This window comes from Tiliqua scincoides, chromosome 4, assembly GCF_035046505.1.
Source record: "Tiliqua scincoides isolate rTilSci1 chromosome 4, rTilSci1.hap2, whole genome shotgun sequence".
Lineage (NCBI taxonomy): Eukaryota > Metazoa > Chordata > Lepidosauria > Squamata > Scincidae > Tiliqua > Tiliqua scincoides.
In genome coordinates this window covers 103,068,820-103,212,998 of record NC_089824.1, presented here as the reverse complement: position 1 = coordinate 103,212,998, position 144,179 = coordinate 103,068,820, and the positions used below count along the sequence as shown (strand labels likewise).

General features: G+C 42.2%; 3 protein-coding genes across 7 annotated transcripts; 2 read left to right on the top strand and 1 right to left on the bottom strand.

The window, feature by feature from the left end:
- The first annotated feature begins 11,329 nt into the window (after window positions 1-11,329).
- On the top strand, window positions 11,330-23,990 carry ECSCR (endothelial cell surface expressed chemotaxis and apoptosis regulator). Its single transcript, XM_066625873.1, has 7 exons — window positions 11,330-11,515; window positions 13,770-13,817; window positions 15,867-15,983; window positions 17,224-17,322; window positions 19,382-19,418; window positions 22,419-22,522; window positions 23,127-23,990. The coding sequence occupies exons 1-7, from the start codon at window positions 11,458-11,460 to the stop codon at window positions 23,177-23,179; spliced, it is 516 nt and encodes a 171-aa protein (XP_066481970.1). The 5' UTR covers window positions 11,330-11,457; the 3' UTR covers window positions 23,180-23,990.
- Window positions 23,991-27,564: 3,574 nt separating this feature from the next.
- On the bottom strand, window positions 27,565-76,668 carry FAM193A (family with sequence similarity 193 member A). 3 transcript variants are annotated; one of them, XM_066624847.1, is made up of 16 exons: window positions 76,337-76,668; window positions 67,875-68,014; window positions 65,211-65,285; window positions 42,982-43,094; window positions 41,457-41,705; window positions 41,058-41,211; window positions 40,792-40,962; window positions 39,709-39,954; window positions 38,593-38,785; window positions 37,731-38,003; window positions 36,224-36,503; window positions 35,104-35,290; window positions 34,445-34,675; window positions 32,513-33,278; window positions 30,496-30,577; window positions 27,565-28,374 (listed from the first exon to the last, which is right to left on the bottom strand). In XM_066624847.1, exons 2-16 carry the CDS (start codon window positions 67,938-67,940, stop codon window positions 28,281-28,283), a joined length of 3,180 nt encoding a protein of 1,059 aa, XP_066480944.1. In that variant the 5' UTR covers window positions 67,941-68,014; window positions 76,337-76,668; the 3' UTR covers window positions 27,565-28,280. The 3 variants fall into 3 exon arrangements, with proteins under 3 accessions (XP_066480944.1, XP_066480946.1, XP_066480945.1); XM_066624849.1 differs by having other exon boundaries at window positions 39,877-39,954; XM_066624848.1 differs by lacking the exons at window positions 67,875-68,014; window positions 76,337-76,668 and adding an exon at window positions 46,134-46,256 and having other exon boundaries at window positions 65,211-65,269.
- A 10,466-nt stretch (window positions 76,669-87,134) lies between these two features.
- KIAA0232 (KIAA0232 ortholog) lies at window positions 87,135-143,852 on the top strand. 3 transcript variants are annotated; one of them, XM_066623981.1, is made up of 9 exons: window positions 87,135-87,240; window positions 110,007-110,048; window positions 128,701-128,838; window positions 130,133-130,199; window positions 131,236-131,317; window positions 133,258-136,531; window positions 138,674-138,782; window positions 140,480-140,574; window positions 141,369-143,852. In XM_066623981.1, exons 3-9 carry the CDS (start codon window positions 128,791-128,793, stop codon window positions 141,546-141,548), a joined length of 3,855 nt encoding a protein of 1,284 aa, XP_066480078.1. In that variant the 5' UTR covers window positions 87,135-87,240; window positions 110,007-110,048; window positions 128,701-128,790; the 3' UTR covers window positions 141,549-143,852. The 3 variants fall into 3 exon arrangements, with proteins under 3 accessions (XP_066480078.1, XP_066480076.1, XP_066480077.1); XM_066623979.1 differs by having other exon boundaries at window positions 110,007-110,512; XM_066623980.1 differs by lacking the exon at window positions 87,135-87,240 and adding an exon at window positions 93,156-93,216 and having other exon boundaries at window positions 110,007-110,512.
- The last annotated feature ends 327 nt before the right edge of the window (window positions 143,853-144,179 follow it).

Genomic DNA, 144,179 nt, shown 5'->3' with positions numbered 1-144,179 from the left:
GTCTGATCCCTCTTCCTATTTTTGTCCCATTCTATGACCCACCCAAGATAATATTTATGTAAAAAGTGAACACTGCAGACCCATGTTATGCATTTGTTCTAATATGCAGTTTGGCTCAAAAAAATAGGGGGTTTGGGAACACAGTTTGCTATTGGTAATCAGCACATTGGCAATTTGTCAAGGGCCAGGCTTGTTTGTGGCACAAACTTTCTAATCCATGATATAGTGGGCAGCGGTTTTTGGTTGGACTTGAACCACTAGATTGAAGCCCATCAGGGCTTTGTTTCTCCGTGTCTACCATTGCTGCAGTAGCAGCTTCTTAAAATAGCTATACTGTCCAGCTCTTTGGCAGCTGTCCTTATCAAGGCGGAAGAGCTCAGGGTCAGACACGCCCACAGCAGCTTCAGTGCCTACGGCTGGGATGTCAAACTCATACAGAGGGTCAAAGTTAGCATTCATGGTGCCTGCTGAGGGCCAGGAGTGACATCATTAAACAGAAAGTGACATCATTCAGCAGAGGGTGGCCAAAAACAAGCACTTTGTTCTCACACAGAAATTCATTAGCTGCAAATGACAGAAGAGGAAATATGCAAATTTTGTTCATATTTTCAAGATGTGTGAGAGCCCAATTATCAAGCTGGGAGAGCCCAATTATAAGAGGGTCAGGTAAATTGCTTCTGGGAGTCACAATCACCCATGGACCTTATGTTTGACACCCCTGGTCTACGGGTACTTGTAGTCCTGTGACTGTTGTTAGGGCAGTGCTTGTTTTGTTCTTACAAAGCCACTGAGGATGAAATTTGACGAACTATTTTTGGGTAATTTAAAGGAATCTAACCTTCTGGGACTCATCCATATTCCTGGCTGGGCTCATACAAAGCCTCTGCTTGAATGTTATATTAGGTGACCAAGCTGCAAAATATGACTCTTTGATGGAAAACAATAAAGGGCATTCATAGAACACATACCCAGGTACACACATGCAAGCTTTGGTAACAGTACATTGAACTGATCCAAAAGGGAAAGGCAAGAAAAATGGCCATGACCAATGGAGGAATGTACTGTAGATAAGGAGCTCTGATACCAAATTTAATATTACAGCTATACGCCAAGACTTTGAAACCAAACAGAAAACATCACACACATGTGTAAGTATCTAAGAGCCTTCCATGCGTATCCCAATTGCTCTCTAGAACTCCGATTCATGGTTATCAGCTGTACTATCTGCTTCTAGAAATGTATTTGCTTCCACTATGCTCTGCCTGTATCTTTGCCAATAAAGCAAATATTGCAAAGGTACTGTAAACATCTGTATTGACCTCTCCTCAATAGGAAATTAAACCCTGTGCAGTGCTGCCCCCTAGAATGTCTCTCCAATTGGAGAGGCAGGGAGAGCACACCACACAGGTCATACCACAAGGGTCTGGGAACTGTCGGGAATTGCCACGTAGGTGCAAAGATACAAAGCAGGGTTCTTTTCGAGTTACAACTGAGCCTCATAACTGGCTGCAGACTCATCTTGTGACTTGCTCCAAGCTGCTGATCTGTTTGTGTAGCTTTTAAAAAGCAAATCATGTCTTGTCAGTTATTTCTCATGACTACCGAATGACATCATTCAGGGCTTTAAAGTCAAGAAAGTAACATGAAAATATGGAGGCTACATACCTAACGAATTACAGTATCGATTGTCATCCTAATGCTTGGTTTTACTGGGCACCTATATTTTATTTTACTGGGTCACTTGTCCTGCCTCCGAAGAGCTCAGTGTGTGTGCTATTTGTGGGGGTTAGTCCCATGGTATTTTCACACTGCTGAACAATGGTAACTGGCCAATGGTAAATGGCAACCCACTAATCTCAGTGGTGAACTGCATCTTTCCAGTCCAATCCAACATTCTGTCTTCCACAACAGATGGACTCTGTCACTCTTTCCTTGTGCTTAGAATCAGTGGAGCATCTGTGTCTGATCCTAATGCCTGTGCTGGTTTCAAACTTTGGGGGTTGGTTAGGCTGATTCCCGAGATTACAAAAGACACTTTAGGGGTGTATGGGAACCTAAAAAGACTAAGCGCCGTAAAAAAAACCTTGAACATTCAACACTTCTAAAATGGTATTGAGCAAGAACATGTCTGGAAAAAAAATTGCTTCATTTGCAGGCAGTTAGAATATTTGAAGTTTGCTATGTCAGGCTATGTCATGCCTCTTCGGTCAACTTCAAATTAAACTATGCCTTCAAATTCTGCCCTTCCCTTCTTTGTTATATTAATACTATGCAGAAAAAGTGAAGTGTAATTTTACAGTGAAAATAGATCAAGTTGATTTTTCCCCCTTAGAAAGTATGTACTGTAAATATATGCATGAAACAGCTGAGGAATTCTTTATTCCTTTAACCCCCACCCCCCATATCTCTTCCCTGAGTCTCCTTACCTTAAGGTTCGCTTCCAAGGAGGGCAGTAGTTAGACTGAATGTTGATAAATAGCATGTATATTTTTATACACATGAGGAAGCTGGAGCTGAAAGAATCTCTGTTCCTTTTCAGCTCAAGAGATTAATGACGAGATCTGGCTGTATCGGTGATGAGCAGTGACTGGGAATTTGTTATTTTCAATCAGAATAAAACCTTAATCTAGAATCCTAGAGATTAAGCTTCCATCTGTGAGTGTGTGTGGGCAGGGCACTCCTTAATGGGTCATTTGCAAACTCCAGGATGCTCTGGTGCTGTCAGTATTGTGATCTTCTACACAACATGTGTGATTTGGTGGGTTTTAACATGCCTAAAATAGCCACTGAAATGCTAGAGGTGCAAAAACCACTCCATATCATATTAGCCTGCGCCAAACACTTGGAAATGACACAGCATGGCGATTTTAGAATTATACAGTGAGGTCCCCATTTTGGGAGACTTTATGTCTCCAAAATGCTCACCCTGCAGGTTGGCAGATTCCTTGAATAAATAAGCAGATATGGTTAAGAATTTTGCTATATATAAGATTTGGGCTATATAAGATTTGGGCTCAGTGTGCTCACCTGTCCTGACCAGGAACACGAAGCAGCAGAAGTCAGAAGCCTTCAGGCTATGGGTTCTTTTGATGTGGACATTTCCATTTGAAGTAAGGAAAACAATTATTCATCCCATATTCTCCAAAAGCACTGGGCAAGGCTCCTCATTTGCCTTATGGGCAAATTCTACCCACATTCTAGAAATGCCAGAGACAAAAGCTGTTGTTACAACCCAAGGAATACACTTTACAAACTCATTTGACCAAGTGTAGTGAATGTCCAGGCAGGAATTCTACAGGTGCACCTTTCTCTATGACTTGCTAATGGTGCACCTGATGAATTTGTGCTTGACGCATCCATTCAAGCCACAGTTCTTTCCCAATACACCACTTCATAGTAAATATTGAGACAAATTCAACAGGAACAGCTTTCCCAACACTTGCACTTGCTGAATTTCTGCCTGATACAGACATAAAATACACAGTGCTCCCACACCACACCCAAACGTGTGGTGAATGCTCAGGCAGAAATTCAAAAGGTGCAGCCCCCCCCCCCATAAAGAGTTGTCCAACATACCAACTATAGTGGACATTTCAACAGACAATGTTGCTCCACGTGACCTCTTGGGGTGAGCAAATCTTATGTGGCACTGGGGAATGGAAGAAGCCCAAAGGGTAAGTTGCCAATCCAAAGCTACCACTTACTTCTGCAACAAACACATCCTTACTGCAATAGTTGTTCCTAGTATTCACCAACTTGTTGGCTTGACTAGATGCTTCTTATGTTCAAGATCATGCCACAACTAGCAATCCATGATACTGGGGGTTTATTTTTGTACAAATTATAGATGAATGTCAATTCGCATGCATGATAAAGAGAAAGAAAATCCTCTGTATAATCATGTTGTGATTTCATTAGGTACATTTGCAGGAGAACACTGGGCAAACAACACCTGTTGACACTGGGTGGCACCCAGAGCATAGTGCCAATAGAACATGTAGCAGTGTCAAGCTACACCACCCCTTCCTCCACAAGCTCTTCAAAAGTTGTGAAAATCTGGGGAACTTCAGCAACCACATGGAATAAGGTGTGAAGGGGTGGCAAGAGGAGGGGGAATCCTTGGAAACCATAAGGGACATCACAATCAGAAGTATCTACCCACTTGTGGCTCTCCTTGTGGTTTTCTGAGTACCCCTATAAGAACATAAGAACAGCCCCACTAGATCAGGCCATAGGCCCATCTAGTCCAGCTTCCTGCATCTCACAGCGGCCCACCAAATGCCCCAGGGAGCACACCAGATAACAAGAGACCTCATCCTGGTGCCCTCCCTTGCATCTGGCATTCTGACATAACCCATTTCTAAAATCAGGAGGTTGCACATACACATCATGGCTTGTAACCCGTAATGGATTTTTCCTCCAGAAACTTGTCCAATCCCCTTTTAAAGGCGCCCAGGCCAGATGCCGTCACCACATCCTGTGGCAAGGAGTTCCACAGACCAACCACACACTGAGTAAAGAAATATTTTCTCTTGTCTGTTCTAACTCTCCCAACACTCAATTTTAGTGGATGTCCCCTGGTTCTGGTGTTATGTGAGAGTGTAAAGAGCATCTCCCTATCCACTCTGTCCATCCCCTGCATAATTTTGTATGTCTCAATCAGGTCCCCCCTCTTCTTCTGCAGCCTTCTTCCATGGCATATCCCATACCATTGCCAAAAATCCCAAACTCCAACACAAGCTTTTGGGGGGGGTCTAAGGATTTCCATTGGGAGGAGGGGGGTAAGGAAGGTGCCTTTTGTATGTTGACAAGGTTTACACTCGTGGTGCCACCTTTTCTGTCTCCCAGGCATCTGTGATGAGCAGTGAAATATGGAAAGAGGGCCATGGAGCACGAACCTATAAACACAATGCTTCTCCTGTTATCCTCTTAGCCAACTATTTGCGTAATGCATATCTGAACTCCTTGCCACAAGAAGTAATTATGGCATCTTGCCTGGATGCCTTTAAGAGGGGATTGGACAAATTTCTGGAGGAGAAGTTCATTACGGGTTACAAGTCATAGCTTGTTGGTAACCTTCAGTCTCGAAAGACTATGGTATCGTGCTCTGAATGGTGGTTCTGGCACAGCTTCTAGTGTGGCTGAAAAGGCCGATTCGGGAGTGACAATCCCTTCCACACCGGGAGCAAGTGCAGTCTGTCCCTGGTCTGTCTCCCTGGCTATGGGCCTTCCTTCTTTGCCTCTTTGCCTCAGTCTGTTGGCCAAGTGTCTCTTCAAACTGGAAGAGGCCATGCTGCACAGCCTGCCTCCAAGCGGGCCGCTCAGAGGCCAGGGTTTCCCACTTGTTGAGGTCCATTCCTAAGGCCTTCAGATCCCTCTTGCAGGTGTCCTTGTATCGCAGCTGTGGTCTACCCATAGGGAGCTTTCCCTGCACGAGTTCTCCATAGAGGAGATCCTTAGGCATCCGGCCATCATCCATTCTCACGACATGACCAAGCCAACGCAGGCATCTCTGTTTCAGCAGTGTATACACGCTGGGGATTCCAGCTCGTTCCAGGACTGTGTTGTTTGGAACTTTGTCCTGCCAGGTGATACCAAGGATGCGTTGGAGGCAGCGCATTCAGAAAGCATTCAGCTGCTTCTCCTGTTGTGTGCGAAGAGTCCATGACTCGATGCAGTACAGAAGCGTACTCAAGACGCAAGCTCTGTAGACCTGGATCTTGGTATGTTCCGTCAGCTTCTTGTTGGACCAGACTCTCTTTGTGAGTCTGGAAAATGTGGTAGCTGCTTTACCGATGCGTTTGTTTAGCTCGGTATCGAGAGAAAGAGTGTTGGAGATCGTTGAGCCAAGGTACACAAAGTCATGGACAACCTCCAGTTCGTGCGCAGAGATTGTAATGCAGGGAGGTGACTCCACATCCTGAATCATGATCTGTGTTTTCTTCAGGCTGATTGTCAGTCCAAAGTCTTGGCAGGCCTTGCTAAAACAGTTCATGAGCTGCTGGAGATCTTTGGCAGAGTGGGCGGTGACAGCTGCATCGTCAGCAAAGAGGAAGTCACGCAGACGTTTCAGCTGGACTTTGGACTTTGCTCTCAGTCTGGAGAGGTTGAAGAGCTTTCTGTTTGATCTGTTCCAGAGATAGATGCCTTCTGTTGCAGTTCCAAAGGCCTGCTTCAGCAGGACAGCAAAGAAAATCCCAAACAAGGTCAGTGCGAGAACACAGCCCTGCTTCACTCTGCTTCGGATGTCAAAGGGGTCTGATATTGAGCCATCAAAGACTACAGTGCCCTTCATGTCGTTGTGGAAAGATCTGATGATGCTGAGGAGCCTGGGTGGACATCCGATCTGGGGGAGAATCTTGAAGAGGCCGTCCCTGCTGACCAGGTCAAAAGCCTTCATGAGATCTGTGAAGGCTATAAAGAGTGGCTTTCATTGTTCTCTGCATTTCTCCTGCAGCTGTCTAAGGGAGAATACCATATCTGTGGTGGACCTGTTGGCTCGGAATCCGCACTGCGATTCTGGACAGATGCTCTCTGCAAGTACCTGGAGCCTCTTCAGTGCAGCTCGGGCAAACAGCTTTCCTACAACACTAAGGAGAGAGATGCCATGGTAGTTACTGCAGTCACCCCTGTTGCCTTTGTTCTTGTACAGCGTGACGATGTTTGCATCCCTCATGTCCTGTGGTGCTCCACCTTCTCTCCAGCAGAGCAGAGGATTTCATGCAGCTCAGTGGCGATGATCTCTTTGCAGCACTTTAGGACTTCAGCAGGGATACTGCCTTTCCCAGGTACCTTGCCAGAGGCGAGGGAGTCCAGGGCCACGTGAAGTTCTGCTAGGGTTGGTTCACTGTCAAGCTCCTCCAACACAGGCAGGCACTTGATGTTGTTCAGTGCTTCCTCGGTTACTGCATTTTCTCAGGAATACAAGTCATAGTAGGTATGTGCAAGCTCTTGGTTTTCAAGGGAGGCTGCCTCTGATTGCCAGATGCAGGGGAAGGCACCAGGCCGCAGGTTGTGTCTGTTGTCTTGTGTGCTCCCTGGGGCATTTGGTGGGCCACTGTGAGATACAGGAAGCTGGACTAGATGGGCCTTTGGCCTGATCCAGCAGGCTCGTCTTATGTTCTTATGAACACTGAATTACTGAAGTGAAACACAGAAGTATTGAAACATTGGATACAATTGTTACATGACGGTGATGCACCTTACCTTATGCGGTTGCATCACACCAAAATTCACTGGCGTACATAGCTAGTGACTGTGGAAACTGCAGCTGTTGAATTTTTAACGACATTTGGATCCAGGCGCTGTGGATGGATGGATGAGCAGTGTGCCTTTTCCAGTTGTGTCAAGCTGAATTCCCAGACTGTGACAGGAGCAACTGATTTGAGAAGCTGAAATGACAAGTGGATATTCATCAGATGCAGCTGTGGCAAGTGATCAGAGAAGCTGCACTTATAGAATTTCTCCCTGGACATTCATTACATTTGTGGGAGGGGGAGCACTATGCATATTGCAGACGCATCAGACAGATAGTCATTCGGTGTATATGTAGCAAGTGTTTAGGAAAGCTGCACTTCTTAAATTCCTGCCTGGTCAAGGCAAGTGTCAAGATGAAAGACCAAAGCAGTGTGATGCCTGATAATGACATTTTGCTGCCTAAAGCAGAGCACCAGCATTTTAACCAATATTTGACTTGTGCAACTCGTACGTGTGCAGGGCAAGTTACAAAATTGGGTTCAGTCCATAGAATTTATGGAGTTTTTCCTTATGAAGAACTTATTGTTAGGAATGTTATGTGTGGCCTTACCCCTCTATACTTGGAAGCAACTTCTAGGTATCTGATAAACTGATTTCAAAGAGTCTGCAGGCATCAGGGCAGATTCCATCAACAAAGCTGTTAGGCACCATACCCTAGTAGCTACCTTTTCCCCTGAACACCCTGCTTGAGGCAGGATCATGAGTAACTGTAATGGCTATTTCCAATGTTTTGAATGCCAATAAAATGTTGTCAGGAAAGGTATCAGGGAGAAGGCAAGTCGACTGAGGGGAGTAGGGCTTAGTGGTTAGTGTTCACACACTTCTTCCTGCTCTCCACTTTACCTTTATTGGATGAACAGCCGAAAAGAGGAGAACCTTAGTAGTTTCTATCTGCTGCCACCATCCCAGGCTACAGAGAACCAGGCAGAGGGGTGCCATCTGGGAAAAAGCCTCCTCCCAGGAAAGCCATGAGTCCCACCGCTTCTTATTAAAAATCAAAACCACAACTGCATCTGTGAGTGATTGAGGATGTGACAACCCACTGAATTACCTCTGACTAGGTAGGCAAGAGTCAAAAAGCAACTAACTACTTTATTAAAAATCCAAAACAAATTCAACAAAAGGAAGAGAAAGAAATAGTATTGCATAAACAGGCTGATAACAGATACCTGAACTTGTTTGGAAGGGCATAAAGCAAACACTTGATGACAAGGATACAATAGCCAGTAATGCCCATCAGATGGAGCTCAAAGACTACTCCAAAGCAAAGTCCACAACACCTGTCCCCCCATGTCCCATCACTCAACCAGTGAAGTTTGCAAGATGGCCTGGAGTGGAAATAAAAGCAAACACAAAACGATCTTCTTAACACATCTGGCTAGGGTTATAATCCCTCTTATTAGTTCAACCTCTCAATCTCAATCACCTTTATTAGGCATAGACATAAATACAAGTAAGCAAACAAAGAACAGAAATGGCCTGCCCCTAACAAGGGGGTTTCCACAGCTCATATATTAACACCTCTAAGAGGAACAGCAGATTTCACTTTGCATCTCTGCAATATAAAGATAATCAGCAAATTGAGTAATAATTGACTTATCAGAAGTAGAAAGAAAGAAATGCAAAGTTGCATCATTGTGGGTCGATCCACCTTTTGGAGTACCTTCAAATTAACTTAATTTGATTAACTTAATTAACTTGTGAACTGTGTTAAGTTAACTGTACTTAATTAACTTAACTGTACTTAATTAAGTTAACTGTACTTAATTAACTTGTGAACTGGTCTCCAGTACCAGTAAAGATTTCAATCTCTAGATAATTTACTCATATGGGAACAAGAAATTGTTTCCCCCAGAATTATTCATGATGGCACATTATTTGATATGCTACCATACTCTCATCCTCCAGAAAAGCCTTTGCCTTTTGATCAAGCCTGGAGGTCCACTTAACACGACATCCATCACGTTTTGAGGATTTCATATATGTTATGCACAGATCTTGGAAGTGAACTGATTGGGATGGCAAAGCCTACCTCAGTAAAAGGGGTAGATGGTCACTAGCTAAATCAGGGAATACCTGAAGGCTTTCCACCCAGGGAAGTAAATCATTGCAGACCAAGATGTAATCAATAGTGTTACACCTTGCTCATGCCATAAAAGTAAATTCCCCTGGGTAATCCCCAGGCATGGCCCCATTCAAAATATTGAGGTTGAATCTTTTACCCATAGCTAGCCATCGAGAACCAGCAAAACTTGCTTTACTATCCTGAGAAAGACATGGAAAGTGCAAGTTAATTTGTTTGTCGCCCTGGTCCACCACATGCCTTTCAGCCTTCCCTTTCAAGGGATGTCCGTTTGAGCCAGTACAGGCGTTAAAATTCCCCCAAAAGAACCTTATCTGCCAGATCATCTAAGATTAAATCTTCAACATACTGTTCCAAGTCAGCCCAAGTCTTATTAATACAGACTTTTGTTTGTTGAGGAGTGAGATAAATATTGACCACCAAGACTATTTGAGCACCTAATTCAAAGCAAACAGCCATGGTCTGACTGCCCAAGGGATGTAACTCTATGCATCTAATGCATAAAGACCAAGATACCCAAAACCCCTTCAGCCCCCCTAACCCTGCCCCTGGGATTGCCCATTGCTGAAGGAATGGTAACCATCAACCCTAAGTTCATTGGCTGTCCAAGTTTCCTGAAGCAGGATTATATCATAATTCCAGTGGAAAAAGGAAGAACCCTGACTTTTGCAACAGGCCCAGCCTGCAATATTCCAGGAAGCAGTTCCCAAAGGTTTCCCTAAATTCAATTCAGACTTTTCTTTGTGCAGTCATACTGAACCTGCTTCTCCCTGCTGTTGATTAGTGTTATTTTCTTCATTTATCATGGAAAGTTCAGGGTCATCAGACAAAACAATCACATTGGCCTGGAGTGGCAATAAAAGCAAACAAACACAAAATGAACTTCTTAATACATTTGGCTAGGGTAGTAATCCCTCTTACTAGTTACATTGTCCAGCACTTACTGGAGAGTAAGTGGGTATCTTCCATGCACCATCATTAGATTTCCATGGATTGGGCAAGAACATCCAGAGCTCCCTTGTACTTAGTCTTAAGTAACGTAGGCTTCCTGTTGACATCTGGTGACATGAGTGGAGGCTACCTGGCCTCTCCATCCCACCCCTTTACCTAATTTGGCTGCCCTATCACTAAGTACATGACCATCTCAGTACCCTGCACAGGAAGGAGAAATCTGACTCTCAAAATCCAGGGGGAGGGGGGAATACATGGAAGAGCACGGAGTTTCCAAAAAATAACAAGAATGCTGTAGGAGGATTTTCCAGCAGCTTTAAGACTGTAGAACCTGCACAGGAGTGTCTAGGGGAGTTAAGAGTGTCCAAAACGAAGGAAAAATAGGCAAAAGGGGGGTGAGGCCGGGCAGGGCATTCATCACAGATGTGTATCTAATATTCTTGTTTTCTGTTATTTTCCTGAAACAGCCATTTCTAGCACTGGTCACAAGAAACATATAGATCAGTCAGTGTGAGCATTGAGGCAGATATGGGATAATATGGCGGGCAGAGGTTGAAGACATATTATTACATAGTATGTTTTGGAGCCACTATATCCATGGAATCTTAATTTTGATGTTGTTTTTTAAAGTGAGCAGCAACACACAGGGTTAAGGACTGGACAGTACAATGGGAGAGGAAAGGAAAGGGTTTGTCCAAAGTTTGTCCAAATCACAGAAAGAATTACATTTCAAAGCACCAGAGCTGAAATGGAGGGCAAGGACATTCATCCCCACTTCAGAGCAGCTGGCCTGAAAAAAAAAAAGCAAGTAAACCAAGGAGACACTAGCTATTTGCATTGTAACTGTTTCCATCCCCACATGTTCCTCATGGATGCCATGTACAGCCTCCTGAAAACAATAGTGCTGAAACGTCTTTTGTATTTGGTAAATTCTGTCTCATATCCTTTGAAACCATAACAGGCAAGAGTAGAATTCCACAGCGTCAGTCCCCCTGTTGATTCAGTTAGCTTCCTTCTATTATTCAACAGGAAGCCCCAGGACAATCAATGCACACACACACACACAGACCAACTTCTCCTCTCCTGTTTTTATTTTAATTTTTTCCTTCTCACAGAATGGACAGAGCAGTAAAGCACTGAGGCATGAGAAGTGACTAACCCACACCATGAGAGCCATAACAATTCTGATGCTTTTGTGGATTTGTGACCATGTTCTTCTTCAAGGTAAGGTGTTTTAAGGGACAAACACATTATCTACACTTACTTGGAAGAAAGTCCATTGAACTCAGTGGGCCTTACTTCTGAGTAAACATTCTTAGTCTTGATGTGCGCATTATGTTCAGCTGGAGGGTTTAGCTCAGTGGTGAAGCACATGTTTTGCACATGTAATTTTGAATCCTTGGCATCTCCAGTTTAAAAGTACCACAGGTAATAGGGCTGGGAAAATCTTCTTGCTGCTATCAGAGTTGATGTTGAGCAGAGAAACCTAAAAAACAAAACCAAGAAGAGCCACCTTGGGTCTGACTGAATATATGGCACTTTGTAAGCATCCAGAAGCAGACAAAGCAATTCTTGTACACAATATAAAATACTAGCCCTCCCCCAGCACCCATTTGAGTGGTTGAAAGGAAAGTGAAGCTATTTCAAAATACAACTGTAGTTGCAATGCAGAAATGTCTTATTCCCAAATAATTGTAATTGTGTAGTAAACAGATTCTGGAGGAAATAGCTGAGGGAGGTACAATTTGACTACAATGGCTCATTGGAACTGCAACAAAGGAGTGGCAGTTTCACCAAAAGGATGAGATTTAATGTGTGTTTAATGACTTGTGGAGAAAACAAGTGACAGAGCTGCAACTTAATATAAGCTCTGAAATGTAACTGCCTCTTTAATCATTGCTGTTAAGTATAGTTATACCAAGAATGCATATAATATATGTGGATATTTTAAGCAATGATTCCTTTTTGTTACAGTTGAATGTATTAATGACTGGAATGCATGCTGTCAGAGAACAGGCTGAAGTAATATGTAACTTTTATAAGTAATTATGTGAAGTGGAATGCATGTGTGCACCCGGGCACACACAGAAAGAATACCACCATTACCTAAATCACATTCTAACTCAGATCATGACTTCTGAAAATATCACTCTCTTTGTTTCCCCTGCCCCTCATTTCTCACTTGATATGTGGATTTTTAAAGCCTAAGGATAGATCTGATGTATAAGAAACTAGCAACAATCCCACACAGCATCCAGAACAATTAAAAGTCTGCAGAGAGACTACAAGCCTTGGACCACCTTTATTTGATGATGACCATATCAATATTCAGCCCTAGGACTTAGTGGAAGAGCACAGAACATCCTACATTCTATAGACAGTTATCTATAGTATGGCACAATCAGGGACAGAAATTGAAGAAAACATCCTTTCCTGGCCAGTTTGTCTCCAATCTTTCTTTTCAAAAATGTATATTTTGTAATTTTTTTAAACATTAAATCAACAGTCAAACATGCCAGGAATTGTTAAGAGAAGGAAATTATCTACATGTGGCTTAGTCAATTCCAAAGAATGGGCCCCGCCCAACAGTCTGTAAGCAGTTTTGATTCTGGCTTGTTCTGTGTTCATAATAACTGGTAATGAAACCATCCATTCTTGGGGCGATGAGGTGTGGCATATAGCATCCCTTCTCATCTGCTCTTCACCTTTCCCAGATTGCACACAAAGCTGCCCACAGGTGGCTGCAGTGTACACAGGTAGCAGGTGAGCAAGCACCAAACTCTGCCACTGCCTTTTCCTCCATATTCAGTTTTGGGAGGAGATGTGGTAGATAGAAGGAGAGGAGAACAGAGTGTCATGTGATGCCACAGCACCTGCTTCCAAGCGAGGAAATGGGAGGGGGCTTGCCCATCCACCAGTTGTTAATTGCTGGGTGGGCCAAATCCTCTGTAGAGGCCTAGGGGCAGGGCACCAGGGAGATGGGACCTCAGCAGCTACCCAAGGGTGCTACCCTACAGGGCTGGGCCTGAACAAGAACAAAATGAAGAGGAAAAGTAGAATGTCCGTTTAGAAAAAAAACAAATGAATTGACACTTATCTATAGAATGGCACAATCAGCGACAGAAATTGAATGACAGAGAAAGTAGGTGAAGTCAGAAGCAGACTGTGTGATGTGGTGGTGGGGAATCTGAACAAATATGGGTCTGGGAGACAGAAGCGTGTATTGCAATCCAACATAGCAATGTGTTCATGACGCCATATTTTGCATCTGGTAGAATATTTAACATTTTCAGCTAACGTGTGGGAAGCAACGGGTATTGGCAACAATAGGCCATTTGAAGGCGAAATGGGAAGGAGTAACACTAGGCCTGGTGATCTTTAGATAACTCCCCTTTTTGGAAAACCAGCATTTCTCCACAAGAACCTGTCCTAATTGCTCCGACTTACCATGCATTTGTATCTTTAATTTTGATTGCAGGTTCTAAGCCCAGGGAAAATGGAAGCATCCTACTTTCATCCTCATCAGGTAGAAACTAAGCACAATATTGCTACTCATTGAAAGATAGCACTGCCTTTTAAAGAAGGGCTGCTGAAAAGGTGACCATGCTCTTCCATATCTTAAAAGTACAATAGATTTGCATGTTTTCTCTTCTGTGATTCGCAGCTGATGAGTTCCTTGTTGAGAACAAAGTGCTTATTCGGGGCCATCATCTGTTTAATTATGTCACTTCCTGCTTAATGGTGTCACTTCTGGCCCTAAGCAGGTGTCATGAACACTATTTGGCCTTCTATAGGAAATAAGTTTGACACTCCACCCTAAACTGTCCTGATTAAAAAAATGTGTCTAATTTGAAAATACCAGCAGTCAAGGGCAAACTTGGCAGAGAAAGTCAGTGGAGGGCTAAACATCCTCTCCTGCGCCACCCACTTCTGCCCCCCTCAAAATCACATCATGTTGCGAGCAGAGATTTGAGAACTAGATTTTGCACAAGTGATGGGCAGCCCAATCCTATACTGCACTTGGTGCAGGCCCCTTGCGCCTGGTCCAAAGTGTCACAAACATGCCATAAGACATTTGCACCAACTTGGGAGTCAGCTGGGCTGGTGCAAAGGCCCGTGCTGGCTTGCTTAGACCAAATCCCACAGCTGACCGGCTGGAGCAGCTAGGTTTGCAGTGCAGAGGACGGAAGAGTGACGGGAGGGCATATTGGGTGGGGAGGGCACATTTTTCAGTGGGAGAGGGCAGATTGGAGGGAGGATTGGGCTTGGGAGGGGGTGGGATCAGCAGATGCAGCATACACCATATCCTAACCCCACACCCAGGCCTTGGAGCCCTAAATAGCTGGTGCAGAATAGCCCCATAGGGCAGGCGGGGATGTTAGATGGTGCTGTACATGATCGAAAGAGACCACTGACACCAAGCTAAGTTTAAGGCTTTTTATTAGGAGGAATGGAACCTGAACCAAACAAATCAAAATGACCTTGTTCCAAATTCCCTGAGGACCTGAGGCAGGCAGGCAGGCAGGCAGGCTTGAGACAGGCTTGAGGCAGCAGCACTTGAGGCAAGCCAGGCAAAGGCTGGGTGGTCGTTCCCTTCTCTGGTTCTCAGAGGCTCTCCCAGGGGATCCTTCCAGCAACTCTCTCCTCAGCTCTCCCTCAGAGCTCAGGTTTCAGCTCCACTCTGCTCTGCAACCTGGTCTCTCCCAGCTCACTCCTCGCAGCTTCTCTTCCTGGAGGTCTCCGCAGCTTACTCTTCCAGCCCCTTCTCTGCAGACACTCCCCAAAGCTCCTCACAGCAGCTCTGTGGCTTGGTCTCTCATTCTGCAGAGCCGGGTCTAAAACCTCCTCTCAGCAGCTCTTCTCTGGTGGTCTCTGAGCTCTCTGTGCTGGTGCAGCCCCTTTTATAGCCTCAGTGGCTCTGCACTCAGCAGCCCTCTACCTTTCTTTTGATGGTACTGCCGCCTTTTTGCACACTGTACTCAAGTTTTCTGCTCAGCCCTTCCCAGTCCTCCTCCTGTCTCTCCAATGCAGCAGTTTTCCATTTGGTCCTCCAACTCTCAAGGGCTTGTTACAAGGTATTCAGCAAGTAAGCCTATTAGCTCAGACAAAACTTCTTACTGTTGGCTCAGACAAACTCAGACAGACTGTCTATTGGTTCATAAAAAGCACAGCTACGATCCTACCAGGCCAAGTTACAACAGTCAACTGAGCCCAAGTTCTGCACATATCAATGGGATAAAGGGGAAAATACCCTGAAGTGATCCCCATCCTGCTCCTAACCTGCATAGGATACAACACGGGCCAGATTAGGGTTGCACGCTTAGAGTTGTTGCCTAAGGAACCAGGCTATCTTTGCAGTCAGAAAATTTGGAATGAATTGAACTCATGAGAAAGTTTGTATAGCTTTCAGCTAGACTTTGAATGGTCTCGCTTTGAATCATAATATAAATACCATTCAAGGGAAGTAACAAGAGCCTTAAGGCTCTGGGTCTTATTCTGGATTCTTCACTACTTTTTTCAACATATAGAGATTCTCCTCTCTACCAATTTAAAACCTCTTCCTAAATGTCCACAGATATAGCTACATTGGTGACTCCCACAAGAACAACCCTAGCTGTAAACATAGAACATAATGCCAGTGTTTCTACCCCTCTGGAAGACAAATCAGCAGCACTAACAATGGCAGCATTTGGTAAGTAGGAGCATCAAGCTGAGGTGTCCCAATTCTAGGAAAAAACTAGTGATACAGGTGGCTTAGGGATTATTGGATCGTCAGGTTGAAAGAGCTCTGAAAATGAATATCTTTCAAATAAAGTTTCACTCTGAAATTGAAAGCAGAAGTATATTAGTGTTGGGGGAAAATCCATTTCATAGTCTTTTAGTTGTAAATTTGTGACCTGCAGCTATGATCTCTGGAAGTAAAGGTAAGAGAGTGGAATTCTCCACACATATATTTTATGGATTGTGGATTATATTTTGTCTGTGCTTTTGAATGGGGAACATGATGCACAATCTTTTGACATCACCGCAATTTAAAGGTGTCAGCAGAGCTGTTTGTGGAAAAAGCCAACTCATTCACAGAGGAGCTGAGTTTCATATGCTGCAAAATAAAACAAGAGAAGTAACTGATCATGGCCACTTAGGCAATGCAACATAAGACAATAATGCAGGAAGATAAACTAGTCAAAGCAGGAGAGGGAAACCTACAAGCCTTTAAATTAGGAATGGGATAGGTACCTGCTCCCCCTACTGGTGAGGATGAATACACATACCCCCACCTGCTGTTATGGTACAGATCTAGCTCATATGCTTTTGCTCTTCCAGCAAAAGGAACCACTGCAAAGCTATTTTCCAAGTGCCTATCCATGTACTTTCATGAGTATGGGTGGCAGCCTATTTTGTTTTGAAATCTGTCTGGTTGTCCATGACCTTTGGAGGAAAAAGGATGATTCCTTCTAGTTAGATTCCTTCTGGTAGCATCTTGCTATGCCTCTGTGCAGTCGCACAGAAGTATAAAATCTGCGTAAATATTAACAGCACTATCCTATGCAAGTCTATTTAGAAGTAAGTCCCATTGTGTTCAATGGGACTTACTCCCAGGGAAGTGTTATAGGATTTCAGCTTTAATGTCATTAGCACAGTGCAGACATTATTGTAGAGATTCTCCAAACTTACAGTACACTGTGAGCACACCTGGCAAGCTTCCAGCACTTGCCATCCTGTAGAGAGCAGGAGCGGGACTAGGGCCATGGCAGTGGATGGGACTAGGGACTAGGGCCATGGGGCCCACTGGATGTGCTCATAGAATTTTGTACGTGTGGAGACTCTCCAGTGCTTACAGTAACATCTACACAAAGCTAATGATTCCAACAAATATTGAATAGAAAACCACAGTCGTGTGAATTCATGGTTGTCTTCTCCCCATTATCCAGGTGTGATCATCTTCATTGCCATTCTGGTGTTGATTGTCATCATCCTGGTCAGTGTGGTCAGCCTAAGATTCAAGTGTCGCCAATGCAAAGACGTTGACGGTATTTAACAGTTTACTGTTGTAAGAGCATTGGAATGCTTACAGTCGTATATCATTCATTTCATTTTATCCATGAAATGTTCACCATGCAATTATCTACCATGCTCATAGTTATCTTTTGACTTTGATTTGCAGCTCAGTTTCTATTCTTCCTTGCCTATCTATCTAGAGTAGCGGTGGCCAAACCACATGTCACTCTTTGATATATATTGTGCAGCTCATGGAAATATGTTGGCTGAGTGCCTTTCACACACACAATTAATATAAAAGGTAAATAAAATTTTAAAGTTTTTTAATTATTTGCTGGGTTTAAACTGAGAGTCCACTAGATTAAAATGTAAGTTTAACATTCATGATGAGTAAATATATTTATGAATTTAAATGCTTCTTTAATATTGCGGCTCTCAAATATTTCTCGAGCGACTCTCAAACATCTGAATTTAATTGTATGTGGCTCTTATGTTAAGCAGGTTTGGCCACCCCGATCTAGAGAATTTTAATATACATTTTAATTCTTCTAATATAAATAACACTGCATAGACGGATCGTTCAACCCCATACACACCTTACAACATACAGAGAGATGTCCCTTCCTTTCTTTTTCTGAATTTTCCTCTTGTCCTACTTTCATGAAGGTCACAAGAAAAATGCAGTATTGATCTGGTGGCATATTGTGAATACCCATGTATTGAATGTTCTTGAGAGGAATAGCAAAGTGTCTTGTGATATATGAAGGATGAAGACATTTATTCTAGCCTATGCTTTCACAGACCGCTTAAAGCCCATGAAAACTTTGTAATAATATCTCTAGTCCTTAAGAAGCTTGTTGTTGGGTTTCTTGCTATAGGTTACTCCTCTAACTGGTGAGGAAGCATTCAAAAAAGATATTAACTGATATGGGAGGACACCCTGGATTGTGCCTGAATACATGTATTCTTATGAAAATCTTCTGGTTCCATCAATCAAGGCTAGAAACACATATGCCAAAAGCAGATTCCTTCGCATCCAAAGCTTCCCAAGATAAATTGAAAACTGATTAACTTCCTTCCTGAGGAAATTTTTTTCCCAAGTTGCTAGGCAGCCTGGGCTGGGCATGTTTTTCAACATATTCTGCTCTCTCTCTCTCTCTCTCTCTCTCTGAATTTATTCAGGTACTTTGCTCTGCATAATGTTATGCAGACCTCTCCCCAAAGGGTTCACAGTCTTTAAAAAAAAAAATACAGAACTGACACCAGCAATAGCCACTGGAAAAGACACTATTCTTGGGCAAAGAGGGGCAGTTTCTCTTCTCCTGATAAATATAAGAGGACAGAGCTTTAAAAGGAGCCTTGATAACTTTTGGAAGGTCTCTACTCCCAATATGTTTTAAGCTATAAGCTCTGCATCCGGAGGAAAAAATACTGTAAAAAAAATACTTGAAAGACTCGCCCGAAAAGGACATACCCGCCTGCAAGACTGTTTAAAATAAACCCTTTGCAAGCCCTTTTGTGTGTGTGTCTTTTGCAAGTTATCCCAGTTCTCCCTTCCCATGCAGACCTTATGGTTTGAAGCACACTGGGCCCTTCTACAAGCAAAACACCTCTGCACCTTGAGAGGTCTTGTTTGCTCAGTCACGATATCTGGGAATGAGCTTTTTGCAATGTTACTGGAACAACAGATCATCTATCATGACATTTTGCACTAGGCCATTTCTCCTCCACTAGACACATGAGCTTATCACAAGCCAGATGACGCTGGCTGCCTGTGAATACTCTGCTATATGTCCAATTTGCAGCTTAACCCCCATCTCCTGCATCACCTTTGGATACTTTGTAAGCCCTATATGCTGGTTGAGCTGTGAAATTATCTCATGATCATTTCACAAGTCCAAACAGATCTTTTAAAACTGTTTCTCCACTCCTGATTGGTCATTTGTCACTCAGTTCATAGAAATTATTTCTTATCAATACAGGCAAAAATAAACAGAACTGTATCTCCTGCTTATTTAGAATGTATTTGCGTACATCTTCCGCTTCTAACCTGCAATACTAATGGGCTTGGATTTTTTCTTTTCTTGGCAGAAAAACAAAAACCTCCACATCCAGTGGTATCTTACAGGTAATTCTTCTAACAATGTTTTTGTTCACCTGTTAAAAATGACCTGATGTTTTAGGTTTTGCTTATTTCCAGCTCTGCTTATCAAGGAGAGTACAACTAGTTTGTAGAGGTTATGACCCCCTCCCCCTTTTCATGTCTGTACAGCTTGTGACATTCCTGATTTTGTCTGAGCATGAGAATTGTCCTGATAGATCTGACTAATTCATCCAGCATTCTGTCTCCAGCAGCAAAAAGCCAGATGGGAAGCTCACAGGCATGGCATGCAGTAGCGCCCCCCCCCCCCGCATCCAGCAAATAGAGATTTACTGACTCTACTCACAGAAACTTCATTTCTCTGAAATTGTCATGCCTAATGCTCATTGATAGATCAATGTTCCAAAGATTTGTCTAATGCTGTTGATCAAGAGCCACACCACTCATTGTGTACTATAAACAGAGGTGTGCCATTGATGTTAATGTGCTGGTATCTTGACACATGGGTCCAGGGCACAAAAAGGGCCTTTTCTGAGAAGAGTGACGGAAGAATAGGCCAGATCTCAGGACACTTCAGAGCTGAAAAATTACCCAATTCTTATGGTACCGCCACTGCCGCTTCTCATGCAGCCCCAGGCTCTGCCAGCCTGGAGACTGTGCAGGAACAGGTGGCGTATTCCTTTGACCATGTGCCTACCACCACACACTCGCGGGTGACAAGATGTGCCACCTCAGGGACATTATGGGGTTGCCCTTTGCTTGCTTCTTCTATGGACATAAATGCTTCAGAACCATCAAATTGCTCAGGTTGGCAGCCACAAGTCCCCTTTTCTGTCCATTGCCCCGAAATATTGAAAATATTCAAGACCGTCTGCCACTCAGTAAGGTCTGCTTACTGGGCTATTTAACCTTTACAAAACGGTGGTCTCTGGATTCCTCCAGTTTCAGAGGCTGACCCTTTCCACTAACCGCTGCACAGGATATAAAACACCATCAAACTGTTCCTGTTTTTCTTAGTCAACTTCTTTCTCATGCTGAAGCTACTTTCCTTTCTCAGTCACTTGGCAGGGTGGGCTGTTTTGCCTCATGCAATTTTTCCCTAGTACCTCCCTAATTCCCTGAGGGTTTTGTGCAACCTTTCACACTTCTCCCTGCTGGCAAACTCCAGGATAGCTAAGTCTTTGGGTGGATTTCCTTTCCCTCTAATAAAGCCTTGAGTTTTAATGCATGGAAGGGAAAGAAGCTTTAAATTTTGGAGTGGCTTGCTTCTCTGCTCTCTGCTGCCCTCGGCTGTTAAGATACTATCATAGCCCTGAATTCAGGAGGCAGTTATAGCATGTGGCACAGTACTGTAAAATCACATGCATTCTGAGAGCATGAGAGGGAATTGAAGAAGCAGTGACTTGCACAATGAATAAAAAAGTCATTGCCTGCCTTCCTAGCAGCAAATACGAAGCACACTCAACAAGAGAAAGTCTTCCTAGCTGTTTGGTTGGGAAGATGGAAAAATAATCAATCCCCAACTAGTAACTCAAATACTGTGCACACGCTAGGATATACCCCTACATACTATAATTCAGTGTTTCCCAGACTGTGGGTTGGGTCCCACTAGGTGGGTCGCAAGCTAATTTCAGGTGCGTCCCCATTCATTTCAATATTTTATTTTTAAGATATTAGACTTGATGCTACCATAGTATGTGACTGAATTTGGGGAAATGTTACAGATCTGTACTTTTAACAGGCTACATTGCTTTTAACAATGATAGTCAATAGGGCTAACTGCTGGGTGAGTGTGGATAGAATTGCAGCCTAGGATTGTAAAAAAATTTCCTGCTTGATGATGTCGGTTTCAGCCATGTCAACACTTCCAGTTTAAAGAATCGCTTCCAGTGGGTCCCAACAGATTGTCATTCTAAAAAGTGGGTCCCAGTGCTGAAAAGTTTGGGAACCACTGCTATAATTTGCTATGTTGTTATTATCAACCAATAACTCCCTAAGTGAATTTAGGTTCTTGAGCTAAACCTCTACAAGTGGCTCAGAGAAATACTCCTCCCTTGCGTTTAGAACGGTTTCTGAGCAAAATTTGTTGATGCGTTTGTTCCATAGAACCAAGCTGAAACAGCAAGCCACATGCAAATGACTCCTAAACTAATTTCTCCCTTAGAGCCTGTCTAAATATCAACTCACCACAAGATGAGTCAATAGCCTGAGTGACATTGCATTCCTTTTGTTGTCGTTTTACAGGAAATTTCTTTCCCATTCTACTTCAGGAATGCATCCCAGTGCCCCCAGGATGCATTCCCATAATGACATTATTGAGAGGCATTTGAATTGTTAAGATCTGGTCTAGCTAACCTGCAGGGAGAAACATGATGTTACAAACTTGGAATCTTGATGCTGTGAATTAGCTTGGAATTAGCTGTGAATTAGCTTCTGCTCCAAGGCAATGTCTGGTCTGTGCCTAGAATATGACAGAACAGCCAGTTACTGCTATGGTGTTTCCTAAGTCCATGATGTTTCCTGAATGGGAGACTCCCCTGGAGTTTAGTAAAACTGCATGTGCAGCTACCTGAGAGGAGGGGCTAGGATGAAGAGTGTATCATAGCTTCCCTCTTTTGTGGTGTCACTAACAAAAGGCAGGCAGCCTTCAAGTGAAACAGAGAATTGCTCACAGAGAGAGAGACTGAAATGGATACTAAGAGAAAGAGCTGGGAACAGTCTCTCACTTTTAGGGTGCAGGAGTGGCTTTCTGAAAAACCGCCGTAACCTGTTTTTGCTTCTAAGGGTATACTTTCTACCGTCATCCAGTGATCAACCTGCATATTGGTCAATAAAGCAAATATGACAAAGATGCTATAGATTTCCCATGATCTCATCTCCAAAGGAACCAAGAGTCTGGTCAATGCTACCCGTGGAATTTCTCAGCTCTGGGGAAAGCAGGCTGTGTGCACTATTCTCTCATGTGACTGTCAGATTTTTCAAAAGGAATGTTCATACATTCTCTCTCTCTCTTTTTTTTTTGGACAGCTACTCTGATGCTAGTGCTGACACCGATGTTGATGCTGCAGTTAACAGGAAGAACAGTGTCACACTAGTCTCCATGAAGAACTTAAACACAAATAACAACAAAGGTAAGGGAAAAAAACCCTAAAGTCTTCTCTACTGTGCAAGGCTTAGGGGGTGGGGGACAGGAGCAAAAGTGAACCACTCCAGTCTGGAGTTATCCAGAGATCTATTATTTACAGAGGCAAAAATGCCTGCAAACCCATCTTTTTGAGTAGGAATATAGCTCACTTTTCTGTATAGGAAATACTAAGCCTCCTCTGCCTTCCCTACTATAACATGATCATCCATTTTCTTCAATAAGATGCATTTGTCCCTCAGCTTAATCATGACTGCAGATCCAAATGGATACAGCAAAGAGTTAAGGTCACTCTCCTGTGACTCTTCCTGAGAGCTTTGCTCCTCTTGGAACCTAGTGGTCATGCTTAATTCTGGCAAAAGCACAGGCACCCATTAACTTTACACGTATGCCCTGAGATTCGGTAAGCGACTACCATTTGCTTATATATCAACTTTAGTTCCCGAGAGAATTTTGATTCTATCTGCTAAAATTTCAGATCATATCACATCCAGGAGGAAAAAAGGCACTTGTTTAAGCAATCTGGATATTCAGGAAATTTAAGTTCTCTGTGTAGAAGATAACTGACAATTTTGTCTTGTTTGCATTTCTAGGTATAATGAAAACAGTGGTTATACATGAAGAACAAGAAAGAAACAGTAAATAACTTGCAATGCTACTTCTAGGCATAGTGAGGCTGTGGGTATTTCACTGAGAAGAAAATTGTGCATCCTTCTGGGTTATATGAAGAATCAGACCGTTGGTTCATCTTGCCCAGTATTGTCAATATCACATTCAGGAGGGAGTCTCCACATTCAGTTTCCTCAGACTCCAGGGGCCTGAGCAGTGATCTTTCCCAGCATCTAATATCTAATTGAAGATATCAGGGATTGAACATGTAAAGCATGCATTCTGTCACTGAGCTATGGCTTCTCTCAGCTAGTTTTCAAATGGCCAAGATGACTATCTTTTTTTGGGAGGGGGGGGAATACATATCAGGTTTTAGTGTATTTTACCAATCCTTTAGGCGAAAAAGGTCTTCTTATCATTTAGGTAGCGAGTCAAGCACTGACTCCTTATCCTAAGGACCAAACTAGAAGTTACTTTAAATGTGTGGGTAAATTCTGTGCTGGAATTTCCTCATCTTAAAAATAAAAAGAAGCAGTGAAGCACTCTGGGATGTAGCCACACATTTCAAGTGATGCATAACTGGGCCCTAAGTTCCCTTGATTGTGGCAGTGATGCGTTTGCCAGATGGCATGCCTCTGATTTTTGTACTCTGAAATGTTTTCAGCTGCTATGAATGGTTTTAGTCCTCCTGACCAATTCTTTTTGCTGCTGTTTTCTTATAGTTTTTTTTAACTGCAACTGTTTTATCTTTTGTTGTTTTTTTACTTGTTTGATTGTATTTTTTATTCTGTACACTGTCCTGATATTTTTTTTGATGAAGGGCAGTATATAAAACCATTGAACACACAGTTCAATCTTGTTTTCATTTCAATCCAGCACAAGGAATATCTAAGTCTCATGGGAGGAAAACAGGGAGGTACATGTCTAATATTTGGAAGAATGGCTTCCTCCTTCCTATAATTTTCCTACATTGGGTGCTTTGTTCTTGCAGCCCTAGTTGTAGAAGTGAAGTTCCTGGTGGATGTTTGAGCCTGGCAGGTTATCTGTAAAAATCTGATAAGACAAGTGCTATTCATTTGCCCTTGATGCCTTTCTTCCTGGCTGTTCCTTGTTAGCACAGAGCTGCTGTGTTAACACAGAGCTGTTAGCATAGGCTGTTTATTGTTAGCAAAATGTCCCATTACCAAAAGTCCCCACTTGAGTCTTCCAAATCCTCTACAGTGGTTCCCAAACTTTTTCATACCGGGACCCACTTTTTAAAATGACACTCTATCGGGACCACCTAGGTTTACCAGATATTTAAAAAAGGAGATCCAGAAAGATTTTATTTATTTTTAATAAGGACCAGAAAAAGACCCTCAAATATTTATCTCCCTACATTTACACATGCTTGCAAACTGCAGGAGCTGAGCTCTTTCCAGAGTATTTAGCAGCTACAGTATCTGATTTTTAAATAGCCTCAGGGCTTGAGGTGATTAGTTATCTGATCTCTCCATCACTCTTTGGCTGCCCACCAAAAATCAGGTTGCAACCCACCAGTGAGTCCTGACCCACAGTTTGGGAACCACTATTCTATGCCTTTTTCTTCCTCTGGATTGCATTCCCTGTCTGTTAAATGGAAGTATTAAAGTCATAGAACTGTGGTGAGCATGTGATATAGTGTTGCTGTCTGTTATTACACAGCAAGACAGGACTGTGCAAGGACTGGCAATCACAGGCACTCTCTTGCTACTGGCTGGGTGGTTTGTATTGCTTTGCTCCAATTAACTAATAACTAATATTAAAGAGAGAGAGAGAGAGAGAGAGAAAAGATGCCAAAGTCCCTGGAAGTTCTGGGCAGCTGATCCATTCCCACCCTAAATCCAAATCTGTCAGAGTGGGCTTCTTTTATTCAATGCAAGGACCAATGCACTCTGTACATGCTTGAAGGTGTCGGTGGAAAGAAAAGAAGCCAGGAAGCCAAATGTGGAAGAGGAACTGAAAGAGAGGAGGAGGCGGCGGAGAGAGATGTTGGAAGGGGTGTAAGGAGATGGATGTGGGAGTTCCATCTTGCAGCTCCTTGAATCAAAGACATGATTTGTGTTCATATCTTTCTTGAAAACGCTTCTGCCCCACAGTCCTCCTCAGATGCAACAGAGCGTCCCACCACTTGCACTTTTAATGTGTACCAAGCCAGACATGCATGTGTACACACACGTGTGCGCGCACCGCATACGAACACACACCCCTCTTAAGGGCAGCTCTCAGGAAACCTCCCAGAAATGACCTCACTAGGTGGTGGTGTCCTTGCAGCAACACCCTTGCGCCACCCAGAACACCCTGCCCAGGAAGCCCCTGGTGGCGAATTGAGCTCATAGCTGCTGGGATCTCAGATGCGAACTTCCAAGACCAGCCGGCAGCCTTGGGCCAGAGATGGGTGCCTACAGTCTGAGGTGGGCGCCCTAGAGGGAGGGAGGGAAGAGCTGAGGAGTGGGGAGGCTCGCCTAGGTGCGAAGGAAGACGTCTTTTCCCTCCCTGCCACTGCCTCTTTCTCCAGCCTCCCTCAAAGCCCTTCCAGGGATGAGTGGGTGGCTGGCTTGCGGGAATGGGTGGCCTTCTACCAGGATCAGCGTTGCCTGCTCTGCTGCTGCTGTCAGGGCCAGCCTTAGGAGTTGCGGGGCCCAATTGGAAACACTCTTCGGGGCCCCCTCTACTAATTTTTTTAGCTCTCAGCTTGAATGGAGCCAAGAAAAAAGTCTGTTACTACTGTGCACATGGAAAGGATTCCTGTAGCTTTAGCAGTTGTGCGGATTAGGGACCTGGGAGGTCAGCTGGAGGGAGGGAGCGGGAGCCCAGACCACAGTGCTTCCCGACTCTCACTGCCCCATCCACAGCAGCCTGCTCCGGAGCAAGTTGGTTAGAGCAGTGGTTCTCAAACATTTTAGCACCAGACCCACTTTTTATAATGATAATCTGTCAGGACCCACTGGAAGTGATGTCATGGCTGGAAGTGACATCATAAAGCAGGAAAATTTTTAACACCCCCATATAACAAAATCAAATCAAATTAAGTAAATTAAATGTTTACAATAAGTAGAAGCTTAAACATTATTTAAAATAAAGAACCCTCCTAAACCTCCCAAGTAGTTGCTGATCGGTTGTTTTTTTTAATTCCCCAGACATCCTAAAGGCTGCAATTCTACCCACACTTATCCAGAAATAAGCTCCATTGACTATCATTGTTAAAAACATAGACACAGTAGCCTGTTAAAAGTATAGATCTGTCACATTTCCCCAAATGCAGTCGCAAACCATGGTAACATCAAATCTAACATATTAAAAGTAAAATACACATTGAAATGAATGGGGACTCACCTGAAATTGGCTTGTGACCCACCTAGTGGGTCTCAACCCACAGTTTGAAAAACAATGCTCTAGAATTAGAAGCAAAATTATATGCTTCAGGCTATGCATCTTGATGTATAAGATCAAAATTTCCTGGCAGGGTCTTGGTAGTGTTCTATAATTAGCTGCAGAGAGTGTCAGCATTCTATGATGTAGACCAGTGGGGATTAAATTGAATTTAAAGGAGGGGCAGATCTCTAGAACTGTTCATTGACTCCAAGGAGAGTAGTGTAATTTACACCACCTATTTTTCTGGCACAACATTGCTCTATTAGTGATGACAGACTTCCACTCTTCCTCCACATCCCAACTCCACACAATTTTCCCCTCTGTGCTGGTAAAGTGTTATGCCAACTATAGTCTCCTTCCAATGCAAAGGTGTTTCTCCACTAACAGAGTCCTCCGCTTTGCCAGAATATTGAAATTTGGGACCAAATCTGTTCTGCCCAACAAGTGTATGTTGGGAATACAGTCACACTGCTGGTTCTCTAAATTAATTTGTATTTCAAGTATTATACTCGTGCCATCTTTCATTCAGATTTATTCTGGTTTTTTATATTCTGAACTGTCATCGCAATACAGCAATTGCCTCCTAATAGCCTAATCCAGGGCTTCCCAAACTGTGCATCACAATACCCTGGGGTGCTGCTGGCGCCTGCAGCAAGACCACATGGGGCACTACTAACTGTGGTGGGCAAGCCCCTGCACAGTTATTGTGCTCTGGCGAAGGCCCGTCTGCCCTGAACCTCTTACCTCTGTTTATAGCGTCCTGAAAGGCCTCTGAAACTGGAAATAACTGGCAATGATGTCATCACCAGTCACTTTCGGGAGCCATGAACTGTTTGCAGCATGTGGGAACACTGCAGGATGCCAAAGATTGGAAAGCACTGGCCTAATCGTATCAGGTGACTCTTTTTCATAGCTCTAACCATTATGGATTTTGCATAGTCTGTAATCCACAATATATTTCAGACACTAGCTTCTCAGCTCCTTCACCATGGCAGGAAAAAACACAGGACATGAATCTTTTATGATACTAATGTATTCCATCTTTCAACAAGAAAGGCATGATTTTAATATTACTTAACAATATGTTAAAAATTAGCCAGGTAGGCTTCAGTGTTAATACAATTATACAATTTTACTGATTTGATATGCGAATATTATTGTTCATTAAACTCTCACCTGCAAGTATCATTACACAAGCTGGCTACAAATCAGGAATAATCAAAACACAAATAGCTTAACTTGTACATTCTTAACTGTAGATTGTGAAAACCAAAAGCTTGTCCCAGAGGTGTAATTTTCCCCTGACATTTTGTTTAGAGGTGCCTAGAGCAGAAGAGAGCAAAATTGGTTGAATCCATTGCTCTGTCTGAAGAACAAGTCATAGCAAAATGGCAAAAGCCATAGCAGAGGATGCAAATTAGGAGCCTGGTTTTTCAACAGCCAGTTAAAGTCTTTGAGGCAAAGGTCTTTCCAGAAAATGGAAACATGCAATTGTTCAAACTCCAACAACTGAGAGCTACAATCAAATTAAGTCCCACTCACATTTTTCCATCACACAAACAAATGTAGGGAGATGCAGCAATTTTTCAGTCTGCTCGAATAATTGGGGGAAAAGGCTAAATAATCAGCGCAGATCCACACAGCACTGGATATAAAATTATCTGTCTCAGGGCCAGAGTTGCTCTTGGTATAGGGGGAAGTTAGTAATTAGATCCTATATAATTTGTACTCCGCATTGGGTCCTTTTAGTGGGCAGCAAAGGTGGCTTTCTTCAAGCTAAAGTTGGACCAGTTGATAGAAAGTCTTTGCCTTGTCTGTCTGGCAGAATCCAAACAGAATCTATAAAGAAAAAAATATAATGAGGGTACGAAGAACCAGTAAAGCACTAATCACAAAGGGATATCATCATGTTGTACAGTTCACAATCTCCTTTGATCTGTTACCTGATTAGTTCTGACTAGCTTCCCAATTGAAAAGCTATGACTAGCTATGACTTCCCAATTGACTAGCTATGAAAAACAACTCACTATATACATTTTTGTATACAGTATATACATTTTTTAAATATACTTGATGAAACTAGATCAAAGGTTAACAGGAAGCGGAAGTTAACTGCTCCCTGTTAACCTTCAATCTATTCTCTTCATAAGAACATAACATAAGAACAGCCCCACTGGATCAGGCCATAGGCCCATCTAGTCCAGCTTCCTGTATCTCACAGCGGCCCACCAAATACCCCAGGGAGCACACCAGATAACAAGAGACCTCATCCTGGTGCCCTCCCTTGCATCTGGCATTCTGACATAACCCATTTCTAAAATCAGGAGGTTGCGCATACACATCATGGCTTGTACCCCATAATGGATTTTTCCTCCAGAAACGTGTCCAATCCCCTTTTAAAGGCATCTAGGCTAGATGCCAGCACCACATCCTGTGGCAAGGAGTTCCACAGACCGACCACACGCTGAGTAAAGAAATATTTTCTTTTGTCTGTCCTAACCCGCCCAACACTCAATTTTAGTGGATGTCCCCTGGTTCTGGTATTATGTGAGAGTGTAAAGAGCATCTCCCTATCCACTCTGTCCATCCCCTGCATAATTTTGTATGTCTCAATCATGTCCCCCCTCAGGCGTCTCTTTTCTAGGCTGAAGAGGCCCAAACGCCTTAGCCTTTCCTCATAAGGAAGGTGCCCCAGCCCCGTAATCATCTTAGTCGCTCTCTTTTGCACCTTTTCCATTTCCACTATGTCTTTTTTGAGATGTGGCGACCAGAACTGGACGCAATACTCCAGGTGTGGCCTTACCATCGATTTGTACAACGGCATTATAATACTAGCCGTTTTGTTCTCAATACCCTTCCTAATGATCCCAAGCATAGAATTGGCCTTCTTCACTGCCGCCGCACATTGGGTCGATACTTTCATCGACCTGTCCACCACCACCCCAAGATCTCTCTCCTGATCTGTCACAGACAGCTCAGAACCCATCAGCCTATATCTAAAGTTTTGATTTTTTGCCCCAATCTGCATGACTTCAAGCATTCAGACTGCCAGCAGCCTGCCCACATTGTGCTATAAGCCTGGATGCTTAGAGCAACCTGTTAAAGCAAGAAACATTTTGCCTGTAAGCTTTTAAACAATACTAAAGTATGTGTGGGGGCACATAGGTAATGGAATCCATGAATACAGAGGCTCACCTGTGTGTGTGCATATGAATGAGAGAGGGAGGGAGATAAAAAGAAAACTTGACAGAGAGAGAGAGAGAGAGAGAGAGAGAGAGAGAGAGAGAGAGAGAGAGGACTGCACTAGGAAGATTGTTAACAGAGAAACCAAGAATGACAGGGAGACAAGGCTGACTGTTCCATACTGAACTTCCATTCAATCCCTGCAGTCTAATAGTGTCACCCAGGGTGGAAGATATGCATACAACATTTTGTGGTGAGACACCTTTTGTACTTTGCTAAACCCAGTCATTCCTATGATCCTATATAAATAATACCATAGTATTCAAATACATGTCCTTTCCACACCAAGAGACTAGAGGCTGAAGTATTGTCTCTTCAAGGACCCAGTAAAGTTTGCTATGCCTGGCGCATTTCAAGTATCACATAACTTTTCATTATAGGCTACCTTTATAAAACTGCACCTTTCATTATAAGATCCAAAAACTTCCTGTCATTGCATATTAATGGTCAAAAAGCCAAGTCATCAGTTGAAGAGTGTTTCTGTCATCAGATGATCCTTACTCAGAAGGAGATTAAGGTCAAGTTTCAAAGGAATCCTCAAGCTTGGGAAAGGAGAAAAATTAAGATTCCGGCTTTCCTGCCTCTTCCTGACCTTTGCCTGCTGTCTTCTGGAGTACTGCCCTTACCTCAACCCCCAGATCTATTTCACTGTATCCAACAGAAGATATGCCATATTTATTTTAGACATAATAGAGGAAAGAAAGGCACATTGCTTACCTTTTAAAATATTCCACTTCTCGCTCTGTCTCATCCATGTCCACATTGTCTAGGTCAACATCTTTGGGTAAAAATACATCATCTGCAATATAATATTGTTTGAACATGATTAATATCGTTATTTTATTTTGTTTTTTATTTTTAATGTTTATTTGTATTTTACTTTGTACAGTATTTTAATCTTGATGGTTAGCCGCCTTGGGTGCCCTTCAGAGAAAAAGGCGGAATATAAATCTAATAAATAAATAAATAAAATATCTGAAAGCTCTTTTCCTTAGGAAAAAATGAAAAAAAAACATACACAAACAACACAATCCAATACATATTTACAAAGAAAAAGTCCCAACCCAAGAAAGTCCTTCTATACTCATGACGTTTACTCTCAGGTACTGCAGCCTTACTAAAATTAAGTTGGAGATTTAACTGGCCTTTTCTGCTATGTAACACTACATATTTAAATCATACATTCTGATTTAAGACCTGAAGAAACTTCCTGAGTCTTTCGAACTAGAACTTCCTTAAGTGTAAGCCTGGCAAGTATGAATTATGAAATTCATAACACTTTAGCTGTAACCTTCATATAGCCCTCAACATGCCCTCTAAAAGCAAACTTGGAAGCTGCATGCCAAACAGCAGAGTGTAAAACAGGGTCACCCATAAACAAAATGGGGATTTCTGCATACTCTTGGGATTTCCCAGGGATGTGGGGAAAAACTGCTTTCCCTTGAGAGAGTGAGAGCGCAAAAAAAAAACAAAACCCTCCTGACAAAATCTGTGCATATGTAAAACCTTCCTGTGTGGGGGAAAAAAACTGGAAACAGTTAAAAATCTTGACAGTGAAGACAGAAGAAGAAATTGGCCCAAGGGTGAAATCCCTCCCACACACAATTCAACAATGACACTCCTGCAAGAGACCACTCAAAGAAGGGAGATAAACACCCCCCCCCTACACACACACACTATATTGCACAGGTTCCAATCTAATTGTGCATCTTGGTGCACATCTCACCCCCAGCTCCCAATTCTACAGCTCCCAATTCTAATCAGCTCCCAGCTGATACACTGTGAGGAGGGTAGGTTTAATTTTTCTCAATTTTCAAAATTACAGTAATTTCAATTTTCAGTTTTAATTGAAAAAAATTAAAACACATTTTTGAAATATCTTCTCTTTTAGAATGAGTGAAACACTTTTTAAAACATGGTTTAAAAATATTGTTTCCGTTGCTCTTTATTCCCCCAAAATACTTTCTAATATTCCATATATTATAGTATCCACAGTTTTCTTTTATTTGGAAGCAAGGATCTTTCATCAAGAATAAGGAAACTGGATGCTACCCTATCTAATAAGTTATTATACAGGAACTGTAATTGCTATAGACAAGTACAACAAACCCTCTCTCTAGCACCAGAGTTCTAGTGAAACTATGATTGAAAACTATGATCATTTAAGGCTGGAGGAAGATACTTTTGTTTTTTCCCCCAGTTAGAAACAGTTTATTCAAGGGATTATCATTTCTAATGTGTACCATATTATTATTTATATAGCACCATTCATGTGCCTGTGCTACATGTACATCCATGGTAAAGAGGTGTAGATTTTTTGTACTGTTTCTGGATAATGCTGAAGTTTGGAAAAGGACTAGAGGCCCAATCCTAAACAATGCGTGCTGGTCGAATGCTGGGCACAGTGGTACACTAAATGCAGAAGCACCATGAGGACACACTATCTCCTTAGGAAAAGTCATTCGACACCACACACCTGTCTTTATGTTTCCTATCAGGGACACTGTCATCCCAAGCTACACTAGCTACGTGTTAGCTTGAGTGTTGCCCAGTGTTTAGGCACAGGCTCTTTGGATTACCACTGTACACACTTGCATGTATTTTGTAGTTTGGCCCTCAGTCAGAGGAAGATTCTTTTCAATTTCTGATGGTCATGAGTATGACAGCAGGTAAGGGCCACTTTGTGAAGCTGAAACACTTTAAGACAAATCTGTCTGCTTAAATGCAGGCTTACCAATTGAGGAGTTCACTTTGTCACCTTTCTTTTTCTTGTTTTTCTTGCTCTTGCCCTTTGGCAGAGGAACATCTTGTAATATGGTCTTATGATGCTGCTCGCTTGGAGAAGGGGAGCTGCTGACAAAAGGTGGTTCTGTTACTGGAGTCATTTGCTTTGTATTATTACTGTTACCTCTTTTCTCTTTTTTGGAGACAGCAAGTGATTGAATTTCTTCCACTTTTGCTTTGGACTGCATTTCTTTGTTTATTTTAGGATGAATGTTAGTTGCTTTGGAAGGTTTTTTCAACTGCTGAGCGAACAACTTACTAATCTGTGTTATCTTTTGATTGTTTTTCTCTTCTGTGTGATTGTGCATTATATTAAGCAGCAAAGAAAGGGGCTCATGTGATTTCACAGTCATCTCAGTCTTGAAGAGCAGATTTGAGTCTCTAGCATTTACTGGATTACATGGGTCACAGAAATTTACAGAAGCTGATCCCTCTTCAATATTAGATAGCAAATCCATGGATGTTTCTATCTGCTCCAGTGCTTCATTCTGAATGCTTTCTGGGGTGTTTGGCAAAGACTTTGACACTACTTGACCATTCTGAGGAAGCACTTTCACTTTCTGACAGTTTGTGGTGCTCCTCTCTTTTTTCTTCTCCTTCATGGTCTGTAACTCTTGCAGCTGTTGTCCTTCCTCATCTTCTTCTGGCTGCTGTTCATGTGGCTCATGATGCTCCCTTTCTCCAACTTCTGTTTCAATGGAGGCTTTTCCTTTCAACTGGGAAAACAATAATTTTTTTAAATGGCTGCGGACATTCTAAAATTAAGTTCCAATAGATATAAAAAGTTTTGATATAACTGAATCAAAAGTATGATACATTAACAGTCACATATTAAGGAAAACTAAGTCATAATGAGCAACAGGCTCACGTATGCATCTGTTTGCCCAAAAAACTATGCAGACAAAGAAAAAAACCACATTGTTCTATTTGTTAACTTTTGAAACTAAACACAGCCTTTCTACTGTATAAAATACTCTGCTGAGCATATTTCAGTTCACTTTCTTTCACTAGTCACCAAAAAGCAAAGCCTGACTCTGATAATTTTTTGGAAAATATCTTATGTTACTTATATCTAACCAAGTGGGAAGTTACTCTCTCTACCCACTGGAATAACTGCAAAACAACAAAATAAAATTAAGCACACACATAGCAGTAGATCTTTAAGAATCTTTAGCAAATCAACTCTTGTGGCATTTTGCTTCCTGTCTTTCAAAATTCTGAGCAGGAGGAAGAGAAATAAATCAATTCCATCCCAAGGAAAAAATTGTTGAAAGCCTGATCATCTCAATCTCTAAAATCACCCAGTCAAAATTACCATCAAGTTTCAACTTCCACAAGGGTAGTCGCCTTTATCTGTTGCAGCAAAAAAAAAGTCTTGTAGTACCTTAAAGACTGACAAATTTAATTCAACATAAGCTTTCATGAACTGTCCATTTCAAATGCATGAAGTAAATGCATTTGAAGTGAATGATGCATTTCATAATTGACAGGACACAGACAGGTATATACACATATGGGTATAGATTAAAAACACAAGCACAGTAAAATCAATGCAACAAACACTGATCTTGTAACTAGCTTAAAAGTATACAAGATAGGATTGTGACAATTCACAATTGTTGATGGTTAAGTTACCATCATAAACTATATATATTAACTGATAAATTATGAGTGACCTTCTTCCTCGGTTGTTGCCATTTTGCCCATTTTTAATTTGTGAGCACAATGAGACAGGGTCTTCTCACCCTTTGTAAACTACCACTATGTAAACAGATGTGTAAGGAGTCTAGTAAAAATAGCATAGCATCTGAATACACTGATAACCTAAACATCTTGCTGCCTACTTAAATTCATTCCATAGAATGGAATAAGGACTACTTACCTTCTTCTGCTTATGCCTTGCTCTTTTGGCTGCTCGAGTGCTGCTTACTGGCTTTGTCTCAGGACTGTTGATAAACTGTAGCAAGTCTTCTACTTTTCGGTGATCAATGACATTTTCCCTATCTGAGATCAGCTCTGGTTTCTTAGGCTGTTCTTCTTTCCTCTTTGTTAAACGCAAGCGAAGTTTCTCTCTCATTTCAGCATAATTTCTACTAGTTGGTGCTGCTGGTGGCTATGAGAGAATTTAAAAAAAAAATAGTAATTAGCCTCAAGATTAAATGAGACTGTTTAAAATTCAGCATGCAAACTGAAATTGTACAGAACAGACCTAATAAATCACAACTACCGTACAACTAACCATACAATGCTAAGTACAATAAGACATTTCAGGCTAGATATGACGGTCCACTTGTATTTAGACTTGCTTAGCCATATTGCATAGACTTTAAAATGAATGTCTATCAAAAGTACATTCTCTTCCACAATGCTGCAACAACTTGCTAGAAATGAAAATTGGAGAAGTCCAAGAATGCCCATCAGTTTTAAGTGATGATTTAATCATCAATCAGTGCATCGCTGCAATTAATTAAGTTCAAGCCTACATATCAGACAGAGCATATGTTAATACATAAGTGGAAGTAACAAATCTATACTGCTTACTCCTCCATGGCCAAAGAATTCACAGTAACAACAGTCGCAGTATTTTCCTTCTTTCTGGTTTGTGGATGTTGAGGTACCAGAGCTATGTTCTGAACAGCTATCTTCATCTTGGCTCTCCTCACCATCATACTGTTGATGGTCGTATATGTTACTGTTGTCACAGTGATGGCCTTCACAATCGGGATCACTACATTAAAAGGAGAAAATGGATCTTTTATTCCTAAGAAATATATAAATACAACCTAGAAAGCAACAACAAAAGCTCAACTGAAGGTAACACTCCAGGCAAAATAAGTCAGTTTCTATTTAGGGTTCCACAGGATTCATTGATGGTTTTATTGTAACAGACTAACATGGCCAACATTCTAGAAGAAATTAACAGTAGCTGTTACTGATGTGTAGATTGTAGGTTTTCAGCAGCTCTTCAAGACCCTGACCTAAGACAATGGTGATAAAACTGAAGGTAAATGGTTTTTTTGTTTTTTCTTAAAGCGGCATTTCTAGCATGCTTACTGGAGTCCTGGGCTCCTTGAGACCACTATTAAGAGATCAATTTCTCAAACCAGAAAACTTTGATTGACTTGGTACCCATTTATATCCTACAGAAACAACAATATGTTCAATTTAGATCAATCTATAGTTCTGGGAAGACACTCTTGGATAAGCTCTTTATATATATATATAAATAATTTTGATTTGAATTAAACTCCTTAAAGAATTGACATAAGGTGATAGAAGCAAGTTTCACACTAGTATGAGTTACAGCAGGTCACAACTTCGTTTACTACAGTTTCCAAAGGCAAAGATATACCACTTTGGCCTATGTGAAGTCAGCCTGCTGCTTTCAGTCCATCTGGTGACAGAGCTATTCCCCTGTCCATCTGCTAGGTATGTTGACTGGGGTAGAGGGCTATAAGTATAAAGCTGATCCTCTCCACAAGCTGCCTCTCAGAGACAGGAACAGCAAGCCAGCCTCCCAAGTGGGCTGGCCTTTGGATTCTGTCCCCAAGGGCTAAGAAATTAATTCAGACATCAATTTCATATTATGGTTGGATTACACAATTTTGTAGTTTTATTATTATTATTTTTTAATACAAATGTAAAGTCAACAAAATCTCACCTGCAAACACTTGGTGGAGCACTAATCAAGCTGTCTGTGGCTGATGGAGGTACAATTGTTGTGGGATAAAGACCTGAATGGGGATCCACAAAGCCTGGACCTGTTGTGGTCACTCTGGAGAAAGATTGAACATTGGGACTTGGAAGATGGGGAGAAGAAGCTGGAGAAAGCATCACAGGAGAGAGAGAAGAGAGTGGTGCTAAACTGGTGGAATTGCTTTGTAGGCCAGGCGATGAAGTACATCTGTGATCCTCTGAATTGTGACTGTGGAACACATCACCTAAATATGAAATGGAAAGGTCAGACATTCTTCAGGTTCAAAATCATCTCCAATGGCGGCCATTTTTAAAATTTTAAAGAAATAGTCGTGCATTGCTTAGCACAAGGATGTGGACTGGCACTCCTGTCACCAAGTAAGGTTTGACGTTATGCAAAGCCTCCAAAGGCAAGGGAAGCCACGCTCCTCTTGCCTCTGGAGGTTTTCCTGAGCCTCACAGAGGTAGCGCACATCTGTGCGCTGTCTTTATGAGTCTAAGAGTGCCCATTCTGGGCGAAAACACGCAACTTCCAGTTTCCCAGGAAAGTGGTAGTAACATGTTTTTGGTTGAAATGTGAAAGACTGAACAAGGAAAGGTTGAGGGTGGCAGAGTACGAACAGTTGGAAAAACTGGAAAAAGATGAGGAAAAGGGGAAGAGAACGGAGGGGATAGCTTCAATTCTATCACTGAAGAGGCAAAGTTCTGAATGAAGAGTAGGATGAGGGTAGGTTGGTGAACAGTATTTAGCTGTCCAAAAGGAAGGAACACCTCAAAGAGCAGAAAAGATAATTTACCATTCAATATATTTCAAGTATCATTATTCTTCAGTGCCAAAAAAAAAACACAGGCAAACAAATTACAGGTTGGACATCCCTTATCTGAAGTGCCTGGGACCAGATGTGTTTTGAATATCAGATTTTTCCCTATTTCCCAACCACTGCACAGTGGTTGAAAATGGCTGAGTCTTGGGAAAGGTGTTTTAGAAGCAAGTCTGCAGGAGAGAAGGTGATTATTATTCAAAATAAAAGCAATTCTTAGATCAGATCAAGAGAGTTCTCAGTGTAGTGGAAGGGGAGGGGAGTCAGTCCAAAACAGAGACTGATGAAGAGGGAGAGGGGAAGTTGTTATCAACATGAATGGTGAAATCACCAAAGAGGTAGGAGAGGGTGCTGTCAAAAGGTGATGATGATCCAGCAGGCATCAAAGTCCGAAATGAAAAGTTAAAAGGAGCGGGGGGGGGGGGGGTACGGGACGGGACACAGGACATACAACGGCAACACAAAAATGTGAAGGGGAGCAAAGCCAAACACAATGCTTGAGAAGCAACTTGAGAAACAGTGCTATAACAGGGTAGGCAAGGGATGGAATAAGCAGAGTGTGGAGAGAAGATCAACACTGTGTCCCCCAGTATTGTTTACATCTATCCAGATAATAATTTCATAAGCTGACCATTAAAATTCCATCATTACCTAGTGATGATGATGTTTTAGACGAAACTTTAAACTGGTTGTTGCTTGACTGCACTGTAGTGGCTGTACATGAGACTGAAGAAGTTGCAGAAGATGTTGCCATAACTACTTTGTTAGCATCCATAAAAGCATCTTGAAAATGGTACAGACATTTTTTCTTTAAAATATTTTCCCTCTTTTTGCTATCCATTACTAGTGTTCCTTCGTTTCTTGATGGTACAGGAAGTGCATTAGGTCCCAGGTCTGAGCATGTTGTGGCTACAATATCACTCCCTTCAAATGAAGAAAGAAGCATGGATTTTAGCATTATCAGAATTGTAATAATGTCCCCGAGGTGTTCAGTCAGATATACAGCTCCAGACATCTGACAGATCCTTCCTCCATCACGTGGAAGGCACAAATCTTGACACCATTCAGTTCCTTGAAAACAAATTTTGTGCTCAATACCAAGGCCAGTTAAAACATAGAAGTCTCTTGACTATTTAGAAAGGTACTTTAGCAGAGTACACAGATTCATAGAAGGGGCATGACTGATGCTGCCAATAGCGCAAATTTTGTGAGGAGAGAGTGAGGATTTAATTAAACAATTTTCCTATAAATTTCAAGACTTACTCAAAGTCAAGGCCTTGATGGTAGAATCTATATTGTTTCACTGATAACTCAAGATCTTCTGTGAGTCCACAGCTCTGGCAATACCAACCTAACTGTAAATACCACACACGTCAAACAGGCAGCTCTGTTTTGATCACTCCTTCCTCATATTATTCAGTCATGCTAGTAAATCTTGTCCCCAAAAGAACAAAAGGCTTTCCTAAGAAAGCAGGCTACATTATCCAGAATCAAAATACAAAGAGAATTGTACCTTCACCAGGAAATGTATCTTGCAAAAACGTGGAGGCATTCCAGTCCTTCTCATTCATGACTTCTGAACCCCAGATGCTTAGAAATTTAGAGCTCTTCCAGTCTGCAGTACTTCCAAAACAGCTTGGGTAGATATGATCTTGGAGTGATGTACTGAGTCCTTGATGCTTGTTTGTGTGGTTCTGGACCAGTGCCTAGACAATACAGAAGAGTACTTTCTAATTAGTATTAAAGTGCTTAAAATCATTCCAAAATTATTAGACCCATTTAAGGAAATATTGCAATCATGTTTGTTGATATTTACACACATGCACACACAATTTCACAGTAAAATTAATAAAAAGTTAAATCCCATTGCTACCTGGGAACCACCCAAGCCCTGTGGAAAGTGAAACTGAGCCACACACATGGTGAACAAGCCTAGGCTCTTACCGAAGGCCAGGCAAAGGAGAATGCAAGGCCACCAGAATGGTCCTGATCCAATGAATGTAACGCTCTAAAACAGCTCCAGAATGCAGCCCCCCCCCCCCCGTGGTAAAAAGAATATGGCTGGTAAAGTGAATCTTTATTTTTAAATCTCTTAAAGCTAGGTAGGTTCTGATAGAGTGTTGTTTTAAAAAGAGGGTCCCAGTGCCAAAATGTTTGGGAACCACTGTTATAATCTCAATACAAACCTAGTATAACTACAAGATACATTATTTTTTTCTTAGTCCTTCCCTCCATGTCATAGTTTCACGTTTCAACTTTTAAGGGCCCAATCCTATCCAACTTTTCAGCACCAATGCAGTTGCAATGCAACTCCAAGGGAAGGGAATAAATATCCCTTTACCTTGAGGAGGTCTCTGTTACTGCTCTCCCCCCACTGCAAGATACTGTGCATACCCTGTTGGCACAGCTGCATCAGCACTGGAGAGTTGGATAGGACTGGGCCCTAAGAGAACTTGAAACTGATTTTTGTAAAATCTGGAAACTACTATATGCAATTACCATGAATTCAATATCATTGGTTATGATATTTGACTTATTGAGCAAATGTTACCAATAATTTTTAACTGATCAAATGACTTTAAATAAGACATTTCCTGGAAGCCTGAGGAAATCACATTGGCAAGTTTACCTTATTCTGAGTATATGTGGAAGCAGTATACAAGGAAGGGTGGATTAATGGAGGAGTTAAGTGAGGAATAGTGTGCATTTGTCCATGGATGTGAGGATAAAGATGAAGAGCAGGATGGGCAGGTTTTTCTGGGTTCCTAAACTGATGCCCAGTAGGAAGGCAGCTCACATTAGTGTCTGAAGAAGAGGTGCCTGTGACTTCCTGATTGCAGACATGACATTCACAACAAGCCGACCCTCTATCCGCCTGCAAGAAATAAAAAGGGAAGATGCAATTTTAAATTATACACCAGACTGGATTTTTCTTAAAATAAAAGAATACATTGTTTGGATACAATTTAGATTTTTTTAATAACAAATGTGACACAGGTCCAATACTGAATGCTATAAAAATAAGTTGATAGTCACACTAATTGCTTCTGTGTTACCAGCTTGGTTTCATCCTACTCTGTTCAGGTATGCATGGGTGACATCTTACACGAGAAATTCCCACGGTGAATTCTCTACCCCTGAGCTATAAAGTGTACAAGTTCTTACAGTTATGTCAAGAGAAATCACATAGAGATCACAAGAGCAATCACAGAGCTACAGACCAACATATGGTTTTCTCCTTGATACCAGCATTCTCATCACAAGAATAAAGTAATTCACATAAACTGTTAAAAGAAACACAAAAGAACAGGGTTTCAGATTTCACTTACAGTAGTCCAGGGGTTCCCAAAGTACAGGTTACAACACCTTAGGGTGTCAAGGCATACTCACAGGGGCACCGTGGGATATCCCTCGTGGCCTGGCCTACCTGATCCCCCAGGTGCCGCCATCTTGGATCTTGCAAAATCTTAAGAGTCAATCACGAGATTTGTTCACCACAATATTGGATCTTATGAAATTTCACAGAATCCAAGATGGCAGCACCCAAATCTCATGAGATTTGGGCACTGCTATCTTGACTGTTACAAAACATTGTGAGATTTCGCAAGATCCAAGATGGTGGTGCATCACAGAGCCAGGAAGAAGAGGCTGTGGGGGTATAGTGACTCAGGTAAGTTTGGGAACCACTGCAGTAGCCCTAAGTGAACTGTACCTGCTGAGTGGGGTATGATGGCCGAGAACCATCCCTTTTGGCTTCATCTTTTCTTATGGAATTTCTTTCAAGTACCAAATCACTTTCTTGAGTTCTTGGTAGTTCACTACCATCTGCTTCTTCAGCATCTGTTTCCGAAGAACTGCTACTAGAGCTGCTCCCCTGAGGAGACTGAAATAGTTGAAAGATAAAAGATACATACCAGATTCCACTGCAGTTCTCATTTAACCAATAAATGTATGAAGCCTATTTCAAAATAATGGTACCTCAAACTTCAATCCCACGTTCTCAACTCTATCATTTAGCTCACTGTGGATTCTAGTTGCATTTCTTACAATCTTTGCATTTTCATAGTTATTTATCGAGTAAATATCAGCAAGTTTTTCTGATATTGGTGCAGCTTCTTCATCTTCAATATTACTGTGAAGAAAAAGCCTCATTGATGTAAAATGCTCAGTAACCCATGAAAAAGAAACTGTGAAATGACATTAAAGTATACATTCCTTAGATTCAGGAAAATCTAACTAGGTGGCAGGCTAAACTGCCACTGGAAGGGCTCAGAAATGTCACTGTACGTGCAGATATACTTTGCATTCTCTTTTGGACTCTGGTCCCAAACCTTCAAGTTTTGCTACAATCAAATGGTTAGCTAATATTGCACTTACAAAGTTGATCCAGAGCCATTATCTGTCAGGATGAGTCTTGGTTTGTCTAACTGCTGGACTGTAAAGGGGGAGCTGGAACCAGATCCTGAACTTCCTGAAGATACACTAGGAAGATGGATTTCAGACAGATAATCTGGAGTAGAATCGATTTGCAATGGTAGCTGGTCATTATGAACACCATCTGTGACTGGTGAATCCATGATTCCACACATCAGAATGTGAGACAGGCTGCAGTCATCACAAGTGCATCTGTACATAAATTTAGAACACCATTATGTTATTAGCACCACTCATTTTATTCTAGGGAGTCAAACCATTAAAAAATTTGGATTCAGTTCCAGTTAAACAGTATCTTTAACTCTCCAGTTGAAGCACTAATTTTTAAAAAGTCATTTGGGAACCAGTTCAGGTGTGCTGAAGCAGCTCTAACAGGTTTAGATAAATTCTGCTTCCACGATCCTGCATGGGAGCTGATGAGACCAGAGTCATGGTTTCCTTGCTGCTTAGCTGAAGACCCAGAGATGAGAGCTGAGAAGACCCTGCAGGGAGTTGAGTGCATTAACAACTCTACAGGCAATGCTGCCAAGGTAGCAAAAAATGCCAGTCACTCTCTTAAACATTGTCATGTCTCATAAGACTCAGGGGGATCCTCATCTGCATGCATGACCTATCAGGCCCTATGGTGGGAGAGAAGGGACGAATGTAGGGCTGGCTGGCTGGCTGGCTGGCTAACAGGTGAGGTAAAAGTCAGGGGAGCCAGGGAAGCAGTGGTTAATCCCGTCCTCTGATCTGAGGCAGATGGTAGGAAGCCCAAGTGTAACAGCAAAATAATATCAAACATTATTGATTTAAATCTGTAAGGAAATAAATGCAAAAAAAAGAATGTTGCTGTTTTTATGTCCCTCTATACCAACAGCCAGCATCAGTAAGCAGCATCCAAGCTAATGCAGGGGCCCTGGTGCACCAGAAGAACCTATAATCATTTATGCCTGCTCTGTCACTGGATCATTCCCAGCAAAGCTACCTTGGGGTCTAGTGAACTGTGAAGAAATTAAATTGGTATCTCCATACTGGAGAAACCATACTGGCACTGAGACAGTGCCACTGCTGGTCACCACCAATGCCAGGTAAACCCTTATGTGGATGTTACCTGCTGTGTTGATGGTAGCCAGCTGGGTTTTGAACAGGTTTGGGTTCAGTTTGACTCTGCTTTACTCAATTCCATTAACGCTCCAACCCAGTTGTAATGGTGGGCAATTTGTCATACATTAACAACTGGTCGTCCTGAGTATAGATTGCCATAAGAATTTTGCCTTTTGCCATAAGAATACTCATTCATGAAATTAGTAAGCCTCCAGATGAGCTTCATGACACAGATAAGGATGTGCATTCAGATGAACATTCACTTCATTCAAAATGCTGTTTTACATACAGACTACCCAGCGCCAAAAGGTCTACTGTTTTAATATGAAAATACATTAAAATAATATTTAACTGACATAATAGTAAAATGGTAACAACTTGCCTGTGCTTGTAATTACAATTGGGACAGTCAGAAATACTCAGTCGTGATGATAACAGATGTCTCATTGTGTCTGTGAAGTTATTTTCCCCAGCTATTGAGTTCTTGCCATTTAACTAGAATTAGTAAAAGACTACATAAGAACTGAGAATTGTTTTCAGTACAATTTTAAACTGCAGTTACAAAATATCAAACTCGCATTCCTTTTACAAATACAGTCAGCCTGCATCCTTCATGCAATAGACTTGCACAGATGCAAGTACAGGCATCCCCCGAATCTGCGGAGGATGCATTTCTGTGCCCTATCGCTGCAGCCCCCCCATGCCAATTACCTTTCTTTATGTTGTTTACACAAGAAGGACAGTGTATCTTGCTTTACACAGCAATAAGCAGAAACGCTATACAGCAGAAACTTGCTTTACGCTATAAGCAGAAAGCTTACAGCAAGGACAAGCAGGCAGGAAGCCTGTAAACTAGAGTGGACAATTCAGCAAATGTTAACAGGAAGCAGGAAGCTTCATGCTTCCTGTTAACATTCCCTGAGTGGTGCCCTCTAGCTGCAGGCTGCATGCCTGCTTGTCCTTGCTACAAACTTTCCGCTTATAACATCTGTGTAAAGCAAGATACATGATCCTTCGTGTGACTGTAAACAACATAAACAAATGTAATGGGTGCAGATCCACAGATACCTGTATAAGTGCTTGGTCCATCCCAAAAAGACAGAGGAAAAACAACAGTTAAATAGTGTAGGTGACTTCATCAGTCATTCCACTTACTCCTCAGAGCAAGCCTGAAATGGAAAAATGAAACAGCTGTTCTTTCTGTTGTGTTGATATGTGTCTCTCATACTGTGTTTTTGGTCCTTAAAAAGATAGTATGTAACTGTGATGTAACTTCCACCTCAGTGAACACACCAGTTTCTGTTCCTACCTATGTCCCTACAAGCTCACCACTAAACCCCACCCCTTGCTCAAAACCAGCCCTTAAAGTGATCTCAACACTTGAGAGGTTAGCTAGACACATCAAGGCCTAAAGAAGAACCATTCATGCAATGTGTATACAGTAATCCAATTTTTTTCACTTTTACGTCGTAAGCCATCGTTTTGCTCACAAAGCGAAACTTCACTTTCCTTCCTCTCTCTCCAAACACTCAGCAATTGAGATCATATCCCTTCTCTTGTAAGGCATTATGCTTTGACCACACATTTTAACTCTAAAAATTAAAAAATTACTCCAATAACTACTCCATTTCACAAAACAACTTACAGTACCTAGCACAACTTTACAAAATAAGGGAGATGAACACACACTGAAGCTAGTACCAGAGGCCACCATCACAGGCAATAAAGTGGTATCTTTTCAGTCAAAATTCAGACTAGGAGACCTGCAGCCCCTCCTAGTGTTCATCTTTTTGAACTGCACATTTTCAATGGTGAAGGTCAGTGGTTCCTAAACTTTTTTGACTGGTGCCTCCCTTGAAACTACAGGGCTATTGGCCATGGCTTCCCATTAGGACTGCAATCCTATACATTGTAAGGGACAGCAGGTTTCTCACAATGATTCTGCAGCTCCCCTGGCTGGTTTCCGTGGCTCCCCATGTCAGTTTGGGAACCACTGGTAAAGGGCATTACTGATATGATGATCCAGGGATGTAACTTTAAAACTTAGCTTCTTAAGGCTCAAATCAATCATATAAATTATTTTTTCCTTCTGAAAAATACAACCCTGTTGGCAGTTCCTGTCTCGCCTTTCAAGGTGTCTTCAGGCATTCCGTTTGCAGCTATAAATTGAAAGGTGCCGGAATAGGTGGAAATTCTGCTACTGCATAGCTGCAATAGGTATGCCCAGGTCAGACAAAACAGAGCAAGGTTTTTTGGTGAAAAGACATGCAACTAAGCTTCTGTATCAGGGCCTTAAGAAACATCAGATTGCTCTCCAGTGCACCCTTCCCATGCCCATGGGCACTGATCTTTCTACCTCCATCACACACTTACGGGCTAGTGGGCTGACCAGACAATATCAGCATGGCAAGCATCTCAAGACCTGACACTTGCACAGTTCCTGTTGATGGATCCACTTTGGTGGGCCCAGGTGGCAACAAAAGGTGCATAATCAATTTCAACAACCTTTAATGGCATAGCAAGGTGAGTAGAAACAGCAGCAACATTTCTTTCAGTGCTAGTGCTGAAGGGTGCTACCATTTGATTCCCCCACTGTGTCCTCAACACAGGGTTGCTTCAGAGTGATAATATACTGGTAGAATTGCTCTATGCAGGAATTAGAACGCTAATTCACTTTAGCACCAATGCACCAGGAAGGGGGGGGGACCAATCCCACTGCTACCAAGAGAAAGAAGGCAGACAGCAAGTGGCAGGCCCTCCCAAGGCCAACAGCACCTGCATGATGATGCTGACCCACAACACTGGCCTAACCTAGACTTCAACAAAGATATCAGAGAGCCATATAAAGCAAGAACCTGTGACCATTTCCCCCATCTTAATATCCCATTTCCCAAAAATTGCAACTCACTTATTAATTGCAAGTTATAATGATTCCACTTGTAGAGCACTTATAGCACCATCCTAAACATGTTTACACAGAAGTAAGTCCCACTATCAATGGTACATTAGCTAGTGGGTGTCCCTAGAACTGCAATTTTAAGGCTATAACGCATCCCAGAGGTATCGCTAATTTATAGTATAATTTAAATAGTTAAAAATTGTGCAGTTTTGCAAAGTGACATATACATATAGAAATGTCTCACATTACAAATATTACAAAATAAAACAAAACATTAAATCTGGCACAATTTAGTGTCAAATCAGATGGCCTCAAGTACCCCTCCACAATACATGTTATTTATCTACATGGCTGAAATCAGGGCTAATTTGTGTGAAAATGTAACAAAAATTTGAAGTGATATTCTCTTCATTCTATTTAGGAGGATTTCAAATCCAAATATCCTTCTTCAAACCTTTGGAGAAGTCTTTTGAAGAATCTAGCACGCACCATATACTTGTAGGCGGAGAATATTGGTTGCAGGATCACTAAAAGATTTCAGGGGTGTATTTCAACTGATGCAAGTATCTGCATCAACTCCTACAAGTTTGAAATTTTGAATTTTGACAAATACCTTAAGAGAAGAGACCCCATACCTGATGTGGTCTTCTGAGAGCTGGGAGCTTTTCTTTACACATCAAGTGCATTCACTGAACTGAATGAACATTCTTCAGAACTGCATGAGATGCTTGTAGGATGGGAAGAGTTCTGCAAGGCAACTGAAGAAGGTGTTCAGTTGGAGATACAGAGGAGTACTGGATGGCTTACATAAATTTCTTACATCTCTTTCATGAATTTTCAAAGAGAATGTGAGATATACATCCACTGCGATTGAGGCTATTCAAATCTATTCTTTGTATTTAATCAACTATGCAAGACGTTTGGTGCAACTGGATAACAACTTCCTGAAAATGAAGGAATCTCACTCAAGAATCAAAGCTGAATTCCATAAGTGCATTTTTACAATGTGAAGAATATGTAGCGTTATTAACTTTTCACTGTGTATTGTTGACTTGACCCTGGCAACAGTGAATGTTGATGCTGCAAGCAGGTTGAGAGGAAATATAGCATTCACTAATTCCATTTCAATAATGACAAAGGGCAAGCTCAAGCACTTACATCAGAACCGGGCTCACACCAAATTACTCAAATTTAGGCTTTCTTACAAGGAAAGTTTCACCCTCACTAAAGGACTCAACAAGAAACAAGAGCAGCAACTGATGGCACAAAAGACCACCTCAATTCTTTTGACAGCATCATAAACAAGGAACATCTCTTCAACAGTTATGGAAATCCACATCAAGACTGCAACCAGGATTTCCTCCCTAAATGCCTAAGAAACTGACGATTGTTGTCCATAAGTCCTCGGTTTTCTATCTACTCCCACACCACCTGCTTCATGTGCAATTGAGGATTTGAAGAATAAGTGTGACCAAATTCTGCTAAGGAACCGACAAAGTTGTCCAACAAGTTGTCCACCAATTACTGTCATTTGTGTGATTGTAGATGTAACGCCTAGCTCCTTGGAAGATGGCCAATCACATTTGGGCACCTTTCTTCTCACTTTTTGTGAAAGCTGTGCCAGACAGCAGATGAATAAATTGATTCAAAGATCTAAAATGAGATGAAAGAGGTGATGGGGAAATTCATGATTTCATTTCCTGATTTCTGATGCAGATTAGCCAAGACTAGCTGCTTTTCTGCAGGCACTAAGGAATGACAACTTAAAAAAATTAGTTTCGTACTTGGCTGACTGGTGGTAGGATGACAGCACTTCCACCACCCTTGGTGCAAGTGCAGTATACACCTCATACAGCAAATGTAATGTTCATTTAGGAGTGTAAATTAGAATTGGGATAGTATGGTAGCAAAGTTTTACAAATCTGAAAGTCCTTGATTTGAATTTCAACCTTGCACTAGGTGACTTTAAGGCACACCACAGTTTCTCAGCCTCAGCTCCCTCCCCTACCCCCACAATATTCAATGCAAGGACAAGAATAGTAATCAAGCTCACAGGGAATGGGCGAAAGCTGCTGCATGATCATGTGAAGTTCTTGGAACATTTTGAAGCACTACATAAATGCTCCAGTATTATTGCTGCTGTTATTAAATGCAAGAGCTCCTTGATGCAAAGAGGTGACATAGAGACGTTCTTGCATATGGCTCTCCACTTGAGTCGGATGTGTTCTCCAAATAATTTTGTGATCTGAACATTAGATAAAGATCAGATGGCTATCATTCATGGGAACTTGAAGAAAATCCCTGGAGGCTCAAATGTGTTGCTAGAACTGACATCCAAAGTACATATCCTTAGATACTGAAGTGACAGCTCTCACAACAGTTGGGCTGATCATTGTGCAAGATTCCCCTGCTGTTTTGCAGTCACTGCATATTACACCACTTCATTTTCAAGTAAAGATGAAGCTACTTCCCATCTTTGAAAGGGATAAAACAGGCCAGAAAGCCCTCACCCCACTAGGATGTAGGTCTGAAGAATGAATGTCTGGAGATACTGTTTGTATTACTGTACATGGTAATAAATTCATCTCAACTGAGTAACAGCAATTCCAGGCTATAACCCCATATATTTTGAAGTAACATTTAATACAACAGTGTTTCACAAAGGGGGCAGATTAACAGTAAACTGTTATATCTAACCCACAGGCAGGAACTCTATTCATCACTATTCTAATTTTCATCCACTTCATCATCTTAATCTTTTCACCATTTGCCTCTCATCAATTTCTATGGTTAAGAATGTTTTAGGAACTTTTTCAGAATCAAGCAACGAAATTCACTAGATCTTTAAATCTTTAAATAAAATTAAAAAAATCTTTAAGTAAATCTTTAAGTAAATGTAGCTATGGGGTGCTTATACATGCTTATGATAAGGCTAAACCAGCCAATGCCTAAATGTTGAAAAGGTAAGTCTCCTATACAACAAATAGTGAGATTATATGCTGTATAGATTTTAAACGATTGCCGTATGAAAAACAGGAGAATACAGCACCACAGAGCCAAGGACTCTGAAAACACCATTTAAAGTCTTTTTCAATCTGCAGGATGAAAAATGGTATATAGTTCAATCTCTGTACTCACTGTAGCACCCATCTGCATGTCAGTCCCTATAGGTAGGGAAAACTGATTAAGGCTGCAATCTTATATATAAGTGGTGCCCAAACTGTGAGCTGTGGCTCCCTGAGGAGCCACAAAAACCAGCCAGGGGAGCTATGGAACCCTCATGAAAAACCTGCCAGCCTATATAATGCCCTAATGGGGAGCTGTGGATAATGGCCCAGTAGGTCAAGGGAGCCACCAGTTGAAAAAGTTTAGGAAACAATGCTATACATGCTTACATGGGAATAGGTCCCACAGAATGCAACATGACTTATTCCTGGAGCAGACAAGCATAGGATTGGGCTGCAATTCATGAAATAGAAAAGCAACATGAGGAAAAGTCTACAGGAAGCTCCTCTGATGAATCATTCTTAATAATACAAGCATTCAGAAACAGATTCGCAGTTTTGGATAGGGGATAGATGTAGTTCTCTAATAAGTCATTTTTGTCTGTTTGGGCTGTCCCATCTCCCATGTGGCTATATATGTTGATTGAAACAGCTGCTCTTTTTTTCTTCTGTGATGTAGGACTCTTGTCATATGAGAAACCTGGAACTAAAGATGACAAGATATGTTTCTACAGATAAGGCCCAAAGTATACGGACAGCTGATCAAACTATTTATTTTATTTAAGTATTTATATACCAACTTTCTCTGTTTTGACATGGAACTCAAGGTGGTTTACATAGGCATGCACAAAACTAAGCAGCCCGTGTAAGGCTGACTGGATCAGAGATGGGGGTTAGGAACTGGCCTAAGTCACCAAGGCCGGTCCCACTTCCCTCCCAGGCTAGTCTGCCCAACAGCCCAATCTCCCCTGCCTTCTCCTGCCCCGAAATGCCCCCATTCTGCCCAGCCTCCCTAGGCTGCATGAATTCACTAGGTCCTTTGCTGGATCTGGTGCTGGGAGGCCAGCACACATCCTCGCACTGACCTACCCAAGTCACAAGGAGGCACAAACGTGCTTTCCAGCACGTTTGCGACACTCTTGGGTCCTTGCAAGGGACTTGCTCTGGCCCATCTCCCTCTGGATTCTGCCCTAATTCAAGTATTTATTTATTTATTAGATTTATATTCTGCCTTTCTTCCCAAAGGGCACTGTTACAAACACCCTCTTTCCCCAAACACATGTCCATCTTGGTTTCAGAGTTGAGCAGGCCTCCCTGAAGAGAAAAGGGATGAGATTTTGCTGGCTCCCAAGGAAAGGCCCCTCTATGGTTGATTAAATCTGGGTGCTTGAGGTCCTACAAAGGATAGCTAGCAAGAACAAGTTCTGCCTGAATGTTAAATTGAATTACAATTGCCCAACTAGGTAGTTTCTTTTCAGACTCTAGGTCAACAAATCCTTCCACCTGAGATAACACACCCTGCCACACTATTGTTCAATAGAAACTTCCTGGATGGACCCTCAAGTATTTTTCTGACCTCCTAGAAAACTCAATCAAGGCCAGGAAGCCCAAAATGCATCACTCAAGAAGCTCTCCAAACTCCTTTGTCCTGCAGATATTCCTTTGTGAAAAATCCTATAACTTCCCTGCTCTAGAAGCAGATTAGACAGAGCAAGGACAAGACAGAGCAAGAAAAAGACAGAAAAGACACAGAAGACACAGCACAGAAGAGAAGAGGAGAGTTTGTTCACTCCAGAGGCAGTGGGGGAGTACAGCCTGGCATTTCACTTTGGAAGAACCTGGGAACTTTGCAGCCCTGCCTTGCTGTTCAAGAAGGACTTCACACTCAAGCAAACCAGCACACTAGGATAGGTGATTCAAAATGCCTTTCGATCTCTCTCTCCCTCCCTCCCCAAAAGATTATTTCTTTATCTTTACTCTTTATCTTCTTTGAAAAGCTCTGTCTTGTGGTTACTGTTAGCCTAATTTTGAGGCACTTTGAGATTGGTTGCACTGCTCATCCATGTCAACGATCCCAAACCTTGTCACACTGCTAGATTTGACCTCTGGCTTGCTAATTTCCCCAATTTCAAGTATTTGGACACATGTAGGTCACACGTGTACATGTGAAGGAGCAGTGTTGGCAACAGATTGCCGGAGAATACAGGCATAACGGATTGGTGGAGCAGTGCTGGTAACAGCACCCAAGGCGGTCATATACAATAAACATATTGTAAACATATAAACATATGCCATGACCATGAAGATCAAATGGAAAAATTAAAAAGTGAGAACTATAAAATACACAATTGGGTTACCAACTTTTCTTACAACACTGACCATCACTATGCACGCATATTCTGCCTAGTATTATTCCCAGGTTACACAAATTTGCACCAGTGGAGACATTTAGCAGTCATCTTGTTCCATGAGGATGTCTCACACAGCATTCCTATGCTTGTTTACTCCAAATCCCATGTAATCTTTGCTCCCATCTTTGCACAGGATTTCAGCCTTCATGCATATTCTAGAAAATGTTCAGAAAATTAACATTCTAATATGTAGTTTTAATGTGGGACATTACTTAACTATTCATATGATTAAGATTTAGTGGCATGCACTGTATATAATTTGGGATTTGAATTAGTTAGTCAGTGGTTCTCAAACTGGGCAGAGACCCACTAAAGACTTGATTTTTGATGGTTTGTCAAATGGTGATGGAAAGATCAGATAACTAATTGCCTTAAACCCTGAGGCTATTCAAAAATCAGATACTGTAGCTGTTAATTACCTTGCAAAAAGTTCAGTTCCTGCAGTTTGCAAGCATGTGTAAATATAGAGAGATAAAGTTTGAGATAAAGTTTCTTGTTATTATTACTTACAAACAAACACTTCTTTCTAGACCTCTTTTTTTAAAGTCTGGTAAACCAAGGGGGTCTCAATAGAGTGTCATTTTAAAAAGTGAGTCCTGGTGCTAAAAAGTTTGGAAACCACTGAATTAAGTAATTCATTTTATTATAGATCATTATTCCTCAATTATAAAGTTCTAGAGAGGAACGGATAGAGCTATATACACATTTTCTATAGAATGATCACTATCAAGATACAGAGATCAAGTAAATTCTTGAGCATGCTTAGCATACCATTTGTAAATAGCCCTAATGTATCTGAGACATTTTTGGGCTATGTTAACTCATTGGGTTAATAGTGTGTTACAACACTGAAGTGGTTTATTCTCTCTTGTGAGGGACCACTTTGTATTTTCTAAAGAACTCAGGCATCAAAGGTTCACAAAAATGCTCAAACCCCAGGGAGGCTATCCTTTTAAATGACACAATGGGGTCAGTAAAAGTTATTTCCTCCATGTGCTTCTGTCACACAGTTAGAGATCTGGCACACCCATCTAGTCAACAGATTTCAGTCCATCACAAACAAGAGCCATTCATCAAATTAACACACACACCTCAATCAAGTGGCTGAGAACTAGTTTATACAAAGTATATCTCCTCACAGTTTCAGGAAGTGCATATTCCACCACTGCTTGAGGACATTCTTTTTATAGACACCATGAACGCTGACAAGTGCAATGGCAGTAATGCAGAGATTGCTAAACCTGCCAGTAATGTTGATGGCAATACTATATGAACAAGTGAATTTGCTGTGAACTGCATAAGACCCTTAATTCATACATACAGTAATTCTCTAAATTCAGCATGGAGCAATAAGGCTCCATTTTGGCAATGTCTTACTGTCATAAACCACATTTGAACACACGTTCAATTATACAGGCCAATTTTGCTTCCTTAAATGTTACACCAATCCCTGGGTATATTTGGGGTGCCGATTCCAAAAATGGCATCCGTTTTACCCTATCACATCTAGTTTTGGAGATATAGTATAGCCTCATTAGAGAATGGTTCAAGCAGCTTCCTCATGAGGATGCTGCTTGAACCATTCATTAATGGGGCTAACCTATATCACCAGATCACATGAGGGAAGGAACCAAGTTCTAAGGACTAAATTAGAGAGGTGAAGTAAGACAAGTCCTGGAGAGGAAGATAGGATGAATATCACATGTGTGCATTTGGTAATATTAAATTCCTGTACTTCTATACCAGACCTCCTGATCTTTGTTCAGTCACACATCTGGAATCTGCACGGGCACAGATGAACATTTTAGAAATGTGTAAAGCTCAGGAGAGCATTTTAGATCCATGTGTGCCATGTGTATGCCTCAAAAATCATTCACTCTTAAGTTCCTTTATGAGTGTTGCAGCAGCATACGGGGAACTTTCTCTGCAGCCTCAGACAATCTCTCTGCTTAGCAGTATATTTTATTTTTTTCTCAAGCTTCCACATCATTCTTTGTTGTTAGGAACAGTATTTTTACTTCATAGTTATCATATATGTATGCCGTACCTCTTTTTATACTGGAGTCACAGAGCTAAGCTACCTATCAAAATAAATGTTGCCTTCCCTGCAAGTATATAAAGTCAACTCTTACTACCACCACTTGAAGCTCACCAAGGAAATACCGCAGATACTCGCCCATAAGTCAGCCCCACAGATAAGTCGAAGGCAGGTTTTGAACCAAAAATCATGGAATTTTATATGACCCTCGGATAAGTCAGGGGTTAAACTTGGGGGGGGGGTCTGACTAGTTTTGTCTGTTTTTACCTGAGGCCAAATCCTGAAAAATAACCTACCACTAATTGTTACCTAAGAACTGTAGTCTCCAATTTATTAAAAACATAGTAAAAGATCGTAAGATACATTTTTATTCTTTTTAAATTATGGTCTTCACAACCTTTTGTAAACACTATCAGAGTAAGTGCACTGTAAACAACATACCAGTAAAACAGTGGTTCCCAACCTGGTATTCATGTAATCTGAGGGACACTCAACAGGACCTTTAGGGGTACTTGAAAATGAATGAAATAATGGCAGAAAAAGACAGGTCATGCTCCAGAATGCCCTGCAAGACAGGAATGCCTTGCAAGGACCAGCAAGGCAGGAAGGGCTATGAAAGCCCCACCAATAGCTAGTTTTTAGCCATCAATTCATGTATGAACCAGTGATTGAAAACCAGCACAGTAAAAAAGCTGAAACATAATATGGAAAGTGCTCAATCACCCAGAATTTCTCAGGACACCTCTGGTGCAAAACAGTGCAAAGGCAGAATCTTCTTTTCTTCAAACAGATGAAAAGAAAAAACACTGTGATGAATACATGAACTCTGGGTTTTCATATGGAGGAGATGAGGGCTTGTATTATTAATTACAACATTTTGCTAATATGAAGGGTACAGTTTATGGAAATGGGCTGCCAAGGAATAAGCAAGTGAAAAAGGCTGGGAACCCCTGCAGGAGAACCATGAATCAAATCCACCTTTAAGGTGTCTGATGTGTCAAGCCAGAAGCTCTACATACAACATACAACCCATAACACATAACTGAGAGTGTGCAATTCAATTCATAGCAGAGAGAGGCAGCTGCATATATTTCCAACCCTTTTTACTCAGAAGTAGACCCACTGCTTTCCATGGGTGTTATTCTTAAGCAGGGGTGCCCAAACCCCGGCCCTGGGGCCACTTGCGGCCCTTGAGGACTCCCAATGCGGCCCTTAGGGAGCCCCCAGTCTCCAATGAGCCTCTGGAGGTTTGTTGGAGCCCACTCTGGCCCGACGCAACTGATCTCAGCGAGAGCGACTGTTTGACCTCTCGTGTGAGCTATGGGATGAGGGCTCCCTCCACTGCTTGCTGTCTCATGTCTGTGATGCAGCAGAGGCAGAAAAGGAAAGGCCAGCCTTACTTTGCAAAAGGCCTTTTAGAGGCCTTGAGCTATCACAAGACCTTCATTCATTCATATAAGTTCATCTTTAATATATTCATTTATGTAAACTTATGTAAATTTATTCAAAATTTAAATGTAAATTCTTTTTTCCCCCGGGCCCCTAACACAGTGTCAAAGAGCTGATGTGGCCCTCCTACCAAAAACTTTGGACACCCCTGTTTTTAAGTAATGGTGCATTGAATTGTAGCTGGGACTTTGCTTCAAATGGAAAGGAGGATCCCATCCTGGTGTTGAAAAAAAAGACCTGCTTTGCAAGCATTTGCAGAGCAGAACCAGGCTGCAGCAGAAGGAAGGAGAATAAAAGGTTAACTTTGGCTGGAATTTCCCAGGAAAGTTGCCTGCCTGAGCTTTGGAGAAATAAAACTTTTCAGAGTTGAAAGACTGCCCTGTGATCACCCAGACATAAGGCGAAGTGATAATTGGAGCTTGATTACTTGGTACTATACCTATGGTATGTTGCAATCTGCTTTTGCCCTTAAGGCCCAAATCCTAACCAATTTTCCAGCACTGGCACAGCAGTGCCAGTGGGACTTGTGCTGCATCCTACAGTTGGGTGAGAAGCACAGAAGCATCCTCAAAGTAAGGGGATGTTGATTCCCTTACCTCAGAGCTGAACTGCCCTTATATCTATGCTGGAAAGTGGGTTAGGACTGCACCCTAAATCTCTTAAGTAAAGGTCTTTAAACAGTTCAGATTAAATCAGTTGCCCCCAATCTGACTGCCACAAGAAAAACTTCTGCAGGTGCAGCCCCTGTCCATCTGTCACCCATTAGTCCCTCTGTCCTTAGAGTTTGTTTCATCTGTGACAGTACTGACCCCAATTCCTATATGCAAGCCTTCCCAGTTGAAGGCCAACAGGTTATTTTCCAGATTACTGGCTTCAAGGAAGTCTAAGCCTTGAAATGATATCAGTGGGTTCATTCTCATGAGCTAAACTAAAAAAGATGAGGGGAAACCGAAGCAACAGTTATGCAAGTGACTTGGAAACACAGTCCTAGTTGGTGCAGATGACCTGATGACCAATACTGGTCATCTCTCTGCAACAGGATCAGTATCATCTCTCATTATGTATCACCACTCCATCTAAAAAGAGTCACCTGGATATCACTGCCGGATCATTTGCAGTCTGCATTGCAAATCCCATGCAGGTCTTCAAAATCCAGTGGTGCTTCAGGCTTTTTTTGTTCTGAAGAAAATTGTGAAAACACCATATGACTAGACTTCCTCTACCAATGTTGCTTACTTCTACTGCAATACTTTCAGTATACAGTGCTCCATTAATGCCACTTATTCTACCTAGAAAATTAAGTGGTGTGTGTTAAGCATAGTAGAGAGACTGCATTTTTCTTTTTGGAACATCCATTTCCAAACTCAACAATTGCCTAGAATGCCTCAGGGAAGAGCTGCCATAGAAAGTCTGCTGCTCCAACAGACAAAGAGAGCAGGAAACTGAACCACATGACTCCACTATTCTATTCTTTTATCAGAATTTCCAAATGACCCTGCTTGCACGGCTAGATCCAGTGTTTCCCACACTGCAGGCCGCAATGCACCACCAGGTCACAACCTGATTGTTGGTTGATCTTGAAACTGACACTAACAAGATGACAGCATACAAGGAAAATGTACTGAGTCCTATGGAAAGTGAAAGCCATAGGTGCTTGTTTACTCATGAGTAGGCAACCATGCCATGGCTCCGATTGAAGGCCAGGCGAATGGGAATGCAAGGCCACTTGAATGGTCCTGATTTGATGAATGTGGAGCTCAACAAATGCTCCAGAAGGTGCCCCCCCACCATAGTAAAAAAGATAAAAACAGAGCCTTGAACAGCTGGTAAGGTGAAACTTTTTTTTTTTTGTCTCATAAAGCTGGGTGGATCCCAATAGAGTGTTGTTCTACAGCAGTTATTTTCAACCTTTTTCATCTTGCGGAACACTGGCAAGGCACTAAAATGGTCAAGGTACACCATAAGCTTTTTGACAATTGACAAGGCACACTGTGCTGTCAATGGGGGCTCACATCCCCCAATGGTCCTATTGATAAATGGCCCTCTCCCAAATTCCCGTGGCACACCTGGGGACCATTTGTGGCACACCAGTGTGCCACGGCACAGTGGTTGAAAATGGCTGTTTTAAAGAGTAGGTCCCAGTGCATCAAAGTTTGGGAACTGCTGCTATATACCATTGGGAGATATCTGCCAGAGCACCAAAAGAAGCTTGTTCATGTTTTAATTGGAAGCTTCTGAAATTGCTATAAACACTAATATGCATTTAATTACTCCTTGGATTAGAACCCAATTTCAAGTCTTTGCAGACACTTGGGAAGAAATGACAACAGATCACTAGATGCTGTCCATCATACGTTGGCACACAGCCCATCTCCGTATGTTTTCTCATCTACTTGTCCAAGAGGCATTATGTTTGAAGAGACAAAAGTAATGCTCCAAAAAATAAAGTGCCATTAAGCGCATACTACCAACAGAACATCTTCATGAGTTTTCTTCAAGACATTTCACAATACAGGTGGTGCTTTGGTATCCGCGGGGATCCATTCCTGGACCCCCAGTGGATACCAAAAAACTGCAGATAAAAATTTTGCAGTTAGGCATCCCTTAAAGCCTCTGCAGGTGACCAGAGCTGTGCCCTGGTCACTTCTGGAGACTCTTCTGAGTCCCATGGAAGCTTTCATAGGCCTTAAAAAGTCACAACTAGTTTTGCCTCAAAACCAGAAGTGATGATTAAAGGCCTTATAAGGCCTCTGGAGTGCTGAAGAAGCCCTCCCAAGGTCTCATAAGGCCTTAAAATGTCACTTCCAATTTTGACACAAAACTAGATGTAGGCTTTCTGAGATGCGTGAAGGCCTTGGTTGGCTTTGCAGGCTTCAGGTTGGGCCAAATCCGAGTCAGATCTGCAGATACAAAATCTATGGACAAGTAGGCTCAACCTGTACTGTAACAGGACATACTGTAGATACTTGCCTATAAGGCAAGAAATTTCTACCAATAAATCAGAGTAGATTGTTTCCTCGTCTTATCCGAGGGTCTCTCGGGTCAGGACTGTTTGTGTGTCATGGGAGCCAGGAGAAGCCTGGAGGCACTTTAAAAGTGCTTGCAGATTCTATGAAGTGTCTGAGGAACATTTTGAGTGATTACAGACAGCTTACAAACACGCAGTTTTATTTACATTTGTCAAAGCTCCACTGTACGTCTTCTGAACCTACTCATTAACTCCAAATCCAGAAGTGCCTCTTAAAATGACAGTGAACAGTATAAAAAGCAGGGTCTTGCGCTGAGGTAAGCTGTTTATGTTGCTTTATATAGGTGCTGCATTTGTTTTGGAGGTATTTAAAAGTACAAATGCTTTTCTGCTTTTCAAACCTGGATTTTTTTTTTTGGCAATTCAATGCAATGTTTAATTCTGTTGATTTAAGGGGGGGATGGCTCACAGTACTACATAAGCACCTTGTTAATGTCTTCAAAAACAGTGGCATGGCTCAGATTCTTTCCCCCTTTCACTCAGACTCCAGGGCAAGCTGCAGACTCTCCTCACAAGCACCATTCTCTAAGTTTTACCCACAACCTATCTGAGGTCATGGAGCATTCCATGATTTTTGGATGAAATGTTGCCCTCTATAAACCCTGCTTATCTATGAGATTGCCTTATAGGTGAGTATCTAGGGATAGGTGTCTGTATACTGAGTAATTCAAAAATGAACAAATACAGAGACAGAAGAAATTTGCACGAACTGTATGCTGGACATTCTGCCTCCTCTTTATGGGGGTATACGTTTCGTTGCCATACCATAAAATGCTGGTTTTCATATTGTCTTTGATCTATATTAATATTTGTTTCCCCACAGGTTTCATATGAGTACCAAGTACTTCCCTTCAGGATCTCACAAATGTTAAGACTACAGTAAGAATTCCTCAAACACAGAAGTACACTAATGCTCCCTTATTTAGGCAAATGTCTATTCGTTGCAAAAATGCAGCTTCTTTTCCCGTTTTCAACTTTGAGTAGTATATCAAATAAGAGAATCTCAAGCAGAACCCAAACAAAGGATCCGGTTTGTAAGAACTGTGTTGGACTTGTTATATTCAAGCATATTTTCTCTCCTCCTCTATGGCACATATATGGAATTCCTTACCAAGCAGACGAGTCCATAGCACCAACCATGTTGCCGTACTTGAGACAAGCATACTTAAGAGTGAAGAACTAGGAGAAAGTTTGTAAGTGTATGGAGCATGAAGTCTCATTGTCTGTTGTGACAAACTGCTATCAGCCCCATAAGTACAGCATATTCTTCCAGCGAGTTGAATTACCACCATCCATAAGAACAGTCCCACTGGATCAGGCAATAGGCCCATCTAGTCCAGCTTCCTGTATCTCACAGTGGCCCACCAAATGCCCCAGGGAGCACACAGGACAACAAAAGGCCTCATCCTGGTGCCCTCCCTGGCATCTGGCATTCTGACATAACCCATTTCTAAAATCAGGAGGTTGCGCATACACATCATGGCTTGTAACCCGCAATGGATTTTTCTTCCAGAAATTTGTCAGATCCCTTTTAAAGGCATCTAGGCCAGATGCCATCACCACATCCTGCGGCAATGAGTTCCAGAGACCAACCACACGCTGAGTAAAGAAATATTTTCTTTTGTCTGTCCTAACTCTCTCAACACTCAATTTTAGTGGATGTCCCCTGGTTCTGGTATTATGTGAGTGTAAAAAGCATCTCTCTATCCACTCTATCCTTCCCATGCATAATTTTGTATGTCTCAATCATGTCCCCCCTCAGACACCTCTTTTCTAGGCTGAAGAGGCCCAAACGCCGTAGCCCAGGGGTGCTCAATAGGTGGATCGCGATTTACCGGTAGATCATGAGGCAAAATGAGTAGATCGCGGAGTGCCGACCACCCCCTTCAGGTGCCTTTGGGAGGAAACGCCGGGAGTAAGGCCCATTGTACTCAATGGGGCTTACTCCCAGGTAAGTGTGGCTAGGATTGCAGCCTCACAGCCTAATCCTAGGCACGTCTACTCAGGAGTAAGTCCTGTTATACTCAGTGCGGCTCAAGGTACACCAACATACATTGTACACATAAATGTTATATGTTATGATGGCACGAACATTGTAAAAAAAACTCTGGTAGATCTCCGGGCCTTGCTGGGTTTCAAAGTAGCTCTGGAGCCAAAAAAGTGTGAGCACCCCTGCCGTAGCTTTTCCTCATAAGGAAGGTGCACCAGTTCAGTAATCATCTTCGGGCACAATCCAAAAGGCAACTTATGCTAGCCCAATTCCCTTGGCCAGCATAGGAGAGTCGCAAATGTGCAGTAAAGCACGTTTGTGCCTCCGTGAGTGGGAGCCGCGCCAACACAAGTGGCAAAGGTAGGCGTGGGGGGGCAGGGAGGGGGCGTTTCTGGGCAGGGGGAGAGCGGGTGATAGGCGGCCCCGAGGCCAGGGCTGGCACCCGGCAGTTATGCCGGATCCCAACCCCCATCCCTGGAGAGAACGGACTGGTTTGCAGCAGCTTCCACTGGGGCACACAGCCCTTACCCAGGAGTAAGGGGAACAGCTTACCCTTGCCCGTGGCTGAGCCGCTGCACCCAACGAACCTGTATTGGACACAGTGCAAGCCTCCTGGCACTCAATCCAGTGCAGGTTTGGATTGAGCTCTTAGTTGCTCTCTTTTGCACCTTTTCCATTTCCACTATCCAAGAGATAGTAGATAATAAGTTTAAGGAACCAACAGTTGCTCTTCCTGGCAAATTATTGTGGTAGTTCAAAGACTACAGTACTCAAGTTGGCTGTTGGATACCTGGCATCTTAGTGTATCCCTTCCTGCAAAAGGAAACTTGTGGGTGGATAGTCAAAGTAGTCATAATGTTTGTGGATCAGGAACACACATGCATGGGGAACTGGACTCCCAAACATGCTCTGAACAATCTAAGTCAGTGGTTCTCATGCATTTAGCTCCAGGAGCCACTTTTTAGAATGAGAATCTGTCAGGACCCACTGGAAGTGATGCCATGACTGGAAGTGACATCAGGCAGGAAAATTTTTAACAATCCTAGGTTGCAATCCTTCTTGCACTTACCCAGGAGTTGTCCCATTTACTATCATTGTTAAAAGAATATACATAGTAGCTTGTTCAAAGTACAGGTCTGTAACATTTCCCCAAATTCGGTCAAATGCCACGGTAGCATCAAATCTAATATATTAAAAACAAAATATTGAAATGAATGGGGACCCACCTGTAATTGGTTCACGACCCACCTAGTGGGTCCTGACCCACAGTTTGAGAAACACTGATCTAAGTAGTACTGCATGCTCCAGCACCAGAAGTAGTTCAGGATGGCATACACTGCACATTCATTTGTTTTCAAATCGTATTTTGTCCATAAATCTCTTTTATTTTTTGAAGCTAGCAACCAAATGGTAGACTTCACAAAGCAACATGGATCACCATGAATCACAAGATAGATTGTCTAGTAAGCTGCAGTAACAAAGAGGTTTAACTTTTTGGAATAATAAAGCAAATTGTCCGTCAAATTGCCTCATCAGCTGGTACTTTGTTGAAAGTCAAGCTTTCCCCCATGCAGTAAAAAGGAAAGGTTGCAAATACTACTTATATGCCTCTTTTGCATGATTCCAAAGCACCACCCACATTATCTGAGCCATTTGGATTGAGAGTTGCTACAGCTAGCTAAAGCAGCTTCTGGGTGGAACCTATAATTGAAGATGGTTGGCTATAGATGAAGGCATACAAGTAGTTAAAATTTAGTTTATTTCATCCTAAAATCTTGGAGCTGTATAGTATACAAAAATTGAAAAGATTAAAAATTATAGACAAAAGATTAGTTTCGAGTAAACATAAATAGACTATCATGTATTCAATAGGGCATGTCATTGTTTACATGCTCCTGCATACCCCCAACTCAGTGCTTCTGCATACTCCCAACAGCTTCCAGTCAGACATAGGTGCATGTTTTCAGGGCAAACATGTCCTGCTGTAGGTGCCACCAACCCTTTTCACAGTCAGTCCGCCAGTTAAGGGGAAGTTGGAGGCCTACATGCTCACTCCCAAGCTCTTGTAAATTCAGAGTTCCCTAAATTCCAAGGACTTATACCACTGAAGCTAACCAGAGCCTTGCAGCATGACTGAGTGGCCCAGCTGGACTTAGATGGATCAGTTACCTTTCTCACACACAAACACAAGCCTGTAAATATAAGATTTATTTAAAGAACAGAAATATGATTACAGATGAAGGAAAATTTCCAGACTAACCTACTTTTCAGCACTGATACAGCTGGGCCAATGGGGTGTACACTGCATTCTGTGGTAGGGGGTAGTCATGGAGTCCTTCTCAAGGTAAGGGAACATTTGTTCCCTTACCTTGGGGATGCACTGCTGTTGCATCAGCACTGGAAAATTGGTTAGGATTGGCCTGTTACTTAAGAGACTACAATGCTAAAACAATAAAGCTAAGCTTTTAAACTTGCTTATTCCCAAGGCTCACTAGATCCTTCTAACTCCTGAGTATAGGTGAAGGGTAGCTCTTCCACTTGTTGTACCAGCAGCAATATGGACCATGCTGGAATGGTAAGAGCGCAACAATGGTGACAGCCCCTTCCCACCCTAACAACAGGCTTTTATACCTTGAAGATAACTTTGATCAACCAAGAGCTTAGGCCAGTTGAAGATTCTGGAAAATGACCTCACTGGCTAATGCAATGGCAAGCAATCATGCTCATTAATTCCCAATTGGAGAATCACAGCCATACCTTGTTGATTGAAGTCTTCATCCCAGCAAGAGGGTAATCTTATCAGACATCAGCCACTGCTGCTAAGGTGCTGCACACTGTTCAAACCAGCAGTTTCCCACAGCAGCTTCAGAATGGTTCCTGACCTACAAATTGGAGCCAGGCCTAGCCAGTGATTTTACCATGTTGATCACAGGACTTACTCCCAAATGTATCTGCATAGATCTGCTCTTAGTTCCCCACTAGTTCCTCTTCTTTTTGGTTAATCCCATCAAATTCCAGTGCTATCTAAATGACAGTAACTTCAGGTTGAACTCTTTCACTCTCAGACCTACTCATCCCAGGACAGCATACATGGTAGGGGCATATACCCCTTTACCCTAACAATTCTGAGGTTGGTTAGGCTATGGCCTGGCAAAGTTATCTGCCAATTTCATGGTAGAGTTGGGATATAAACCCATCACCCCCTCTACTCAAATATTCTCTAACTACATCACACCAGTTCTCTATATCCATTACATGTCCCTTTTTGCAATTGTCACTTTTGTTGTAGTAAGTTTAATGAGACATGTTAATGTTTATTAATTAGTTCTGTTTAGAATGCTCTTGTAAAAGAACAATGGGGACTCAATACATATTCCCAAACTGAACTACTCATCTTTTTTCCCACCCCTTGTTGTACAGTGGCAATAATTCAGCAGCAAAGTCTAAAAGTGTCCCCAAACCGTAGCTCTACTAAAAGTGTGATCTTTCTAGAACAGACAAAACTCCAAGATTAATAGGTCTATCAACTCATTCTCATATTGAGCTTCAATTTATTTGCTCTCATTGAGCCCCTACTAACTTCAGGAACCATGAAATCACACCTTTGACACGTTCATTAATAGAACATACAACAGCAGGCAAAGACCATCTACCCTACATGGGACAGACTGTGTCAAAGAAAACTACTGTACATCATCCCAAGAATGTGCTGTCTGAGTGCATAGTCAGAGGGTTATTTTCTGGAGTGGAGATTTTGTTCTAGTCCCACTGATGTCCAATGCACTCTGCTTCTGCCTCTGCCGCTCCATATCCCAATTCAAAGTTTGCAGCATATTCTGGGACACAAACTTGTATCTCCTGCTTGTGGTCCACTTATTCACTGATCAGGTTACAACTGGTCTACTTCAGCATGCTACCATCTTGCCTAGGCCCCATGCTCAAGTTGCAAGCATGGTTTGCAAGTAAAACAAATACAAGTTTTGTATAATTCTTTTAAAGCCTGTTTGACAGGTCTATAGGCTACGATTGTAGTAAAACGGTTCTGAGGGGTCACTGGATAAGTGGCTCCACATATGGCTTGCAGCCCAACCTTTTTTAAAATTACTTTAAAGGCAACTTCTGAGTTCAATGGTGTCAACTCCCAAAAAAAGCACGCACAGTACTTAGTGCAAGGAGAAGACTGAAGAAAAAAAGATTACATGAAAAGTAAGCTTGGCTTGAATGTAGGAGGAGAAATTCCAGTTTAATACCAGGAGAAACTCCTTAACCGAAGGAACAGCTTACCAATAGAACCAATGGGTTCTGCCTAGCTGGAGGACTCGGAGAGGCTCAATAGGCACCTCTGGTGCCTAGAGAGATTGTTCTAGAGAGAATTTTCCGCCTTAAGCAGGCAATTGGACTAGACAGCCATGAAAACCCACTCCAACTCAATTCTATGAAGAGCTACAGTTGCTAAACAAGTAGCTTGGAATTTAATGACTCCATGATTGAGGGTCCAATCCTATCCAAATTTCCAGCACCAACACAGCTGTGCCAATGGGGTATATGCTGCACCTTGTGGTGGTGGAGCAGTCACAGAGGCTTCTTCACGGTAAGGGAACATTTAGGGCTGCATCAGTGCTGGAAAGTTGGATAGAAAGCATTGGCCCTGAGAGAAAGCATTTTAGTGGTAGCTTGTTTTGCTGCTAAAGTTATATTTGCAAGTTAGCTTTAAAAATGAACAGTATTCTATATGGAATTAAATTTGGAACTAAAATTATACTTTGGAGACAATACTAAGGAACACGAGGATTATCACTAAGAATTTTATTTAACACCATTCTGTGGTGTTCAATTGCTAAGAAAAAAATCAGGTAACAACGCTGAAATTCAAGGACCAAGGCTAATATTTTGGTGCTGAATTGTATTTATGTATTGTTTTTATATGAATTTCAGATGAGCTACACAGCTGTATAACACAGTACCATCGACTTGCATCTTACACAATGGTTACATTTAAGGTCAGAGTGTAAAGTCAAAACTGTACTGTTGAAGCTTCCCTAAAGCCAAATAGATACCATCTCTAAGAATTAAAAGCACAGTATAAGAGACATGTGGTGACTGAGGGAACACCAGCTTCATTCTCCAATTTTAGGCTTGCTCTGGGGCAGGGGTCTCCAAACTATGGCCCAGGGGTCACATCCAGCCCACCACAAGATTTTATATGGCCCACAGCAATTAGTTTTTTGTCAGAACATTTGCTATTGTTTGACATTTTCACTCATTATATATCATTTCTCAGTTTCAGAATGGCATTGTTTCTTTGTAAATTATCACATTTCTCTTTTGCTCTCAATAATATCATGCCGATTACAAAAAATATCCAAGTAAAATTTATTCATTCATTTACAAAACTGATTTGTTTCAACCCACGAAAATGTGTAAAATATATGATGCGACCCTGTACTGAAAAATTTGGAGACCCCTGCTCCAGGGCATAAATAGAGTAGGTAGAATGGCAGGTGGGGTCATCTGAACTATGTAAACTACTGTTTTTATTTAACTTTTTCCGGGGGGGGGGGAGAAGAACACATTCATTTGAATTTGCACAAGTCAGTCAAAAGTAAAATGCAGGCCAATTTAGGTACAGCACAAAACAAAAAGTTAAGGGGTAACTGTCTGTTCTATGTGCACTGCCAGCACTGACTGACTGTGGACTACGTGCCACTGCATACGGACTCTTGAAGAAAACCCATTATATTCTTGCAAAAGAAGGCTCTCTACTTCTTGAGATAAGCGATTCAAGTTTTACCTGTTCTATAAAACGCCTCTGTTTAAAAACTTCCCAGTCTTCTTTCAGGAAGTGCTCTTTTGTTCTCATTGCTACCTAAAACAAAATTAAACCAAATTCACTGGTTAAATGGTGCCAATTCCTGCCCACCCATTTCAGAATGCACATATTAATCTGTGAGAAAATTACTCAGGTTCTCATGCAATTTAGCAGTTTAGTGCAATTATGAGTTATTAAAACCATCACACAAATATTTATTTATTTATAGAATTTATATCCCGCCTTTCTGTCCCAGTAAAGGGCATTCAAGGTGGCTTACAAAAGAAATCATATAAAACATAAAATATATAAATATGTATAAAAATAAATTTAAAAACAATAAAACACAATAAAACTTGGAACACAAAATTTAAATAAATAAATAAATAAAAATAAGTAGAATAATAAAAAGTCATGCCCCCTTGCGTTAGCATTAAAACGCTTCTTTAAATAAAAAGGTGTTAAGCCCCCAAGGAAATGACTTTAAAGAGGGAGCTGTTCTCAGTTCCAGGGGGAAGGAGTTCCACAGATGGGCAGCCACCCCCAAGAAGGCCCCCTTTCTTGCTGCCATCCCCTCACCTCCACTGGTGGAGGCACAGTCAGAAGGGCACCCTCTGATGACCCTGAGAGGATGGGTCGGATTGTATGGAAGGAGGTGGTCCCTCAAATACGCTGGACCTGAGCCGTGATGTTGTTTGGAAGAAAAAAGCTACAGAGGACCCACTGAATGACCCTAGCAGAGCTGGTTTCTAATTTTTCCCATCTAGAAGCCCATTCTGATACTTGTACAACACAAATACTACACATATTACAACTAGATTGTACAATGGCTATAACATACACGCTAGTATAGAAAACCTTATAAAATTAATGTGCAATCAGGCAGGGAATTGGAAGCGGTAGCAAATTGGCAGGGGTACCTGCCACCCACCTGCCACCTCCCTAGCCTGCAACTGCCATGGAGTCCAGACCTGCTCCATCTTCTTCTAGCACTGTAGTGCATGAGAAGAAGTTGGGATGGGTTGATGCTCCTTTCAAAGGCAGAACTGTTGCTGCTGCCACAGCCACCACCTCCTCCAATAGTTGGTGGAAGGAATACTGGAAGTCCAGCATTCCTTCTGCAGTCATTAGAAAGGTTACTGTGGTGGCACTGGATGCCAAAGGACAGAGGTCAATGAGAACTGGCAGGGGTAATCCTCCCTGTTATTCCAATTAATAACAATAATACCAAAACTGACAATACTATAATCCAGGGGTGTCCAAAGTTTTTGGCAGGAGGGCCACATCGTCTCTCTGACATTGTGTTGGGGGCCGGGGGAAAAAAGAATTTACCTTTAAAATTTGAATAAATTTACATAATTTAAAATGAATATATTAAAGATGAACTTATATGAATGAATGAAGGTCTTGCAATAGCTCAAGGCCTATAAAAGGCCTTGCACAAAGCAAGGCTGGCATTTCCTTTGCTACCACTACTGAATCACAGACGTGAAACAACAAGCAGCGGAGGGAGCCCTCATCCCACAGCTCACATGAGAGGTCAGTCGCCCTCATGCCAAGAGCAGTTGCATCGGGCCAATGTGGGCTCCAACAAATATTTGGAGGGCCAGAGGCTCATTGGAGACTGGGGGCTCCCTGAGGGCCGCATTGAGAGGCCTCGAGGGCTGCAAGTGGCCCCAGGGCCGGGGTTTGGGCACCCATGCTATAATCGATAATGTCCCTTTAAAAGCTTGGAGGGAAAGATAAGCACACAGGGCCACAGCAGTAAAGGATTAAGTGCAGAGAATTGACATCTAGTTTCTCCACATACAAAGGACTTAATGATAGGGAGACTTATAAATGAAGACCCCTTACCAGCAAGTAACAAAAAACAGACTTTACTTGCAAGTGAATCCTTAATATCAGTTATGTTTACTAATTACGGCGCAAAATTTAAATCTTACATTGATTTGCTAGAAACAAAAAAATGGAAAACTCCTGTTTCCGAGATGATATACTTAATAAATCTTGCATGGCAGCCCAACACACCTGCTGCACAACAAAACAGAAAAGTGTGTTCATTAAAAGGGTGAAAACAGTTCTACTGGCTAACATCCTGGATAGCAATCAGGATGTTGCTGCTAGTTGTGTTCTTACACTCTTATTCAAAAGAACCTTGTGTTGGGTTGCAAGCCCCAATAATGTAGGAACAGTAAGTGATGCATACCCAGTTCCTACTCCATATACCAGTGGTTCCTAAACTTTCAACTGGCAGTTCCCTTGACCTACTGGGCTACTGACTACAGCTCCCCATTAGGGCTACAATTCTACACTTTGTACAGGGCAACAGGGTTTTCAAGAGGATTCCATGGCTCCTCTGAATGGTTTCTGTGGCTCCCTGGGAAGCCATGGCTCACTTTGGAAACCACTGCCATACACAGTTTCCCTTTCACTTCCCAGGCATTGCAGCTCTCCACCAATAAGCTATAAATTGGTAGGAACCGCACCAGTCCTTGTGGCCTTTTTCCTGTCCTTAGGCTGCCACCTGCTGACCCCTACAGCAAGGTGTAATATATCTAAACAACACATGCAAAGAAAGACAACTTGTACCCTAAAGTGTACATTTTGCATTAACTTTGAGACAAAAATCAAATACTATATACTTACCTGTTCATCAACATAATCATCTATTCTTTTCTGGCACTCAAGCCATGCTTCAGCAACTTGTCCCATTTCCTGTTCCAATTTGCAATACTGTTAAAGTAGTATATTTATCTTCAGTACAGGAATCATGCGTTCCTCCTAGCCTAAAAAGATAGACAGTAATAGAGAACAGTCAGGGTTGCCTCAGAGCTGCTGTGTGAAGAACAGGGGTCACTTTGTGCCACAGATGTCAAGACTGTCATTTTAATTTATGTAAATTATTCTGAGAGGCTTCAACTTGAAAGGCAGTATACAAATAGCAAAACATTCAATAGCATCAGCTAGCATTCTTACAATATCCAAGAAGTCTAGAAATTCCCAGCAGTTATCAAGTAAGCAATCAAGGCAAAAATCTTAATTAGTTGTCAAAATCTAAGTCTGTGCCTTTTTCAGAAGATACCTTTTCTCATGGACCTAGATCAGCATTTCTCAACTTGTAGTATGTGTACTATTCGTGGTACCCGAGCTGCTGTCCACTGGTATGAGAAGCTGAGCTTCCTCACAAACCTCCACCTCCACTGCTCAAGCCAATTTTAGCTTTAGGATCAGCTTCTGTCTCAGGCAGGCTCCTGCTCACCAGTTGATTGTAGGCAGTGCTGCTGACAATCAGCTGGTGAGCTGCCAATCAGTAAGAGCATGAAAGTTTCCTGCCTTCCCCAGAAGTTTCTGTGCAGCAGAACCGGAAGGGGTGGGGCTATGGATTGACATCATCAGTATTGGTAATACTTAAGGTAGACCATGAAAAGTGGTACATCGGGGAACAAAGATGACAGATGCAAGGGAGTGGACTGACCCAGCGGCACTCTTCTTAAACAGTGACCTAGACCAGTGGTTCCCAGAGTTCTACTTGGACTTTGGGACCACAGGCAAGTATTTGCAGGGGTAGGGGGTGTCCTGACAGCACCACAGCGCTGCGGGGATCCAGGGGTTTTTCCCTTACCTGCAGGGTCTCACTAGCCTTCAGGCAGCACAAAAACTAAAAGTGCACTCCAATCTCCAAATGCAGCAATTTCTAGCATCAGGGAGGCCCATGGAGGGCCCAAGGCCAGCAGGACCCTGCAGGTAAGGGAAAAATCCCTGGGTCCCCACAGCACCACAATCACTGCAGCACCTTCAGGACACCCACTACTGGGGCTTAAGGAGGAATGGCCCAATTTTTGTTCCCTATGATGAGTGAGGACCCATCATTTTGGGAACCTCTAACCTAGACAAATTAAATATCTTGCAACAATAGTAACTAAAGAAACTCAAAGCATAATTTTGCAAGTTATGGACTAGAACAAGCAAAGATACAATGCCTTACAAATTTCATTTTAAGAACATGTTGTACAAATGTAACTTGATGCTCTACCCTGTGCATGACAGCTAAAGACTGCTTGCCAAGCACTCTGAAGAAAGTGGGACTAATTGTCCACCTTCCAGAGGGAGCTTGATCGGAGAAGGCTACACAACTGCCATGCAGCAGAAACCCTTTGAATAGGAAGGCACCTAGAAATGTGTTAAAACTTTAGATTCCCTCCTGCTTCCAGATGAGATGAGATCCACAGGTACATGACCTGTATTTATATAGTATCAGTGTACAAGCCACTTGAAATTGTGTCAAGACCAGCCCATGTCCCAAAGAGCACACACACGTACCCAGGCCAGAAAACTAAAAGTGGAAGCAGCCAACACACACATGCAAATGTGATGTATACATACCTATACTTCATTACAGTATAACAGAAGATGATAGACTAGAAGCTTAATGCTCTCTGTTCTAACTCTCCCGCCACTCTTAATCATAGGTAAGTGTCTACAGGGTTACAGGCTTAGGTTTTGAAACCACTATAACAAAATGCTGGACCCTGAGCACATTCTTCAGGCAACCATCACAAAAACCATAAACTAGTTTTATGTTAGTTGCCTAGATTTTTGCCTTTTTAAAAACAGAAACCTGAAGAAGCCAGGACAAAAAACAGTTTCACAGGTCTTATATCCTAACCTCCTCCTATCTCTTCCCCAACAGACCTCGCAGAGTAAAAAAATAGAGGCTTTTGGGAAACTCCCAGAGGCTCAGAATGCTGGAATTGCACAAAAGACATATGTAACTTGCATGATTTTGGCCTTCTGAGCCTTTGGGAGGCTCCAAAAAGCCTCCAGAGCTGAGGGGAGCAGAGCTTCCCCTTGCCTTTGGAGGTATAGAATAGCATCAAGCCCCGCTTTATGACAGTGATGCTGATCTACATCCCTGTTAAGCAGCACAAAACTGTACTCCTGTTCTCACCAGAAGTGAAATTATACTCCTCTCTCCCATAAATGGCTGCCTTTAAGTGTGCTTTTCCAGTCATGGCATTTGTTCCACCTTTCCATGTTAAACAGCATAGATGCAATTGGAACAAAATGGAAGACCCTTGTAGCAGCCTCAAAGGGAAGTACCCTTGGATCACAATTGGAGGAACCAAAGCAAATACTCTCCCAGAAAACAAGCTTCCAAGCAGAAGATATTTTACGGTAGGACTTCCTCACCCAGGCAGTAGGTCAACAAGTCTGGTTCCACCTCTCATACTGATGTCCACAGCTTTGGAGAAAGGGGGTGGACGGGCAATGGCAAATAAGTCAGTCCTTCCTCTGGTCTCATTCTCTCCCCTCAGCAGTAGATTTAAGGACTGCATTTCAAAACTACTCAGATGCCAATTGCTTCTCAGCCTTTTGGCCAAGATCAAGTGTAGTGTAGTGTGTAATACTCAGATGTCTTGCCCTCAGCCAACTCATCACACTCTATAAACTGGAAGTGTACAGCCCCACACTTCCCCATAGCCAGGGAGGCATGGATGCAAAAATCAATATTTACACTTCAATCTTTCTCTATTTCCCTCTTCTTCCACTCAAAAATAGGAGCCTATGTAACATTCAAGAGTGCTATTAGCTATTTCAAACTCTAAGAACAGAAAAGATATGATTCAGAATAAGGATAAAAGACAAATTCTACAAAGATTTTACAAATCCAGGCGCAAATACTAGATGTCAATTCTTACTGCATTTTCCCAGCCCACAGGTGAACACATTTGATCCCTGTTGCATATACACAATGTTGGGCAGAAATGGCTTAAAAAGCCATACCAAACAAGATCATTGAGCCATCTGTATCACTGGTTCCAATGTTTCAGACAGCATTTTCTCTACCTGGGACCTTCTGCATACACCACTTGTACTGCTTGCAAGTACTAATTATTTCTGTAGGATTAACAAAAACAGTAAGCCAATTCAGAACTATTAAGCCCTCTTATACAGCAATCCTATGCATGTCTACTGAGAACCAAGTCCTATCTAACTCAGTGAGAACTACTCCCAGGTAAGTTTGTACAGAACTGCAGCCTAAAGCACCATTTCCCTAGGATCCAATGGTTGAAGCACACTTTCTTGAATCAGAATTGGAGATATCCTTCAGTCTCCATGCCTAAAGAGGTTTATGCCAAGAGTGTGCAAGTATGACACTAATTAAAGGGCATCCCTCATTTCTATAAGTCACTGATCTGAACACACTGTGGATTAGGAGGACAAGAGCCCATAGGAGCAATTTATGCAGAGAGAAACATATCATTCTGCTGCATGTCTACATGAGGAGACACTTACAGTGCCTTCTATCCATGCTCCTTCATTTTGTTCAATGGGATTTACTCCCTTTTATTTAGGATTATAGCCTAACTACCCAAACCTACCCAACTTTCCAATGCTGATGCAGCTGAGCCAATGGGACATGCACTACACCCAGTGATGAGGCAGTACTCATGGAGGCCTCCTCATGTTAAGGGAATGTTTGAGCCCTTACCTTGGGGTTGCACTGCAGCTGGAGATTGGATAGGATTGGGCCCTAAATTATTAAATCACATGCACTGCACAACACAAGAACAGCAACTTCAGTCAATTCATGCAGGAGTAAGGGAGCAGGGTCAGACTAGCAAGCCATACAGATATATAGCAGGCAGAATGGGCTGTGGAATGAACTCACAGGTACCTCTCCTTTTCATAGCACTTGCATGTATAATCTGAAGGGGGAGGGCAGAAAAAGAGGCAAGACAGACATTTATCTTCCTCACAGATTTTAGGCCTATCTCAGAAGCATAGCTCAAAGAGTTGCTATTAAATATTAATTTCAATATAAAAACATGCAAGGTAATTTTAGCTGATCGACAAATTCTCAGTATTAAAAAAAAAAAAGACTAGAATACAGGTTGAGCCTCATTATTCAAGTGGGTTCCCTTCCAAGCACTCAGGTGGATGGCTAAAAACACACTATAGCAAATCAATTTAAAAAACAAAGTTTCTTTGCTCCAGTGATTTAAAAACAGCCTTGCTGACCTTTGTGATATAAGATAAGAATCATTAAGAAGACAATTCATCAATCAGTGGTCCTCCAAGCCTTCACTCAGTCCCTCCCTTCACCAATGCAAAGTGATCACCTTTCTTTCACATGCTCAGGGGGAAGGGAGGGGTCACCTAGAGAGAGAAGGATTGATGGATTGTCAACCAGCTGCCCTCTCTCTCTCTCTCTCTCTCATTAAGGAGGCCCTCTCTGCCCTCTCATTGCTACTGTTAAAGGACTGTTCAGTTTTTTAAACTGATTTTAAAGGGATGCATTTTTCCCCTTGTCCAGGGATCAGCACATTCCTTCTCATTTGCAGTGGCCATTTGTGTCCAGTCAAATCCATGTATAACAAGGCTGGACTTGTAATGTCTTTCCTGACTTATGACAAATAATTTGATGGCAGACTGGGGGGGGGAAGGGAAGCAGATACTGAATCCTTTGAAATGCAAGGTTATATTCTTACTTCGCATCTTCAAGATTAAAAAAAATACTTGATTTAAGATTTGGGACAGTGCAAGCAGCAGGTTGCTGGGTCTCTGGGGCAAATCTCAGCAAGGCAGCACCTATGGCACCCCACCTCCTGGTGGCACACTGGGCACTACCACCATCACCAGGTCAAGGCTTAGCCAGGTCAGATGGGCCCTTCCCTAGCATGTCCATGTCTATGGACCTGCCCCTTGCACCAACCTGGCAGACTCCAATTTGGAGCACTGCTGCCAGCAATGTGAGCACTAGATTGCTGCAGGTCCTACAGCAAAGCTCTTCCCTGGACTATCCTCATAACATCCCCCTTGTGGTGTAAATGGACATTACCTTTATACTGAGGATTCACAGATCATCCCAGCCAGATGAACTGTCCAATGAGCCCTTGGCATTGGACAGTTCAAGGCATGCTCAATGTCATATCAACCCTGAAGATCCTCTTCTAAGCAAGAATGTGTCCTTTCTGCTTTAGGACATGGCCCACCAGCCAATAGGACCTGGTGTGTTCCAAGAGCCAGATGGCACTTCTGCAAGAGCAACCCCTCAAAACCTCACACCAGGGATGATGTGAACCAGAGCACCAACTGATGCCATCCCAGTTGCCACCTCTACACTAAAAAACCCCAAAACCTTACCATTCTCGGTCCCTGTAAAATGAAACTGGAAATCCCACATTTCTGAATATCATTAAGGCACACAAGGAGTATGGCAAGTAGGAGGAATGATCTGCTTCATGCTCAAGTAAGCATGAAGCAGATCAGTAATGGCTTGAATTGGAAAAAAGTAATGGTGACAGACTTGGAATGGCAGGCACCCCAAATCCACCACCCCCTCAGACCCATTACAATCTTCCAGAAATGCAGCCTGCCTCAGGTAGCTGCATGGATGGGTCAGTACTACCTCATCCTATCTGGAGGCAGTACTTCATCTGCTGCTCCCCAAAAAGCCAGCAAACCCCCCCCCCTCTGAAAACAGCAATGGGCTTGGAAAATGAAGTGCCACTGCTAGAGATGGGTGAAGGAATGCAAGGGGGAGGGCAGGGCATGCTTTGCATGTCAATGTATTAGGATGAGCCAAGGAAGGCAGCACCTCAGGGTTCAGTTCCAGCCATCCTAATGGATTGGACTAGACCTGCACTAGAAGAAAGATTTCAGACAACTGGGCTTTCCAATAAAGAACTCTCCAATCCATATGGCATGAGCCACCATAGGATGTGAGCCAGGCAGTGGCAAGCTCATGTATTTCAGCTGAGCTTCCACACCCTCAGCCATACCTAGTCCAGGACAATGGTCCAGTCAGGCCAAGAAGGGAGGAGTCAGGCTAATTTTAGGGATTTAAGGATAGACACAAGAGGGGAGGGGAAGAGAAATCAAAGTGGTGTGAAAAGAGCTGAGGAAGAGAGAAACATGGAAGAAAACAGACTTGGAGAGCCCAATCCTATTCACGTCTTCTCAAAAGTCCCATTATAGTCAGTGGGGCTTACTCCCAGGTAATTGTGGATAGAACTGTAGCCAGAGAAAGGGACAGCAAGCCACAGAAATGAAGAGATGATAAAGCATTCTGTGAGGCAGGGAGCCCTGTGGATCAGAGGCAAGAAGTCCAAGGACTACTGGGCTAAGAGGCCTTCCATCTGCCTGGAACTGCAGCCCAAGTGCGCAGAAGGGCTGTTGCCCCTGCCACCCTACTACAACTGGTCTCTGAGGGTGAGCTGCCACAGCACATTTTCTCCTTGACATCCGGGTGCCACACCCTAACAGGGTCCTTACCAAACATGCTTAGGAACAACCCCCTTCACCCAGATAGAGGAAAAGGCAGACAGGGTCAGGAAGCTGGTTCCTGTTTGTGGACCTTAGAGACAGAAAGTGAAGAAACAGACAGGAGAGACAGCTGCAGAACAGGATCTCTGGCATCCTGACAAGACAGGGAAACTGACCCCTTGGAGGAACAGGGTGGGGGAGTTTACTATGTGCATTCAGGACAGCAAAATAAATTCTTTGTTGCATCACCTTGGCCCGGTAAGCCTCTTATTTGTTCCCTCTGTTGGCATCCACACCCAAATCAAGTCAAACCTGCAGCCCTGCAATGTAGAACTACTCCCCCTGGGATAACCCAGAACTCCAAGACAACCAATACTCCAGGACCAGGAAACTAATGTAATGTTGTCAGATAAGCATGTGAGAGGATATGGCACCTAAAGCACCACAGAAATTTTGCTGCCACTCCACTGCTGCAGTATCACTCCATAAGAGAAAACAGGCATGCCCTGTCCTGCTGCCTACCCCTCTTCAGTAAGAAGCAAAGGAGGTAGCAACAGCAGGGGCTCTCTTTACTCACCATCCCCCAGAACTTTGGTTAGAAACAAAAGAGGAGAGGTGGCAACACCAGCAGTCCTCCTCATCCTCCCACATCTCTTCTCCAGTTAGTAGCAGAGAGTAGCCACCCACCTCCCCAACAAGGAACAGGACTGCATCCACTACCTCCACTCCACCCACTCACCCCCAGTACTTGAGGCAGGCCCCAGCTTAACCCATTTTCTCCTTGCTATATTGCTCTGTTCTTAACTAGAGCACCAAAGCAGGCAGACCCAAGGAAGCTGGGAGAAGTGGAGGTGGGCTGGTGTTTCTCTCAGCTTCCTTGATCCTGCCTGCTTTGCCACTCTTATTTTAAAGCAGAACTACTGCAAGGCGGAAGAGATGCAGGGGCAAATGAGGACAGCCACTGGGCAGCACAGGGCCCCACCCATACCTGCCCACTGCCAGCACCATCACCTCATGGCTGGGTCATGTTGCCAAGACATGCTGACAGGCCCCATTACAATCCCCAATGTACAAGAGGGCCAGTTTCAACCTAAACAACACAGTGCCTTCTTAGGAAGGGTTGCCAAGAGCATTGCCTTCTCAGGCTGCAATCCTATGCACATTTTCCTGGGAATAAGCCCCACTGACTCTAATAGGACTGAGTAGACATGCATAGGATTGGGCTCTGAGGCTGACATCCTATGCACATTTTCCTGGGAGTAAGCCTCATTGACTATGATGGGACTGACTTCTGAGTAGACATGCCTAGGATTCGGCTCTGAGGCTGCCATCCTATGCACACTTTCCTGAGAATAAGCCCCATTGACTCTAATAGGACTTACTTCTGAGTAGACATGCATAGGAGTGAGCTCTTAGGAAGGATGGGAACCTCAGGCTGCAGAAGCCACCCCCAGGAAGAGAATAAAAGGGGGAATGGGGGGGGGAGAGAAGCACCCTCCATTCTGACAGGCAGAGGCACAGACAGGGCCTGAGAGCCCATCCCCTGCACGCCCACTCAGCAGTCAGTCCCATTAGAACCAGTGGACTTGCTCCCAGGAAAGCGTGGCTAGGATCGCAGCCTCCAGGCCCAAGGGCAAGAGGCGGCCTAGGGAGGAAACTGCGACACGCAGCCCAGGTTGGCCCAACTCCCCAAGCCAAGGAGGGGTGGGGCAGCTGGAAGGCCCCCCGCCCAACATCTCTCGCTGGGGGGGGGGACCAGCCCGTCACGCACTCCGACACTGCGCCTGGCCGGCATGCAGGCCGGCCCAGCCAGGAAACCCGCCAGCCCCGCGCCTCACCTCGGAATCTCCCCACAGCGGCGCAGCTAGGCCACAAGGCGAGGCCGACGACTGCGGAAGAGGACGACGCAGGCAAGGCGAACCGCTTCACGCCGGCTCCCGAGACCCTCCTCCTCGGCCGGGTGCTACAATGGCCCCACCGCGCCCAGAGTTCTTTATGCCTCCGCCCGCGGCCCTTCGTGGAAGGATTCCTCCGCCAGGAAGGCTGAGTGGCACAGGCGCTTCTTTTCCCCTCCCGTAGCGGAGTGCTACTGCGGGGCGACGTCACGCGGCGCGGCTGCGGCGTCTCTCTTGCTCTCGGCCCCTTCTGCAGGGACTCTTTGGGGCCGCAGGAGGCGGCTGGTCGGTGGGACCGGACTCAGGGCGGGGGGGGGGGGGGCGGCTGAGGCTGCAGTCCCGTCCACACCTGCCTGGGAGGAAGCCCCATTGGCGAGAGTGGGACTCACTTCTGAGGAGACAGGCAGAGGAGGGGCTCTCAGGCTGCAGTCCAGTCCACGCTTAGCTGGGAGGAGGCCCCACTGACTCTAATGGGACTGACTTCTAAGGAGGGATGCATAGGATTGGGCTCTCAGGCTGCACTCCTATACACACTTACCTGGGAGTAAGCCCCATTTAACTAAGAGCCCAATCCTGTGCATGTCAACTCAGACGTAAGTCACATTAGAGTCAATGGGGCTTACTCTCAGGAAAGTGTGAGAAGGATTGCAGCCTAAGAGCCCAAGCCTATGCATGTTTTCTCACAAGTAAGTTCCATTATAGGGCGCTAAGGGCCCAATCCTATCCAACTGTCCAGCAATGTTGCAACCCCAATGCAGTCCTGAGGTAAGGGAACAAAGGTTTCCATACCTTGAGGCCTCTGTGACTGCTTCCCCATCACAGGAAGCAGTGCATACCCCATTGGCACAGCAGCACTGGAAAATTGGATAGGATTGGACTTTAGACTGCAATCCTATCCACACTTTCCAAGGAGTAAAGCGGGTTACCTGTTGACTCTAATGAGACTTCTGAGTAGACATGTATAGGCTTGGGCTCTGGCTGCAGTCCTAGCCGCACTTTTCTGGGAGTAAGCCCCACTGAACACAATGGAATTTACTTTAGAGCAAACATGCATAGGATTGTACTCTCCCAGGTAAGGATGGATAGGATTGCAGCCTAAATAGAACTTTTGAGTTAGAAATGCATAGGATTGCTCTGTTACAGAGCAGTGCAACACATTTATTGTCTTATACAACAGAGACAAATCACACATGCAGGTCATAGTACTTCATGCTGTGAAAGGAGCTAGCAAGGCAATAAGAATAACATCTAGAGCAGTAGCCTGTTAGTTTGTTGCAGTAAAACAACAGAGTCTTGTGATGCCTTAGTAACGGAAGTTATGAATATAACATAATGTAATTACTGTAATGAACTTTTGTGAACAACAGGCATAGGATCACATACATACACTAACAGATACATTAAGTGTTAACATAACTTGGCAGAGGTGTGGTTGGGTATGTGCATATATAAAGAGTTGTGAACAGTTGAGATACAGTCTTCAGCAAGTCTATGTAAGGTTTAAACATAAGCACAGTGGTAATTCTCAACAGCAAGAATTAGTGATAATGGAACCCTCCTAGCTTTACCAAGTCTGCTATCCTATACATGCTTACCTGATAGTAATTTCCATTTTAATCAGTAGGGCTTCCTTCTGAGTAGACTTAAGAACATAAGAACAGTCTTGCTGGATCAGGCCCAGGGCCCATCTAGTCCAGCTTCCTATATCTCACAGTGGTCCACCAGATGCTCAGGGAGCACACAAGACCACAAAATACTTGCATTTTGCTGCCATTCGCCTGCATCTGGCATTCTATCCATCCCCTACATAATTTTATATGTCTCAATCATGTCCCTCCTCAGGTGCCTCTTTCCTAAACTGAAGAGCCTCAAACACTGCAGCCTTTTTCACTGCTCTCATATATAAAAAGAAAGCCCTTCCTTACCAGTAAGAAAAAAATAGCACACCAGGAGAATGGCTTGGCTCCTTCCCCACTTTCTTACCTTTTCTAGTGGCCTAATAGCCCAATCTTATGTATGCCTACTCAGAAGTAAGTTCCATTAGAGTCAATGGGGCTTACTCCCAGGAAAGTTGATAGGATTGGGCTGTAAATTAGTACCACCAATTCTACCACCTAGCACTTACACCAAGCCAACTAAGTATGGGCAGTCAGCAAGATAGTGCAACAGGCAAAAAGGGATAGGCAGAAGCTGCTGATACTGACTTGCAACTAATAAGGAATGTCTGTGGTCTGGCTGGTTGTAAACATCAATATATACACCTGATGGCTGCCTGGTATCAGTTGGTAGCAGCATATCTTGCACTGTGATGACTGCCTGTGACCCTCTACCTCCACTTCCACCTTTCCCCTTGGTCAGCAGTCTCTTTCTACCCATGACACTACCTCAGGAACTGTGCCTGTAACTCAGAACACTTACCACCTCATTTTATTGCATTCGAATTATTAAATATTTATGTACTGCTTTTTACAAAAAAAGTTCACAGAGTGAACACAGCATTTTTTACACAGCAAAATAAAATGCCATCCTTTGGATTCGCAACACAGGAAAATAAAACATGACATGTAACCCCTTTTGCTAATTATAGCAATTTGCTTGCGTATGAGAAGTGGTGTCTAGTTTGCTTTTCAGTTTCATAACTAATACTGCTGGGAGAAAAGCAATTGGGAAGAAAGACTCTGGGCCCAATCTTATCCAACTTTCCAGCACTGGTGCAGCTGCAATGCAGCCCTGAGGCAAGATAACAAATGTTCCCTTACCTTGTGGAGGCCTCCATAACTACCCTCCCACCACAGGATGCAGCGCAAACTCTGGTGGCATGGCTACACCAGGGCTGGAAAGTTGAATAGGATTAGGCCCTCAGTTGTTGGCAACCTTCAGTCTCGAAAGACTATGGTATCGCACTCTGAAAGGTGGTTCTGGAACAGCATCTAGTGTGGCTGAAAAGGCCAATTCGGGAGTGACAATCCCTTCAACACTGGGAGCAAGTGCAGTCTGTCCCTGGTCTGTCTCCCTGGCTATGGACCTTCCTTCTTTGCCTCTTAGCCTCAGACTGTTGGCCAAGTGTCTCTTCAAACTGGGAAAGGCCATGCTGCACAGCCTGCCTCCAAGCAGGCCGCTCAGAGGCCAGGGTTTCCCACTTGTTGAGGTCCACTCCTAAGGCCTTCAGATCCCTCTTGCAGATGTCCTTGTATCACAGCTGTGGTTTACCTGTAGGGCGCTTTCCTTGCACGAGTTCTCCATAGAGGAGATCCTTTCAGATCCGGCCATCATCCATTCTCATGACATGACCGAGCCAACACAGGCGTCTCTGTTTCAGCAGTGCATACATGCTAGGGATTCCAGCACGTTCCAGGACTGTGTTGTTTGGAATTTTGTCCTGCCAGGTGATGCCGAGAATGCGTCAGAGGTGGCGCATGTAGAAAGCGTTCAGTTTCCTCTCCTGTTGTGAGTGAAGAGTCCATGACTCGCTGCAGTACAGAAGTGTACTCAGGACGCAAGCTCTGTAGACCTGGATCTTGGTATGTTCCATCAGCTTCTTGTTGGACCAGACTCTCTTTGTGAGTCTGGAAAACGTGGTAGCTGCTTTACCGATGCGTTTGTTTAGCTCGGTATCGAGAGAAAGAGTGTCAGAGATCATTGAGCCAAGGTACACAAAGTCATGGACAACCTCCAGTTCATGCGCAGAGATTGTAATGCAGGGAGGTGAGTCCACATCCTGAACCATGACCTGTGTTTTCTTCAGGCTGATCGTCAGTCCAAAATCTTGGCAGGCCTTGCTAAAATGATCCATGAGCTGCTGGAGATCTTTGGCAGAGTGGGTAGTGACAGCTGCATCGTCGGCAAAGAGGAAGTCACACAGACATTTCAGCTGGACTTTGGACTTTGCTCTCAGTCTGGAGAGGTTGAAGAGCTTTCCATCTGATCTGGTCCTGAGATAGATGCCTTCTGTTGCAGTTCCAAAGGCATGCGTATACCAGATGCAAGGACTGGCAACTGGATGTGGGTCTCTTTTTGTCAAGTACTCCTTGGGGCATTTGGTGGGTCACTGTGAGATACAGGAAGCTGGACAAGATGGGCCTATGGTCTGATCCAGTGGGACCTTTATGTTCTTATGACTGCAGGAAGGTAATTGGTAATTGTGGCAAGGACTTGCCCCTCTCGTCTATGTGTGCCCCTTTTGCTCCTTAAATCAGACTCCAAATCCCCCAATCCACTTCCTGCATAACTGTGGCAGATCCAACACATGGATTTTCCACTATCCTTACAGTTTGGGCCTTAGTCCAGGGCCTCTGAGAGGAATTTTATCAGGGGGTACAAAGTTTTTTTTTGGGTTCCTTTGCAAAGAGGCAGTGGGTGAAATAGAAATAGAGGGTGAACAGAATAGGGGCAGAGAGGGGATGAAACAGGGTAGGGGGAGGGTAGAGACAACTAGAAAAATATTCCTTTGTAGATCTGCCTGGTAAACCTAGGTGAGTCCCAACAGAGTGTCATTTTAAAAGTCCCAGTGCTAAAAGGTTTGGGAACCACTGTCATAAGCCCAACCAGCAGGCAGCCCAATCTAACTAACAGTCCAATCCTGAGCTGCCTGGGGCGCCCAGGCTCAATGGCACCGAGGAGGGCTGCCGCCAGATCCTGCGCCTCCCAGGCTACTACTTTTGTCCCCTTCTCCCTGCAATGGAGCTACTCACTTTACTCAGTTTAGTGAAGGAAAAGGCACTTGTGTAGGGCCCAGAGCCCTACAGGAGTGCCTTCGATCCTGTGGAGCAGAGCTCAGTGGACCCACCTTCCTCCCTCCCCCTCCCCACATCACACATCCCCATCCTCTCTCCACCCCCGCTGGCCTCCCCGGAACATCTCCTCCCTGCCCCCGCCTACAATGCCAGGGCTTGGTGATCTGGGAGACCAAAGAGCCAAAGAAGCTGGCGACTGCTCTGACCTAGCCCAGCAACAGCCTTATGGCAGTGCTCAGCTACACTGAGCCCTGCTTCAGAGCCCAGGATTGGGCTCTGAGGCTGCAATCCTAACCACATTTTCCTGAGAGTAAGCCCCATTGAACAAATTAGGACTTACTTCTGAGTAGACCTGGTCAGGATTGTGCCCTAAATCCCAGTGCGGTAATTCAGTGTTGCCAGCACAGCTATCATTGTAACCCATGGGCAAATTTTGGCTGCAGGACACCTCCTGGTGTAAGGGAACCTCATCTCCTTGTGTCAGGGTAAGCCCCAGCAGCCGCTATGGCTCAACTTGGATCTGCGCCAGCTCAATCACTGATGTAAGTCTGCATTGACCTGGAAGGTGTATCAAGATTTGGCATGCACTGCCGCCCCCATTCCTACCACCTTCCTGTGCCTGATCCACCGTCCTCCCTGCCCCCATCACACCCCATTCTACCCACTTTCTGCCCTATTCAGTCCCCTGTCTACCTCCCTCCAACCCCGGGCACTTGCTTACATAAGAGCAGAGCCTGGGCACACCCCACCCCACAGGTGCCACCCTCTCAGTAACTCCACCTGCATCCATGAAAACCCTGAGGCAGTGCACTAATCATGGAGTGATGGCCGTACATCAGCCCAGTGTTGATCAGATGTTGGCCCAATGTCAGAGTGATGTCTCCCTGATGGCAGTGAGACATTGGCCCAGTGTGCAGAGAGCCAATCATGTCACCTAGTCTGCCCCAATGCCCATGGCTAGCGAAGTGTTGCCAGGAACAAATAAGCCAGTCATGCATTACAAAGGAAGTCCACAAAATGCCTGGCAGCACTTATCAGTATGATTCCAGCTGCTGGTCTGTGGGCTTGCTGATTTACTTGTTGCAGACAGATCCTTGTCACTTTGCAAACTCCATGACAGAAAATGAACTAGTGTAGCCAGACCTCACTGACTCTTGCTGCTTGGCTGTCTGTCAGATAACTTGCAAAGGGACAAGTTGGTTGGCAACCTTCAGTCTTGAAAGGCTATAGCAGGGGTGTCCAAAGTTTTTGGCAGGAGGGCCACATCGTCTCTCTGGCACTGTGTCCTGGGCCAGGGAAAAAAAGAATTAATTTACATTTAAAATTTGAATAAATTTACATAAATGTATATATTAAAGATGAACTTATATGATTGAATGAAGGTCTTGCAATAGCTCAAGGCCTATAAAAGGCTTTGCACAAAGCAAGGCTGGCCTTTCCTTTGCTGCCGCCACTGCATCACAGATGTGAAACAGCAAGCAGTGGAGGGAGCCCTCATCCCACAGCTCATGCAAGAGGTCAAACAGTCATCCTCATGCTGAGAGCAGTTGCATCAGGCCAGTGTGGGCTCCAGCAAATCTTCAGAGGGCCAGAGGCTCATTGAAGATTGGGGGCTCCCTGAGGGCCGCATTGGGAGTCATCAAGGGCCCCAGGGCAGGAGTTTGGGCACCCCTGCTCTAAGCCTACAGCACCCAATATTCCTGGGTGGTCTCCCATCCAAGTACTAACCAGGCCTGACCTTGCTTAGCTTCCAGGATCAGAAGAGATTGGGCATGTGCAGGATAACAGTTGCTGCAAGGGACAAGAGTCCTTGGGGAATCCAAGGATTAGAGGGAGAGTGGCTTTCCCAGATGGAGGGGCCATATGGTCTATTAGGAACCTGATATTTTGTCTTTTTATTCTCTGGTTGAAGAGGAGCCCCCTTTCTGTGGGAGTGGCCAAATCCTGGTGCCACACTGAACAACCAAGGTTTTGAATTATCCATATCAAAGGAGTTCAGTATGGAGACTTGCTCAATAGTGCAATTATGAGTACCTATGAATTAAAAGTTAGGTAATGAAGGTATAGTTACCAAGGTGGTGTTTTCTATATTGATGGTCTCCTCTTGGAGAGGCTAGGTATGGTAATGATACAGAAGAAGCAAGAGTTCAAGACCATATCTCAATACTGAAGCTTTGTGGTTTTATAAAGCAAGGGTTAGGAACTAGGATTACAGACAAGTATCAAGATGTATGAGAAGCTCTTAATCTGGTATTGTGACATGGTGTGAGATGAAGCCTGGATCAGAAATAATTCCAAATGAAAGTACTTCTTCACACAGCACATCTTTAGATTGTGAAATTGGTTGGTACATGACTTTAAGAAGGGCATTGGACAAATTAATGCAGCCAGGCTATCAGTGGCTAATTATGATTGCTTTGTGCTATCTCTGGATGCAGTGGTGGTATGACTCTGAATTCCAGTGTGCCTTTTTCTTTGGTCTTCCCTGCTACCAAAAAGGGCTGTTTTTGTTTAGGGGAATTATTTATACAGTCCCACTGGAACATTAGGACCTTAGGCTGGTTAACAAGATGACATAATGCAGAGAAATACCCTTCTGCTAAAAGAGGAAAGATAACTTTTCATAAAAGATTATGTTTTTATTACAAAAGAACAAAGGGCACATGGAGCAATGATAGGGATATGTTTCTTAGTCCTCTTAATAATTGAATATAGTGTACATACTTTTCAGGGTGGTAGAGTGTGAAGTGTGTTTGGTGCACCCAGGAGAAATCAGAAAAGGGAAGGGGGTTGTAGGGAAGGATTTGAGGAATCCCTGCTATGCCAATCCCAGCTGCTAGCTTAGATAAGGAAAGAAGGGGGAAAAGGGGGTGTTATAGAAGTGAAAGAGTTCAAGGCATAAGATTACCTGTCCTGTAGAGCAGTTGAAGGGAGAGAGAGAGAGAGAGAGAGTCCTGTGGAGTGGACACTTTGACACAACACAAGTGTGTTGGGCCTTGGGGGGAGAGAGAGAGAGAGTGGAAGACCTCTCTTATAAGGGCTGGGAGATAGTGCCTACATACTGAACTGGAAGGTAGCTTGATTGATGGCTGGGTGCTTAACTAAATGCTAGATGTTTGGAGTGGGGGAGAGAAAGAGTCCTGTGGAGTGGACATTTTGACACAAAACAAGTGTGTTTGGCCTTGGGGAGAGGGAGGGGGGAGAGTGTGTGTGGAGGACCTCTCTGGGAGAGAGCTCATAGGTAGCCTGATTGATGGTTGATGGCTGGGTAGGTGCTTATCTAAATGATGGGTGCTTGGAGTGCTGCTTTCATATGTACAAGTATCCCTGAAGTCTGAATGAGAATCAGGATGTATATATCAGTTATCAGCAAAATTCAATCAGGGGATCAATGACTGGCTTCCAGACTGTATGGAAAAAAATACAGGATGTAAATACAATGACTCAGATAAGGACTCCAAAATACAAGGCAGTTCAAGCTTGCATACATAATGTCGGAGATGCTCAAATGGTGATTAACTAAGACTTAAGTAAGGATTCCTTCCAGAATGTGTGACTATGGGGGGTGGGAGGTGGGGGGTTGTGTAAACCAACAATGAGCTTGTAAATTGACCAAAGTTATTGAAATGTGGCCAATATGCTGGGAGAACAGTTTAGCTTGCATGATATTAGAGTTCATAATAGAGCATAACCAGGTATAGAAAGAGAAAATCAAAACTAAAAGGCAAAAGGGGGATTTTCACATAACAAAAAAGTAGCTGGCAGGCCACTATGGAAACAATGCAGGACTAGATGGACTTTTGACTTGATTAAATTATTGACTTGATTAGACTGACTTTTTGACGCCCATGGGGTGGGGCAGGTTTTCTTATGTCCAGGAGTAGTTTTCTAATTGTGTTAAAAATCTGCAGTGTGATTAGGCTGTAGTGAGAGGTGGTAGTCTAGAGATGTAAAATTTCTAGGAATTTTGAAGCTTGGAAAAAATTGAAATTTTCAGGAAAAATTGAAAAAAAAATGCTACATTAGCACTTTTTTCTTTTCTTTTCCAGACTGAAAGTCATTCTGTTACTTTAGGAGCATAAAAAATGACTATGGACAATTTGATTTGGCATAAAATTATCAACAACTAGCATATTAAAAATATAGTGTATCCAAACAATTATTATAAACAGAATTTACATTTTAAATAATATTTATTTGTAATTGTAAAAATGGAGCAACAATCTCCTGAACTGTTTACAAGTTTATGTGGAACCGACAAAAAAACCTCCAGAAAACAATTTTTAAAAATCCAGAAGTAACAATTATTCATATTTCCTCTCCACAGTATAAAGTACCACCTCAGGGAGTCTTGGACTGAGCTAAGTAGGAGATGTATAACAAAGCTTGATGGCCTTGGGGCATATAAATAAAGATATGAAATGAACTTTTAGACTTCAATCCTATGCGCACTTTGCTAGGAGTAAATCCCATTGAACATAATTACTTCTGAGTATTTATGCATAAAATTGTACTGATAAAGAGGAAGTGAGGGGAAAACAGAAAAGCAATACAGATGAACAGCATAATCCTAGGCATGTCTACTCAAAAGTAAGTCCCATTGAATTCAGTGGGACTTAGGGCCCAATCCTATCCAACTTTCCAACACCAGCACATCTACAGTAGAGCCAGGTGTAAGGGAACAAACATTTCCCTATCTTGAGGAGGCTTCTGTGACTGCCCCTCCACTGCAGGATGCAGTGTATGCCCCATTGACATGGCTGCATCAGGGCCCAATCCTATCCAACTTTCCAGCACTGACACAGCCACAATGCAGCCCTGAGGTAAGGGAACAAACATTAGTTTGATTTGGGGAGGCCTCAGTGACTGCCCCCCCAACTGCAGAATTTAGTGCACTTCCTGTTGGCATTGCTGAATCAGCACTGGAAAGCTGGATTGAATTGGACCCTTGGGCTGCAATCCTATCCACACATTCCTGGGAGGAAACTCCATTGCCTATAATGGGACTTACTTCTGAGTAGACAGGCATAGGGTTGAGCTTTCAGTTCCATGAGAGTGTAAACACAGGATTGCAGCAGAAGCGGATTACAGAATGAATGCTGAATTACTGCTAAATGATAGGATGGAATTTAAGCAATTGAGGGCCCAATCCTATCCAACTTTCCAGCACTGGTGCAGCTGCAATGCAGCCCTGAGGTAAGGGAACAAATACCTTGAGGAGGCCTCTGTGACTGTCCCTCCACCACAGGATGCAGTGCAGGCCCCATTGGCACGGCTGTACAGACACTAGAAAATTGGATAGGATTGGGCTCTAAGTCCCATTACAGTCAATGGTGCTTGCTTCCAGGTCAGAGCCCAATCCTAGGCATGTCTACTCAGAAGTAACTCTCATTAGAGTCAATGGGGCTTACTCCCAGGAAAGTGTGGATAGGATTGCAGCCTTAGAGCCCAAGCCTAGGCATGTCTACTCAGAAGTAAGTCCCATTAGAGTCAATGGGGCTTACTCCCAGGAAAGTGTGGATGGGACAGCAGCCTAAAACACTCTCTCTCACACACACACAAGTTGTTAACGTTTGTGGTAACTTGTCTGAGAAGGGGGGAGCAGCGAAAGATGCCCCCCTCCTCAAAGACCCCTCGTTCAAGGCCAGCCTCTTGTGGTGAACTTGGAGGCGACCCCAACTGTGACCGCCACTCATCTGCTTCCTGAGGCTTCCTCGAGAGTAAGCTCCATTGAATTCAATGGAACTTACTTCTGGGTAGACGTGCCCAGGCTTGGGCTGGGGGAGACTCGAAGGAGAGATGCATGCCCCTTCCTTCGCAACTGGAGCCCGGGGGGGGCGCGCTGCTCCCCCCGTGCTCAGCTGGAGGCGGAGGCCGCCCCTCCCCTCCCGGCCTTGATAACGAAGCCGGCGAGGGAGGCGGCACAGACGCGGCCGAGGCCTCCGAGCGGAAGGATACAGGCGGAGTCAGCAGCCAGCCTATCGCTCGCGCGCTGGGCGGTGGGGCGCCCTTCCCCTCGGCGGGGCCGGCGCCGGTTTACGTAACGCCTCTCCGGGCAAATTCCGGCTCGGTCCCGCCGCCTGACTCGGGACGGGTCGCCAGAGGCCCCGGCAGGTAATTGCGACCTTGGGGGAGGCCGCGGCGGCGTTCGGCGGTGGGGCCTCTCCCCGCCTCGCCTCCTCCCACCCTCCCGGCAGAGCGAGGCCTGCCGCGCGGTGGGGCGCTGAACTGGACTGGCCGGGGCGGCCTGGCGTCTCTCTGGGCCTGAAGGCCGCGGAGGGAGCCGGCCGCCGCCAGAGCCCCGGCGAAGGGAGCTCCACGGAGGGGGCGAGCGAGGGGAGGGGGCGAGCTCCTCTGTCTGCGGGCGGCGCCAGGAAGCCGGGCGGCGGCGGTGTCTGGAGGCGACGCGGGGGGGGGGATGAGAGGGAAGTATCAACCTCTGGCCGGGTAGCCAGGACGTGTCCGCCTCGCAGCTCTGCGCCACTCGCGCCATGGCGGAGTCTCCCGAGCCGGGGAGGCCGGGCTCGGTCAAGGGCATCGCGGCATGCCTAGCCGCTCCGCTGGGGGCCTCCGGCGCCTTTCCTGGTCGTGCGCCTCTGATCGCGGCTCGAGAGCGTGTCTTCACTCCTCCAGTGCCGCCCCGGTGGGTTCGGGTGAGGGTTGGTGCTTCTCCCCCCCCCCCAGCCAGGGTTGCAGGCTTTGCACTGCAGTGCTGAACCGTAGGACGGTGGCGCGGCTCCAGAGGTTGCCAGCCCACTCCTCTTCACACTTTTCTGGGAGTAAGCCCTATTGACTTTAATGGGACTGACTCCTGAGTAGACATGCACAGGCTTGGGCTCTGAGAATGCAGTCCTCTCCACACTTTTCTGGGAGGAGGCCCCACTGCCTCTAGTGGGACTGACTTCTGAGGAGACAGGCAGAGGAGGGGCTCTGAGGCTGCAGTCCTCTCCACGCTTTCCTGGGAGGAAGCCCCATTGACTCTAATGGGACTGGCAGAAGTCAGGCAAAGTAGACAGGCATAGGATTGAGTTGGGGTGGCCCACCTGTGCTGACTTCGCTTGCCTTTTAGCAGGCCTTGCCCAGCTAGTGCCTGATGATGAGCTTGTGGAGGGGAATCACAAGCCTTTGGGCCTATCCTGTCCAACTTTCCTGCTCCAGCGTAGGCATGATGCAGCCACATGTTCCCATGCCTTGAGAAGGCCTTAGTGACTTGCTCCTCCACCACAGGATGCAGCACACAGCCCATTGGCACAACTGGTCCAGCACTGGAAAATTAGATAGGATTGGGCCCCAGATGAGGAACACAGATCTGTGTGAAATGGTTTGATGGGTTTGATACAGTATTGGTTTACATCAGTGGTTCCCAACTTTTAGTGTCCTGCAGACCACTGAGGCAAGAATTGAAATTGTCATGAACCGTGTGCAACCCCCCACTCTCTGCAAACACCAAAATAGAAATAAATACTCTTTAATTATTAATTTATTAGAGATGTATTAGATTTATTATTTACAGAGAAGATGCTGTTGTCTGCTGAGGCTGTAGGTGATCCATTCTTTGCCTTCTTTGGTGGTACGTGAGGGAGCATCTCCTGAGTGAGCACTGCCACATGGACTACCAGAGATGATGGGAAATAGACTGCCCATGCCCTCTCTGGTGGTCCATGGGAGAATGCTCACTTGGTGAGACTCTGGAAGTTATCAAAAGTGATCTTGCTTCTAATGAAGGTCTAGCAGACCATGTGGACTGGAAGCCAGTGATTTACATACTGCTTCTGTACCAGTGTGCTCAGCACTATTTAGAGATCTAATTTGCATTATAAGTGTGAGTTTAATACATAAATCAAAAGTATGCATATGGTTAATGTTGTCTCTTGTTTCACCTCTTTGTTTTTGGGGTTGCTCTGGAAGTTGACTGAAAAATTGAATAGCCACTTGGGTCTCAAACTCTAGTTCAGGAAAGTTTTTACTTTGATAATTTCAACCAGAGCACAGAGTTTTGTAGCATTTTAAAGACCCATTTAATTCAACATAAGCCATTGCTGATGTCTCTGCTGAAACTGGGTAGTCTTTAAGGTGCTACAAGACTTGCTGTAATGAATTAATATGCCTACCTCTCTTGAAAATGTTTAGTTAGAATCCTGTTTTTACAAACTGCAGGCATGTCAACCTAAGTGGGTGTTTAATGCAGCTTTGCAAACAAGTCCACAAATGGTTTAGTAGTCTGTCTAGATCAGTATTCCCCAGTCTGGTGGTTGTGACCCCCCCCCCCAGTGTTTGCAGTTTTGTTTGGGATGCTACCCCCTTAAGGAGGGGACCTGTAGGTGCCATTAGTACAGCACTTCTGGGTTCTTGCTGCTACTGAATGCATATAAGTAAAAACTGTTCTTTCTTTAATATTACCCATGTTTGTTGGCAGCAAGAACCTGGAAGTACCATATTAAAAGCGCCTACAGATTCCTGATTGGGTTGCTACCCTCCTTAAAGGGGTAACCCCCTGAAGAAAGGTTTGGAACCACTTGTCTAGATAAGCTTTATAATTTGTGGCTAGGGTGGCTTCTATCAACCTGCAACATAACCTACCCCTCCACAGTTTTACTGCCCTCTGCAGTATGCCCTCTGCATGTGCCCTCTGTGAATGTGAGGGAAGGCCTCACTCACTTGCCCACCATCTCTGTTGTTCTCCTTGTAGGGGGAGGGTGAGCAAATAAGCATACCTTCCTCCTAGATAGGGATGTCCCCTTGCTTTTCCTTAACTTTAGTAGTTTCTGCCCAACACTGCATCTGTGCAACAGGGATCAAATATGTATACCTGTGGGCTGGGAGAAATGGGTTAATGGGAGCCTGGTACACAGTCTCCGTCTGTACCCTTCCACATGACTATTTCAGGTCAGTTCATGGTAAGACTGAAGGATGCCAATTATGATGTCCCTGTTTTGGCACATCAGTGGCTTAATGAAGTTGGGCACTGTTCCTGAATTACAAATTATAGAGCCAAGTTATTGGTATGCTTTGAAACAAGCAGAATCTGAACAAAAGGGCAATTCTGGTCTTAAGTTGTTGGAAATGTACACTGCAAAATCTAATGGTACTACTTTAAGTCCAAAGTTTGTTTGTTTGTGGTGGAGCAGGTTTAGCATGCATTTGGAGTATAGCTTGCAATGTTGAGAAGACCTCAGGGACTGCTCTGCAAAGGATGGTGATAGAGCTTGTGTGGATCTAATGTTTTTCTTGCTGATGTTTCAAGGAGGAATTCTTTTTCTTCTTTTTCCTGCTTTCAGTGTCTAAAAGTGGTTGGTTTGTCCATATGCCTATTTACCAGAAGTGATTAGAGAGTGCCCTGGTCATTCTCACCCTTGGCTCCAGCCTTTACCTACAGTGTAAAGAAGCAAATGACTGCCAACAGATTACTTGTTCTAGGTCTAAGTTTTACAATCTGTTTGCCTGTCCCCCATGCCACCCGGTGCCCTCCATGGATACCCTGATACTGTGGATGCCTGTCCCCCATGCCACCCACAGGATTCAAACTTACTGGGGGAAAGGGACAAAATTCTTATTTAAACTAGGCTGCTGTGAGCTTGCAGCAGCTTGGTCTCTTCTAAAAAAGTAGCAGGATGTTAACAGAAGTGGACCTTAATGGCTTCCTCTTAACCTCCTGTTAGCCTTTTTTCTAAAGGGCCAGGCTGTCTGGAGGCAGCCTTCCAAGAAATTTTTGGCTGGGGTAAGTTCTTGAAGAACTTAATGGGATCCCCCCCCCCCAAGCCCAGTAGGTCCTTGAAGCTCTTACCCAGCCAAAAAAATTTTTAAAGCAGAAGATTGTTAAGAAGATCTTCTGCTTTAAAGGGAGCTTGGCAAAAATGTCCCTTTTAAAACAGAAGATTCTAGCAATCTTCTGCTTTAATGGGACCTGGGAAGTTATTAGAGAAGCTAAAGGGGGATCAGGGGATCAGTACCCCCAGTCCAATAGCTTCTCTAAGAATCTACCACAGCAGGAAGGTCCCTTAAAAGCAGAATATCCTAGCAATCTTCTTTAAAGGGACCTGGGGTAAGACAAGAATTAGCTTGTCTCTTTAAAGCAGAAGATTGCTAGGATTTTTTGCTGGGCTAACTTCCCTTTAAAGCAGAAGATCTTGGCAATCTTGTGCTTTAAAAAACCTTTTTGACTGGGTAAGAGCTTTAATGAGCTCATGGGGGGGGGGTGTAGAGCCCCTCTCCCTCCAGGAGTCTATCAGGTCCTTTAAGAACCTAACCAAAAACTTCCTTGAAGGAGAAGCTAGCTGGAGGTTAAGAGGAAGCAGTTAAGGTCCACTTCCTGTTACCCTCTGGCTAGTTGTTGGCTAGTTGTTTAGAAGAGATCAGGCTGGCAGGAGGTAGCCTGAAGGTCACTGTGAGCTGCAGTAAGTTTGAATCTGGGGAGGGGGGTGTCCTGCATCCATGCATAAGTGAAACTGTGGATACAGAATCTTCAGGGCACACCTGTACTTCACATGTTTAGGTATTCTGAGAACTAAGTTTACAGAGGCAATCCATCCCCAGTGCCTAATTTACAATGCAGAATGGTTAAAAGTAGGAAGCAGAATTTTGACCAAGCTGCTACCACACCAGCTAGGGACTGAACCAATTCCACATGTGCCATTTAAAGCATTTTTGAGCAAGACAGAAACATTGTGTTTAATTTGTGTGTACTGGGGTTTTAACAAATGATTAGCTATGTAGTAAAGGTGGACTTGTAGTCACTTACAGCTTTTGATCACATGCATTTTGAACAGATGCATTTCATTTGAAACAAAATCTTAAGTTACTTTGTGAACTTTTAGTTGAAAAGTGGTATAATACTGTTAATAATAATAATTAATAATACTCCTCTGTTCATTGATTGCATATAGTACCTCCCACATTCTAAAATACTTATTTAGTCAACATTAACAGGAACTACTTGGGTCTGTTTTACTTATGGCTATTTTGCCACAAATGCTTTCTTCACTGTCACCTTCTGTGGTGTACATGACAAGGATGGAAGAAAGGATTTTTTTATTTTGACAGGGCATTTCTTATTATACACTGCTTTGAGCTTCAGAAAAGTGATATAGAAATTTTTAAATATATGCATGCCTCTGCTATTATATAAATGCCCCTTTGATAGGAAAAAATACCACTGTTGAAACTGATAGGTGTTTTCCCCATGTTAGTGTCACTGAAGAACACAGTATGGGGACAGTGAGGTATATAACCTAATTATCAGTGGATTTTTCACCTGTGGTTTTATCTCAACAGGAATGAAGTTGGCCATTTAAATTAAGATAAACATCCCTTTAGGCAATGGTTAATGGCTTAAAATATCATGGTAGTGTGGCAGGCAATCTCAGGGGCATTGAACAGCTTCCTTTCAGCTGGGAGGCAGACTCCTCCCTTCCCCCTGGAGCAGGAAGGACTGTTTTCACTTTGCATTCTTTTCTGCTCCAGGGGAAAGGGAATGGCCAGCCTCCCAGTGGAAAAAAGCTGTTCTAAGTCTTGGGGGGTGGAAATTGATCAACCTGTAGTAGTGAACCAGTAAAGCAGATCTTAACTTAGTAAGCCTGTGACCAGTGTTCTAATGAAATTGTGTCCAAGTGTTGATGGATAGCAGACTAGCAATACTAGTCTTCTAGTATTCGGGTTAGCTAAATTAAGTGTTTTCCCCTGTGCTGGGGGTGGGGAGTGTAGTGTCTCTTAAAATGAAGAGAAACTTAACTGTGGAAATGTATAAACTGCAGTAGGGGAGACTCTCAAGTGATCAGTAAAAAGCATGTGGTTTGAATTTTGGTGGGGCTCAGATTTGAATAGGCTTGGAATACCAAAGGACATGTAAATTTTAAAAAGCATATGTAGAGTGCCTTTCTCCCTAATTGTGAATTTATATTGGGCAAAAGACTTACAAACAATGAAATGGCATAAGAGCTAATTTCTACTTCCCTTATCTCTGCCTCTGATGAAATAGCTTAGTCCTTATTTTTTTCAGTTTTTTGCTTCTTACTGATTATCAACAATGACTGTCAACCTTACCAAGGAAAAAAAGATTGGTGTGAAATAAGATCAAACCCAAGATCAAATAGGGTGAGCAATTGCATGTCACAGGTTTAAAGTTTTTGGCAATTTTGAAGCCATGGAACTGTTTTTAAAAAATAAGCCCTTTTTGAGAGACTTGAAATGCAACCAATATTTACTAATGCTGAACTTGGGATACTTCTGTAATACTGAAGTATAAATGACTTAGTTTAAGTTTAAAATATATCCAGTATGAGAGCGAGAAAGCTGCAAGCTATGACACTTAACTGTATTATATTTTGTCAGTTGGGAAAATAGGAATAAACTATCAGACTTGTTATATGCAACTTTACTTTCTTAAATATTTATAATACATCTAGGTGTTAAAAACCGTATATAGACTTTGGCATTATTATGTGGTAACGGAACAGATTTGTTTTTAGAGAGCTCAGTAAGTAGACAAAGTAACAAAAATCAGCAATAAATTTGGATATTCAGTTAAATTTTTTATAACATTTGATCTTTTCATCTGCATGCTAAAGTTGCAGTTCTGTGTTCATGTACCTGATGTAAACATTTTGAATTCATTTGACTTTTGAGCAAGCATGTATTGGATTCATCTGCAAGTTTTATAGACACTGCATAGACAAAGCTAGTGGTTCTAAATCCTTATTTATATTGTGCTGCATTTTGGTTAAATATCTTCAAAATATTGGTACAATCGAAAACAGAATGGATTAGGTTTTAAACTTTCACTTTCTTTTTGAGCTTCATGGACTTCAAAAAATGGATGGCATGCATGAACTGAAATAACCTTTTCAACTCCTGTGTATTATGCTTCCTTAATTGCATGTTTGTGTTTGAACATTTATCCATCTTTCACTGGATGCATCTAATGAAGTGGGCTGTAGTTCTTGAAAGCATGTATGTCAAATTTTAATTGTTAAGATGCCATAGGATTTTGTTTTTGCTTGATGTAGAAAATGGAGGAAACCTAGGCAAGCAAGAGGTGTCAGAAGCTGTGTAGCACTAAGTTGTTGCCATCCTGTTGCAGGAGCAATATCCTTGGCAGACTCCCAGATTGCATTCTTACACCAAATGCCTGGAGATGTTTTGTATTCTGTAACATTTGAAGATCTTTTGTAACTTTTTTGAAGATCAAGTTCCAGGAGTGTTGCTGGTTTAGTAACCTAGTCATATTTGGTAGCAATATAATCATTAACATGGTGTTTTTATTCTGGTGTTGAAAATTTGCAATAGTGATTGTAACTTTTCAAAAACATTTCTTTGAAAAAGTTACATTTAGTCTATAAAGGAAAGAAGCACTTAAATATTTCCAGTGTTTCTCTTTCAGAAGCTTTTCACTCTTTTTAATAGGCACTGCTAGTTGCCACCAGTTGTTCTTTTTAGGTGAAGTATGGGAGCAGTTGTCATTTGAGTTTATACAACCCTGCAGCTGTCTTTTTCTTTCAGAATGCTGACTACAAGTTATTATATTTCTGTGATGCATTTTAAAATCTCGAAAGTGATATACAAAAAATAAAACTGTGAATGATGAAATACAGTATTAAAAAAAAAGCCACAAGGAAACCCTCCTGTTAAAAACAGTCAGTTAAATTAAGCAAATACTAGGCAAAACAGCATGTTTCAAGCTTGTTTAAAACTAGTCAAGATTGGGGACCTGCTATATTTCCTTGGAGATAATTTCATATCTGTAGCACCCTCAGTGAAAAAGCTCTGTCTGTGGAACTAACCAGTGAATGTGTGTGTGTGTATATTGTGAACTAGAGAACAGGGCCTGAGATGCAGATCTTAATGCTTAGGTAGATTCTTATGAAGAAAGTTTTTTTGATTTCCAGACATGCTCTCTGAAAGTATCCTAAGAGCTGCATTGAGCATGCTCAGTTTGTGTTTGAAATCTTTAAAGAGTTATGTTTGTGTTGGAAATTGCCTAATGACCAGAAAGCTCTGATACAGTGCCAGTTTGCCTGTGAGCAATGTCTACTTGCCTGAGACATGCAGGTCAGTAGCTACTGTATGTGCAAGCCTGGTTTAGTGCTGCCTTATAGTGAATTATGTGGCTTCCCCAGTGCTGTCTATTCTTGATAGGCAGTAACTGACTAAAATTGCAAGCAGAAATATTGCCTTACTATTGAGATCCCTTTAACTTGGCATTTCTCAAATGGTGGGTTGGGACCTGCTAGGTGGGTTGCTTAGCACCTAACTCAGCTGCCATTGAAATCAGAGCTGAAAATAAAAGGTACAGAGCTGCTAGGCAGGGTGGGTTCCTGTTGGGAGAGGGGCATGGTACTTTGGATTAAAGGATCCAAGGAAGGAAGGATCAAAGACTGAATTGTGCTTTAACTTCCAAGCTGGAATGTTTGAATTCTGAGTTACGCAAAATAACACCACAAGTATGCTGTGTAAGGGGATCTTTGGTAGATTAGGTTTAGGTTTGAAGCCTAAATTGATGTTACATTCATCCATGACATTACTTCCATGTTAATGATATAACTTCTGGTGGGTCCTGACAGATTGTAATTCTGCAAGTAGGTCCTGGTGCTAAAAGTTTGAGAGCCACTGCTTTAACTGATTATACCAGGACTTTCTTGGGTTTCTGACCCCTTCTTAAAAAGCAAGGTCTTCATATTGCTAGATTTCCTTTTTCCTGTTATTACACTTGTGTAGCAGTGCAGATAAGATTGTATTTGGCAGAGCTCTACCACTTCCCATTTTCTATTTTCTCCAGCCATTCACTTTTATAGGCATGTAGGGAGCAGAAGGGGCAGAAGACAAAGTTGGGGGAATCCAGATTGGGGAATCCAGCAAGAGGTGCCTTCTCAGTGAAGTGTGGTACAAGTTGCCGCAAATCCAGCCACACGAACTCCTGCCATGTGTTCTGCAGCTGTCCTTCTCCCTCTCTGTTGAGAAATGGAAAGAACAGCTGCAGCGTGCATGGTTTGGCACTTGGTCAGCTGCTGGATTTTGGGGGACAGCAGCCCTATTAGGTGCTCTTAGTGTCTTTCAGCCTTAACCTGAAAATACCATCTCCATACTTATCAGTATTAATCTACAAATACTGAAAGTCAAGCAGGTTGCCGCTGCTGGGAGCCTAGCAGTTGTCTATGTGCTGAACAGAGGTGCGAAATTTTGAAGTTGTAGGCTGGGAAAAATAGTTTGATGCCTTTTTTAAAAAACAAATTTTAGGAAAACAGGAAATCTATGGAAATTTTTTATCAGAACTAACCTTGACTTCTTAAAGAACATAAAATGCATTATCTAGAATTTGGCTGAAAAATTTTATTTAGTATATTTAAAAAAATGAATGTCCATGCCTTTAGTTTTATTTGAATAATAATTACAAATATAGCCAGTATTGGAGATGGAGTAGTCCAAAGTTACTGTAGATACTCGGGTATAGTACCTTAAATTTTTGCCAAGTAATCAAGCTCCAATTCTCACTTCGCCTTATCTCCAATCAGAGGGCAGAGCCTTTCAACTCTAAACAGGTCCTTTCTCTGCTAAGCTTAGGCAGGCAGCTGGTTAGTTGCTATAGTTACTTTACTGGGACATTTCAGCCAAAGTTAACCTTTTATTCCCCTCTGTTCCCTTTTGCTGCTGCAACCCGATTCCCTTTTGCAAAGGCTTTGCATTTGGCAGAGGTATTTTTTTTCAACACCAGGATGGGATCCCCTTTCCATTTGAAGCAACAATTCCCAGGCTACAATTCAATGCAGCATTACTTAAAAATAACACCCATGGAAAGCAGTGGGTCTGCTTCTGAGTAAAAAGGATTGCAAATATATGCAGCTGCATCTCTCTGCTGTGAATTGAATTGCACACTCTCAGTTATGTGTTATGGGTTGTATGTTGTATATAGAGCTTCTGGCTTAACATACCAGACACCTTAAAGGTGGATTTGATTCATGGTTCTCCTGCAGTGGTTGCCAACCTTTTTCACTTGCATATCCCTTGGCAATAATAAATTGTACCCTTCATATTAGCAAAATGTTTGTAATAATACAAGCCCTCATCTCCTCTCTATGAAAACCCAGAGTTCATGTATTCATCACAGTGTTTTCTCTTTTTATCTGTTTGAGGAACAGAAGACTCTGCCTTTGCACTGTTTTGCACCAGAAGTGTGCTGAGAAATTCTGGGTGATTGATCACTTTCCATATTATGTTTCAGCTTTTTTACTGTGCTGGTTTTCAATCACTGGTTCATACATGAATTGATGTCCAAAAAGTAGCTGTTGGTGGGGCTTTCAAAGCCAACTAGCTACCTCCCTTCCTGCCTTGCTGGTCCTTGCAAGGCATTCTGGAGCATGACCTGCCTTTTTCTACCATTATTCCATTCTTTTTCAAGTACCCCTAAAGGTCCTGTTGAGTGTCCCTGGGAGTACATGAATACCAGGTTGGGAACCACTGATTAACTGGTATGTTGTTTACAGTGCACTTACTCTGATAGCGTCTACAAAAAGGTTGTGAAGACCAGAATTTAAAAAGAATAAAAATGTATCTTATGATCTTTTTACTATGTTTTTAATAAATTAGAGACTACAGTTCTTAGGTAACAATTAGTGGTAGGTTATTTTTCAGGATCTGGCCTCAGGTAAAAACAGACAAAATTATAGTCAGACACCCCCCTAAATTTAACCCCAACTTATCCAAGGGTCATAGAAAATTCCATGATTGTTGGCTCAAAACCTGCCCTTGACTTATCTGTGGGGTCGACTTATAGGCAAGTATCTACGGTACCTTTGTTCTTGCACCACAGTATAAACATTGGCTAAGAAAATATCTTGGAAATAGAAGCCTTCAACATTGTTGTCAATGAGTGCTATTAATTATCTTGACTTAAACCATCTACTAAGTATGGAGAGAAATGTCAGCATTATCCAGAAATTCATAAAATCACATAGAATGCATGTACCAAACAATGCAGAGACCTGCAACATCCATTTGTCAGGTGCAACTGTGGGATTGACATCACATCCAACAATTCTTCTTTCAGATGGTTTCTGACTTCTGTAAGGAATTAGAATCTGCCTCCAACCTAAGAGACTAGTGTTAAAAGCTGTCAATAAAACTTTATATTGAGGGCCTTGTATATTTCCAAATGTAGGTAACATGTTGCAGGAGATGGGGGTGTGTGCTGAAATAGGTGAGACAATTTGAGAGTTGTAATTACCTGCAGTGTATAGGAATTGTTAATTGTCTTAAAAGTTTTGGTGGTCTTGCCTATTAGAAAACACTATGAAGGTATAGCAGGCAGTTGAGAGATGTGGAAAAGGATAGGAGCAGTATGTGTGGCAGAGCAGCTATTGGCTTCTGACTGTGCTTCTGTATTAAGGAGGGGAAAAGGATGACTGGACATCTAAATACCTTCTCATGATTCTTAGTTTGTAAGCACAACAGGGTAGCCGGGCAGCTGTTCACCTATGCATGATTGTTCTTCTGTTAGAACAGTGATTTTCAACTTATTTTCATCTCACAGCGCACTGACAAGGCACTAAAATTGTCAAGGCACAGCATCAGTTTTTCACAATTGACAAGGCACACTGCACTGACAGGAGGGGCCCACATTCCCCAGTGGCCCTACTAACAAATGATCCTCCCCCAATCTCCTGCAGCACATCTGCAGACACTGTGGTATGCTAGTGTGGCACAGCAGTTGAAAATGACTGTGTTAGAGGAGCAAAGGAAAAAACGGATAGCAAGGAGTTGTGCATGAATCTGTGTTCCTTTAGTCTTAGAGCTACAGTTTTGGGGCTCACTCTTCAGCCTTCAGTAGTGATCTTTATCACAAGCCTGTATTCTAGAGAGCTTTAGCTTAGGGCTATTTCTCTGTACCTTGTGGAAGGAAAAAACAACCTGGCACATACTTTGTAAGAGCTGCTGACTTTTTGAGAATGGTGATTCCTCTGGTCATCTGTGTGCAACCATTAAATCTCAATAGCCACTCATTAAATCTCAATAACCAGTCAGCTGTGTGCTAGTCTGCACATGAGTACCTTGAAGCTTGAATTGATAGCTAGTCAAAAGCTTGTGTTCTGCCTCTTTGGGCATCATTATGTCATTTTCCCTTATAACACAAATGCTTGAATTACTGAATGTCATGCTGCATGTACAGCATGTCATGTTGCAAAGAGTTGCAATAATTTATCATCAAATAAACAAATCAAACAGTTTTTTAGGGTGATTTAAAAGGTAACTATCAAATGTATCATTTAATTGGGGCAACTACAGAAAATACTTTGACAATATCTATGAGAAAAATTTTAGACCAAAGTTTCTCTTTTTTAATGGCAGAAAAAAATTTTATATGCCAGTTTTTTTCCCGCAAACATGTTTGTGAGCAGAGCAGCTGCTAAATAACAAAAAACAATGATAAAATAGTAGCATCAGTACTTGGCAAAACGGCATCAATATCAAAGTGCATTGACAATTGCATTCAAAACATCTCAGCAAAAAAGTCGTTTAGATGAATAATGCTAACAAAATTATTGTTATTGTGTAGCATCTCTGCCATCCTTCCTCCATCTGCCATCCTTCCTCCAAGGAGCTTAGGACACAGTGCAACCTACTCCGCACTCCCCATCGTCCTCAACAACCTTGTTACATAGTTTAGGCTACACTGAGAAAATGACAGGGTGTGACCAGTGTTCCTCTGCTTGTCTTCCGCCATACCATTTTGCATGGTCTGCCTATTGGAAGTGCCACTGGAAGTTACATCATCGCCAGTTACTTCCAAATTGGGAGGCCAAATGTGACACTATAAATAAGAGGCTCAGAGCAGACTGAAACAAATCAGTTTGGTGCTGAGTCCTAACATGACAAGATTTGTTTTCAGTATCACAAACTGATTTTGATTTTGTTAACCTCTCCAAGTGAGTAAGGTAATGATTAAATGAAAACGTATCCAAATGTTCTCAAAATGATAGGATAGCACACAGGCAATAGGAATTTAACAGTGATGTTTGGATAACTAGGAGGAATACGTTTCTAATACTATTCTTATACTTCTCAATATTTCATAAAAACATAAGAGCTCTGCTGGATCAGGCCAAAGGCCCATCTAGTCCAGCTTCCTGTATCTCACAGTGTCATTTGACAAGTTGCATCTTTTAGTCAGAAGATGCACAAAGATTTCAGATCCATTTCTCTGGGAATGAGTAGCTTTATTATAGTAGAGAAATTGAAATCAATAGTTAGGTTTTTGTTAGTAGGGTAACATAGCTTAATGAATCAACATAGCAGGTCAGGAGAAAAATATGCTTTCAGGGGTCTGTAAAAAGCTCTAAGTGATTCAAAATTGTAAACTGTTCAGTTATTCCAAAGAGGGCAATACTTTGCTGGTTTGCTTGTCTTGCATGGGTAGTTATGGATCATTAGTATTTTTCAGGCCAAAGGTGTTCAACAGAAACAAGCCAGAGAAATGCTCAGGAAACTGATGAAATTAACTATTCCAGTTGAGAGGAATGAAGAATGTTGGGGCCCCAAGGGATATTACAGAGAAGTTTATTTTTTAAAAGGAACTAGATAGTTTGGATCAACCCCTAGAAACTTGAAGCCCTACTGGATCAGGCCAAGGATTGATTGTGTTTTCAACAGTGATCAACTGGATGCTTTGAGGGAGCTCATTTCAAGACACAAAGGAAATGGCTCTTGATCCTTGTTACCTCCCCTCCATTAGTACAGTATTTGTGGCACATGGCCTCTGAAGCTGGAGATTCCATGTAACTGTCATCGCCAATAGCGGCTGATAGCTATGCTTCATAAATTTTCATAATTTCCTTTTAAGTTGTGTAAGCTAGTGGTTACTGTCCCATCCTGTGGCAGTGAAGATCATAAAGTACAGGTGTGATTTCAGTATCTGCATATTTAACTTCCTGTGGATGCCAGCTGATACCAGGATTGCCATTTAAATGCCTTAAAGGGGGGGGGAAGGTGTGTTTGTAGTCTTTCCTTCATGCAGTCAAACTGCATGGTTTCTGAGCCTCTTGGCTAAAAATAGCATTAATGACTCACTTCTAGGTTGCAGGGAGGTTCCTGGCTCCTCCCAAGGTTGCCTCAGATTTGGAGATGTGGCTACTAGATGTTACACAGTACTCAAAAAGGAACCACAGCATATCTTTGTGTAAAAAGACATGATACTGGCCATATTATTTTCAAAGTCTTTTTAATAATCTCAGATATGGAATTTGACTTTCACTGCCACAACCAGTGCTTTTTTTTGCATCTGTCTTCCACAACCCAAGATTACTTTCCTGTTTCACACGTTCCTTGAAATACACTCAGTCTTCTTGCTCTACAACTGCTAAGATTTCTCGGGAGCTTTTGGTGAGGACATTTGTCCAAAAATATTCCAACATACAATGTCTACTGGACCATCCATATCCTTATGTATGTTGATGCTCTCCAAGGACTCCAAAAGGTGCTTGAAGCCAGATTTCCCTTTTACAGAAGCTATGCTAACATTCTCATTAAGTTGTATTCTTCAGTGTATTCTGTCTTGAATAACTGCTTTTCATGAATTAACCCAGGATAAACATTAAGGCTAGCTCAGTTTGACAATTCAGGTCATCATGGTGACTCAATCTGTTCCCGGTTTCTAAGAAATGGCAGCAAGACTGCAGCTAAGAGGAAGCTATTGCTGTAAATGCTGCTTTCTCAGCTTTTGGAGTGGTTGGATTTTATCATTGAAAAACCAGCAGTAAGCCATCAGGTGGTGAGGGAAGGGTGCAAGAGAAGGGGTGTTGCTGGAGGGAGAGGGGTTTGGGACAGTAATCTTTTTCTTTCCTACCTGTCTTTCCTCTGCTGTACTACATGGTACAGTACTATAATAGTTCTGGTTATCCATGCTTTAGTTGCCCCTGGTTTGGAGTAGAGTAACACTGTATGTGGGGCAACTTGTGAAGGCCCTTTGCAAATCTCAACAGATATAGAATGCAACCACAAGAATACTAATGAATGATATATTAAGATCATGTTATATCCTTTTTCTGGTTGCTAATCTGCCTTTTGAGGAAAAATTTGAGGTGCTTGTTATGACTTCTAAAGCCTGAAATAACATGGGACCAGGGTACCTAAAGTACCTGTGCTTCCCTGCATGAGTCTGTCCAGAGCCTAAAATATTTCATGAAGGTACTTTTGCACGTCCACTGCTAATATTTGAAGTATGGCTTTTGGAGACATGCAAGAGGGCCTTCTTGGTCTGCTCCATGTGAAATCCCCGTCTACATTGTCGGTGGGAAGCATAATTTTGGAGGCAATTCCTTTTTTCCTATATAGGAAATGTCTTGACAATGACATTGCAACAACTCATGTATCCTTTCCTAAAAACAAGTTACCTTTAGAACTTTGGATAATCAATCAAGATGTACTAATTGCGGAAGTAACTGACAAATAGAATAATTGACAGTTACTTCTGGGTTGGAAGGCCGGATGTGACATCACAAATGCCAGTAAGAGGCTCAGGGTGAACAAGAGGACTTTTGAGTGTGGAAAAGCATGTCTTGTAGGCTCTTACCTGCTGTTTGTTGTGTCACTTTCCTGGTCTCCCTCCTGGGTAGCAGATGTCCAGTGTTCCTGCAAGTACCACCAGACGCCGCTGCAAGTACCACTGGCTGTACCTGTTCCACTCGTTGAGAAACACTGCTTTATCTGATATAAGTAACCATGAAGTCTGAATGTATTGATATTTCAGTTGAGATACAGAGCCCAAGTCTCAAGAGAGTTTGATCCTATGAAGGGAAATAGCTTTGAGGTACTTTAGAATATAGTTCATTCAAGGTTTTCCTAGGTCATGCAAAACAAATAGGAAACTTCTGAGTAAAGTGAAATTCTGTCTAACTAAATTGACACCAGTATCTTAGACAAACCATATTTCTGTTTTAATAATAATCATCTTGCTGATGTTATCCAGAGTCTGCATGCAGCTATATCAACCATAGCTTGGATCCAAAGATGCATGAGTAGACCTTCACTTGTGCAGTGGGACTTCCCTCTTCAGCTCTCTTCTTCTCTTCAACTCCTTGTTCTCCTCCAAGAACTGTTCCTTTGAGTCATTAGACCCTGTGGAATAGCACTGGATGTGGTGCAGGGAACTGTAATGGACAGGTTATCTTGCATGAGTGGATCAAGCTTTGGATTCAAGCTGTTGAAACCATAGGTCTTTTTAATAGGTAAATGACCCAGAGATCCAGAGAGAGACATAACATCTGTAGATAAAGGGGAGTCTATTTCTTGTAGTAATATTAATAGATTCTACTTAAATTTCTGTCCAGCTCTTATATTCTAGAAAATCTTGCAAGAAGTTAACATGCACGGTACTTTAAAAATCAATATGACAAAAACATGAACTTTATAAAATGTCAGAAATGTAATTCCCATAAAACAGCAAAGCAGTAAAATTTCAGAAGCAACAATAAAATCAGTATTGGTGCTATATATCACTTTCAACAAAAATAGTTTAATAAAGTTGGGCAAAATAGTTTTTGCTTCATGTGTAAAATTAAACATGGTAGATGCCAGGTAGATTTCTCTGAGGAGGTTGTTCTACAACTGGGGCAGCAATGCAGAGGTTGGTTGCCAGTCCCAATGCCCAAAAGCAGGGGCACCTGGAAAAAAGAGCTTCTGGAGAAGATGTTAATAACCAGGCAAGCTTGGTTTTTCATTCGATCAGCTTTGGCTTTTCCAGTATGATGTTATGATGTATATTGCATGTTATGATGTATATTGGTGTTACGATAAGATGGTGGTTTCTGTGGGAGGGCAATTACACTTTCTATCAGCATCAAATACTTCAAGAAAATTTTATGGGAAAACCATATTGCTGATTGCAGAAGCCCTAGAGCAACGATTTTCAACCTTTTTCATCTCATGGCACACTGACAAGGCCTCTAGAATTGTCAAGGCACATCATCAGGTTTTTTACAATTGAGAAGACACATCATGCTGCCAGTGGGGGGCTCACATCCCCATTAACCCTACTAAGAAATGACTTTCCTGCAAATTCCATTGGCACACCTGTGGACCACTCACGGCACACCAGTGTGCCACGGCACAGTGGTTGAAAATGCGTGCCCTAGAGTTTCTCTCTGGGCTCTCTGAGTAGCATCCATAGTTCTTGTAGAGCAACTGTAGATGGTATTCTTGGTTGATGAGAACTTGTCTACTCAGTTGTTGGCAATGGCAAGCAGGCTGACAATTGTGGTATTTCCAAGTGTAGCACTTTTCATTGTCATTTGTACCTACAGAGGGAAATTGCATACTAATATAGGAAGAAAAAATAGAGGGCTGCAGTAAGGGGCATGATAGGATAGGGAGGCAGCTAAATCTGTTTTCTTCTCCTAGTTGTCCTATTCTAAATATCAAGCATGTTCCCAACTATATAGCCTCTTCCTGAATTCAAATTGTTGTTCACTCCAGTGTATATGATGGAAAGTAAGATGGAAGTTTGAGAACTGGCATCTTATAGATGTGTGGCTATTTTGTTAGATGCTGATGAGTGACTCACAAAGAACTAGTTCCAAGTAGCAGTTTAAAACTTTTCATAAATGAACACTTGAAGCATGAGCTTCATTTAACTTGCGAAATTTAATAATACAACTTTGGGTTTGAACTGATATATAAAATTTTAAATGTTTTATGCAGACTTGAAGTGGATGATTCTCAAACTTCTGAGACTGAAAATTGATAAGGGTGGTAGAGCACAGTACAAGAGGAGTAGGACTCATTGCAGAATGAACCTGGTGATATGGGGTTTAAATCCTTGCATTTCAATCTCAGCTACATGTAAGAACGGTCAGCTTTTTGTTGCATAATGGCTAGGATATGTCTGCCAGACCTGTGCCTGCAGCTATGCTGAGCATAGCGAAATACTTTAAATATCTTCCCAAGTAAGTTGTACAGTGGTTCTGTGGCATGATACACAGGCCCACGCTAGGCTGGGTTGCAAATAGTAATTTTATGAATGGATTATTCATATTCACAAATAGCTTTGTAATGACAATGAAATGTAACCTATCACTTCAGTTTGATAGAAACCATAATTGGATTATACCAGTATTATATCATGTGCATTATAGGTCTAGTTACTTCTGTACCCTAAAACAAAATTGATCCCAGAATTGAGAACTCTATAGAAAATGAAAAGCAATGCGAATGGTTCAGAGTAGAAATATCCAGATGGCACATCTTAAACTAAACTATTGGTCTGCATAACACATTTCACTTTTTCCTATGCAGGTCGTCCATTATCCACTGGGGTTCCATTTCAGAACTCCTAGTGGATAAAAGAAAAAAAATCAGTGGATAAAAAAAGTAGAAAAATAGATGTAAAGACCCACTTCAGGTTTCTCGCCCTTCCATTGCTCCTAATAGAATAAGGTCTTGCCTCCACACCTATTCCCTGCTGATACCATAAAATGTGTTAAATAAAAGCAGTTTAAAAAAATGTGTCCATTAACAATTGTGGTTTAAAACAGCTTTTCTTACTGTAGAGAGGCAGCCAGCAATTAGAAATGCAAAGGATCCCCTGCCTTTGCCTGGTTCAGCTGAAGAATGGAATGATCACTTGCATGACTATCTCTCTACAACAGTTAGAAAAGCAGTTTTTTAAAACTGTGAATTTAAAGGGATGCATTTTCCCCCTTCTCCAAGGATCAGCACATTGCTTCTCATTTGCAGTGGCCATTCGTGTTGAGTCAAATCCGTGAATTAAAAATGCATGTATAACAAGGTTGGACCTGTATTAAAATACAAAATTACAAGATTTAGAACCCAATCCTATCCAACTTCCCAGCACTGGTGCAGGCGCACTGCAGCCCTGATGTAAAGGAACAAATATTCCCTTACCTTCAGGAGGCCTCCGTGACTTCCTCTCCAGTGCAGGATGCAGTGCATGCTCTGTTGGCACAGCTGCATCAGTGCTGTGAAGTTGGATAGAATTTGGCTCTACAAAACTAAAATCTTCTGCCTCCCTAGTGAGAAATGGTGACAATGCTGGAGCACAAAACTTGCAGAAAACAAGACTTTCAAATATATAAGCAGCATAATCTTATACAGGCGTGCCCCAATGTCTGCTGGGTTCCATTCCAGAACTGCCTGTGGTTACTTGAAACTGCAAATACCAGGAAACACCACTGCTCTCTGGAAGATCCTCTGAGCCCAACCATGTGTGTGGTTGTGTGCTGCTGTCCCTGGCCTCTGTCAGTCTCAGACTGAGCTTTACAGGTAAAAAAGTGACTGCTGGGCTCATAGGGCCCTCCAGAAGCAAGGGGAACAGAGCTCCCCTTGCCTCCGGGGGAGGCTCGCATGGGGAAGCCATGGATCCGATCTATGGATCCGGCCCCTCTGTATGTGTGTTCTTAGAAATAATGCCTTTCTTAGAAGTAGATAAGTGTGCATAGGATTGCCACCTCAGGGCCCCATCCTATCCAGCTTTACAGTTCCTGTGGAGCCGCAATGCAGCCTGGAGGTAAGGGAACAGATGCTCCTGTAGCTTGAGAAGGTCTACGTGACTGTCCCCCGTCCCCCCCACCGCAGGATGCAGCACATGCTGCATTGATATAGCTGCACCAGTCCTGGAAAATTGGATAGAATTGGGCTCTTAGAGGCTTAAACACTCAACATGCTTTTGAACATTGCACTCATTTAGTGAAAGCACTATAAAAGGTGAGTTTTTTCTTGCAAGTCAAACCATGTTCATCAATATCTTCTTCACTCTTCAGATCAAGCCAGATTTTTTTAAAAAAGTGGTTCAGTAACTAGTTTAGACACTTAATGTGGATCAGTATTTTGCTTATAGCGTAAGTATAAAAACGAATACAAAAATGACCATTTAACATATTAAAGCTTTTGTTTGAATTAATAGCAAATGCATTTTTTAAAAAAAAGACTTGGCAAAAAGCAAGAAAACAAATCATATAGCTGAAAGATGAGTACTTAATTTCTACTCCCTTCAAGGCAATCAAAAAATCTTAGCTGTGGTTCTAGTTCATTTAGTTTAGATTTGGTTCAGCTCTTGTTACCAAAAGGGCTGTTTTGTTTAGGGGGAATTATTACACTTCCCTTTTTGGAACCTCAAGATCGCAGGCTGGATAACAAGACGTTGTAATGCAGAGAAATTCCCTTTAGCTTAAAGAGGAGACTGGGAGAAAGATAACTTTTAATAAAAGATTAGTTTTATTTCAAAAGCACAAAGGTAAACATAATGCACATGGATAAGTATATGTTTCTTGGTCTAATGCTTGAATCCAGTGTACCTAGCTTTCATGGTGGTTGCATGTAAAAGAGTATTTGGTGCATCCGAGGAAATTGGGAAAAGGGAAAGGTTGCAGCGAAGGATTTTAGGGGTCCCTGGTCTGCCAAACCCAGTTGCTAACTAAAGATGAGGAGAGAAGGGGGAGAAAGAAGGGAAAGAGTTTCAGGCGCCAGATAGTTACCTGTCCTGTAGAGCAGTGGGGGGGGGGGGGAAGAGTCCTGTGTAGAGGACCCTCTGACACAACTAGTTCTCTTTTCAGATATTTATAGAGCAGTGCTATATCTGCAGATCTTGGTTACTGTGGGGATAGGATACAGGCAACACACAAGCAAATTCCAGCTCTCATAGGAATAAAACTGGATAGAGTCATTAAGCGCACTCACAGGGGTGCTGCACAGTCTTTTTCCTGGCTCAGTGGGCCAATGCAGTACACACACTTTAGGAACCTCTGGGTTAAGGACATGCACAAGCACACACGAGAGAGAACTTACTTCTTAAGCTACTAGATACTATTGCTGCTCAGACAACAAGGCATAAAACTTATGCAGAAATGGTCTGTTAATTCTGAAATAAGCACCAAAAACTTTTTAGCACTACAAGTTATTCCTGAAGGTCCAAAAATCAAAAGCAAATCCATTTAAAAAACAGTCCCTTTGCTAGGTGATAACGGCTTTGTTTACCTTTGTGATGTAAGAGTCATTAGGCAGACCATCTATCAATCCATCTCTCTCCAGGTGCTTAGAAAGTCTTCACTCAAAGCTAGTGACACTTCTCTTCACCCAGAACAGAGGTGTCCAAACATTTTGGCAGGAGGGCCACATCTCTCTGACACTGTGTCAGGGGGCCGGGGAAAAAATAAATTAATTTACATAAATGAATTTATTAGAGATGGAACTTATATGAATGAATGAAGGTCTTGCAGTAGTACAAGGCCTATAAAAGGCCTTGCACAAAGGCCAGCCTTTCCTTCGCTGCCACTGCTGCATCACAGATGTGAAACAGCAAGTAGTGGAGGGACCCCACATCTCACAGCTCGGGTGAGAGGTCGAACAGTCGTCCTCATGCTGAGAGCAGTTGCATTGGGCCAGCCTGGGCTCCAGCAAGTCTCTGGAGGGCCAGAGGCTCATTGGAGACTGGGAGTTCCCCAAGGGCCCGATTGGATGCCCCTGAGGGCCACAAGGTGCCCCCTGGCTGGGGTTTGGGCACCCCTGACGCAGAACAATGTGATTATCTTTCTTTCGCATGTTCAGGGGGAAGGGAGGGGTAACACCAGAACCAGGGGACATCCACTAAAATTGAGTGTTGGGAGAGTTAGAACAGACAAGAGAAAATATTTCTTTACTCAGCGTATGGTTGGTCTGTGGAATTCCTTGCCACAGGATGTGGTGATGGCATCTGGCCTGGATGCCTTTAAAAGGGGATTGGACAAGTTTCTGGAGGAAAAATCCATTACGGGGTACAAGCCATGATGTGTATGCGCAACCTCCTGATTTTAGAAATGGGCTATGTCAGAAGGTCAGATGCAAGGGAGGGCACCAGGATGAGGTCTCTTGTTATCTGGTGTGCTCCCTGGGGCATTTGGTGGGCCGCTGTGAGATACAGGAAGCTGGACTAGATGGGCCTATGGCCTGATCCAGTGGGGCTGTTCTTATGTTCACTTGCTTTGGAGTGAAGCTATTCCAAGTGCCTGGTGAGAGATTGATTGATGGATTGTCATCAATCTTGTATAATACAAGATTGCCCTCACTTGTATTAAAATGGGTGAAAAATCTGTGGATAATTAGATTATACCTGTGTTCTCATGCAAACCGATCTGCAAAACTGAGACTTGTCTTCATTGTCTGCCCTTTTTTGAAATGTAGATTCAGGACCTCATATTTTCTACTCCTTCATTCTTCTTTGTTTGTAAATGTAAAACATTCTCTAATAAAAAGTTAATCTGTACTTACAGTGTTTGTAAATCTGACTGCTAGCTTGTAGAGTGAAAAAACGGAATTTATCCCTACAAAGGCCTTGGAGCACTTCTAGATCTTTGCAAAAGACTGAAGCTTAGCAATGTAAATTAGATCTCTGGAAATACAACCTGTCTCTTATGGCTAATACTGATGGTAGAGTCGTCCCACTTGATTAAAAATACAGCTGGGGCTGTGTTTTCACCCTATCGGATGCAAATTCTACTCTAGGTATATTTTTATTCACAGAAAATAAACCATATCTTGTGGCTAAACTTTGGATATGTTATGGACCAAGGTGTTGGTCTTACAAATGCATCATGACTATCCTTCATTAACAAGAAATAGTATCTTTGGCATGGCTAAAAGCATCCCAAGGGCAGGTTGAGTGGAAATAAGGCTTGCCCATTATTAGAGGAGAGGGAATCAAAGTTTGCCTTAAGGCTCATTTCACTTTTCAAGTCCTTAGTGTTCACTGTGGGTGCATGTCTTGGTATCTTCTCTTTAGAAGATTTGATTTTTATGATATAAAGCTCATGTGGAATCAAATCCAGTTATCCTGATTCATAATTTATATATTTTACTTTACTGTATATGTTTCGTTGATACGTCACAACTTCTTTTTTTCCCTTTTATAGGTCCTGCTGGGGATTTGCATCTGGCTTCAATGTGAAATTAAGGTAGAAAAATGCACATAAACATGTGTTTCCTGTTAAGATTTAGTGTGCTCAGTGGTTATGCCTGAAGAGTGGGTCTTGTCTTTAGACTGATAACTGCCAGGAAATATAAATGATTGTCCTAGAAGTCAAGCTTCTCACCTCCTTTCTGGAGTGAAAAAACCACCTCCAGGTTCCCACGGAATATCATCTGCAGAAAATGCATCACGTTCTAAGGATGACCACCACCTAGATTCATGCACCCAATCTGTACAGTTGTTGTGGATGGTTTGCCATCTGAAAGCTCCTCAAGCTCCTGTCTGGGCCCTGTACCTGTTTCTGAAATGTCTCTGCTTCATGCTTTGGGCCCCGTGCAGACCTGGCTGGGACAAGAGCTAGAAAAATGTGGCATTGATGCCATGATTTATACTCGCTATGTCCTCAGTCTTCTGCTGCATGATAGTTATGACTACGACCTGCAGGAACAGGTATTTACTACTTTGGATGTGTTTGAGTGAAAAATGAGTATCTGTTTTAATTGTGTGATACCTGTTTGAAGTTCTATGTGTTTAACTGATTTCATATTCCTACTTAAATAGTAAGCCTTAGGCAGAGAAGTATACATGGGCCAGGAGCTACTTCAGGCGTTCCCCGAAGTCTGGGCTTATATAGTGAACTGCTTTGACTTTGTTCAGCTGATTGTCCTGTCATCATAAACCGCTTGGAAAGTCACCTCAATTTAAACAATAGTTTGCCATGCAGTACTGTATTGGTGGGTGGGTGCAGCTTATATTTCCAAGAACACAAGTGCAATACTTCCTTCAGTGCACAGAATTTGTGGTTACCCTGGACATGGTATCTGATCTACTTGGCTGTAAGAAACATTGGTTTTGATAGGTTACATTTACAGAGATCTGAAGGAGGTTTGAAATGGGGTATCTTGTTTAAACACAAGCATATTCTCTTCTTTCGTCTTTTCCTCTCTAATGTGGAAGCTTTCCTTCTCATGGTAGATAACAGAAGCCAGCATTCAGGTTCTGCAGCTATTTTCGAATCGCAGTAATCTACATGATCCAAAATGCTAAGCTTTCTCCTAAAAATGGTTTGAACAGATTGGCATCTAGCCAGTTGACTTGCACTGTAGAGTTCTCATTTAGCCATTTCTGCCCGATGTTGCGTAGCGTATATGCAATGTTGGACCTAAAAGAATATAAGAACAGCCCTGCTGGATCAGGCCATAGGCCCATCTAGTCCAGCTTCCTGTATCTCTGTGGCCCACCAAATGCCTCAGGGAGCACACAAGACAACAAGAGACCTGCATCCTGGTGCCCTCCCTTGCATCTGGCATTCTGAGGTACTCCACTTCTAAAATCAGGAGGTTGCGCATACACATCATGGCTTGTTTAACCCGTGATAGACTTTTTGTCCAATCTCATTTTAAAGGTGTCTAGGCCAGATGCCATCATCACATCCTGTGGCAAGGAGTTCCACAAACTAACTACATGCTGAGTAAAGAAATATTTTCTTCTATCTGTCCTAACTCTCCCAACACTAACTTTAGCAGATGTCCCCTAGTTCTGGAGTTTTGTGAGTGGGTAAAGAGAATCTCTCTATACACTCTATCAATCCCCTGCATAGTTTTGTATGTCTCAATCATGTCCCCCCTCAGGTGCCTCTTTTCTAGACTGAAGAGCCCCAAATGCTGTATTCTTCGCTCATAAGGGAGTTGCCGCAGCCCAGTAATCATTTTAGTTACTCTTCTTGGACCTTTCCATTTCAGTGACATCCTTTTTGAGATGTGGCGACCAAAACTGAACACAATACTCCAGATGTGGCCTCATCGATTTGTACAACAGCATTATAATAGCCATTTTATTCTCAATATTTTATCTAATGATCCGAAGCATAGAATTAGCCTTATTCACTGCCGCCACACATTGGGTCGACACTTTCAACATGCCAGCACCAGTACCCCAAGATTCCTCTCTTGATCTGTCACAGACAGCTCAGAACCCATTAGCCTAGTGGTGTTCAAACTTTTCCGGCCAGTGGCTCCCTTGACCCCTGTGGCTGTTGGCCATGACTCCCCATCATGTTCCTGAGGGCTGGAAGTGACAACATTAAACAGGAAGTGACCAGAAATAATTATATTAAATATATTTATTATAATATAATAAATATTAAATATGTAAACTATATTTATATTATATTAATCATATCATTAATTAAATGCAGATCTTAAAATATATTAATACACAGCAATATACATGCTTTATAAATGATCAGCTGCTGATCAACTGTTGGAGACAGGATGCTGGAGTAGGTTGATCTTGTCTGGTCCAGGAGGACTCATTTTTTTAAACTTTGTAAGCATGCCAGTAGAATTGTTTTATCAAATGAACTTTGTGAACAACCAGTCTGACCAACATTACACCCACCCACCCCTGTGGACTCCAATCCAACTAGTCATTTCTCCCATTCTCCTTGGATAGGATTGAGCCCTTTATTAATTTAATAAAATTAATTTTTTCCAGCAGCTGGTGGGGAAACCAAAAGTAGACCGTGAAAATATATCAGAGCTGATAAGGGTTTGGTTAGGAAGCTGATTTGTCTCCTATACTAGGAGATGCACAGCTCAAGCCTATGCATGTCTACTCAGAAGTAAGTCCCATTAGAGTCAATGGGGCTTACTCCCAGGAAAGTGTGGATAGGATTGGGCTGGCAATCACTTCATCAATGGCTGACAAGTATTCCCTTCAAATAGCAAGATTCATCACTTTAAAAATACAGCCTTTCCTCTTCAGTCAAACAAGATTAATAAATCACTTTAAAAGCAGTACCCTTTTCCTGCTCCTGGCCAAGTAAAGTGTGTGCTTCTCTCTCCCCCCCCCCCCTTTGCCAACTGCATGGAAACAACCCCCTGGTGACTGGTAAAATAGGAAGCTTTTTATTTGGGGAGGGGGAGGAAAGCGGGAAGGTTTAGAGATCGAAAGGGGGGAGTGGAAGAGGGAGGGGGTTGAAAAGAGAGATTTCACTTTGATGAGAAGCAATCCCAGGCTGGGAACTAGGAACCAACCAGACAAGGATCAGTGAGGGTTAAGAACTGCAAGCTGAGCATGCTTGGTACTTGTCAGATGGGGGTTGGAGTTGAATAGTGGCAGCCTCTGAGTGGAGGGAGAAGAGGGCGGGCAGCAGCAGCCACTCAATTCCTCAATTCGCAGCTGAGCAATTCCTGTTTCTTCTGCTTTAAAAAAAAGTGCAGATGAGGGGCATGTATTCTGCCCAGGGGTGTGACTGTATTGCTGTGAGAGGTCATCCCACGCCTCCCCTTTGAGGAGTTCCTGGCGCCTCCCTAAAGAGACCTGGATGATCCAGGTTCAGATCCCCCTCAGCCATGAAGCTTCCTGGGTGACCTTGGACCAGTCACTTTCTCTCAGCCTCACCTATCTCACAGGGTTGTTATGAGGACAAGAAAGAGGGGAGTAGCAGTTGTGTAAACAGCTCTGAGCTCTTTGGAGGAAGGGCGGTATAAAAATGTGAAAAATAAAATAAATAAAAATTAAAGAGCTGCGCCGCACAGTTTGAATAACACTGCTTTAGCCTATATGTGAAGTTTGGATTTTTTGCCCAATGTGCATTTTACACTTACGTTGTGTACACCTTTGGACCAGGCAAAAAATAGGTTAAGGGGGGGAGGAAACTAAGATTATGCTCCTCCAATTTAATTTGGCTGCTGTCCAGGCAAACATCACCAGTACTGGCCCTGTTCTTCTGTGTTGGCTGCCAGAATCATACACTGAGCCAGTGCAGTAGTGGAACTTTATGTGTTCGTGTAGTACAAAGTGCATTTGTTCAAATCTTTTAAGACTTTTTTGCAGATGTTCTCTGATAGCCAGATGCAGAGCAGAAGTGTTAAACTCTTGTCTCATGCCCTGGACAACTGCAAGCTTTATTGATCAAACCACCTGTGTTTGCATACTTGGATGCATTTGAGGAAATTCTCCATTTATTCCTGATCTGAGTGGGAGGGGAGGGTGCTTTGTGGGATTCCCTGTGATGGACCTGGTGTATCTGATAAGAAAAAAAAAAATTCCACATCAGTGAATGATTGTGTCTGAATGCTTATGTTTCTAAAGCGTTTCCTCCTCAAAATTGTGGGCATGGGGTCAAGTCTATAAAGGTCTCATTCCATACTTTCATTAGACTCTATTCCCACTAGCTGTTATAAGGAAAAATGGAATATAAAGACTTGATTTTGTCAGGGTGGTAAAATTCACTTTTCCTACACATTATATACATTAACAATGTGTAGGTGTATTAAAGGTAAATATTAAATTGAGTATTTTCAGTTCATCGGATTTGGGCTTGATGGGGAAGCATACAATACCATCAGTCTAGCAAATATTTGATTAGACTTTGTGTGTACTGCCACTTTCCTGCCATTCTTCTTTTCCTTGCTTGATCTACTTCTTCTGCTTAGAGCAGGGGTGCCCAAACTCTGGCCTGGGGGCCACTTGTGGCCCTCGGGGACTCTCAAAACAGGCCCTCAGGGTGCCCCCAGTCTCTAATGAGCCTCTGGCCCTCCAGAGACTTGTTGGAGCCCATGCTGGCCTGACGCAACTGCTGTCAGCAAGAGGATGACTGTTCAACTTCTCACCTGAGCTGTGGGACAAGGGCTCCCTAACACTACTTGCTGTTTTACGTCTGTGATGCAGCAGTGGCAGCGAAGGAAAGGCTGGCCTTGCTTTGTGCAAGGCCTTTTATAGGCTTTGAACTACTGCAAGACCTTCATTCATTCATATAAGTTTCATCTCTAATATATTCGTTTATATAAATTTATTCAAATTTTCAATTGTAAATTCTTTTTCCGCCGACACAGTGTCAGAGATGTTGTGGCCCTCCTGCCAAAATGTTTGGATATCCCTGGCTTAGAGATATAAAAGTCTTGGGGGAGGAGGGAAAGCATGTTTTTGTTTCTCTGAAGCATTTTTTCAGGAGGCAATTAGAAATTTTTTGGAGTAAACCCTGAAATTATGAAATATTCTCTCAAAATGAAAGTATCTGTTTTTAGTCCTTCAAAATTTTTTTCATAATTATATTCTTTTGCAGTATTAGGCAACTGAAATTTCTGTGTGCTGTGAACATATACAATACTCAAATCCCTGCACCTGCCTCAGATTCCTCCTTCCCTGGCTGCCATTGCTACCATTTGAAGTGTACCATGTGTGTCCGCAGGCCCTAGCTCACCGTGCTTCCCTCTCCCAACACCTCGCCTGGTGGCTCCAGTCTGGAGTTGGCTTTGATGGCTATCAACACTGGAGCATTTAACCAGCAGCCCATCACTCAGGCCATCTCTGGGTCTTAAAGCCCTCAGTCTGCAAATACTGTGCCATTTTATAGGGACTTGAGCATCCATGTTTTTGTATCCATGCGGAGTCCTGGAACCAAACCCCCATGGTTATGGAGGGTCCACTATATATACTTGGCCCTTTTATTTATAGTCTTCAGTGCTGATCTGTTAAGCTGTAGGCCAGTGATTTTCAACCACTGTGCCGTAGCACATTGGTGTGCTGCAGATGGTCCACGGGTGTGCTGCAAGAGTTGAAGAAGATAATTTACTAGTAGAGCTGTTGGAGGGTGTGAGCTCCCCCCCCCCCCATGTGGTACACCTTAATTGTCAAAAACCTGATGGTGTATCTTGACAATTTTAGTGCCTTGTCAGTGTGCTGGGAGATGAAAAAGGTTGAAAATAACTGCTGTAGGCAGATTTTATGATTTTACTAAATCTGAAAGAATGATTGCCTGTGGGGCATGATCTCATACCACCCGTGCCTCTGTGATGTCACAGGGTTTTTCATTATTTCTGAATAATGCTAATGTTACCCCATATAGAGAGGTTTAAAAAAAAACCTGCAAGGACCAAGACTAAAAGTCAGGAATTTCTGGCTGTGGCAGCTTGATTCTGCAATTCTATTACTGGCAATAGTTGTAGTTTGAATAATTAAGGTATATTCTACTTTGTCAAAAATATACAAAGCAATACCGTTTTATATTCTTAAACCAGCTTTAGATCAAAGAAGGAAATATGGCACATTTGTTTCCCAAAATGTGCCTCTCCTGAAAACTGGGTTTTTTACAGCTTTGGAACTTTTGAGAAATTTTACATTTTTAACATTTGCTTGCCTCCTGCACTACAGTATTCTTTCCTCCAGCTGAAGTCTAAATATTCTAGTCTCTTTTAGAACCCCATAATGCTGTGTTTAACTTGGGGAAGACTGCCCCACCTCTGCAGTGCTGTCCCTCCAACTTGCCAAGATGCTTTTGGGCTGTCTCTCCAAATATAAAAATCAAAGCTGTAGCTTTGTAACTGCATTTATCTTCTAGTACAGTGTTTCTTAACCAGTAGTGCAGGTACCACTAGTGGTACTTGAGGTGGTGTCTGGTGGTACTTGCTTGACCCCTGCCACCCAGCAGTGAGACAAGGAACATGACAAACAGTGGAAGCTCAGCATGGTGGGCAGAGCTCTACAACATGCTTTTCTGTGCTCAAAAAAGCCCTGCTATCCACCCTCTTACTCGTGTTGGACACACAGTATCTGGTCTCCCAACCTGGAAGTAACTGGTGATGATGTCATCACCAGTAACTTCTCATGGTACTTCAAATAGGTGGACCATATGAAGTGGTATGGTGGAGGATAAACATTGAGAAACACTATTCTAGTATGACACCTTACTTCATGGAAGAGTGGTACGGCAGAGGATGGTAAGGCTGACTTGCCCACCTATGCAAATGTTAAAATAAAGCTGTGCTTTGCTGAGGATGAGGACACAAATGCAGCTTTGTTTAGATTTCAGCAGTGCCTAACTTGTAAATAGGGATTCAGGTTCAAGCCATCTTGCCCTGTTACTTCTATCTGGAAACTTTGTCCCTTGTCTTGATAAACTCCACCTTAGACCTAATGTCTGTCTTACAAAAATGAAATACAGTGTATAAGAGTAAGACTTGGTGTATGTAGAGTTGCTTATCCCTATCCTGGAATATAATTTAGGGTGCTCCATATATCTTGAGATGACTTTTGAATAGCCAATGTTGGACAAAAGGTTGCTTCTCTGTCCCATTCAAGGTCAGTCGGTTCCAAGACCCAGTCACATATACACTTTGGCCCAAATTCTAACCAACTTTCCAGCATAGTGGTGCCAGTAGGACATGTGCAGCACCCTGCAGTTGGGAGGCACTCACGGAGCCCTCCTCAAAGTAAGAGGATATCTGTTCCCTTACCTTGGAGCTGCATTGCCCTTATGTTGATGCTGGAAAGTGGGTTAGGATTGTGCTTTAAGTTGGTAGAATGTCAGTTTCTTATGGGTGCATGGTATGCCACAGATTAAAATGAGATCAGAAGAACATACTTGATTATGCATATGTACCTTTCATGAGCCAACAATAATGTAGGGCAGCAATCTTTTTTTCTTAATAAAATACAAGAAAGGTAAATACCCCAGATACTCACCTATAAGGCAGCCTCATAGATAAGGCAAGGGCGGTTTTCAGCAAAAAATCATGGAATGTTCCATGATCCTTGGATATGTCAGGGGTAAACTTGGGGAATGGTGCTTGTGAGGAGGAACTGCAGCTTGCCCTGGAGCCTGAGTGAAAGGGGGGAAAGAATCTGAGCCATGCCACTGTTTTTGAAGCATTAACATGGTGCTTATGTAGTACTGTGTACCATTCCCCCCCAAAGCAATAGAATTGAACATTACATTGAATTGCTTAAAAAAAAAATCAAGGTTTGAAACTGCAGAAAAGCATTTGCTCTTTTTAAAACCTCATTTTAAGAGGCACTTGTCGAGATAAGGAGCATACTCGGATTACTGTACAATGGAACTCTGACAAATGTAAACAATGCTGCCTGTTTTTAAGCTGTCTGCAATCACTCAAAATGTTCTGTAGACGCTTCACAGACCCTCTGCAAGCACTTCTAAAGTGCTTTGGGCTTCTCCTGGCTGATGCGACAGCCTGAACAGCCCTGACCCCCCCCCAAGTAACCCACAGATAAGACCAAGGTGTCAATCCATGCTTGATTTATTGATAGAAATTTCTTGCCTTATAGGCAAGAATCTATGATGGACAAGAGCAGAACTGGTATAGCATAATGGGTAATAAACCGAGTTCTGAATTGAGGCTTCCCCAGTTCAAATCCCACTGAATCTTCCCCATAAGGTGATTAGGTGGCCTTCGGCCAGTAACCATCTCAGCTCTGCAACCAGAGATGATTATTTAACTGGGAATGATTATTTTTAAGATGTCATCCCACTATGAGCAGTGGAACTCTTCTGCCAAAGAACCATAGGATTGGAATGCAAACATAGGATGTAATTTTACTTCTCGTGTGTCATGGGGTTTTACTTGTCATGAATACTTTTCTCCTATTTTTAGGTTTCAGTTCTGAAAAACCAAATCAGTATTATGTTCTACAGCTTTTTCCAGCATCTATTACCACAAAACTTCAACTTATTTCCTTTAGTACTAGGCCGAGGGCTAGTACTTTTGTTACCTTACTAATTGAATCATTATATTAAACAGTGCAGTGAGTATACTTAATGGGCTCCTTTACTATTTTGGCTCTTTGTTCAGTATCATTTACTTGTAACTTATTGGCTTCTGTTGTAAAATGATGTCTCTTTCCTTGTCACCTAGTCCAGTCTTCTACAATATAGTGAACATTTTATTCTAGTCTGCTAAGACACATGCTAAGAAATGGGGAACTGGGCTAAGATATAGTTGTAGGGGAACTAGAAAAAATCTAGAACTTCAGTCACAGGAGAAAAATGAATAGTGTGCGTTTATGGCAGCCATTTTCAACCACATTGGTGTGCTGCAAGAGGTCCACAGGTGTGCCTCAGGAATTTGGGGGAAGATTATTTATTAGTAGTGCCAATGGGGAAGTGAGCCCCCCCCCCCCCGCAGCATGGTGTGCCTTGTCAGTGTGCTGTGAGATGAGAGAGGCTGAAAATCATTGGCTTATGGCTTGCACAATATGGAAAAGAGTGGAAAGTTGTTGAGAAGACCAACATACAGTTTGAAACATGAGAGGAATGCTCTGTGGATATACACAATTTTGGATCTTTTGTTTTAGAGTGTTGCTTAGCTCTTGCCTGTTTATATTCGCTTGCTGTAACCCTTTGTTAGAACTCATTCCCTCTATTTAAAAAGGGAAAAAGCCTTGTTTGCTTGGATGTAGTAGATTGGTCTTTCATTTAATGAGGCACTGAATCGCCACTTGTATGGATATGATTTCCAAGATGTATCATCTTTGTTTGAATCTAATAAAGAGATGGGCAGCTTTTAGGTTTAGGAATATTCTTACCCCAGTTCTAAATTCTGCCAATTTTATAGTGTCTTTCAAACTTGCAGAACTCAGGATCTTTCAAGTCCTGATATTTTCAGTTTTTCTCTGCCTCTTTTCTCCAAAGTCATTATCCATCCTTCACATTCTCAATTGCCATAATTATTTTGTTGACGCCCATCTTTAATGTGTTGTATTCAATGAAAGTTAATTCTGATTGCACCAATCTAATCAATGAGACCAGTGACCGACTTCCTTTGTATACAGAACAAAGTTTCTGTTACTAGTGCAGTTAAGTTGATCTAGCATTTACTTGGAGTACAGCATGGTCTTAACTCTGGCCTGAATCATGCTCATTTAATTCAGCCCCTGCACAAGTTAATTTGGGCTGAATTCAATTTTGAGGTCAGTGTGTTCATTGGTATTCATTCATACTTGTATAGTGTGACGATGGAGCTGCAGCAGCTTGCTTTAATGCATCCCATAATGTTCAAACTTCTGCAAAGAATCAGTGAAGATGTTCCTGTACTTTGCTCAAGCTGAGAAAATAGGTTTCAGGATCATTAGCAAGTGTTCTACATTTTGCTGAAGATGGGCATTGAGAGCTTTGGCTGTGATCATGTCATGTATTTCACAGTTTTCTTCACAAACCTCCATCTGTTATGCCAGCTATTGAGATAGTGCTCAGAACAGTCCACTACCATTCAAAATACCTCCATATCATTAGCCTTTATTTTTTGGACCACTGAAGTTAACTAAGAGGTGTATCAAATTAGCTCTTCTGCAGCTATATGTTGTTAGCCTGGGATTTTTTCCCCTAGATTTGTTCTCCTTTTGGTTACATTTGTAGCATTATCTGTGACCAAGCTACATCCTAGGCCAGTGGTTTCCACACATTTTAGTGCCAGGATCTACTTTAAATCAACACTCTGTCAGGATCCACCAAGTTTTGAGACAAAAAAATTTCACCTTTCCAGTCATTCAAGCCTTATTTTTATTTTTTAGTATGGTGGGGGCGCTGTCTGGTATGTTTGAGCTTCACATTAATCAGATCAGAATGATTCAAGTGGCTGTGAGTTCTTCACTTGCCTTTGAGAAGAGCCAGAACTGCCTACTCATGAATAAACATGCATGTGCAGCTGAGTTTTGCTTTCAATCAGGCTTAATACATTTTTCTTGTCAGCTATCAGCTTGTCAGTTCCAGTTTCACAACCCACAAACAATTGAGTGGTGACCCACAGTTTGGGAAACTGTCCTAGGATATTTAAAAATTTTTTATCACAATTTGCTATCATTTTTGCTGCTGCTTGTAAATATTCTGCTCTGTGTGCATGACCTGATGTTTCAATTTGTTTCTGTAAGGATGACAAGCTCTTCTGTTGTCATACCAGCACATACAAAGGGATAATTGTGGATATTGCTTCAGCCATCTAGACTTGTAATAATTTTTCCTTCCAAACTTGTTTCAGAATATTCAGTTTAACTCACAGAGTTTAACCCAGCAGTTGTCCTGTGCCATTTGCTCTTCTTAGTGGACTATATAATAACTGAATGATAGAAGTGTTTGTTCAACCATTGGGAAAGAATGTGCTGCAAATACAAACCAATCAATCTCTTAGTACTTATTATAATTTGTTGGTTCTTATTGCAAGCTTATCTATGGTGCTTTCTAGATGATGAAAAGGTTTAATTCCAATGAACATCAGATCATCTTAGTACATGTTGCTGAATTACTGCATTGTAACTAGCAGATTGTTCAAAATTGTCAACATGATTATAGTGTTGAAGATGAAAAGTCATCAGAAACCTGCATGTTGAAAATGGATCCTCCCAAATAAAAATAAGTCAATGCAACTGGTTGTTAGCACACTGCTCTCAGCATGCATTGGTAGTACTAAAGATGACAGTGTAAAAAGATCTGCGTATTTCAACCACTATTTTATCACAACTTTGTCAAAACTGATAGCATAAAGTAATTTTTTTACTGAAACCATATTCTGTAATTTTCTATATTTACTAGAACTTTTTTCTGAAACATGACAACTCAAGTAGTCTTCTCAAAACCTAAGGCCAGGAAAGATAATTGGTCTTAAAGATGAAATAAGAGTTTACTAACCTGAAGATCCTCTGTTTGGATGTGTTCCTTTTGTCATCTTCAAAGCAACTTCCTTCTGTGAAGGGGGCATGTTTCATGATGTTTCATTTGGCAACCAGGTCTTGCTTTCCAATGTTCCGCGTTCATAAAATATGGGAACACCATTAACGTATTTCCAAACAGTCTGTTTTCTAGCATTATAGTTTTCCCTTCTAATAAGAGGAAATGATATGGTAGACCTCACAACAATGGAGGTTATATATACCAAAGACCTTGAGATTCTGGTCCTATCCTTTCACACTTGTTTCTATTGTGTGCTCTTCCCTGCTTGTATTATCTCCAGCCTTTTCTGTTTTCAGATAGACTCCACCTCCTCTGATAGTTCTCTGCTTATTGACTTTCTTGCAAGTATGTACTTTCAGAGAGAAAAGTAATGGCTTGACCTTATGTAGACAAAGTTGGGAAGGGACAGCAGAGGGTGTTTTTCTCAAGGAGTCAGCATCACTCAAGGAGACTATTGAAAGCAATTCTAGGAATTTAATAGGGCTCCCAAGAATTTCCAACATTTTGGGGCTGGGTGGGGAAAAACTTGACAAATAGCTTCGGAAAACAGGTCTGATCTCCACGTGTTGTTAATAAGCAAGCTATCTCTGGAAACAAACCCAATTTGAGAACGGGAAAATTTTTCTGATTTTTTAAAGACTTAATAGAAAATGAACCTAAATCTTTGCAGAAGGCTGTAGAACCCCATAAAACTGAGATCCTAGTACAGCCATTTTCAACCACTGTGCAGTGGCACACTGGGGTGCTGCAAGTTGTCCAGTCTGCCACAGGAATTTGGGGGAAGGTCATTTATCAGTAGGGCCAATAGGAGATGTGAGCCCCCTGACTGGCAGCATGGTGTGCCTTGTCAATTGTCAAAAACCTGGTGGTGTACCTTCACCATTTTAATGCCTTCTCAGTGTGCCGTGAGATGAAAAAGGTTGAAAATCACTGCCCTAGTTCCAAGAACTGTTGGACCTTACAAATTCAAAAAATGGTGAAATAATTCACATATAAATAAAATTTGTAATCCCTATTCTGTAATGAAAAACTTTATCTATAATAAACTTAAATTTAATAAGTTTAAATTAAACTATCATATAGAACTGTTTCAAAATGAAGCATTACAATTTTTAGGTAAATTATTTCTATCTCTGCTGCTTCACAGTAGTTTGTACTATCCCACAGGACTGTGGTTCTACTTTAGTTCCCATGCTTGAGACTGTAGTCCAACTAAGTCAAGTCTAGAAAATGGTAAACAGCATCTCAGAGTCATGTACTCCAGATGAAGAGACATGGAGTTCTCTCTGCTGGTTTGTGACCAAATCATCTTCCTTCATTCTTGGTTTCAGTCTTGAGCTAGTGCTCTAGCCTGAAGCCACCATCCCGCAGTACTGTTGCTTATGTGTAAGTTTTGACTATACTTATTCTTCTTACTGCAAAAGTGGTAGGTAGTCTGCCTCAATGTAGTGACTAGCACACCAACTGCCAAGTAATGTGCTGATGTGTGCCTCTAGGGCTCTCCTGATGAATGCTCATGTGTAGTGATTATGGCTGCAATGGGGAACTCCTGATTATACAGTCCACATGTAATTGCAGTTTTCACTGCCACTTCCCACCTGTATCCTCCTAAGTTGGGGCTCTCTTGCTAATGCCTTTGATGTATTGTCCTCCCAATTGCATGGGGTGTCCTGGGATTCTTCCAGCAATGCTCCTGCCATCCCAGCTGCAGCCTTGCTCCAGCACAATCCTTTTTTTTTCTGGGGCAAGAGCAGTTCTCATTCCAAGATGAGAAGTGCCCGTGCTTCGTTGTGCCAAACTAAGCACAGCTGGAGGTTTACATATCTGCGCTACATGTGGTTGTTCATGGGTCCAAGGGAGCTTTTTCCCATGTCATCTACACCTACCTAGCCAAGCCTATGTTTTTTATTTAGCTGTATTTCCGTCCATGTGAATGCAAGTCATCAGGCTAAGGATCTCATCTAGTCCAGTATCCTGTTTCCCACAATGGCCAAATACATGCTTCCAGGAAACTCACATGATGGAGATGAAAGCAATAGCTCTCCCCATCTGTTGTCCTCAAGCAACTGGCATTTAGGGGCATAAGGCCTATGAACATGATGGCTTCTTTAGCCATTACAACTAATTGTAATTGGTAGACTGCTTCTGAATGAATATGGTATAATCTACATGTAAAGACTAGGGTTGTGATCATCTCATCTTGTGGCAATGAAGTTAATTATGTGTTGTGAATGCTTTTATTTTGTCTGCCCTGAATCCATTTCATCCTATTTCAATTGATGACAATGAGTTCTAGTGTTATGGGGGAGCGAAAGTTCTTCATATGCACAGTATGGAAAATGGATAATTTTGTAATCTCCTCAGTACCCTCCCCCATACTCAAGTTGCATGTTTAGAATTAAAAATCCAAGATACTTTAAGCTCTTCTAAGATGGAAGGCACTCTTAACTACTTGATCATTTTGCTTGACTTCTTCTTTGCTTATTCCAAGCTCTACAATTTAATCTTTTTCTAGATTAACTAGAACTGTTTCCAGCAGTGGTTCCCAAACTGTGTTGCTGTGGTATCCTTGGGCACATGGCAAGCTCACAGGGGTTCCACGGGATGTCCTTGGCAGCCTCTCTTCTTACTGGTTTACCTGGGCACTGCTGTTTTGACTTGTGTAATTCAAGATAGTGGTGCCCAGGAAAGTTGGATGCCACAATCTTGAATTGCGTAAGATTGCAAGATTGCGTAGGATTCAAGATTGTGCTGGTGTCATGACTGTGGTAAGTTTAGGAACCACTTGTTTTGTATTCCAAATATATCTGGACTTTTCCAAAACTAACTAGGCTACCTTGCTGCTCACCTCGGAACTTAGATCAGCTATTTACAATCTTTTCCACCTCCTGGCGCACTGACAGAGTTCTAAAATTATCAAAGCACGCCCTTGGTTTTTTTGAGGCACTTTGTGCCTAGGCACAATTGTCAAGGCACTCCATGCTGCCAGTGTGGGCTCACATCTCTCAGTGGCCCTACTGATAAATGGCTTTTCGCAAAACTCCAGCAGCAGCCCAATGTGCCATGGCACACTGGTTGGAAATTGCTGCCCTAGATAATTGATGAACAAGTTAATAGCATCAATGTGGATCCATAGGGCTTCCCCCCAGCATGAGAACTGTCCATATATTCCCACCATCTGCTTCCTTTTTTTTTGAATTATCAATCCATAAGAAGATCCTCTTGTCCTACAACTCCAAGATTACTCAAGTGTCTTTGGTAAAGAATTTTGTCAGAAGTACATTAGAGATCCCAGAATAAAAGGTCAACTGGTCCATATTCACGTTCTTGTTGTTGCTCTTCAAGAACTCTAGAGGGTTGGAGAAGATGGGAGAAGCTAGATCTACCTATGTAGAAGCCAGCTAACTCTCAGCAAGGTTTGTTTTTCCTCTCTGTACTTAACTTTCTTGAATAATTGCATTCCACGAATATATGCAGGATGGACATTCGGCTAACTGGCTTTTAATTTTCTGGATCACTTCTGGCTTTCTTTTTAAAAAAAAACAACAAAAAACAGAAACTGGTCTTATGTTTAGCTGCCTTCCAGTTTTAATGACAAGTTGTATTTTTTTGTTGAAAGAAAACTACTTGAGTAGTTTAAAAAATTCTTGGGTATATGCCATCCAAAGGCCATTTTTAATTTTTAGTTTGATTTGTCTTAGAATGACAAAAAGTTACATTCTAAGGCTCAGTTTGACACTGTTCTTGATACACCCTCTTTGAATGATCAGTTCAAAGATATCAGTGTGGATATCTATGCAACAACTTCCAGAGTGACTGATGTAACTGGTTCATTTAGCTTTACCTTCACCTTCAGTTATCCTTTCACTCTTGTACAATCTTCTGATTCAATAGCCCCTCTGCTCAATACACTGATAATTTAACCTAAAACATCTTTTAAACTGTTAGACCAGTCTTTTCTAACAAGACTATAAATAAGGCAAAGTAAAGTGGTAGTAGTGATTCTGACATACTGCAGGAGAATATGCATGAAGAAAATATGGCATAATACAGGTTGAGTCTCATTATTTGCAATGGTTCTGTCCCAGGGGGTGGGTGGCAAAAGCATTTAAGCAATTCAGTTTAAAAAAACAGAGTCCCTTTGCTTAGGTGACTTACAAACAGCCTTGCTGACCTTTTGAAAAACACAGGGAGGCAACACTCTCTCTCCAGGCACTTAGGTTTCACTAGGGGGAAGCAACCCCTCCCTTTACCAAGAGCCCCAGCAAGGGGGAAAGAATGGGTAATAATCACTGCCATTTAGCCTTCATGTGCTCAGGGGGAAGGGAGGGGTTTGCCTTGTGCCTGGAGAGAGAATGATTGATGGATTGTCAGCTGGCTGCCCTCTCTTGCATTAATGAGGCTATTGTTAAAGCACTGTTTTCCTTTAATTTAAAGGGCAATTATCACATTGAGAAAAATCTGTGGATAATTAGGTTATGCATGTAATTACTTGCATGACTGTCAATATCAGTAAAAAGCAGTTTTTTAAACTGTGATTTTAAAGGGATGCATTTTCCCCCTTCTCCAGGGATCATAAGAAGAACCTTGCTGAATCTAGACTAGGCCTATCTAGTCCAGCTTCCTGTATCTAGTCCAGCTCACAGTGGCCCACCAAATGCCCTAGGGAGCACACAAGACAACAGACACAATCTGGGTCCTGGTGCCCTCCCTGCATCTGGCAATCAGAGGCAGCCTGCCTCTAAAACCAAGAGCTTGCACATACCTACTGTGACTTGTAACCTGTAATGAACTTTTCCCTCGAGAAATTTGTCCAATCCCCTCTTAAAGGCATCTAGGCAAGATGCCATCACTACTTCCTGTTGACAAAGTGTTCCACAAACTAATTACATGCTGGGTAAAGAAATATTTTCTTCTGTCTATCCTAACTCTCCCAACACTCAACTTTTGTGGGTGTCCCCTGGTTCTGGTATTATGTGAGAGGGAAAAGAGTCTCTCTATCTACTCCATCTCCTGCATGATTTTGTATGTCTCAATCATGTCCCCCCCTCAGGCGCCTCTTTTCTAGACTGAAGAGGCCCAAATGCTGTAGCCTTTCCTCATAGGGAAGGTGCCCCAGCCCAGTAATCATTTTGGTTGCTCTCTTTTGCACTATATCCTTTCCCCACTATATCCTTTTTGAGATGTGGCAACCAGAACTGGACGCAATACTCCAGGTGTGACCTTACCACATTCCTTCTCATTTGCACATCTTCTCAGCACATTCCTTCTCATTTGCAGTGGCCATTCCGTGTTGAGTCAAATCCATGTAAAAAAGTTCCATGTATATCGAGGTTGGAGCTGTATACTGCAGAGTGCTGTAGATGTGTGTGTTGTTGAGTTTTTTGTTGGGTTGCTTAATATGTTTAGTTTGTTCACTCTTGACTCGTATTCCATGTAATGACTGAAATCCCAAAAACTTACAACTCTTTCTGCCCAATAACGATTGGGGTTGTATTTAACATAGCAAACCACTTCTGAAGCAGAAAGGCTTTCAGAAGTTCTTGTGATATTTCATGGGGCTCTGGTGTTCAAAGAAAAAAATTACATGGGTATGCCTAAAGTAGCTCTTTGGATCCTGGTCAAAGTATTTCTATTACAGTGGGATTCATTTAGCCTTAGCAGTATTAGGAAAAAGCTGCTTCTAGCATATCTTTATGCCCGAGAGTAATGTTTTTTTTGTTAAACATGAACTTAAGAACAATAGTTATACTTTGTATTCATTTAAACATTTGGGAGTCATTTTTTGAATTTTCCTCTATTTTCACTTTTCCAGAAGTGTTGAACTAAAAATATCTTTTTAAAAAACAAAACACTGATGCTCTTTTTAGATTACCATATTAGAATTTTACGATAAATTGATTTTTTTGTCTGTTTGATTCTCTAAAACTGCATCAGCAACTAATGCTGTTCAAATACTGTATGTTTAATCATTATTGCAGATGTCAGTGTATTCATACACTTAATACAATCTGCACTTCTGGAGGAGAGGAGGTTACAGTAGTCATTGTGGGAGATGGAGATCTCCAAATTGGAAGAGATGATGTTGCAGTATTTACATGGAACACAGATCGAATCTTATTATTTGCTTCCCAAAATTAAGTGATTAGAGCTGAGCTTTTGTCTCTTTGATAAGATGGATGGGGCAATGTCAGTAGATAGAAACATCTGTCAGAGGAAAAAAGATTTGGGAGGAAAGATTACCTTTTTATTCTTAAGAAGTCTAACTCAAGGCCCAGTCCTATCCAGCTTTCCAGCACTGATGCAACCCAAGGTAAGGGAACAAATGTTACCTTGAGGAGGCCTCCAGGACTGCCCCCCACTGCAGGATGCAGTGTGTACCCCATTGGCACAGCTGCATCAGTGCTGGAAAGTTGGGTCCTTTAGTATGCCTAAGTAGAAACATCTAAAAAGCAGTCAGACATGGGAGGGAGACAAGTTGTGGATAGAAAAGAGGAACAAAGTGTTGTCATTGTTTGGCAGTACATCAGCCATGGAATTTGAGATCACTTGGAGACTATAGATAGAATAACAAGGAATCAAGAACCAAACCCTGAAGAACTACAGTAATAGGAGATGGCTAATAAGAAACCTTCCCCTTGTGAAATGTTGAACAAGCAGTCCCACTGGAAGAACCGGCTGATAACACCATGACAGAAACCTAAGGCATGTAGGAAGTTGGCATAGGAAAGGGTGGCCAGCTGTACTGAAGACTGCAGGGAAGCTGAGGCGGATGTGGGTGCAGTACAGGCCTTTTAGATTTGGCCAAAAGAAAAGAGTAATTTTATCAGACTGAAAATTTGCTGATGTGTAGAGGACAAAAGATTGTATTAATTCAGGAGCTGAAAGAGAATGTCAAAACACCAAGTATATACTGCTCCTGTTTAAAGGGAGCTGGAAGGAGTTTTATGATAAAGGGAAGGAGATTGGACTCTAGGAAGTCACTGAATACAGTAAGACTGGAGGAGAGAAATTGCAATGGGATGGGGAAGAGATACTGGCAGAGAAAAGCACATGTGGTATGTGTTCATGCTTCAACCCCTTATGTGATATTCATCACTTCCCTTTTGCAAAACTCTTAAGCATCTTATAAAAAGTACACCATTAGTTTTTGATTTACCTTATTTTATTTTAGGAGAATGACATCTTCCTGGGCTGGGAAAAAGGAGCTTACAAGAAATGGGGGAAGAGTAAGAAAAAATGCTCTGATCTAACACTAGAAGAAATGAAAAAACAGGCTGCTGTTCAGTGTCTTCGCTCTGCTTCCGATGAAGTAAGAACTAGCACCATTATTCTATCCTATCTAATTCTTTATCTGTGATATTGAGGTGGTGGGAAAGATTGATCCCCCCCCTTAAATTCTGGTTTTAAAATTTGTTTATAATTTAAATTAGCATGTTTCTTTAAAATAGTCTGGCTTAAAATGAAACCTAAGTTTAATTTTAAAAATATATATACAAATAAGGTGGAGGGCAAACTGGTAAAACTGTTATTTTTTTTCTGCAAATTTTTGTGTATTGTACTTTTACTTTGTTATTGCCTCCATCTTTCTCCCCACTGCAAGCACCTTAAAATGATGGTTCAAAACTGGCTTAAACCTCACAAATAGACTTGTAGATCATAAATAGGAATGCAACCTGTTGTAGCATACTTACAAAGATTGTTAATTATGAGTTGAGATTTGAAACTAGAATTTCTCATCGACCATAAAGTAGCTAGAAGCATGTCACTATTTTTTTTAGCCTTAACCCCCCACTCCATTTTTTTAGTATTGGGATGAAACTGACTTTTCTTTCAGGCTGTTGTAAGATTTCTGAGATACTGTATATCAGTGTTGTCTTTAGCACTTGCCTGGTCACACTGGCAACCTGGAATTTATATTTAGGCAAAGTTCTTTTTTCCACCAAACCTCCTTAGTAGTTTCAGTAGTATATGAAGTGCTGATGGTATTCTTGGTAGCCAACTCCTGCCAATTGCCATTTTTCCCCCCTAGGATGTGCTTAGAAATTAGTATCTAGAGTCTGTATGTATTACTTTTCAACAAAAAGAGTTCACAAAGCAGTTTACATAGCAAAATAAATCAATAAATGGTTCCACGTCCCCAAAGGGCTCACAATCTAAATCAGATATAGAAGAGAGACCGTCAGCAGCCTCTGGAAAAGATGGCAGGCTAGGGTGAACAGGTAGTTTTTCTCTCTCTCTCTCTCTGCTAAATGTAAGATTCTTTGGCGGGTTAGCAGGGGTATGACCCTAAGTTGCAATATAGGGTCATTTCTCAACACATTTTACAGGGGAAAAAATTATAGCCCACAGTACTAGCTACCAGAAGTTATTGGCACTTCACATGCTGCTCAGAGGGGTGAGGCAAAAAAAAAAAAAAAGATTAAAATGAAGTGCTGCCCTACCCACTGGCAAGGTTAAGCCCCCAGAGCAGAAAGAGACTTTTTTTTAAGGTGGATAACTTTTAGCTGACACATGTGAAGCACTTTGAACATTCAAAATGTATTATATAAATTCTAAATAATTGAAGTCCATTTTCATTTTAAATATATTCTTTTATTAAACAGAGCTCTGGAATTGAGACTTTAGTGGAGGAGCTCTGCTGCCGACTGAAAGATCTCCAGAGTGAGCAAGGTGAGAACACCTCTGAAAACATTTATTCACGAAGATTCAGTCTCTCTGAGATGTGTTGGGCCAGTTGCCTGCACACTGTAACTCAATTGAATCTGCTAGGCTACCTAGACTAATACAGTTCCAAACAGCTGTATAGTCAAAACAGCTCCAAGTTTGAGAAGTTCTTGGGCAAAGTGCTCTCTGGTGTGCCCTTTCCCTCATCAGTGGGTTCTGGCAGGCTTACTTGGAAAGATGTTGACAATACTTTTAGTGCTAGCATGGCTGGAGCTGCTATCCACCTCGGGGCCCCTGATTCAGTGTCATTCCAAAGCAATGCTATGTGGGGAAGTTATGTGGGTGGGACCTCCAGCCATGCTGGCAATGAGAAGAGTGTCCTTGTTACATGTTTATGGTAAGCCTGCCAAGGCCCACTCATATTTGGGTCCCGCTTTGTGGGCTTACCAGGTGGCAGCAGACAGCAAAAGTTATGATGCTCCTTACAGATTGATGGCTGGAACGACTGTTTAATTCCCCCATGGAGCCACAGCTGGAGCTATGCTTCCTTGGGGTCATTATGGGAAAAGTAAAATGGTGGCTTCAGGTGTGTAAGTACTGAGGAGCACCAGTGCGTGAGAGAGAGAAATGACTGCACTGGGACTCTTTTTAAAAACACAAACAAATGGCAGATGAAGTAGTAAACCCATGCCACAATAGTGCAGTTTCAGGCTGTTAGTGGAAATTAACCTGATATCCCTCCTCCCATACACACTCAAAAAACCCTGCACATCGAAACGGAGCCTTCTCCCGGACATGTAAATTTTCTGTTTTAGTTTGTATGGTAGAGCATTCACTCATGTGAGCCGCCTCCTGCAGGTAGTGGACTGCACCATTTATTTGCTGTGTGTGAGAGCTACATGAATATTATTCCTGAACTGTTGAGGCTAGTTAATCATAGAATTGTAGTCTTAATTAAGTATAATGAATGTTTATTGTTGTAATAAACTGATTTGAAATGAAGGTCTCCCATTTTTAGATGACTTCTCTTCTTCTGTAACAGAGGAGAAGATTCACAAAAAGCTTGAGGACTCTTTGCCTCCTGAAGTTGATTTATGTCCTGCAGCAAAGGATCAAGTGGAAATGTATGTCTTGGCTTTTGTTCTATTATTTTAACATAAAGTATTTTGTGTGTGTGTGTGTGTGTGCGTGAGCGTGAGCGTGAGCGCGCATGCGTGCAGCTCCTTATTCAAGACACTTTCTCACTATGCCCCATCCTTGCATTGGATTAAAGTTTAAAGGGAATGCAGTCCTTTAAGCATGCATTCCTTTAAATGCCATGAAGTATGGAGCAAGGGGAGGGGTAGTGAAGTGCTCCTTGCCAATGTATGTGCACAAACACACACACACATAGTGGGTCCTCCTTATCCACATGCTTGGCATTCGTGGATGCCTCTCTACACCTCAGAGGGCCTCCCAGATGTGACTGAAAGTCACTTCAGGTTCATGGTGTTGACATCTAGTCACATCTGGGAGTCTTACTGATGAGGCTGAGAAACTGATGCATCATCTGGAGGGCCCAGTGTGACTACCAGGTAAGCTTTGTTGCACTGCAACCCTGGCCCCTGCGAATTTCATTATCTACAGATTTCTCTCTCGCTCTGTGTGTGTGTGTGTGTGTGAGAGAATATAAAATTGCAAGTTACTTTAAATAAGCATTTGGATTTTTACTGACCTTGGAATATGAATTTGCAGTTATCATTTTCTGATTAAAATGTTTATTTCTGTATAAGCTTCACTGTATAAAAGTTTAATTTTGTTTGTACCTGCATACAAACTATTCTGCTAGCCTAGATAGTTGGTCACACCATTTCATGTTTTTTTTAAAGGCATTGTTTAAGGGCAGACTTATGGTACAGCTTAGTTGTTAATAGTTACCTTGGAAAGTTTTGGAGTTTAACTGCCCATTCTTATTGGGGCTTATGGCAGTGGAACACAAGTAAAAATGCTCTTTAAAAGTGCACTGAGGAGCTGCTGGGTGCTGGCAGGAAAGCCAGAACCTTCCTGCCCACTCCAGTGGACCCCGCTCCTTCTGCTGATCAAGATAAGATGGCAGGGAGGGGGTATAAAGCAGGCAGGGAGGTGGCGGAAGGGGGTGGATCCACTGGTGATGGTGCATGCTGGATCCTGTCCCTCTTTTCTGTAGCCTCCCTGCCTCCTTTCTTTCTTCAGAATTGGGTTAGCGAAATCACTAGTGCATATTTGAGGGGACCCATTGCAGAGCGAGAGGCTTAAGGAAGCGTAAGGTGATTTAAATCCCCTTTCACCTCCTAAGTCTTCTGAGCAGCTCCCCCCAATTGGATACAGCATGCCAATGGAGGTGGGATGAGGTGGAGGATTGGGTTGAAAATTCAATTCTGTAGTGGCTGAAAAATGCATAAAATATACCTATTCTGTCATAGCAGTATTTTTCTCCATCAACCGTAATTACAAACCTATGGTGTCAGATACTGTGTCAACAGGCATAGGAGTTATACCAAAAATATAAATATTATTAAACATGTAATTTATAGTAAAATTGAGTTTGGCACTCTTTGGAGAGAAGGGTTTGAACACAGGGTGCCTGTCCTTTTAGGTGAGGTGATACAGGTTGTTTCAGTTGCAATTTGAGGGAGATTAAAAGGGCAGTAGATTTGGGGTGCCCTTCATCCTGAGTCTCCTGCCACTGCCATCTCTCTGCAGCCTGTCATGAGTGCATCCAGTGCAGCTCCATTTGTTGCATGCTAAAAGGCAGCAGAAAGCGGATCATCTGTGTCATTACCTTGCTCCTGACGAAGGTTCTTCAAATGCAGAATCTGTGGGGCTTTAGATTTGATTTACAGGGAGCTCCTTCATATATGCAGTCCCTTTAATGTGGTTGCTTTATTTTTGTTGATGTGTAGCATTGGTGGATCCAAAGTGGTATCAGGCAGCATTCTGGATCACATTGCCTTTGGTTGAACAATGTAATGGATACAGGTGGTTGTTGTGCTTGGTATAACAGCTATTAAAATTGGCACTGAGATGTTGCTTTTTCCCCTCCTAGGTATTATGAAGCATTTCCACCTCTTTCCCAAAAACCAGTTTGCCTGCAAGAAATTATGACTGTGTGGAATAAATCCAAAATTTGTTCTTACTCCAGCTCCTCATCTTCTTCTACTGCCCCACCAACTTGCACAGATACATCTTCTCCGAAGGACTGCATTAGTGAAAGTGAAGCATCTAAAGAGAGAAATAGTAACAAATTACCTATCGGTGTACCTGAAAAAGCCACACAGAAAGATGATAAAGATGAAAAGGAGAATAAGTTTGGGAATAGCAGTGTTGAAGAGAAACCTTTTTTGTACAAAAAGCAAGTCCGTCACAAATCCGAGGGAAAGATGCGTCTTCGATCTTGGTCCTCTGGTTCCAGTGAAGGAGGTTCAAACTCTAGTGGTAATCAAGGTGAATTAAAAACAGCCACAAAATGTGTTAAAGTAAGACACAAAACGAGGGAAGTTCGGAGTAAAAAAGGAAGAAATGGGCAAAGCAGGCATTTGGTAAAGGCTGGGGAAAAATCTGACAGAAAAATTCATGGAGGTGGCAGCAGCAGCAATGGTTCCATCAAGCAGCTATGTAAAAGGAGTAAAAGGCCATTAAAGGAAATCAGAAGAAAAGAAACAGGGAACTATGAGGGCAAAGAGCTATATTTTGATTGGAGCAATGAAAAGGAATATAAAGAGGAGCCGTTGTGGTATACTGAGCCAATAACAGAATATTTTGTTCCCCTGAGTAGAAAAAGCAAGCTTGAGACAACGTATCGCAACAGACAAGGTGCATGTGATGCAACATCAGAGGCTGTTGAAGAATTAGCTGAATCAGTGCAAGGACTTTGCATTAGCAACAATAATATTAATAAAACATACCTCGCAGCAGGTACTTTCATCGATGGCCATTTTGTGGAAATGCCTGCAGTTCTAAATGAGGACATTGGCCTCACTAGGACCTCAATGTGTTCTCAACCAGAGGACGATACACACTCAGATGGTGTTCATCTTTCTGAACTAACACACTTCTATGAAGTGGATATTGACCAATCCATGTTGGATTCTGGTGCCTCAGGCAAGATGCAAGGGGAGAGTCGGATTTTAAATATGATTCGGCAGAAGAGTAAAGAGGGAACTAATTTTGAGGCAGAATGTTGCATAGTGTTTGATGGAGTGGAGTTGCAAAGGGAAAGTGCAATATGGGCAGATTCAGCCACCTCTGTTGGTGCTGAAGGGTGGTTCTTGCAAGATCTTAGTAATTTAGCTCAATTTTGGGAGTGCTGTTCATCTTCTAGCTCTGGTGATGCAGATGGGGAAAGCTTTGGAGGAGATTCTCCTATTAGGCTTTCTCCTACCTTAGACAGCACAATGCTTAATTCACACATGCTTGCAGGCAATCAAGAGCTGTTTTCAGATACTAATGAAGGGTCTGGTTTAAATTCTTTTTCAGTGTTTGAAGTGCAATGCAGTAATTCTGTCTTACCATTTCCTTTTGAAAAACTCAATTTGGGAAATGAAAATACAGGCTCTAGTAGCAATGTTGGTATGTTTGGGAAAACACAGTCTAGATTGTTAATATGGACCAAAAATAGTGCCTTTGATGAAAATGAACACTGTTCTAATTTATCAACAAGAACTTGTAGTCCATGGTCATACTCTGAAGAAACACGTTCAGACAATGAGACTTTAAATATTCCATTTGAAGAATCCCCTCAATTTAACTCTGATGATATTAATTACGTAGTTCCCAGAGCGTCTTCAAGTTATGTAGATGAAGAAATTGTAGATTTTTTGCAAGAAGAAACCTGCCAGGAGCAGACTAGATCTTTAGGAGAAATGCCCACCCTAATTTTTACAAAAAAATCTAAACTAGAATCTATCTGTGGTATTCAGTTAGAACAAAAATCTGAAGATAAAGAATATGAAACTACGCAAGTATGTAGTGACAGCAGTCCACACGAAGATGACTATGGCTCAGGGGTTATTAAAGACATTTGGACAAACATGGCAGACAGAAATTCTGCAGCAATTGTAGAAATAGATGGAATAGAAGAAGAATTATTTTCAGCTGATGTAAATCATTATTGTTGCTGCTTAAATGAAGCCAAGGTCGAAATTCTTCAGGATCCAAACAAAGCAGTACAAAGATCAGAATATCACCTTTGGGAAGGTCAGAAAGAAAATTTGGAGAAAAGAGCTTTTGCTTCACACAACTTATCAAAGGTGGATTGTGGCGATTATACTACACCCTCTAAACCTTGGGATATTAACCAGGATAAAGAAAGTTCATTTATTCTTGGTGGTGTGTATGGGGAGCTCAAAACATTTAATAGTGATGGCGAATGGGCAGTGGTGCCACCCAGCCATTCAAAAGGAAACTTACTGCAGTGTGCAGCTTCTGATGTAGTTACAATAGCTGGAACAGATGTCTTCATGACTCCAGGAAACAGCTTTGCCCCTGGACACAGACAATTATGGAGACCCTTGGTATCCTTTGAACAGAGTGAACAGTTGAAGTGTGGCGATCATGGATTAAATCGGGGGTTTTCATTTATCTTCCATGAAGACTTGTTAGAAGCTTGTGGTAATTTTCAAGGTGAAGAGTCTGGTCTTGAATATTCATTCTCTTCCTTTGACTTGAATAATCCATTTTCACAAGTTCTTCATGTAGAATGTACATTTGAACCAGAAGGAATTGCATCCTTCAGCCCTTGCTTTAAACCCAAATCTATCCTTTGCTCTGATTCTGATAGGGAAGTTTTTCGTCCTAGAATTTGTGGCGCTGGGAGGACACAGTACAGAGCTATACGAATTTCTCCAAGAACTCACTTTCGCCCAATTTCTGCATCTGAACTTTCTCCATGTGGTGGAAGTGAGTCTGATTTTGAATCTGAAAAAGATGAGGGGAATATCCCTGCCCCCTCTCAGCCTGAAGTGTTTGATGATCCACAAGCTGATCTCAAACCACTGGAAGAGGATGCAGAAAAAGAAGGGCATTATTATGGCAAATCAGAACTTGAGTCTGGAAAGTTCCTTCCTAGATTAAAAAAGTGTGGAATGGAGAAGAGTGCACAGACATCTCTGGATTCCCAGGAAGAAACATCTGGAATATTGCTCTTAGAAAATGAGAATTCTTGCTTGGAGTGCAGTATGAAAGAACTGCAAGACACAAGGGTTGTGGAAAACTCAAAAGCTAGTTGTAATGTTGTGGAACCACAGGAAGAGGAAGACCAGTCATGCAGTTGTAAAGAAAATTCATACGAAGATAACGTTCCCTCAGCACAACAGAAAGAGGTATGCTCTTGTGAGATTTATTTAAAATAAACATATGCAGTGTTTAAGATGAAACAGTAGAAAACTGTATGGTTGTTAAAACGGAGCACGCCTCAAAATACAAACCCAAGAAGCAGAGGACAAAAAACCAATTAAGGCAAATCAGAAAACACATACATGCACTGTATGAGAGAGGGAGTGTGTGTATGAAATTAATACGTATTTTAAGAAATGGGTTGTATCCCTAACTTTTCTTCTGGGAGCAGGAGCAGTGATAATTGCCAGTCTCCACATAATGCCCTGATTTTCCAGAGCAGTTTATTGAGGAGTGCTGTAAGCTATTGAGGAGGAGGCGGCGAGAAAGTTTGCTTCCACACACACCTTTTCAGATGCAACCAATGTATAAATAAATGTACTGCACATATTTGTAGTTCAAATAGTCAACAAGTTCTAGAAATATGAAAAGATGGTTACATTCCACTTTTCAACAAAGAGTTGTTCCCTGTCCCCAGAGTTCACAATCTTTAAAAAAGACCCCAGCAACAGTCACTAGAAAAGACACTATGCTAGAATAAAGAGGATAGTTGCACTCCTTCTGCTAAATATAAGACTACCTCACTTAAAAAGATGTCTCATTGCCAAGTGAGCAGAGATTAATTTTGGTTACTGCTTCCATGCTGTGGGATGAAGTTTGGATGCTGGAGTTCCTGTTACATTCTCAGAAAATTAGTTACCTCTTAATGCCCTTGACTCACCCTGTTATCTTTCAGCTTCAGTCCTATCCAACTTTCCAGCATCAATGCAGCTCCAAGGTAAGGGAACAAATCCTTACCTCCCTACCTTGAAGAGGCCTCTGTGACCCCCCCCCCTTTGCAGGATGCTGTTCATACTATTTGACATGGCTGCACCAGTGCCTGAAAGTTGAATAGGGTTGGGCTCCTAGCCCAGCATGATTGTAGGTTGCTTTTCCCCAGCAGGGTGCACTCTATGAATAAAAGCCTCCCTGCTAATCTCATAATGGTGAATGGGTGCATGGTTGACACTGGTGCCATTTAGTGTGGCCATGATAACTACATTCAGTCAGTGTTTCTCAACCAGTGGTACTTGAGGTGGTGTCTGGTGGTACACTTGAAACTCCTGCCTCCTGGCAGCGAGGCCAGTAACACTAAGCAGCAATAGGAGGCTGGGTCGGTGGGCTGAGCTCCAGCATGCACTTTTTCTTTCCCTCAAAAAAGCCCTCTTGTCCATCCTGAGCCTCTAACTGGTGTTCATTGCATCACATCTGGCTTCCCAATCCAGTAGTAACTGGTGATGAGAACTGCCAGTAGTACTTCCAGTAGATGCAGCATGCGAAATGGTGCAGTGAGGAACAAATGTTGAGAAATACTGTCCTAGCTCTTTATGTGCATCCAAGACATTTTGTCTCATTGTATTTGTTCCCCTTTTCAGTTTCAGTTATAGGCTACTTAACCCCAGCTCCTCAGACAGCTGCCTTGGGATGCATTGAAAAATTGATAATGTTCAGCCTGGGTATCTGTCCAATTTTGTATGCCTCTTAATTTATAAACTATTTTGGGAAATACAAATAATTATAACTTTGTGTTAAATATTATTCTGAAAATGAACTTGCAAGGGAAAATAAAAATCTCTTGTTAATGAGTTTGTGGGTCATAGGCATTGGGAGTTTGTAAAGAGGTTACTGTATTGATTTCTGCTGGTAAGGGGTGATGTGTGTTTGCTTATGCTTTTATTTATTTATTCACACATTTGTATTTTGGCTTTCACCTCTTTAACAGGGATATCTTGTTCCTCAGTGTGGTTCATAGTAGTTTAAAATCTGAACACAACAGTTGTGTTGCAGTCAAAATAGGTGTGAACTTTTGCTCTTCAAAGGAAGAAAGAGATGCAATTTAATATGAAAATAGACAACCACTTACAAAAATAAGTGACATATGGCTTCTTGGTTTGTTCCAAGGAAAATCTGAGCTAGGGTTATATTAAAATATTAATTAAGATGTACTTATTAGCAGAGCTGTTATATATAACTCTTCAGTGAAAAGTACTGTATCCATTTTTGTATTGTAATTACTGTCACAATTTATGTGGGCATCATGTGGTGTGGCATTCTGTTTCTTTTATAAACTAAAATAATTTTTCAAACAGTTTCCTGTACTGAATAATGAACTTCAGAAAATAAGCTACAATCAAGCAAAGCAGTGTTGGTGGGAGAAAGCTCTCTATACACCACTTTTTCCTGCATCACAATATGAAGGTAGCAGTATCTTTAACTTCTTTAAATTGCATCCAAGCCTAGTTGAACATCAGAGTTAACGCAGGTGAACCACTTAGGAAGCTGATCATATTTGGGGAAGTATGGCTCCTGCTTCCCGGGATTTCTGATCAGGTGCAGTAGTGTGATAAAATTCTCCACCCCATTTTGCAGGGTAATACAGATGATCACTGTAACGAGTGGTTACCTGCATATTGAGAAACTATCCTTGGCTGCTTTCTGTTGGTAAACCAGCTTAACCAGTTGGGCCTCTGTATTTAATCTTTGCTACCACCTGATGAATAATCTGCACATTTACCTACTAGTGATTTGGATCAGTTTGAGGTGGAATGAATGTAGAAATCCTGTTGCCTTAACTTTAATTCAAGATTAATATAATGTCTTTTTCTCATTTGTACTTTAAAAAAATGTACCTTTATAAATTCTGCTCAATTGTGCAGCCTGTTTTTGTTTTGATTTTGCATTCTGTAGCTGGGCTTCTACTGTTCCTTTTTTTTTGTTCTCTGAGTAGGTATTGGAACGGGCCTGGGGAAACATAGCAAAATTAGAGAGTGGCTTTTGCTAACCTGTCATAGCATTCACAATTTATTCTTGCACAGTTTCTCTGCATTAAGCTACATCACAGGGGATAAGAAGTGCAGCTGTACTCAATATAAGGGTGCATTGATGAAGAAAGGTTCCAGTCATGTCCAGAGTCCCTGTGGACTCCAGCCCATGGATTTTATTATCCACAGGGTGGCTGGGTGTGTGTGTCCAGAAACTGATTTCCCATGAATACCGAAGTCCCACCTGTATTGTATGACTTCTAAAATAAATAAGCTTTTAATGAAATGGACAGCAATCTGTTAAATCAAGGGTTTACTGTATCTGTCGCTGCTCTTCTGGCCACTGAACTATAGAAAGTTCTGATGTGGGAGGTGCTCTTTCTACATGCAAGTTTTCACCCTATACGTGGGAGCAGGTGTTGCAGCTTGATTCTGTGACAGTATTGTGGTGCTCCTTCACGTTAATAGTGTCTGCTTGGGTAATGTGTTCATATAATAGGGACTATGCAGTATAGTGGGCCCTCCTTATCAGTGGATTTGAGCATCCATATATGCTGAGCTCACAATTCAGGAGGCCTCCCAAGACCTTCCAAATTCAACCAGAAGACACTTCCAGTCACATCTGGGAGATGTTCTGAGGAAGGCCCATGGTCTACTCCACGGCCCTTCTCTGGCCTCAGAAATCCTCCCAGAGATGACCAGAAGCTGCAGACACAGACTGGAAGTGGCTTCCAGTTGCCTCCAGGAGGCTTGAAGAGACTGAGAGGCCAGCCCAACCTCCAGAGGGCCCACACAACCCCAGGTGAGTCCTTGCAGAACCACAACCCTGCCCCCTTACAGAGTTATCTGTGGATTTCAGTATCTGGGGTGTGTGTGTGTGTGTGTGTGTGTGTCGTGGAATCTATCCCCTACAGATATGAGGGGTCCACTGTATATTTTATAATTTTGATTCTTCATTAGCTTATGTTGCAGCTCTCCTTACCTATTTTGGTGTTTTTCAGTATCTTACCCAGAGGCTTTATTTAGCATCTAATAAATATTTTTATCATTCCACTTCTTTAAATGAAACCTTCTATAATGGGAATTCTTTTTTCTTCCTCCCCACTCCACAATCCTCTAAAACAAAACCTAAAGAATGCTGTACGAATGTCAAGAGGGAGAATGGTGTTGGAGAACTTACAGATATAAAAGAAGTGCCACACACTGAAGAGCATCTAGATTTTAATATGGTAAGTGGCTTGAGTTTGTTTTCACTATTTCTACAGCACCTGTAGCAGCATAATTGTTGTGACTGGCTATAAAACAAAAATCTGAATTATAAAATGTTTTTCCTTTTCATTGTAAATCCATATTTATTTGCTAAAACTTATATGCCCAGTCCTTCAATGTAAAATATTTCTGAGAGAAGGCTTACATCAGTAAAAAGACAGAATAGTTCATAAACTTGTCATCCAAGATAGGCAAAATAGGAGAGATGCATCTGAAATAAGCATGGACTCCATGGAATAAAGCTAAGTAATGATTTCTTGTAAAGTGGTGATGAGATTGGGGAGAAGGTGTGGGAAATGGCCTTTAAGCTAAAAGCTTTTGATAGCCATTAATAACTTTTGAAGGCTTTGATCCAAAAACACCATATGGAATGGAAAGTACTTCCTGGTTTCAGGGGAGTGGGTACTATTTTTTTCCAACTATATCCCATCATACCAAATTGACTCCTGCTCTAGGTATGAGAGGCCCAAAGGGTTGCAATGGGAAAAGAGGCTGAAAATTTCCACAATACACATGGAACTCCACACATGTAGGCTTTTGGATTTGGTCAGGATGTGGAACTACATTCTATTGAACTTGAAGAAGATTGAATTTTGTTTGTAAACCAGAATTTACTGTACAGGAAACACATATGAAAATGCACACTTTAATTCATTTTTATCTACTCTGGAAGATGTTAACTAGAACAACTTTTTTCTTTTTGCAAAGCCATAATGTTCAGCATTATAATTTTTCTTCCAAATTTAAACCTTAGGTTTCTTCTGTTAATGAGGCAAGGTGCACAGAAACTAGAAGTTCTGAAACAAAGTCAAACGGTTTTAGGAAGAAGCTTTACTCCAGTGATAGCTCCAGCTCTGAAGGCACAGCATCAGAAGGTGGAAATGGATGGGCAGATCCTTGTGAAGAGGAACTTTTCTCTCGAACTCACCTCTAAAACTGCAATGTAAAAGCAGATGGTTTGAGAATGGCATGAAATGGAATACTCTTCCTGAGGGTCTGTAACTCAAAATCGAATTGAGTTTCCCCTTCAGCTAATGGATTCAGAAGTGTATTTATCTTTCTCTTCTTGATATTTTATTTTCAGTAGTTGGGATCATGGTCCCATTGAAGGCTTTTTTTCTCCCTCCAAACTGTAAGCTTCTTGGCTATTTGGACCTAGAGTAGATTGTGTTGTCAAATCAAGAATGGATGTGCATGTGATTGTCTTGGTAGTATCACTGCTCTTCTGCATCCTAGCTGCAGTTATTTTTAACTGTAGCCCTATCAGTATTACTATCTAATTAGCATTGCAGTGTCTACAACTATTCAGAGATTTTATCTTTTGGCACATTAGGCTTTGTTCTTTAAGATTTGGGAGATAAATACTTAACACTGTAATCTATCAGTGCCTTTCTGAATGTGGGAGGAAAGCATGTATGGTTTGTCCAGTCTTTAAGATCTCATAAATTTGGAGTAGGAATACTAGGGCTGTGCTTTAGAGACTTTCAGAAACTGTGTTTTCTATGCTATGATCTCTCTTCTTGACTTACATATAAGCTAACACAGTTGAAACTTTTGTGTGTTACCTTCTTGCTAACTAAAGAAGCCAAGGTTTTCTGCAGGTGTGGAAAAAACATGATTTTCTTTCCTCTTCTTCCCCCGCTAGTTCATCTTTAACGTTCAGGGCTCAGTGTTGTAATGTAGATAATAAATTAACAACAAATGACACGGCCAGATCCTGGGCACACTTACTTCAGTGTAAGCTTTATTGATGTCAATGATACTTACTTGTAAGTGTGCTTAGGGTTGTGCCATTGAGTTGTCTGGGGAAATTAACTGAGTGTTTTGTCACAAGCTGCGAAGACTTAGCTTGAATGACTGAAGCAATCTAAGAGTCACTGTTCAATATTTTATATGCAGAGGGTTAGTGCATCACTCAAAATAAATCCAGTGGCGCCTGCAGTTAGCTACTATTGTGGCTCTAATTTAGTAAAACTTGTAGCTAACTTTGTGTCCTGAGAGAGTGTTAGGAGTAAGTTGTGTGTTACGGGTGGGAGTGGGGAAACATGATGACTTACATGTGTGATTGCAGTAGTGATTGTTGCTTTATGTGACCTGCTCTTAAAATTTATTTTAACATAGTCAATGCATCTGTCAAGTTGTAACTGTGCAAGACTATCAACTCCCTGTGCTACTAACGTATTATGCAAGTCATATGAGCCAGGAGGAGCAATATTGGTTTTTACCATTTCATAGTTGTTTTTTTTTTAAAAAGTGATCTATACAATAGCAGCATGTTTAAGACATCAGAAAGTGCAGAAAGTTTACTGTTGACTTGAAAATGCTAAGCCATTAATTTTGGTAGTCAAGAAACAATTTATAGTTTGAAATGGTAAGCTGTACTGGCTTTGAAATTATATTCTGTGCTAGTGAGCTAAACTGAATTTGAGTTTAGTTGCCTTTTCTTAATCGATAGTACATGACTTAAGATCTAGGGTAACAATACCTTGTAAGGTTGCATGTATCCTTTCTGTTGACTCCATTGGCTTGGTTTGTACTTTACAGGGAAATGTTATTAATAACTGCTTTTAAGCTACATTATTTTAGCATTCATACAACAAAACTTTTACAGTGTTGTTGTTTTTCCCCCCTTATTTGAATTCTGGATTTTTATATATTTACTTTCTTCTGGAGCTTCCTTAAAATGTTGTATAGCACATGCACTGAGAACATTGACTGTCAAGATGAAAGCAAAAAGAATGGAACCGCTAAATCCTAATGATTAACTTGAGTCATTGTTAGAATAAGGAATAACCAAATGGGAATATTTGAAGGGGAGGACCCACACTTTTTAAACTCAGCTTATTTAGGGTAGAGGTCTCAGTGGTTGGTTGGTTACATTATGATTTTAATATTTTAACATCTTTGAAAATTTTCATGTTACATGTGTGGGCAATAACAAATATTTGTTTTCATAATTGAATGGATAAAACTGAAGCTTTCCAGTGAGAAGGTTGGTGTGTGAGTTTGTGTTTTGTTTTTCTGCAAGGATAATTTAAAAGTGGAGATGCTGAAATGCACTGTGGTATGAAGAGCATTGCATATCCATAGCACTGAAGTATCAGTTTTTCATTCCTGGGCTGAATTTGTTTCTACTTTTTGCTTCAAGTGGTTGTATTGTTCTGATTTCACATACACCAGAGTAACTGAATTTGTTTTTTGTGGAGTTACTAAACACCAAATAAAAGATAAAAGAACAGTTGCATTGTTTTTCCTTGTGTGCATTCTTATAAAAATAAAAACATTCTCATATTGATTAAGATGCAACTAGTGTTGGTGCAGATTTGGGACTCTTAGGCATGGACTCAAAGACCACATCCCTCTGCTTTTTGCTTGGCAAACACCTCACACCATTAACTCTGTTCAGATATTTGATCTCTTTTGGGGAGCTTGTAATTGCAAAGCAAGAATTCTGTTTTCCTATTTTTTTTCTTGAGATTCTTAACACTGTTGCCACACTTTTCAAGTCTACCTAGGTTAAAGAGCTGTTTCAGTGGTTTAAGTAGAGTAGCTGTTTAAGAGCTAC

Excerpts from the sequence above, each read along its gene's own strand:
- ECSCR (XM_066625873.1), top strand. The coding sequence starts at position 11,458 with ATGAGAGCCATAACAATTCTGATGCTTTTGTGGATTTGTGACCATGTT. Across the intron at positions 17,323-19,381 it reads CCAATGCAAAGACGTTGACG|AAAAACAAAAACCTCCACAT; the intron begins GTATTTAACAGT and ends TTTTCTTGGCAG. Across the intron at positions 19,419-22,418 it reads CATCCAGTGGTATCTTACAG|CTACTCTGATGCTAGTGCTG; the intron begins GTAATTCTTCTA and ends TTTTTTGGACAG.
- FAM193A (XM_066624847.1), bottom strand. The coding sequence starts at position 67,940 with ATGGGACAAGTTGCTGAAGCATGGCTTGAGTGCCAGAAAAGAATAGAT. Across the intron at positions 65,286-67,874 it reads ATGATTATGTTGATGAACAG|GTAGCAATGAGAACAAAAGA; the intron begins GTAAGTATATAG and ends ATTTTGTTTTAG. Across the intron at positions 43,095-65,210 it reads AGAGGCGTTTTATAGAACAG|TTAAATGGCAAGAACTCAAT; the intron begins GTAAAACTTGAA and ends TACTAATTCTAG.
- KIAA0232 (XM_066623979.1), top strand. The coding sequence starts at position 110,282 with ATGCACCCAATCTGTACAGTTGTTGTGGATGGTTTGCCATCTGAAAGC. Across the intron at positions 110,513-128,700 it reads ACTACGACCTGCAGGAACAG|GAGAATGACATCTTCCTGGG; the intron begins GTATTTACTACT and ends ATTTTATTTTAG. Across the intron at positions 128,839-130,132 it reads TTCGCTCTGCTTCCGATGAA|AGCTCTGGAATTGAGACTTT; the intron begins GTAAGAACTAGC and ends TTTATTAAACAG.